The 144179-nt window shown below is 38.8% G+C and overlaps 2 protein-coding genes and 2 pseudogenes across 5 annotated transcripts; 2 read left to right on the forward strand and 2 right to left on the reverse strand.

Annotated features, from left to right (window-relative positions):
* The first annotated feature begins 31070 nt into the window (after positions 1 to 31070).
* Positions 31071 to 79254, forward strand: DLGAP5 (DLG associated protein 5). Its single transcript, XM_079121030.1, has 19 exons — positions 31071 to 31193; positions 34101 to 34339; positions 39262 to 39455; positions 41848 to 41910; positions 42788 to 42872; positions 42959 to 43081; positions 43838 to 43908; positions 45387 to 45661; positions 46861 to 46988; positions 47398 to 47524; positions 48482 to 48567; positions 49610 to 49770; positions 55887 to 55979; positions 60909 to 61128; positions 70252 to 70438; positions 71705 to 71765; positions 71957 to 72119; positions 73484 to 73533; positions 75324 to 79254. The coding sequence occupies exons 2-19, from the start codon at positions 34102 to 34104 to the stop codon at positions 75453 to 75455; spliced, it is 2457 nt and encodes an 818-aa protein (XP_078977156.1). The 5' UTR covers positions 31071 to 31193; position 34101; the 3' UTR covers positions 75456 to 79254.
* Positions 37100 to 38620, forward strand: LOC306649856 (protein disulfide-isomerase A6-like; annotated as a pseudogene). The gene has a single exon. The product of its transcript is annotated as a protein disulfide-isomerase A6-like (transcript).
* Positions 57436 to 58768, reverse strand: LOC306649958 (zinc finger CCHC-type and RNA-binding motif-containing protein 1-like; annotated as a pseudogene). The gene has a single exon. The product of its transcript is annotated as a zinc finger CCHC-type and RNA-binding motif-containing protein 1-like (transcript).
* Positions 79255 to 79834: 580 nt separating the features above from the next.
* On the reverse strand, positions 79835 to 93340 carry LGALS3 (galectin 3). Of its 2 annotated transcripts, none has more exons than XM_079121384.1 (6): positions 93206 to 93340; positions 87721 to 87742; positions 86475 to 86855; positions 84724 to 84812; positions 82261 to 82426; positions 79835 to 80129 (listed from the first exon to the last, which is right to left on the reverse strand). In XM_079121384.1, exons 2-6 carry the CDS (start codon positions 87736 to 87738, stop codon positions 79974 to 79976), a joined length of 810 nt encoding a protein of 269 aa, XP_078977510.1. In that variant the 5' UTR covers positions 87739 to 87742; positions 93206 to 93340; the 3' UTR covers positions 79835 to 79973. The 2 variants fall into 2 exon arrangements, with proteins under 2 accessions (XP_078977510.1, XP_078977511.1); XM_079121385.1 differs by lacking the exon at positions 93206 to 93340 and adding an exon at positions 89327 to 89427.
* Positions 93341 to 144179: the final 50839 nt, after the last annotated feature.

A 144179-nucleotide genomic window follows, 5' to 3' on the forward strand; every position in this document is an offset into this window, starting at 1 on the left:
ACTCAGCCCCATTGTTGGGCTGGGGCTGTGGCTCAGTGGTAGAAGTGCTTGCCTGGCATGCATGAGAATGGGTTCAATCCTCAACACCACATAAAAATGAATAAATAAAATAAAGGTATTATATCCATCTACGATTAAAACATTTTTATTTTAAAAGAAGCCCTTCTTTAAAGTTACTGTTAAGCAGGCAGGCTCAGGAGTAACTGCACTGGTGAAACACTGTGGTTGTCTTTTATGCTCAGAATTCCCCTATCACTGGGAGCTACATGCCTGAGATCAAGGTCCAAGCTTATAAGACTCTTGCACAGAGCCTCTTCGAGCTTCACCATAGCAACTGGGAATCCTGTACCCTTGCACGGAAACATTCCCAGGCAGTAGCATGCCACAGCCATGAAGTCATCAGAGAACCCCAATCTCAGTGTCTGCTCTCTCATTCTTGTCACTGCTCTCCACATAGAAGCTGACCATATCATGTTCTCCCAAGAGAGATCAAGACAATCTCGAATTAAAGACCACAAAGTAAAAGTCTCCATGGGAATTTTGTTTTGTCCTTTGGCTGCATACCTAACATACAGTTGTTTACAAAGTCTCTCCTAAATCTCTACAGCCACCATTATACTTTCAATTATCAATGATATATTTGTACATATTTTAATAGACATTCATATATATAACTTCCCATGCATCTCCAAATTTTAAAAAGTGTGAATTCATACAACTCACTTTAAGCACTTCCCTATTTCAAAACATATATTTTTATATGTTTTCCTGATATTTTCACACATACATCCTTATGATTTTTCAAGTTTTCTGATATACACATTCATTACTTAATTCTATTCCTGACCCAACCCAAAATTTAATCTACTTCTAATTTTACACCTATACCTAAACCTAATTTAACATAAAAGCATAAACATTAATATGAATGTTTATGTCTATTTTGATGTGTATCTTCAAATACCAATGGAAAATTTGCATATACTTTATTTTATATTTTGATTTATCCATGCATTCCCAAGTTAATAAAAACTGTGTTCATATGACTCACTTTAAACCATTTATATTTATATATTTCCTTACATATTTTCACATGTACATTTTTATGAATATACATGTTTCCCAATATACATATTCATTCCCTAACTCTAAACCTAACTCAGCACAAAATTTAATACTAACCCTAAAGTTACTCCAATACCTAAACCTAATTTAACATAAAAGCATATATATGAATATTTAGTGTGTCTTGATTTATACATTCAATATCAATGGTATATTTGCACATATATCATTATATAATCATATATATTATTTTTCCATGCATCTCCAAATTTAAAAAAGTGAATTCATACAACTTACTTTAAGTACTTCCCTATTTCAAACCATATATTTTTTGTAGGTTTTTATACATAGTTTTACACATACATTATTATGAACATTCATGTTTCTCAATATACATATCCATTTCTTAACTGAACCCTAAACCAATTCAATATTAATACTAACCCTAACCTTTTCCTTATACCTAAGCATAATTTAATATACAAATATATAAATATAAATATTTATGTGTATTTTGAGTTACATATTCAATTATCAATTGTATATTTGCATACATATTATATATACATATATAAGATTTATCTATGCCTCCACAAGTTAAAAAAAAATTCATACAACTCACTTTAAACCCTTCCCTATTTTAGTATGTATATGTTTATATATGTTTTCACACATACATGCATTTTTATGAATATTCATATTTCTTGATGTACATATTCATTCCCTAACACTAACCATAATCCAAACCAAAATTTAATACTAACCCAAATCTTACCTCTATAACTAAACCTAATTTAACATAAAAGCAAAAACATTAATATGAATATTTGTATATTTTCACTTATATTTTTAATTATCAGTGATATATTTGCATGTATATTATTATATATTCATATAGATGATTTATTCATGTATCCCCAAATAAACAAAAGTGTAATCATGCAATTCACTTTAAGCCCTTCTCTATTTCAAAACATCAATATATATATATATTTTTTCAGGCACACATTCTTATGAATATTCATGTCTCCCAAAACACATATTCATTCCCTAACTGTAACCCTGAACCAACTCCAAATTTAATACTAACAGTAATCTTATTCCTTTTCCTCAACATAAATTTTAAAAAGAATATATAATTGAGATTATTCATGTATATTTTGACTTTTACACTCAATTATCAATGGTATATTTTTATACTCATTATTATATATTTATATATAATTTTTCATGCATCCCCAAATTTAAAAAATGTATATTCATGTGACTCACTTTAAACCCTTCCCTATTTCAAAACATATATTTATATGTTTTCATACATATTTTCACACATACTTTCTTGTGAATATTCATGTTTCCTGATACACATATTCATTCTCTATCCCTCAACCTAAACCAACACAAAATTTAATAGTATTCAAAACATATCCCTGTCTCTTAAACTGGTTAAACATAAAAGCATATGCATTAATATGAATATTTACATGTATTTTGAGTCATATATTTAATTACCAATGATATATTTGCTTATACTTATATATTCATACTATGATTTATCCATGCATCCCTATGTTACAAAAATGTGCATTCATACTACTCAATTTAAACCCTTCCCTATTTCAAAACATATATTTATGTTTTCATACATATTTTCATGCATACATTTTTATGAATATTCACATTTCCCAATATACATATTCACTCATTAAACCTAACCCTAACTCAACCCAAAATTTTATATCTTTAACCTTAACCTCATCCCCAAACCTATTTTAACATAAAAGTATATATTATTATGAATATTTGTGTGTATTTTGACATATATTCAATAACCAATAGTATTTGCATATATATTATTATATATTTATATATGATTTATCCAAATTTTAAAAAGTATATTCATACAACTCATTTAAACCCCCTCTATTTTAAAACATAAACCTAATTTAACATAAAAGTACATGTATAAATATTTATTCTTATGAATATTCATGTTTCCCTATATGTATTCATTCTCTAACACTAATCCTAATGGTTTTACCTAAACATATATTTACATAAATATTTATATAATAATATGACTATTCATGTATATTTGGGCTTATACATGTTTAGGTGAAGAAGTAAGCTAAAGGTTAATATTAAATTTGGTGTTGGGTCAGGGTTAGTGTTAGGGACAGAATATGTATATCTGAAAACATTAATATTCAAAACAATGTATGTGTGAAAACGTGTATGAAAACATAAATATATGTGTTTTGAAATAGGTAGAGTTTTATGAGTCATATGAATACTTTTTTAAAATTTAGAGATCCTTATAAAATAACATATGATATATAAAAATACATATGCAAATATACCATTTATTATTGATTATATGTCAAAATACACATATATATTCATATGAATACATATGCTTTTATGTTCAATTAGGTTTAGGTATGGGGAAAGATTAGGTTAGTATTAAATTTTGTTTTGCATTATAGTTAGGGTTAGGGAGCAAATATGCATATTAGGATACATGAATATTCATAAAAATGTATGCATGAAAATATGTATGAAAACATATATTGATATATATGTTATGAAATAGGGAATGGTTTAAAGTGAGTCATATGAACATGTTTTTTGTAATTTGGAGGTGCATGGATAAATAATATATACAAATATATAATAATATATATGCAAATACACCACAGCTAATTTAATATAGAAGTCAAAATACACATCTGTATTCATATTAATATATACACTGTAATGTTAAATTAGGTATCAGTATGGGGTAGGGTTAGGGTTAGTATTAAATTTGAGTTGAGTTAGTGTTAGGGTTAAGGAATGAATATGTATATCTGGAAACATGAATATTCATAAGAATGTAGGCATGAAAATATGTATGAAAACAGGTAAATATATGTTTTCACATAGGGAGGGGTTTAAATGAGTCATATGAATACCACTTTTTTAAAATTTGGGGATGCATGGATAAATCATATATATGAGTATATAATAACATGCAAATATACCATTGGTAATTAAATTTGTACGTAAAAACACACATAAATATTCATATTAATACATATACTTTTATGTTAAATTAGGTTTACTATAGATGTTAGGTTAGGGTTAGATTAAATTTTGCATTGGTTAAGGTCATGATTTGGAAATAAATATATATACTGGGAAACATGAATATTCATAACCATGTATGTGTGAAAAAAGTATTAAAGCACTTATAAATATATTTGTTTTGAAGTAATGAAGGGTTAAAATGAGTTTTATGAAGATACTTTTTAAATTTGATAATGTATGGAAAATTATATATATGAATGTATAGTAATATGTATACATATACCATTGATAATTAAAAATTGGGAGGCAGATTGAATGAAGAGAATTAGAAAGAAATGTAGTGTGTTGATCAGCCTTCCATTGCTGCGACAAAATGCCTGCAATAAACAACTTAAAGGAGGGAGAACTTATTTTGGCTCCTGATTTCAGAGGTTTCAGTTCCTGGTTACTTGGCCCATCACTTTGGGTTCTATGGTGGAGCATCACAGTGGGGATCACATGGTAGAGCAGAGAAAGAGAGATGGAGGGGAGGAGGGAAGAAGGAAGGGGCTGGGGAGAAGATATAGTTCCCAAGGGCACACCCCCACTCCAACTATGTTCAACCTCATACAGTTTCCACCACCTCCCAATAATGCATTCAGCTATGAATCCCTCGGTGGATTAATCCACTGATAAGGTTAGAGCCCTCATGAGCCAATCCCTTTCCAAAGCCTCTAAACATGGCTGCACTGTACACCAGCCCTTCAACACATGAGCCTTTGGGGCACATTCCAGATCCAAACTATAAAAGGTAACATTCTCTTTTTATTCTTTTTATTTATTTATTCTTTTTAGATTATATGACAGCAGAATGTATTTTGACCTATCATACATACATGGAGCATACCTTCCCATTCTTGTGGTTGTATGTGATGTGGAGTTACACCGGTTGTGTATTAATATATGAACACAGGAAAATTATGTCCAATTCATTCCACTGTTTTTCCTGTCCTCATCCCCCTAAAAGATAACATTCTTATCTTTTATACTAAATTTTGTGAGTCAAGAATTATGCAGTTAAATATATTATTCAAAGTCAACAAGGCAACCACAAGAAAATAAAAAAATAAAGAGTATAAACAATAAAAATCCAGGGGTTAGAGTGTAGCTCAGTGGTTAGAGTGCTAGCCTGGGTTGGAATCCCAGCATCACTAAAAAAAAAAAAAAAAAAAAATCCAGAGGTGGAGGGGTAGGCAGATTATGATAAATTTTTAATCTTTCATAGTGGAAAATCAGTAGATTCATGTAAATCCAATAAAGCTTGAGAGTAGAAATATGATATTAAACTAAAAGCATAAACTGTTAACAGGTGACTTATAGGAAATGGTTATCAACTGGAGAGGACAGTGTTGGGCAAAGTAGGGAAATTTTATTTGTCATATTAAGCTTGTTTTATTCTAATTTTTATATCATGTTCATGTAATTCTTTTCTAACAAAATATTAGATTAATTAAAAATAAATAAGGCTATTTTTAACACACTAACTGCCTCCGTAATATTTATAAGATGTAATTAATAAATACCTCATTTTAAAATACGCCCATGGGCACTAGAGATTTACTTTTTTTTCACATTTTTTAAAATTGGTACATGATATATGTAACAGCGTAGATCGTCACTTTCTAAATTCACTAGTAATGTAAACACCTGCTAAAAATACTTGAACTGAATTTTTTTAAAAATGTCAGCTTTCTACAAATGAAGAAACACTTAGAAAAATAACTGGATAGAAAAACTAACAAAAATTGACAAGAGAGCCGGGTATGGTGGCACAGGCCGTAATCTCAGCGGCTTGGGAAGCTGAGGCAGGAGGATCATGAGTTCAAAGTCAGCCTCAGCAACAGAGAGGTGCTAAACAACTCAGTGAGACCCTGTCTCTAAATAAAATACAAAACATAGGGCTGGGGAGGTGGCTCAGTAGTCTAGGGCCCCTGAATTCAATACCCAGTACAAAAAAACAAAAGACAAAAAAATTAACAAGAGTGACAGCGATATTTATGAGATGCAGTCCTTCAGAAAAGGAAATCAGTGAGTTAAAAAAAAAAAAAATCATGTCCTGGGGCTGGGGTTGTGGCTCAGTGGTAGAGCCTAGCATGTGTGAGGCACTGGATTCAATTCTCAGCACCACATATAAATAAATGAATAAAATAAAGGCCTATCAACACCTAAAAAAATTGATTTAAAAATCATATCCCTTGATCCAGTAAAATTGTTTTTAAGAATATATTCAAATACTTTGTTAGGTAAAGTCACAGTTCCTATATGTCATCTATCAATATCTGTAACCTGATAAATGTATTCGGTCATGAAATCTAAACTTTATGTAGCAGATATTCAGACTCTAATAAAAGAAAATATAAAAGACATGGGTATTAGCCACACAGCCTTAACACACTCTTGGCAGGGAAAATTCCTTCAGGGATCAGGGTAATTCTTTCATCTCTCACTCTCATTCTTCTCCTTTGCAAAATGTTTACTTATTCTTTGAATATTAATTATAGTCCAAAGAAATGTATCCTTGGTTCTCTTCAACTCTTAGACACCAAACTTCCATATATGTCAGTTCTATATGTCAGTTCCATATAACTGACATATTACTTGAATGCATTTCTGCACTCCATTTGAATTTTTTTTAATCTTTGGGCCTTTTTTGGGGGAGGGGAGGAGTGCAAATATTTTCTATTTTAATATTGTGTTGAATTTTTCTAAGTTTTAAATGGCTTCATAATTTCTAAACTATTGGAATTTTTACTACTCAGTAATTCCCCATCTGGGATTCTTTCCTAATAAATGATCAGAAACTTGGACACATGGGGGGCTGGGTTTGTGGCTTGGTGGTGGAGTGCTTGCCTGGCATGTGTGAGGCCCTGGGTTTGATCCTCAGCATCACATAAAAATAAATAAATAAAATAAAGGTATTGTGTCCATCTACATCTGAAAAATATTTAAAAGGAAAGAAACTTGGATACCTGGAAAAGGATCATACCTAAACTGGGGGCAGGGAGGGTGGGGTGATAGAAGAGAGGGTGGCTTTCTCTTTCTAATGTATAAATTTTACATTATTTGATGAGTACCTTTATTTCTTGCAATTTTTAAAAATAGGTTAAATTATACCATTCCTTTCCCTCTTTATAAAAACTAGAGAAATAAAATAATTTGATTATATAAAAAAGAATCTTGAAAAACTTGGAATCAAACCACCATTTGACCCAGTTATTCCATTCCTCAGCTTATACCCAAAGGACTTAAAATCAGCATGATATAGTGACATGGCCATATCAACATTGACAGCAGCTCAATTCACAATAGCCAAGCTACAGAACCAACCTATATACCCTTCAACAGATGAATGGATAAAGAAAATGTGGTACATATACACAATGGAATATTACTCAGCTTTAAAGAAGAATGAAATTATGGCATTTGTAGGTAAATGGATGGAACTGGAGAAGAACATGCTAAGTGAAATAAACCAATCCTAAAACACCAAACGCTGAATGTTTTCTCTGATTAGTGGATGCTGATCCATAGTTGGGGGTGGGTAAGAAAGAATGAAGGAACTTTGGATTGTACAAAGGGGAGTGAGGGGTAGGGCAGGTTGGGATGGGAAGGATAGGAGAATGAGACACACATTATTACCCTATATACATGTATGAAAAGAATTAAAAGAGAAGAATCTTGAATCAAAAGATGTTAGAGGATTATTTATAATAGGAAAAATATTTAAAAGCCTAAAAAGTTAACAAAAAGAATGATTAGCTATGTAGTATATAACATTTGTAAAACAAATAACTATGTTACTATCAAACAAAATTTTTTTCTTTTAAGAAAGATGTGTGTTTTTTAAATAACTGGAAAATGTAACACATATAATTAGATCTTCAGGGACATATGCTTAGATTCAGCTATTTGCAGTAATTTTTAAGCTGTTATCTATTGTGCAAAAAACATTATTATAACACTAGTAGAAATTAAAATACAAGAATGGTTCATACGATCTTGGCATATGACAGCCTTAGTTCCAGGCTTTATCCATATGTGTATATAACTTTATAATAACTGTAACCTGTCAACTTTCTATTTATGCATTTTCAGAGATGTTTTAGAAAGTATATGTTTAAATTTTACTGGGATTTTTTTAAAGTTTTTTCAACCATATTTTATGATTTCACAATACCAGTTAAAAAATAGAAATGATTGTCATTGTATATAAAATATGTACATAATCAAATATCAGTGAAAATATTTACTGTTTTGCTGCTATGTTTTCTGAGAGAGTTCCTAAGGAAAATTTCATCTACAGCTGTTAGAGACTAGTTGCAGGAAGCAGCAATAAATGAATGAATAAAATAAGTTTGAATTCTACTTGCTTAAAACCACAAAATGAATATTAGGGGAGAAAAAGTTAAACAGCTGATTCAGTATTCAGTATTGTGAATAATGTGAAATCTTCCACCTTTCAGGCAGATAGAACCAACTGGGAAACATCATGTAAGTTTGTTTTCCAGGCAGATTCCAACAGTTTATAGCTGTGGCCAACTAACATTAAATTTTGTCGGATCCAAGATGGTGGTCTAGAGGGAGGCTGCGTTCCTTGTCGCTCCGCAATGCTGGATTCAAGCAGAGGATATCTGTTTCTTGGTGAGGCAATTTTTGCCGCTTATCGATCCCCTGCTCTTTACCCCATTTGTCTGCTGTGATCACCTGCAATCTGCCAGCATATCGACACCTTTTTTGAGAGCAGATTGCTCACTGTCAGGCGTCTATCATCCGCCATTTGCCTGCCTCTCACCTGTCCATCACCTGCCTCACACCTATCCATCACCCAATGCTCGAGGTTCACCTCCCGATCGTCCAAAAGCTGCCAGCAGACTGACTGCAGACCGCCAGTGGAGAACCAGCTGCCTGCTGCTGCCTGGAAGTTCACTGTTACAGTACCTGCAGGTTTGATTACACGTGGCTGCCGCCATTTTGAGACAACAGCCAGGCCCTGTAGGACCCCTGGCCAGACTGACTGAGTCCCGTCTCCAGGATCCCTCAGCCCAACCGACCACTCCCGGCCTCTAGGGCCCTCACATCAACTGACTGCTCCCTGCCGCCAGGACCCCCAAACCAACGGACTGTGCCCTATCACCGGGAACCCAGACCAACTGATTGCACCCGGCCTCTGGATCCCACAACCACACCAAACACACCCGACCTCCAGGACCACTGCTGGACCAACTGCATCCTGTCTCCAGGACCTCCAGCTGACCACCTCCACCCCTGAGCTGCAGCTCCCCATTTGCCAACACATTTGGAAGCCAGAGCAGCCATCTTGGATAATCCTGGAAGCTGTAGCTCCGATCTTCAGGTGGGGCAAATCCCATCCTGAGACGCCTGCTGGAGGCTTGAAGCTCATTGTCAGGTACCTCTCATACATCAGGCTACTGAACACTGGGAGGTTTCATTAGTATATGACTATTATACAGTAGATTTTCTTTTTTCTCCTTTTTTAAAAAAAAAAATTTAAGTTTTTATTTCTTTACGTTTCTTGCTTTCTTTTCCTTCTGTTTACCTATTCCCTCAGAGTCGCTTTCTCCCTTATTTACATGATGTTATTGTCCCCAGAGGGGCTATTGGGTCTAGGATTGCATAGTGTCTGATTTGGGAACTGCTAATATTGATCTCCCCCTAAAGAAAGGGTTTTGGAAACCTATAGGGCCACTATAAGCCTATAGGGGGAAATCTGCAATACCCCAGATCTGCAGTGCTAGAAGGGAAGATACAAGAACAACATGAAAAAACAAGGGAAGAAAATGATCCAAACAAATCTAGATTCTATAGTAATAGAATCCAATGACAGTATGTTAGAAGAAATGTCAGAAAAGGACTTCAGATTATACATGATTAAGATGATTTGTGAAGCAAAGGACAAGATAAGAGAGCAAATGCAGGCAATGAATGATAATACCAACAAGCTGAAAGAGCACCTGCAGGAAGCAAAAGATCATTTCAACAAAGAGATAGAGATTCTCAAGAAAAACAAAACGGAAATCCTTGAAATGAAGGAGACAATAAACCAAATAAAAAACTCAATGGAAAGCATCACCAACAGACTAGACCACTTGGAAGACAGAACCTCAGACAATGAAGACAAAATATTTAATCTTGAAAATAAAGTTGCCCAAAAAGGAAGATGGTAAGAAATCATGAACAGAAGATCCAAGAACTATGGGACATCAGGAAAAGACCAAATTTAAGAATTATTGGGATTGAGGAAGGCACAGAGATACATACCAAAGGAATGAACAACCTATTCAATGAAATAATATCAGAAAATTTCCCAAACCTGAAGAATGAAATGGAAAATCAAATACAAGAGGCTTACAGAACACCAAATGCACAGAATCACAACAGATCCACACCAAGGCACATTATAATGAAAATGCCTAACATTCAAAATAAAGATAGGATTTTGAAGGCCGCGAGAGAAAAGCATCAGATTACATATAGGGGGAGACCAATACAGGTAGCAGCCGACTTCTCAACCCAGACTCTAAAAGCTAGAAGGGCCTGGACCAACATATTTCAAGCTCTGAAAGAACATGGTTGCCAACCAAGAATCCTATACCCAGCAAAACTAACCTTCAGATTTGAAGATGAAATAAAATCCTTCCATGATAAACAAAAGTTAAAAGAATTTACAAATAGAAAGCCTGCACTACAGAATGTTCTCAACAAAATATTCCATGAGGAGGAAATGAAAAATAACAATGGAGGTCAGCAAAGGGAAGAACTACCTTAGAGAAAAACCACTCAAAGGAGAAACCAAGCCAACTTAAAAAACAAAAATAAGCCAAATGACTGGGAATACAAATCATTTCTCAATAATAACCCTGAACGTTAATGGCCTAAACTCATCAATCAAAAGACAGAGACTGGCAGAATGGATTAAAAAGAAAGACCCAACAATATGCTGCCTGCAAGAGACTCATCTCATAGAAAAAGACATCCACAGACTAAAGGTGAAAGGATGGGAAAAAATCTACCACGCACATGGACCCAGTAAAAAAGCGGGGGTTTCCATCCTTATATCAGATAAAGTGGACTTCAAGCCAAAGTTAGTCAGAAGGGATAAAGAAAGACATTTCATACTACTTAAGGGAACCATAAATCAGGAAGACATAACGATAGTAAATATTTATGCCCCAAACAATGGTGCATCCCTGTACATCAAACAAATCCTTCTCAATTTCAAGAATCACATAGACCACAACACGATAATTCTGGGCGACTTTAACACACCGCTGTCACCACTAGATAGATCTTCCAAACAAAATCCAACCAAAGAAACCATAGAACTCAATAACACAATCAATAACCTAGACTTAATAGACATATATAGAATATTCCATCCATCAGCGAGTGGATACATTTTCTTCTCAGCGGCACATGGAACCTTCTCGAAAATAGACCATAGGTTATGCTACAAAGCAGCCCTTAGGAAATGCAAAAAAATAGAGATACTGCCTTGTGTTCTATCAGATCATAATGGACTGAGAGTAGAAATCAATGACAAAGTAAAAAAAGGAAATTACTCCAACACTTGGAGACTACATAATATGCTATTGAATGAAACATGGATAACATGAAACATCAGGGAGGAGATTAAAAAATTCTTAGCGGTCAATGAGAATGAGGATACTATATATCAAAATCTCTGGGACACTATGAAAGTGGTACTAAGAGGAAAGTTCATTGCATGGAGCGCATTCCAGAAAAGAATGAAAAGTCAACAATTAAATGACCTAACATTACAGCTCCAAGCCCTAGAAAAAGAAGAACAGAATAACAGCAAAAGTAGTAGAAGACAGGAAATAATTAAAATCAGAGCTGAAATCAATGAAATTGAAACAAAAGAAACTATTCAAAAAATTGACATAACAAAAAGATGGTTCTTTGAGAAAGTAAACAAAATAGATAAACCCCTAGCCACACTAACAAAGAGGAGAGAGAAGACTCAAATTACTAAAATACATGATGCAAAAGGATATCACAACAGACACCACTGAGATACAGAACATAATGAGAAGCTACTTTGAAAATCTGTATTCCAACAAAATAGAAACTACCGAAGACATTGACAAATTTCTAGAGACATATGCTCCTCCCAAACTGAACCAGGAGGACATACACGATTTAAACAGATCAATATCAAGCAATGAAGTAGAAGAAGCCATTAAAAATCTACCATCCAAGAAAAGCCCAGGACCAGACGGATTCTCAGCCGAGTTCTACAAGACCTTCGAAGAAGAACTCATTCCAATACTTCTCAAAGTATTCCAGAAAATAGAAAAGGAGGGTACCCTACGAACTCATTCTATGAAGCTAATATCACCCTCATACCCAAACCAGGAAAAGACACATCAAGGAAAGAAAATTTTAGACCAATATCCTTGATGAATATAGATGCTAAGATCCTTAACAAAATATTGGCAAACCGTATCCAAAAACATATTAAGAAAATTGTGCACTATGATCAAGTGGGGTTCATTCCTGGAATGCAAGGATGGTTTAACATCCGTAAATCAATAAACGTAATCCATCATGCCAATAGACTTAAGGATAAGAATCATATGGTTATTTCAATTGAAGCAGAAAAAGCATTTGACAATATACAACACCCCTTCATGCTCAAAACACTAGAAAAAATAGGGATAGTAGGAACATACCTGAACATTGTAAAGGCTATTTATGCTAAGCCCATGGTCAACATCATTCTTAATAGAGAAAAACTGAAACCATTCCCTTTAAAAACAGGAACAAGACAGGGATGTCCTCTTTCACCACTTCTATTCAACATTGTCCTCGAAACTCTAGCCAGAGCAATTAGGCAGACTAAAGAAATTAAAGGGATAGGAATAGGAAAAGAGGAACTTAAGCTGTCACTATTTGCGGATGACATGATTCTATATTTAGAGGATCCAAAAACCTCCTCCAGAAAACTTCTAGACCTCATCAATGAATTCAGCAAAATAGCAGGCTATAAAATCAACACGCATAAATCTAAAGCATTTTTATACGCAAGCGATGAAACAGCTGAAAGGGAAATGAGGAAAACAACTCCATTTGCAATAGCCTCAAAAAAAATAAAATACTTGGGAATCATTCTAACCAAAGAGGTAAAAGATCTCTACAATGAAAACTACAAAACACTGAAGAAAGAAATTAAGGAAGACCTTAGAAGATGGAAAGATATCCCATGTTCTTGGATAGGCAGAATTAATATTGTCAAAATGGCCATACTACCTAAAGTGCTATACAGATTCAATGCAATTCCAATTAAAATCCCAATGACGTACCTCAAGAATTAGAGCAAGCAATCATGAAATTCATCTGGAAGAATAAGAAACCCAGAATAGCTAAAGCAATCCTTAGCAGGAAGAGTGAAACAGGGGGTATCGCAATACCAGAACTTCAACTATACTACAAAGCAATAGTAACAAAAACGGCATGGTATTGGCACCAAAATAGACAGGTAGATCAATGGTACAGAATAGAGGACACAGACACAAACCCAAATAAATACAATTTTCTCATACTAGACAAAGGTGCCAAAAATATGCAATGGAGAAAAGACAGCCTGTTCAACAAATGGTGCTCGGAAAACTGGAAATCCATATGCAACAGAATGAAACTAAACCCCTATCTCTCACCCTGCACAAAAATCAACTCACAATGGATCAAGGACCTTGAAATCAGACCAGAGACCCTGCATCTTATAGAAGAAAAAGTAGGTCCAAATCTTCACCTTGTTGGCTTAGGATCAGACTTCCTTAACAGGACTCCCATAGCACAAGAAATAAAAGCAAGAATCAATAACTGGGATAGATTCAAACTAAATAGCTTTCTCTCAGCAAAGGAAACTATCAGCAATGTGAAGAGAGAGCCTACAGAGTGGGAGAATATCTTTGCCTCTCATACTTCAGATAGAGCACTAATTTCCAGAATATATAAAGAACTCAAAAAATTCTACACCAAGAATACAAATAACCCAATCAACAAATGGGCTAAGGAAATGAACAGACACTTCACAGAAGAAGATGTACAAGAAATGAACAGATATATGAAAAAATGTTCAACATCTCTAGTAATAAGAGAAATGCAAATCAAAACTACACTAAGATTCCATCTCACCCCAATTAGAATGGCGATTATCAAGAACACAAGCAACAATAGGTGTTGGAGACGATGTGGGGAAAAAGGTACACTCATACATTGCTGGTGGGACTGCAAATTAGTGCAGCCACTCTGGAAAGCAGTGTGGAGATTTCTTAGAAAACTTGGAATGGACCTACCATTTGACCCAGCTATCCCACTCCTTGGCCTATACCCAAAGGACTTAAAATCAGCATACTACAGAGATACAGCCACATCAATGTTCATAGCAGCTCAATTCACAATAGCCAGACTATGGAACCAACCTAGATGCCCTTCAATTGATGAATGGACAAAGAAACTGTGGTATATATATACAATGGAATATTACTCAGCTATAAAGAACAATAAAATTATGGCTTTTGCAGGCAAATGGATGAAATTGGAGAATATCATGTTAAGTGAGATAAGCCAATCTCAAAAATCCAAAAGAGGAATGATCTCACTGATAAGCGGGTGATGACACTTAATGGGGGGTGGGAGTGGGACAAGAATGGAGGAAGGAGGGACTGTATAGAGGGAAAAGAGAGGTGGGAGGGGTGAGGGGGGAGGAAAAAATAATGGAATGAATCAAGCATCATTACTCTATGTAAATATATGAATATGCAAATGGTATGCTGTTACTCCATGTACAAACTGAAACAACATGTATCCCATTTGTTTACAATAAAAATAAATTAAAAAAAAAAAAGAAATGAATTTACTCATGATTTGGCCAAAGAGCCATTAGAATTTTATACTTCAGGGCTGGGGAGGTAGCTCAGTCGGTAGAGTGCTTGCCTTACAAGCACAAGGCCCTGGGTTCAATCTCCAGCACACCTCTCCCCCCCCCCAAAAAAGGATTTTATACTTCAGAGAATAAAAACCAAAAATATGCGTATATGAGGTCAGGTCAGGTTGCTGGACTGTGAGTGGAGAGGTATGTTGTAATTCCGGTTTTGCAAGGTCCAACCCTTGCCCTGCACGACTCAGGTGGGGGCAGTTTTTGCTCTCAGCATGAGATGGAGCTATCAAGGAAAAAGCAACTTAGTCTTTTAATTTTAAGTGTCCTGTTACATTGATATTATCTGCACATTAAAGATGAAGTTTGAGAACAGAATTTGAGCGGCTCAGTTTTCCATCACTGTGGCAAAAACACCTAAAGATAATAAACCTAAAAAGAAGAGAGATTAACTTTGGCCTATGGTTTCAGAAGTTTCAATTCATAATCCTTGGTGGAAATACCTGCCAGAGTAGGCCTGTCCACCTCATGGCAGCTAGGAGGTCAAGAGAAAGAGGGAGAGGCAGGGTGTTCCAAGATCCCTCTTAAGGGCATGCCCCAAGGACCTAACTTCTTCCAGCAAGACCCCATGTCTTAAAGGTTCCACTACTTACCGGTCGCACCACTGGTTGGGGACCACACTTTTAACACAGGGACCGTTGGGAGGCATTGGAGTTTCAAACTACTTCAAGTTGGTCCTGCTAAAACTTTGCTCTCCACCTTTATGTTACCAATGTTTCTTGTGTGAATGAATGATTCCTCTTGCTTCTTTTGGCTATCCAAATTCAAGATTTCAAAACTCCATTTCAATATGTCTACAGATAAAGTCAATCAGATGAAGACCACCAGAAGCATACCTGTAGTTCTACGAAGTGTGAATGGTTCCGTGCTGGGTCCTTGAGAGCACACGCCTCTCTTAGAGAATCATGGGATGTCTGGGCAACAGAGTCTGGTCTTGTGCTGAATGATTCTGAGGGACCAGGGGGAAGCAGGAATCAGCTTCGGATGGGTTTTGTTATGAAGCAGAGGTATCTGGAACTAACAGAACAAATCAGAACCGGGAGGTCACTGGAAAAAGAGGTTGCTTAGTCTCAGGAGCAACATTGTTTATAAGACCTTGACCTTCTCTCATTAGAAACATTTGTTTAGATTCTGTTAGAAACAGGCTAGTCTAAATATCTGATTCCTTGGAAATTACAATTTAAAAACCTCTTATTTGAAACTCCCGGCTGGGAGTAGAGGCTACTTTTCTAGGTCACAGTGACCCATAAGGTTCAGATCTTTCCAACAGAAGTGAGGCATTCCTTTCTCCTTAGTGTGATTTTGAACATCTAAGTATCCTCTAGACTATTGACTGCATCTTCCAATAGAGATATAGTGGGAGCCATGTATGCCACTTTAAAGGCTTTAAAGCCACATTAAAAGTAAATAGAAACAAGTGAAATTAATATTAGTAATATAGTTTAACTCAGTATGTACACAAGTTTTTCAACACAAAATCGATGTAAAAATATTCATTTTTATATGTATGTATATGTACCGTAACAAGTATCAGAGATCCAGCATACCAGATCTCAGTATAGGGCTATAGATTGATTTTTAAAAATTCCAAGATGTCCTAAATTTAATTAGGGAGAAGATAGAAGGAAAGAGAGATAGGGAAAGGCTAGTCAGTTGTTGGAAGTCATGTATAAATTATGGGTTTGTCTGAGCCAACATAAGGCAGGGAAGCTGCTTTTCTGGGAACTCCTGGGTGAAATTCCCCAGATGGAGAAAGTTCAGATCAGGCTGGTGCTCTGCCTTAGCTCACAGCCCCATGTTCAAACACAGCTGCCTGGAGATGGGCATAACCTGCCAAGCACCAAGCAACCTGTTTACCTCAAGAAGCCAGCCACATTGAAACCTTTGATTTACTTCCCCTTAAATAAAGGATTGGGGCCTTTTTCAGTTGTTCAGTTCCAGTTCCTATCAGGGCTAGAAAACCCACCAGGCACCCCCCTTTAACTTCCGGCTTTGCCTTTCATTCCTTACTGATTATTTCAAACTTTTTATTTTCCCAGGCAGCGCACTCCTCCAAGCAGGAATCTGCTCTACTGGGGTGCTGGAAGCCCTGGCCGTCAGTAACAAGTTATTGGCTAAAAGGTCATTTTGCTCTTTTCTTTTTTTTGTGGTGGCAATTAAACCCAGGGGCGTTCCACCTCACTAGGTTGTTGAAGCTGGCCTTGAATTTGCAGTCCACCAATATCTGCCTCCTGAGTAGCTGAGATTACAGTCATGAGTGACGTTGTCCTCCTCCATTTTGCATTCTTGAATGTGTATTAAAACCTTAACTCAAAAAAAAAAAAAAAAAACAGCTGGTGGCCCATATGTATATTCTTAGTAGCTTGGGAGGCTGAGGCAGGATTGCAAGTTTGAGGACTGCCTTAGCAACTTAGCAAGACCTGAAGCAACTTAGTCAGCACTTGTCTCAAGATAAAAATAAAAAGGACTGGGAATGCAACTACATCCAGTACCAAAAATAAAATAAAACGCTCTAACTTTTTAGATCCAGTGGACGTTTTTCCAACTACTACCTAGCTATGCTGCTGGGGGCTTTGGGAACTTGTCCTAGGATGAATCATTTCTTTTTTTCTAGGTTGCATCTCTACTGCCTTGATAAACCCTTTTATCCCAGAGCTCTTCCAGCCTCAGGAGTTTCAGTTTCATATTTTCATTGGAAATACTTGTTCTGTATTTAGAAAAATTCATAGTTGAAAAAGTAGGTTTACAAATAAAAAAGTAGCTTCACATATCCCAGTTGTTTGAATCATACTGAAGAGTTTTCCAATAATTGAATCAAGTACAAGTTCTAAGTTGAAATTTAAGTTATTTTTTTTTTCTGGGTTTATTTATTCATTTATTTTGCAGTACTGGGGATTGAACCCAGGGCCTGGCACATACTAGGCAACTCTCCACCACTGAACTACACTCCCATTCCTAAACTTCAATTATTTAAAAGTAAAATTTTAAATCCAGTTCCTCAGTCACAGAAGGTACATTTAGGTGCTCAACAGCCATAGGTTGGTGGTAACCATGTCGGACAGCTTAGGTCTATGATTTTAGAGGTTCCTTCATGAGTTCTATGGCAGGGCTATGAATTAAGTTGACATAAGACAGTTAACAGGAGAAAACATTTAATTGTGAATACCTGCACAGGACTCCCACAAAATATGAGACTCAAAGAAGGGCCAGATAATTGAAGCATATATTGCACTGTGAGCTACAGAGAAGAGGCTCAGGGTTTGGGGACAGAGGTTTGGGTGGCAAATTGTGGGAGGGTAACAGGGAGAACTGTATTGTGCAAAAACGTTTCTTACATAGATCAATGTCACTCAATAACTGTTGTCTGGAGCAATCCTCTTCCTGATAGATACTTAATGTGAATTTCCTTTAAAAATGTGCCTTCCTTTTACAAAAGGATGACTTTTTAGAAGTATACCTAAGTATGCAGTTTCTCAGAATAACCTGCTCACAATATGCCAAAGAACTTTAGAGACTCCAGGCATGGTGACTCATACCTCTAATTCAAGCAGTTCCATGAGGCTGAGGAAGGAGATCGCAAGAGGCCAGACTCAGAAACTTAGTGAGACCCCAAGCAATGTAGTGAGACCCCGTCTAGAAATAGGGGTTGGGGATATAGTTCAGTTGGTAGAGTGCTTGTCTCATATGCACGAGGCCCTGGGTTCAATCCGCAGCAAAAAAAAAAAAAAAAAAAAAAGAGAGAGAGAGAGAGAGATTGCAGAGCTGGGGATGTAGCTCCATGGTTGAGTACCCCTGGGTTTAATCCCCAGTACCAAAAAAAAAAAAAAAAAATCACTTGGTCCTATTCTATTGAGCAATCTCATTGACTGTAAAACTTGAATATTTTATCTTAAAATACTTTATAACAAAGCAAATTAATTTTATTATTTAAAATTAGGAAAATATGTAACCATGTAAAGAAAATAAAAATACCCATGACTATTCACTCTGAATCTAAGAATTAATCAAAAAATTTTCCTTTATCTACTTTCTGTGTGTGATTTTGGGTAGGTCACTTTAAAGCAAGTTATTTAACCCCTCTATAACTGAGTTTCCTAACCATAATTATCTCACAGATTTCTTGTAAATAAGTAAGGCACTTACAAAACAGTGCCTAGCATATGGCTAGTTCTTACTATTAGCAATTATTATAATTAGATGTAAAATATTTTTATTTTTAAAAACTGGATTAAAACTGTGTTTTAGTTTTGTATTCTGCCTTTTTAAAAAATACGTATCATGGACTGGGGTTGTGGCTCAGTAGTAGAGTGCTTGCTTAGCACATGTGAGGCACTGGGTTCAATCCTCAGCACCACATATAAATAAATTTAAAGGTATTGTGTCCATTTACACCTAAAAATATATTTAAAAAATACATATCATTATTTTGACAGCACTTTCCCATCTCACTCATTTTTTTTCTTAAGTGAATATTTTAAAGTCTTATGGATACAGTTGTTGCTCCAACAGCAACAGAATCCTCTTCTTGGAAGAAGCATTTGTAGCTCTTTATGGTCTAGTGAGACTATACTCATTTTTTAAATATTTAGTCTAGACCTGTATGATGGCTCATGCCTATAGTCTCAGCCACTTGGGAGGCTGAGATGGAAGGATTCCTTGAGCGAGGAGGTCCAGGCCAGCCTAGGCAACATAAGGAAACCCTATCTCAAAAAAAATATAAGATAAAATAAATTTTTTTAAAAAACCTCTATGATTTAAAGGATTGAAAGTTGTACACAGTTCATAGGTTATTAGTGCTCATTAAAATTACACTAAACAAATTTTATTATAGTAATTCATAGTAGGCATTCAATAAGCAGTTGTTAGTTGACTGATCAAGTGATCACTTAGAGCCGGGCTAGGGAAGGAACATGCCTGTAATCCCAGTTGCTTAGGAGCCAGAGGCAGAAGAATCACAAATTTAAGACCAGCCTGGGTAGCTTAGCAAGAACCTGTCTCAAAATACAATTTTAAAAAATAACGACATGGGCTGGAGTTGTGGTTCAGTGGTGGAGCACTTGCCTGGCATGTGTAAGGTCCTGGGTTCCATCCTCAGTACCACATATAAATAAATAAATAAAATAAGAGATCCACTGACAACTAAAAATATTAAATACTACTACTGATAATAATAATAAAAGGGCTTGTTCAGTAGTAGAACGCTTGCCTAGTGTGTGCAAGCCCAGGGTTTAATTCCTAGTACCACATATACACACACAAAAGTGATGACTTAGAAAAGAGAAACATCGGATGGGATCAGCATAGCTCCTCTGGCGTGATAGAAAATGTTTGCTTATAAGTTCATCATTAGAAGCCTGAGGCTGAGAACTGCATCTTACTTTATTTGATTTGCCTCCAAAGCTTAAATACAACACTTAGATTGAGTAGTGCTCAATGCATTAAGCTCCACAAAAAGACTTAAACATTGGATAACCTGGTATCTAAATCTGATAAGTTCTCTCATTTAAAAACACTTACAGGTAAATGAATAAATACATGTTAATGCTACTGTTTGATTAATTGTGAGTTTTGGGTTTGCCCCCCTCACCTGCCACTGTTTAAAATTTTTTAAATATAAATACTATTAACAATTTGGGGTATATCTTTCCAGATTTTTCTACATATAGATATGAATAAATCTATATGCTTTAATAAAAAATTATGTACATACTGCTGTATAATGTCTTATCTTTTTCATTTTTTCCATATGAATAAACTCAAATTAATAGCATTTTCAAAGGCTTTGTAACATTCAAAGGCTATATTATGCTTCACTTAGTTCTTTTTTATTGGTGCATTTTAATTATACATAATAGTGGGATTTGTTGTTATAAATTCATACGCCACACAATAGAATATAATTTGGGTCAATTTCATTCCCCACTCTTACCATTTAACTAATACCTTTTTAGAGAATTTAATATAGCTATAGCAATTGAGGCAGGGGAATGATTTGCCTCACTTCTCAAACTATGTAAATGCATTGAGTTCTTATAATCTAGCTTCCAAATACCCACAGAAAATGTCAAAAATTTAGGACCAGACTTCCTTAATGAGAACTGAATAGCGCAAGAAATAAAAGCAAGAATCAATAAATAGAACAGATTCAAACTAAAAAGCTTTTTCTCAGCAAAGGAAACAGTAATGTGAAAAGAGAGCCTACAGAGTGGGAGAAAATCTTTACCACACACACTTCAGACAGAGAACTAATCTCCAAAATTTATAAAGAACTTAAAAAACTTTTCACCAAAAATACAAAGAACTCAATCAATAAATGGGCCAAGGAACTGGGCAGACACTTCACAGAAGAAGATATATAGGTGATCAACAAATATATGAAAAAGTGCTCATCATTTCTAGTAATTAGAAAAATGCAAATCAAAACCACTCTAAGATTTCATCTAACTCTAATTAGAATGTCTATTATCAAGAACACAAACAGGGGCTGGGGAGATAGCTCAGTTGGTAGAGTGCTTGCCTTGCAAGCACAAAGCCCTGGGTTCGATCCCCAGCACCCAAAAAAAAAAAAAAAAGAACACAAACAATAATAAGTGTTGTCATGAATGTGGGGGGAAAGGCACTCATACATTACTGGTAGAATTGCAAATTGGTGCAGCCACTCTGGAAAGCAGTATGGAGATTCCTCAGAAAACTTGGAATGGACCCACCATTTGACCCAGCTATCCCCCTCCTTGGTTTATACCCAAAGGACTTTAAATCAGCATACTACAGTGATGCAGTCACATCAATGTTCATAGCTGCTCAATTCACAATAGCCACATTGTGGAACCAACCAAGATGCCCTTCAATTGATGAATGGATAAAGAAATTGTGGTATATATGTACAGTGGAATATTACTCAGCCATGAAGAAGAATAAAATTATGTTATTTGCTGGTAAATGGATGAAATTGGAGAATATCATGCTAAGTGAAATAAGTCAAGCCCAGAAAACCAAAGGCCAAATGTTTTCTCTGATGAGTGGATGATGACACATAAGGCGGGGCGGGGGGGAATGGGGCAAGAGAAGAATAAAGGAACTTTGAATGGTGTAGAGGAAAATGGGACAGAAGGGGTGGGGGAAGGAACGATAATAGAATGAGGCAGAAAGTATTACCCTATGTATATGTATGATTACATAAATGGTGTGGATCTACATTGTATACACCCATAGAAATGAAAAGTGGTACCCCATTTGTGTACAATGAATCAAAATGCAGTCTGTAAAAATAAAAAAAGTTAAATTAAAAAAATTAATGAAGCCATTTCTTAAGATTAACATTGTAATAATAATTTTAACACATAATTGTAAAATAACCACACCTTATTATTAAACGTCAAACCCAGGGCCTTGTGCATGCTAGGCAAATATTCGACCACTGAGTTACATCCACAGAGCCACTATTAGACATTTTGAAACAAAAAGTCTTCTCTATCTCCACATAAGCATGGCTATTATAAATTCAGTCTATTACAGTTCATTTTTTTTTGTGTGTGGGGGTACTGGAGATTGAACTCAGGGGCACTCAACCACTAAGCCACATCCCCAGCCCTATTTTGCATTTGATTTAGAGGCAGGATCTCACTGAATGGCTTAGTACCTTGCTTTTGCTAAAGATTTTTCTATTCTTTCTTTTGGTGGTGCTTGGGATTGAACCCAGGATACTGTGCATCTGAGGCAAGCACTCTAACAACTGAGCTATATCCCCAGCCCCTACAGTTCACTTCTTTCAGCAGTGAACAAACATTATATTTCATTTAGTACTATGTCATATGCATTTTTCTATGCTGTGATTTGGCTTTCATGGTTGTTATTTTTAGCAATGGTTTAATATGCCATCAAAGAGATTATAGCCTTTACTAAACCATTTCCCCATTGTTGACATTTAAATTGCTTTCAGTGTTTTCATTGTCAAGAAACTGGAGAACATCTTTAGGCATATGATTTTATGATAATTTGCCAGATATGACATTTTGGGGCCATAAAGGCTCTGTAGTTTCTATGGCTCTTGGTACATACTGTCAAATTGCTTTTGAAAATGATTGCATTAATTTACTGTGTCACCAGCTATGAAAAATAACTCAGCATACACCTGCATTAAATTTTATAAATATGACCCTGACATGACTTTCATGCCACATAGAAAATCATCAATTTACTTAGAGCATTCTACCCTTAATATAGGAATACTCATTTTCCCTAAAATACATAATGGAATTACATATATTCTTAAGTGGCACTATTACCTCTTTTCCACAGCTGCTTTCTTGACAGTTTTTTTTATTTCAGGATTTCTACAATTACAACACCTGATGACTTATTAACTTTCAATATTAAGATACATTCTGATTTTAAGTCATCATTATTTCAGATTTAGAGTATATCACAATGCTGCAGAGTTAAAATTTTTAAAGAAAGAATAATAATTCTGCAGATCTGTACTCACTAACTTTAAAATGTTATAAAAATCTCAACTAAGTTAATTGTGCTGTCTTTGCCAGTTTTATTACTCTTCTGGTTTAACCTAGAAGATCTTGCTGGGCGTGGTGATGCATGTCTATAATCCCAGCAACTTGGAAGGCTGAGGCAGGAGGATTGCAAATTCAAAGCCAGTCTCGGTGACTTAGTGAGACTCTAAACCACTTAGCAAGATCTTGTCTCTAAGTAAATTGCAAAAAAGGGCTGGGATGTGGCTCAGTAGTTAAGTACCCCTGAGTTCAAATTCCTGGTACCAAAAGTAAACAAGTAAGTAAAATTAAAATAAATAGAAGAACTTAAAAATAACTCAGATAAATTTCATAGAAATGCAATAATACCTTTTGTTCCTCTACCTTTATCTTATTTGTTGAAACTACTAGCATGATTTATGAATTTGTTTAAATAAATAATTATCCCCAGACAATCATGGTTAGGAAACATTTTCTAAAGCCAGTATGTCAGAAGAGTCTCATTAGTAATTTTGGAAAAATAGTATAAATTTATGATGTTATTTATAAATATATTTTTCTAATTAAAAATACTTTAACAAAAATAGCAGTTTTTACTTATACAGAACTTCAAAGTTTTCAGAACATCATTGCATGAATCAATTCATCCTCAACACAACCCTATTGGGTATGTCTAGATAACATCATTCTCAAGCTTTATATTCATGAAAACTAAGGTTCAAGACAACCATAGACTAATATGTCAAAAATAAATCTTTAATAAGTGGTATGAGCAAGAATAAAATCCAGTTTTTACTCTTGGCCAGGAATTTTTTATAGTATTATAATGAAAATGATGAGACTACACATCTGAATCCATCCACCTAACTATATATATACATTTTTTATTGGCTGACAATGAAAGTTGTTATATTGTACTGAAATATGACTGTGCTATTTGTATTAGTCAGCTTTTGTGTCTTGTGACCAAAATACTCAACAAGAACAACTTAGAGGAGGGAGGTATTAGAGGTTCAGTCCATAGATGGCAGACTCCATCGCTCTGGGCTCAAGATGAGGTAGAATGTCGTGGGGGAAGGGCACAGAAGAAGGAAGCTGCTTCCCTCCAGGCAGCAAAGAAGCAGCAAAGAAGTCAGGTGAGAGGAAGGGATCAGTGGGAAGAATGCCTTCCAGGGCACACCCCCAAGTGACCCACTGCCTCTAGCCATGCCCCACCTGACTATAGTTACTACCAGTCAGTCAGCTTAGACTGGGAAGGACTGATTAATTTACAGCTTTCACAATCTGATCACTTTACTTCTGAATATTCTTGCTTTGGAGGAATACCTCATATTCAAACCATAACACTGTTGTAGTTGGAAGAGTAAGGCCACACCTCTACTTAGATGGCCTTTTTTTTTTTTTTTTTAATTAAAATCTTTTTTATTTTTACAGACTGCATTTTGATTCATTGTACACAAATGGGGTACAACTTTTCATTTCTATGGTCCTACATAATGTAGATTCACACCATTCATGTGATCATATATATACACAGGGTAATACTGTCTGTTTCATTCTACTATTAGATGGCTTTCTTGAAATAAGAATATTATTCTGTGTAACTTAGAAGTGGAGCTTCAGTCAGAAAATTGGAGCTGGATAGGCCACTCTAGATAAATAGACAGGTCTTGTCTTGTAGTAGTAGATTCTAGGTGATGAGATTTATAGATAGGTCTCAAAAATGAAAAGATGCAAGAAGGTAAAGAGAGAAAAATCATGTAAGGTCTTTTTACTTCTGAGTTCCCTTGTGTCTGCATTAGGTATCTGACAAATCAGATTATCTTCCATGCTTCTCACACTAGAAATCATCTAATCACATGATAATTATGGTGCTTTCTCTTAGAGCATTTACTTTCACTGAAGTCTACATTAATATTAAAATAGACCCCAAATAGACTTCACATTTTTTGAAGAAAAGGAATCAACGTGGTTTTAAAGGGAAACCATGAGTTATTTAACTTCGTTGATGTTCTTTTTATATGTTGCATTCTGTTTCACTGTTTTATTTTCTTTCATTATCTCTTTCCGTTTTCTTTGAGTTTACTCCTTTATTTTTCTAATTTTTTTTTTTCATTTTCAAGTACTAGGGATTAAACTCAGGAGTGCTCTACCATTGTGTCCCAGCCCTTTTCAATTATTTATTTATTTATTTATTTTATTTTGAAACAGCGTCTCTTAAGGTGCCCAGGCTCTCTTGAATTTACAGTCCTTCTGCCCCAGTCCTTCCATTTCTGGGATTACAGGTGTGCATCATTTCACCTGGCTACTTTTCTAAATACTTAAGAGAGCCACAGCTCATTAATTTGGAGACTTTTTTGTTTTCTAATGTAAGCATTAAAGTCTTCACATTTCCCTTAAGTACCACATTTGCTATATTCACAGGTTTTGATCTGCATTATATTTATTTGGATTTAATTTTAGGTTTTTTAAAATTCCCAACATAATTTCTTCTTAAACTCTAGAGTTATTTAACAGGGATTTTAAATTTATCTGTTTGTTCTAAATTACTAGCTAATTGTGTATTTATTCCTCAAAATTTGCTGATGCTTTCTTCACGGTCTAATATGTGATATTTGGTAACTGTGCCATTTTAATTTTAATTTTTTTTTCCAGAACTGGGGATTGAACCCAGGGCCCTTTACCACTGAGCTACACCCCAGGCATTCCCCCTGCCTCTTTTAGTTAGTATTTGCCTGATATAGAATACACTTTTTTCCTCCATTCTCTTTATATCCTTGTGATATGGGCATATCACTTACAAACAGTATATATCTGAATTTTTAAAGTCAAATCTATCTTCCAATCAGTGAGTTTACTGACATTTTTATTTATCACACTTACTGATATATTTGTAACTTTTTCTACCATTTTAATTTGTAATTCTGTTTTGTCCCACTTTCTGTTTCCTGTTTAAAATACATATATGTAAATACACATATTTATATAAAAGTCTCCAACTGATAAGAATTTTAGGACATTCTCTATTCATTGTTTTCTCCTTAGTCTCATCTTCTATATGTTGCTGTTACCTAGGAAAAAAATTTTTTTGGGTAGTAGGAGTTGAACCCATCTCTTCTCTTCTCCTCTCCCCTCCCCTCCCCTCCCCTCCCCTCCTCTCCTCTCCCCTCCCCTCCCCTCCCCTCCCCTCCCCTCCCCTCCTGTCTCCTCTCTCGCGCCCTTAAGGGCAGACACTCTACTCGTCTGCCTAATAAAATCTCTTGTGTGAGTTCCCGCATCCAGAGTGGTTTTCTGGGTGCTTTCAGATTGAAAGGGACACTACAACCGAGTTACACCCACAGCCCTTTTTTTTAATTTTTTATTTTATTTTTAAAATATTTTTAGTTGTAGATGGGTACAGTACCTTTATTTAATTTTTTATTTTTATGTGGTACTGAGGATTGAACCTAGTGCCTCTCACGTCCTGGGAAAGCGCTCTACCACTGATCTACAGCCCCAGCCCTTATTTTGAGATGGTCTTGCTAAGTTGCTTAGGATCTACTACATTGCTGAGGCTGGCCTTGAACTTGTAATCCTCCCACTTTTGCCTCCCAAAACCCTGGGATTACAGGTGTGTGCCACCACATCTGACTGGTTTTAGCATTTTTTAAGCAACCCAAAATATTACGAATGTATTTTGTCACCTTCAAATATTTTTATTTTTCCCTGTATAACTTCTAGAAATGTTCTTATTTTCTACCCCCCACACAGAAATTTTAGCTTATACAAAGGGAATCACAGGAAGATGCAAAAGCCAAAGTCTTACAATTGTTTTCCTAATTTATTATCCCATTGCTTCTGCCCAGAGTACCCATCACCCTATAAAAACTGGGTCAGAACAGATGAATTGCCCCAGAATTTTCTGTTTTATTGCTGTCTTGGTGTTTACACAATAACTTGGCATTGTTTTCCCTCTGAAGTTGACCTTGTATGAGAGAGTAAGTAATTTTACTCCATCAGCATCTTGGTAGGAAAGCAGAACTGGAACTCTATCTCATTTAATTCTCCCGACAATCCTAAGAGAATAAAGAAAAGGAGATGCAGAAAACTTGCTCAATGTCAGGCAGTTATTTGATATGATTCAACTATTCTTCTTCTTCTTCTTTTTTATTTATTTATTTTTGCTGGGGATGGAGCCCAGGGCTTTGCCCATGCCACATGCTAAGCAAGTGGTTTACCCCTTAGGCAAAGTGGGGATTTTTTAAAGGACATCTAATTTGACTCCAAAGCTTTTTTCTATTCTCAAGGGGATGGAGTATAGCATTCCGAACTCCTTAAGTGTGTGTTGTTGTATAGTAACTTTCTTCCAAAGAACACAGAATGGGAAGGTGTGAAATAGTAACTTTACAGTGGGGAAACCTGATAAACACTTCTCAGCTGGGTGATCAAGTTTAATATTAACATTGATTAAGTCATATTAGGTCATCTTGATAGTATGTAACTTTTTACCCTTTGGGGGAGGGTTTGGGAATTAGACCCAAAAGAATATATTTTTTAAAAAATATATTCTTATTTTTTGTTCTTTTGAAAGAATTATTCAGGTATAATGTGGGAAGAGGTCTGTTATTGAAACAGAGAAAAATGTGTAAAAAAATGTTCTTTTTAGTTATACATGACAGTAGAATGTATTTTGACATTACACAAAAAGTATATATCGATGTGATGTGATGAAAACAGTATTTTACCTCTGTGGTCTTCCTCTCCAAAACCCATAATCACAATCTAATAATTAGAAAAACATCACACAAATTCCATATGAGGGGCTTTCTACAAAATACATGACCAGACCAGGATCTCTCGAAAATTGCCCAGGCCATCAAAAACAAGGAAAATCTGAGAAACAGTCACAGTCTAAGAAGCCTAAAGCAACATGATAATTAAATGTAGGTGGTATACAGAACAGAAAAAAAAAAAAATAGAGCACTAATCTCTAAGATATATAAAGAATTCAGAACAGAAATAAAGACCAATGGGTTAAAAAAAAAAGGGGGGGAAGACTATTTAAAGAGCATATGGACTTTAGTTAATAATAATGTACAGTATCATTCCATTAATTTTAACAAAGGTACTATGCTTATGTAAATAGCAGGAAATGGGTATGGGCGCTGGGAATTCTATTATCTAATTTTTCCATGAATCTAAAATCATCTAAAATTAAATGTTTGCTTTTAAAAAGACCACCAACAAAGTGAGCAAATACATTCAAAATACACATATTTGACAAAGGACTTGCACTCAGAATAAAATTCCTACAAATGAAAAAATTTTAAAAAGACAGCCACATTTTAAAACTATAATGTCCAATTTTAAAAACATTTTTAAAAACCTAAAAACAAAACGAACAAACATTTCACAAAACAAGATATAAAAATAGTAAAAAAGCACATGAAAAAAATCCTCATTGTCATTATGGGGTAACAGTGGTCCACTTTATTCTTTGAAAATAATAACCCTTGCAGCTCTGCGCCGCAAATTATTATTATTATTATCATTATTATTGGTACCGGGGATTGAACTCATGGGCACTCGGCCACTGAGCCACATCCCCAGCCCTATTTTGTATTTTATTTAGAGACAGGGTCTCATTGAGTTGCTTAACGCTTTGGTTTTGCTGAGGCTGGCTTTGAACTCAGGATCCTCCTGTCTCAGCCTCCTGAGTCGCTGAGTTTACAGGCATGTGCCACCATGCCCAGTTGCAACTTATTTTTTTAAATGCACTTGTTTCTTTCTCTTCCTCTGTCTCTAATCTCTTCCCCTCCCTAATCTCAGGAAACAGAATTACCTTTCTTCCCCATCCAAGGCAGATTTATCTGTCTCTGAATACACAACCATCCTAAGAAGGAAGTAATTCAGACTTCAGGTGTGGTACCACAACTCCAGACAGAGAATACGGTGGAATGTAGCCTTCGAATCACCTCTTTAAAAACCCCTTGTTCAGGCTGATGGGCAGAATCACAGCCTTTGGGACAGGAGCTCCCTGTGTTTCTCCTTTGCTAGCAAAGTAATAAACCTTTTTCCTTTTTCTCAAAACTGTGTCCTTGTTACTGGATTGGCACCGGGACAAGGACTGAGCTTTCAGCAACAATTGCAAAACTGGATATGGTGGGGTACACATGAAACCCCATCCACCAGGGAGCCTGTCTTAAGATTTTGATTTACAGGCCAGTTTAGACAACAGAGCAAGACCCTTGTCTTTAAAACAAAATTAAAACGAGATATCATTTCTCACCCTCTGGAGAGTTAAAATGATCGACTGCCAACCCAAATGTTAGAAAGCACAGGAATAATAGGAGTGTCTATATACCAATGACATGACTTTGGAAAAAAATCTTAATTTCTCAAAGTTAAATCTACCCAGAATGCCCCAAACAAGCCACGCCTAACTTTCCCCAAGAGAAATAAAAATGTGCCCACAAAACAAAACAAAAACGGTATAGCTGAGTTCATAACAACTTTGTTTGTACCAGCCCAAGATTAGAAATAACCCCAACAGGCGAATGGATAAAGCATTTAATGTAATACTTCTGAGCAATAAAAATTACTAACTACTGGTTCAGGCAACAGTATGCATGGTTCCTGAAAACACGCTGAGAGGAAGACTAGACCAGTTTCCCCATGACAGAATCAGAGTGGTAAGAGAGGGTAAATTGGAAAGAGGCGGAGGGAACTGTGGTGATGGGAATCCTGATTGGCCATTAGTTACACAGCTGTTTACATTTATCAAAACATCAAATTGTGCACTTTAAAAAAATGCTTTCCATCATATGTAAATTTCTCCTTAACCAAAAAAAAAAAAAAAAAAAAAAAAAAGATGGACTGAGAAAAAAGCACTAAACTTGTAAGGAGGAATTTGTGTGGTGGCCCTTTCTTTTAAATGTTAAAAAGCTGGGCTTGGTGGGACACGGAGGTAGTAGGATTTCAAGTTCAATGTCAGCCTCAGCAATTCAGTAAGACCCTATCTCAAAAATTTAAAAAAGAGGGAGGGGTGCTGGGGATATAGGTCAGGAATAAAGAGCCGCTAGGTTCTGTTCCCAGTACGGCAAATAAACAAAATAAAATGTTTTCTGGATATTAATGTCTTCTGGATTTCTGTGACTAAACAAGGTCAAGAATTTCTGGGAGTTCAGGGCCGTGGGACGAGCTCGCCCACTGCTTGCAGCTTGCTTCCAGAATTCGGGACTGAGCGCCCCTAAGGCTCCCTCCGCTCCTCCAGGCTGGTGGTCCCGCCTATTTTTCCTATCACACCCATCCATTGAACCGTCCCTTCGCCTTTCAATCAATTCAAATATCGCACTGAGCGAACCTATGACAAGACTCGCCGAAGGGAAGAGGCGGGCACTTTCCCGGAAGTGCTGATTAAAGCCCCTCCAATCAGAGGCTTGGTACGGAAGGTTTGAATTTTGCGCAGATTCGGCTTTAGGCGTTCCTGCTTCGGAAGCGACCGAGGTCGTCCAGATCCGGAGGACGCCTCTACTTTTAGTTTGGTTGAAGTTTCGCAGTAGAAAGTGCATCAGGTAGGTGTGTTCTGGGGAGCTGTCGGAGAAGGTCTGAGGACTGAGGACTGCGAGCCAGTCGCCGCTCGGGGGGGCTCTCCGGGATCGTGTCGCCTGCCCTCCCGAAGCTGATGGCACGATCCTCCAGAAGTGTAGATGTTTGTTGCCGTGGCTTATACAGCAGTCAGCGTTTTACCACTGGGGTGGCATTGACTTTTGAGCTGGCACCACGATAGACGTTTAACACTGCTGGAGCTCCTTCCAGATCCTTTGACGACTAAAGGACTCCCAGCTGAGAACTTCTAGGCAACCAAGACTAACGCATTCTAGACTTTCAAGTTGGAAGAAACTCCAGGCAGCAAAGAAAACTTAGCTGTGTGTGAAAGGCAGGCAGCCTGACTCGGAATGACCATCTTTTAGCTGTGCTAATGTGGGAAGTTAATTTACCTTATCTGTCCAATGGCAATAATAGTAAACTACTTTTTAGGGCTAGATTGTCTTTTAAAGTAACTAATAACAAGTTTCAGCTTTTTCTTTAAGATTTAGCAAATCACATAATAATAACAAATCACATGATGGAGGAGAATTCTTCATGAAAAGCACAGCCCATGTCACTTTTCCTGGACTCTTTAAGGAGAATGTTACTGGCATCCAGGTCGTATGGATTCTCATTTTTAATGCTCTTGCTAATTGCTTAAAAATGTGTAACATCGCATTTCTTGTGCCAATTTTTCTTTTATCTGGAGTTTTCTAGTGAACTTTCTTGTTGAAGAGTGTAGTATACCTGTTGTATTTGTTTTTTGTTTTTGTTTCTGTTTTTCACGGTTTTTTGGCATACAACTCCTAAAATCTCTGGATCTTTCAAAGTGATATCTTTTGTATGCTAATTGTGGATGACAGCCGTTAAGCAAATTTAGGATGAGAGTTGGTCTCTGGAAAGCCCAAGACTGGATTAAAATGTCTTTCAGCCCCATCCCCCAACCTCTAGGGAGGGAAGGGAAGCTGGAGATGGAGTTGATCACACCTTTGGCCAATAATTTAATCAATCATGTCTTGGTAATGGAGCTTTCATAAAACCTGAAAGGTCAGGGTTTTAAGAACCTTCAGATAGAAATGTGGAGGTTCATGGAGGGTGATGTGCTTGAAGATAGCCTAGAAACATGCCTTGTTTTATGCATCTCTTCATCTTTACCTTTTATTACCGCCTTTGTAATAAACCAGCATATGGAAGTTAAGTGCTTCCCTGAGATCTTAAGCTGCTTTAGCAAATGCAGCCAGAGAAAATGGAGTTATGGGAACCCTGATATATAGCTAGTCAATCGGTAGCACAGGTCAAACAATCTGACATGGGATGTGGGGGCAGTCTTGAAGGATTGAGCCCTTAACTTGTGGGATCTCATGCTGTCTTCAGGTAGATAGAATCAGATTGTTTTCCCTGATAAGTGGATGATGATATATAATGGGGGTGGGGGGGGGGTGAGAGAAGAATGGAGGAACTTTAGATTACGTAGAGGGAAATGAGAGGGAGCGGGAATATGAAAAGTGGTGGAATGACACAGACATCATTACCCTACATACATGTATGATTACACGAATGGTATGAATCTACATTGTGTACAACCCTAGAAACGAAATGATGTACCCCGTTCGTGTACAGTGAATCAAAATGCAGTCTGTAAAAAATAAAAAATAGAAGAATTGGATTGAATTAGAATGCACCCAACTGGAGTCCCCTGCAAACTGATTGCTTGCCTGACTTATATCAGAAGTGTGTTGAGAGGTCTGGGAATGTAACTCAGTGGTGGTGCAACAAGCTCAAAGCCCTGGGTTTGATCCTCAGCACTACAAGAAGCAATAACAAAAACCTAGTAGAGAGTATAATGATAGAAAGTGAGTATTTCTCATACTCGTGGTGCCTGTAACTTTTTTAACTTTCTAATCATGGAGGGGACCCTCTTACCCGCTTTTTAACTGTCAAGACTTTTATTTTGGAGAACATGTCTTCTCTCTAGCTTTGTAGTTTCCTTATCAGCTGCATAGGTGACCCCCTCAAACAGTCCACTTTCCTTTATTATTCTCATTTGGATTCACTGTTAGAACTTATGACATTGTCTTTACCAACCTTCTTGTTTTTCTTGAACATGTTCTCAAAGATCTCTAAGAAGAGGGTGTGTGCCAAGTAAACTATGTGTTTTCTTGCTTGGATAAAAATAATGGGGCAAACTGATGTTATCTTTCTGCATCACTATGGTAATTATTCCTGAAAACCCTTCCATTTCAGTCTTAAAAATCCAACTGCCTATTTTTCAGACAAGACTCATAGACATCTGGTATGTTTGTTTGTTGAAGTGAGAAGAAATGCTAGGCTTCCTGTATTCATCAGCAGGGTGTTACTGGCAACTTCCCCCAGGGATCCTGCATGAATCCCTGCTGGCTGTATTTGGTGTCCACTGGATTAAGAAATAGACAAGAAATGGAGAAAGGAAAAATGAGTTTTATGCAGTTTAATCAAACTGTGGAGAAGCAGCTACAGGAGGTGGTAATAGTGTTGCCTGGTAACACAGGGAAGATTAAGGAAACTGTTCTATATACAGTCCTTCACTTTCCCTGTTTTCACCTTTACTTGCACTTTTCTAGTGTCCTTTATGGCAATCCTAGGGCCTCTTGTGTACATTCTAGACTATAGTTTTTCTGGGCTTCGCTTCGTCTGTCAAACAAGTTCCCATTTAGAACCCCAAAATAGGTCACAGCATTTTGTCCCTTGATAATCTCTTTCCTACTATTCATTGTCACATTATTCCATTATGCATTTTAATAGTTTTATTTCAAAGAGCTCTGAAGTGGGAGGGAAAATGAATTGGAATCTTAATTTTTTAAAATAACTAAATGAAAATCCATGTTGGCTTCTATTTCTCTTTTCCCTGGCAGGATGTCTTCGTCACGTTTTGCCAGTCATCACAGAAAGGATTTAAGTACTGAAATGATTAGAACCAAAATTGCTCATAGGAAATCACTGTCTCAGAAAGAAAACAGACATAAGGAATACCAACGAAATAGACACTTTGGTTTGAAAGATGTCAATATTCCAACCTTGGAAGGTAAACATCTTGTTGAATTAGATGAGACATCGCAAGAGCTCATTCCAGAAAAGGCCAGTACCAAGCCAAGTAAGTAAAGTTCTGTTGTAGTTTTAAGTACTTCTAAAGTGAATGGAAGTTGATTTAATGCCTGTAAGAGCAAAACAAAACTGGCTAGAAGATTGGAGCTTTGAACTATTTTAAATAACTTGGTGTTTTCTACAACTAAGTCCTAGCCATTTAAAGTAAAGGCCATATAGATCCTTAGCTAGGCTAATGCCATTTTCCTATGGAGGTACTATAGCATTTTATTATCTATACTGCCTTACAGGAAACCTAAAGTTCTTACTTCTAGAACTTAGATAAGTAATGATAAGATGAATTAATAAGAAGATAAAAATAGAATGAGTAAGGAACCTGTGGAATAAGAATAAGATAACATCATTCCTGGGTATTTATCCGAAAAAATTAAAGTATATGTGTGTGTATGGGTGTGAGTGTGTATGTGTGTATCAATATGTGTATATAACAGCACAATTCACAGTAGCCAAATTATGGAACCAACCTAGGTGTCTCAATGAATGAATAGAAAGAAAATGTGTGTGTGTATACACACACACAATTGAGTTTTGTTCAACCATGAAGAATAAAATTACGTCATTTGCAGGAAAATGGATAGAATTTGAGCATTATGTTAAGAGAAATAAGTCAAAAAGTCAAGGATCATGTTTCCTTTTCTCTCCTGTGGAAGCTAGAGAGAACAAGGTGGTTGGAAATCTCATGAAAATAGAAGGAAGACCAGTACAGTAGAGGAAAGTAACCGGGGAAGAGAGGAGGAAAGGGAAAAGGGAGACACTGGGGAATTACACTGACTAAATTATATTGTTATTTTTTTGTGCATGTATGAATATGTTACATTTCACATATAACGTACTAATAAAGATATGGAAAAAAAATGAAAGGATCACTCAAAAACAGAGAAGAGCAAAGAATTTATCCTTACAGTTCGCCCAAAATGATTTGGGGCCATTAGACAGGAAAAAAAAAAAAAAAAAAAAAAAACTCAGAAAAAGATGAAACTATAGTGTCTTAGAAGGCAAGGGATTTATAGGGAAGGAGGAAGAATAAGAAATGACTTTTCATTTAACCAGGAGTCACTGGAATCCTATTTTATTGTTTAGATAGCTCACATTAGGAGCTAGATGACAGTAAAATGAAGCCATGGTAAATGGAGAATGATAGAAGATTCAGTCTTATAAGTTTTATAGAGAAAGAAAATGAGGTATCAAGTTGTTTAATTATTTACTACTTCAGATTTATCAATTTCCAGGAACATTGTGGGAAATACAGGGCACTTAATTGATTCTGTAAAGGGTAACATTAGCTTAAAACATTTCTTCCAGATTTATCATTTTTGTGATTCTGAAGGAAAGTAAAGGACAAAGAATTAAGCAAAAACTGTTGGTTTCTTTTGTATTTGTTTTTAACATGATATCATCAGTGCTGTTTGAAGTTCAGAGGAAATGGACTGATAGTCTGGGGGAGAAAGAAAAGAACATCCCTTATTAGCTGAGAGGAAATGAAAACAGGGGCATTGAATGATATGGAAAAGCTTCGAAAGAACCAAACATTTTTTGTCTGAGAATAAGTGAAAAGTGGAATGGCTATTTGCAAAATTACAAAATACTGAGGAATAGTTTTTAGAGAGTGTGGTAATTTTTTTTTTTTTTTCTTGGTGTTATTAAAATTAAAAGTTCAGGCTGGGGAGATAGCTCAGTTGATAAAGTGCTTGCCTCACAAGCACAAGGCCCTGGGTTCAATCCCCAGCACCGCCAAAAAAAAAAACAACTAAAAGTTCAATTTTAGCCATGTTAAATTGTGATGCCTATTAGACATGTAAGAGGAGATGATGAAAAGGTAATTAGATACCCAAGATGAGTTGGAGAGATATAAATTTAGGAGTTACTGACTTTTATATGGTATTTGAAATTGTAAGACTTAGTGTGATTATCCAGAGTTCTGAGTGGAAAAAGGAGAGAAAAGGGGTGAGCACTTCAACATTTAGCGGGCAAGGACATGAGGGGAAACAAGCAAAGAACTGAGGGGCAGCACCATATGAAGTTAGAAATGACCAAAAGAATAATACTCTACAAAGCAAGTGAAAAAGTACCTATCAAGGAGGCAAGACTGACAAACTGTCAGTATTGCTTATTAGCTCAAGGAATACAAGCAGTGAGAATTTAAACTTCTCATTGTTGGAGGAGAGCACTGGTGATCTTCAGTAGTTTTGGTAAAATGAAGTTCAGGCAGTGGAAGCCAGATTGGAATGGTTCAAGACAGAATGTCAGCACCATCCAGGATATAATCTTACCCCAACATTTGAACTGGAGTCTAATCAAACGCTTAGATATCATGTCCAGTTTATAGAAGAACATGGAGGAGCTGATGTGGTCGTGTACCATAGTCTCAGCTACTCAGGAGGCCAAGGCAGGAGGGTCACACGTTTGAAGCAACGTATCAAAGCTTTGTCTCAAAATAAATAACCCTGGGATGTAGCTCAGTGATGAAGCACTTGCCTATGTGCAAGAAAGACCCTGTGTTCAATCCCCAGTACTACCAAAAAATAATTAAAAAAGAAAACCATGGAGACTAGAGGAATGAGTAAAAAGGGGAGTAAAAAACCCAAGAAAGCAAATATGGCATACAAATATAAAGTGTATGACATTTAATACTGTGGGTCTTTAGAAGACTGTCTAACAAGTTAATTTAAAATTGAAGTAATAGCAGCCGTCCCCCAGGGGCCATCCTGCCGCAGCCAGAGCTGCCAAGGACTGGACACGAGCGTGGGAATGGAGCATTGCTGCGAAGGACTTGCCATTGTTGGGTATGACTCACCTGGGGCTCTGTCTGGTGAACTGTACCTTCTTTCTATCAGTGAATGGTCTGTATTCCTCTAGTGACGATGACATTGCATTAACTCCATCTAATTTCAACAGAGAAGTTATTCAGAGTAACAGTTTGTGGTTTGTAGAATTCTATGCTCCATGGTGTGGTCATTGCCAAAGGTTACCACCATAATGGAAGAAAGTAGCAACTGCATTAAAAGATGTTGCAAAAGTGGTGCAGTTGAGGCAGATAAAAATCAGTCTCTAGGAGGTCAGTATGGTGTTCAGGATTTCCTACCATCAAGATTTTTTGGATCCAACAAAAAGAGACCAGAAGATTATCAGGGTGGCAGAAATGGTGAAGCCATTGTAGATGCTGCTCTGTGCTTTGTCAGCTTGTAATGGATCACCTCTGGGGGAAAGAGTGGTGGATATGGTTCTAGAAAACAAGGCAGAAGTGATAGTTCAAGAAAGAAGGATGTGAATGAGCCGACAGACAACAGCTTTGATAAGAATGTCCATGACAGTGAAGATGTGTGGATGGTTGAGTTTTATGCCCCTTGGTGTGGACACTGCAAGAACCTGGAGCCTGAGTGGGCTGCTGCAGCTACAGAAGAAAAGGAGCAAACCAAAGGGAAAGTGAAGCCAGCAGCTATGGATACTGTGAATCAGGTTCTAGCCAGTTGATATGGGATTGGGGGATTGCCTACAAACAAGATGTTTCAGAAAGACCGGTCTGCTGTGGATGGTGGGCAGACAAGATTTGCACAGTGTCCCAGGCCCTTGATTTGTTTTCTAGTAATCGCCCCCCTCCACCCGAGCTGCTTGGGATAATCAATGAGGACATTGCCAAGAGGACATGCGAGGAGCACCAGTTCTGCATTTGTGACTATGCTGCCCCACATCCTCAACACAGGAGCTGCAGGCAGAAATTCTTACTTGGAAGTTTTTCTCAAGTTGACAGACAAATGCAAGAAAATGTGGGGGTGGCTGTGATCAGGTGCTGGGTATCCGAGGGTTTGGATACCCTGCCCTGGCAGCCATTAATGCACACAGGATAAAATTTGCTCTTCTAAAAGGGTCTTTGTGTGAGCAAAGCATCGATGAGTTTCTCAGAGAGCTGTCTTTTATGCGTGGCTCCACAGCACCAGTGGGAGGTGATGCCTTTCCTGCTGTCACTGCAAGAGAGCCCTGGAATGGCAGGGATGGTTAGCTTCCTGTAGAGGATGACATTGACCTCAGTGATGTGGAGCTTGATGACTTGGAGAAAGATGAATTGTGAAAGCCACAACCCAGGCTTCAGGTCATTTTCTTTTCTTGGGAGTCAATGGATTTTCCAGCAGTGAAGAAGTATTCTTTACAATTAGGCTAATCTACCAGTGGCCATTTTAACCAAGAAGTAGCACTTGATTGGTCATTTGAAAACACTGCACAAGTGAGATTTTGCATCTCAAGAAAACATTGAAAAATTCTATGAATTTTGTAGCCAGAAAATTAGATGGTATTCTCTCATGTATTTTGAAGAAAACTGGGTTGTAGAAACTTTTTTCCTCCCTCTGACTGCTGCTTGAATGTTCTTGAAGGCTGTTTCTTGTATATAGGTTTTTTAAAATGTGATTCCGTCATTTGAATATCAATGACTTTTTCCATTAAAGAATAAAATGATATTTTGGGCAATGCCAAAAAAAAATTGAAGTAATAATGCTGGGCACTATGGTGCATGCCTAAAATCCCAGCAACTGGGGAGGCTGGGGCAAGAGGAGGGAAAATTCAAGACCAGCTTTCGCAACTTACCAAGGCCCTGCCTCAAAATAAAAGAAGGGCAAGAGGGCTGGGGGTATAGCTTAGTGGTAAAGCACCCCTGGGTTCAAATCCCAGTATCAAAAAAATAAAGAAGTAATACGTGCCTAGTACATATAGTAAGCCTTTAATATTTGAACAAGTGAAGGCACACAGAAGGAATAGTAATTAGTTAGGGGTTACAATAACAGTGTTGAGGAGTTAAATTATTAAAAGCATTTCTTAGCAGCAGTTAAAGTTAGACAAAATGATTTTTAAAACATTTGCTATAACTTTTGTCTGAAATGTTTTATATGTTGTGGTGTTTTGATTTTTTTTCTTGCTTAGAGTCAGTGAAAACTGTTCTAAGTGAACAACGAAAGCAAATGCTCCAAAAATACAAAGAAGAAAAGCAACTTCAAAAATTAAAAGAACAGAGAGAGAAAGCTAAACGAGGAATATTTAAAATGGGTCTTTATAGACCTGATGCACCTTGCTTTCTTTTATCAAATCCGAATGCTATGAAAACTGAGCCAAAAAAGGTAAGTTTTTGATCTTAACTTGATATAGAGGAATAATAGTTCTTTTTATCTGGAGCTTTCTTTAAGAAATAAAATTTTCCATTCGTCCCCTTACTAATTTAACTGGTTAACTAATTGGTAGAAGGTGGAAATGACGTAACAGCTCAGAAGAATGAAAATCAGGTTTCCTGAGGTGCAGTGACTCAGAAAATTGAGACAGATGGATTCCAAGTTCAAGACCAGCCTTAGCATCTTAGTGAGACCCTGTCTCAAAATAAAATAAAAAGGAATAGGGCTATAGGTCAATGGTAGAACACCCCTGGTTTCAAACCCCAGCACCACCAAAAAAAAAAAAAAGAAAAGAAAAATTAGATTCTTAATATATAAATGGAGAGAGAATAAGATTAGGAAGTCTGGTGCAGTCAGGCCAAACAATGAACAATGCTGTATCAAAGGATTAGGCATTTATCTTGTAAGTTATGGAGAGTCAGGGGAGATTTATAAATGAGGTAGTGCCATTATCAAATTAATAATTCAGAAAGTCTACCCTGGCCTTACAAATTATAGTCTAGAAGGGAAAGCATTTATGGAGAAGAAGACAATTTGTGAGACTATTGCAGCAGAATCAGTAAACTAAGTGGTCTGGGATAGTGGGTTTAAAAAGACATTTTGATTGATACATTTGACAAGACTGGTGGCCAAGTAAGTGATTGGGGCTTAAGGAATTAAGAGTCAGAGACAAGATGATTCTGAAACTATTAGTCTGAACAAATGTACAAATTCTGCTACTGCCAAAGAGATGAGGAAGACAAAAGTAACAAGCTTCCATATGTGCATGTTCATGAACTTTTCTCTCTGTCTTTTAACTTGTTTGGGCCACCTACATAGGCAGTTGGGATAAAAGAAACAGAATGGAGATTGGTGCTAAGATATGGACTTAGGATATAACGTTGGGGATATAGATGTGGCTTAACTATAGGATTAAATGAAACCCTTTCAATAAATATATATGAAATTATAAAAATGTGTAGAGTCTAAATTATAGACTTCTCTAGATTACATGCCATTTTGTTTCTCCAAATCTCTATTAAAACCTAGTTCTAAAGAAATAGGCTTTCCTTTAGAATGTATAATGAAAGCAACTCAGTAAAGAGCATTGCCTAAGTAGAATAAAAAACAATTATTAAAACAAAAACAATTATTAGTGAATTTTGTTATTTAATACAACAATGGGCCTCTTTCTCCCTTCTGCCTACAATTTTTTAAATAGTTATTTACAATTTGAACCAATGACTGACATCCTACATATTCTGGGAAAGTCACCCTAAATGTAACCCTTCCAAGCAGTCTTTGTTGTTCTTGTAAACAGAGATAATCTCTCCCTCCTCTAACATACCAAGAATGGATTTAGCTTTATCTTTTCAACTTGAACTACAGCCATTAGTTTTGGTCTCTTTATTACCCTAAGATCATGCTATACACAGAGTAAATAATAAAAAATCTGCCAAGTGAATCAGTGAGCTTCATGAGGCCCAGAAAAGTAGTCAGTATCGTAGGCCTTTATATCACTCAATTCTTGTTTAAATCAGGAATGCATATACAATGAGATCTTAGAAACACGTTATTTAAAATGAGATCTGTGCTATATACTTTTAGAATAGTCAGTAGCTCAGAAGAATGAACGAATGAAAATCAGGTTTCCTGGGGTGGGGCAACTTTAGAGTTGACAACTTATCGCCCTAGTCTTTCTCTTGCTGGATTTTTTTTCTGCATTTTGTGATCACATCTCCATTTTCTTATTAACAGTGGAAAAGTACATAATCATGAGATTTGAAAGCAAATTATCAAAACTCAAAAAGTAAGCTGAAAATCTTTTTATAAGCAGAAAATGAAAGATCTAATACTCTAGTCTGCTTATCATCCCCTTCCCAAATATGTCTAACTGATCATATTAATGAGGATTCTAGTACAAGTAAAATATAGTTTGAAGTTTTTTTCCCTCATGGAGAAATATGAGTAAGTTTTGAAACTATTAAATTTAAATGTAGCCTGGCTTGGTGACGCACAACTATAATCCCAGTGGCTCAGGAGGATGAGGCAGGAGAATCAGGAGTTCCCAGCTAGCCTCAGCAACTTAGCAAGACCCTATCTCTGAATAAAATATAAAAAGGACTGGAGACATGACTCAATGGTTAAGTGCCCCTGAATTTACTCCCCAATACCAAAAAAAATTTAAATCCAGCCAGAAGCAGAAAAACAATAGGAATTTCTAGTTAGTATCTTTTTACCATAAATAATTAAGGATAAAATTTAATATTAAACTGGGAATTTCATTTCATAATAAGACATAGAAGTGAGCTTTTCCTAATTCTTTTTTTTTTTTTTAAACTTGATTTTCTTTTTACTGTTAAAGGCTATTCCATCTTCTGCACGGATTACAAGATCAAAGGCCAAGGAACAAATTGAACAAACTAAGGTATAGTTGATAGTAGATCCATACCAAACTTTGTGTCACAGTCTTTGTTTATTGGACTCCTATTATATATTCCATATGTATTTCATATGTTTGTAGGAAATGCAAATAGCTGAAAATATGTGCTATGAAAAGCACATAGCAGGTGATATTATGGTTACTAAGATAAAATGGAGTGGTCAAAGAGAAATAGTATGACTCACATCTGGTCAGAAAGCTAAGTTTCATGTATTTGGTAAATTTTGAATCACTATCACTTTCCTGGCATTTTTCTAGTCTATAGGATACACAAAGAATAAAACAAAATTCTCTGACTTCATGGAACTGACATACAAAACTGGCAGTTTATACATGTGTGTGTGTGTGTGTGTGTGTGTGTGTGTGTGTGTGTGTGTATGATTATAAATATTATGGAGAAGATTAAAAAAGAAGAGAGTTAGGGAATGCCAGAAGTATGTGGGTAGAATTTTGATTGGGGTAATCAGGGAGAGCCCAACTAAAATGGTGGCATTTTGAATGGGGTCTCTAAGGAAGTAAATCATGGGAAAGAGTTTTCTATCCAAAAGAGTAATTTCCTAAGCAAAATTCAAGGCTCTTGAAATGAAAGCATGCCTTTCGAGTTTAAGGACCATCAGAAGGTTATAGTCAGCTATATTTAATAGCTTGGGTTATCGTTCTTAATTCTAGGACTCTAAAAATAGGATATAAGGAAGTATCCATAGTGGAAAACTTTCCTTGTTTCATTTTATTTGGGTTAATAGATTTTTTTGCTGGGTAATTTATAATTGTCAGGATTCAGTTGAGGGATCATTTTACAATTGAAAGTTGTAGTTTGATTCATTACGCAATTAAATCACATAGTACCTAATTTCTTAAATAGATTGAGAATGGGATTGATGTTCCAGCAATTCGACCTGGTCAAAGACAGACTTCTGAAAAGAAGGTATTGGACAAAGAGAAACCAGGTAGGAGTATTAACAGTTACTGGTGTTATCACAGTAATGACATATTAAGACTAAGAGATTTGATTAGTTTATCTTCCCCTTGCTAGTTATTCGGCCTATTGTGCCCACATCAGTGAGAATAACCCGATCTACTACTCAAGCAGCAACCCAGATTGTCAGAACAGTCTCAACTAACACTACAAGAAAGCCAGTCACAAGAGCCACTAATGGTAAGAACTATTACTTGATCAGTAACTAAATCAGAATGTTTTGGCCCTTGAGGTTATTATTGTGTTTAATTTTTTAAATCAGCATGTAGTTTTTGAATAGGAAAGAGAGAAATGGAAAGTTCAATCCTAAAAGCAGAGTCTGTGTCCTGACTTTCAGTTAGCACACAATGAATGCTGGGATGTTAAAGCTCCTGAGTTAGTATAAACAGTGCTTTGAAGTGAATAATTCATGGTCCAGGTAAATCTTACTTTATACATTTGGTGAAATACAATGTAGCTGCTAAGAACAATGCTGTCAAAGTACATTTAATGACGTAGTAAAGATACACTAAGTGGGGGAAGGAAAAAAAACAGGTTAAATTCTGAAAAGTAATACATGAACATGGGGACATAGAAAAAATGAAAAAAAAACATGCTGAAGTATCAATTCAATAACGGAACCTTGGGTGATTTATTTATTAACTTTTGGTGGTGGTTGTTCTTGGTGCTTTTCTTTGTTACCTGTCTATAAGATGCGTTTTGTATTCAGAGGAAAAAGATAAAACATGTTTGTTTTGTTTTGAAACAGGTGGCCTGTGTTTGGCAGGAAATTTCATTTGTTTTTATCCCTTTTATATAATGTGACTTTTAATCATAAAAATCCATCAAGACATACATTCCTGTTACCACCTTTTTTCCTTTCCCAGATTACCTAGTACCTTTAATGCAGCATTTTTTATTTGTCAAAATTGGTATCTTATTTCATTTTTATTGTAGATAATGAACCTGAAAGAAAAGCACCAAATAAAGGAAGATCTGTGAAAAAGATAGAAACAAAACCTGACAAGGTAGAGTATAAACATCTGTTTATCTCTAGATACTTTGGAAATCTCATTGCCACTTTCATAAAGTTGAAATTAAGCATATAGAGCTGCTTCAAGAAGTTAACCTACATGTGTGTTAAAGCCTCTTGAACCATAAGGAAGCACCATGAGAATTTACTGTTACTGTTGTTTTTTCAGGTGTCTTATTCTCAGTTTTATAGGTAGAGAAAGTATAATTTTGTTAACAAAAAGATGATGGAAAAATAATAAAAACAGCTGAGAGAAGCCATTATGTGAGAATTAGCTCAGAAATAAGATGGAGAAGATGAAATGCATTGATGTTGGATTCTTTTAGACCTGGGTTTGATTATTGTCTCTGCTTCCAATTAGCTGCATATCTTTGGGAACATTATATAATTTGAGTTTGTTTTTCCATCTATAACATAGAATACCTACATTGATCAGTTTTAAGTATTAAATAAGGTAACATTTCTGATGGCAGCTAGCATGGTGTCTAATAAATTGATAAAAAAGAGGCATTATGTCTGGGTACAGTGGTTCCCATTGGCTCAGGAGGCTGAGGCAGAAGGATTACAAATTCAAGTCCAACCTCACAACTTGACAAGACCCTAAGCAACTTAAACCCTCTCAAAAAAAAAAAAATAAATAAAATAAAAAAACAAAAATCTCAAATGTAGATCTTCTAAGAAAGGCACTGAGGAATGGATCTTTACAGGCTTTCTAGCTCTTCCCTTGGATTTATTTTCCTCTTAAAGATTTATGAGTAGTTTTTTGGACTGGGGTTGTGGCTCAGTGGTAAAGCATTGCCTAGCACATATGATTTAAAAAAAAAAAAAAATTATGACTAGTTTTTACTTTCACTGACACTCTGGCCTTCAGAATAATGTTACCATTTAAACTTTTGTCCAGGTTGAAATAACCTTGGTTTGAGTTCAAATCTCATTAAAAATCAGAAGCATTACAAACAGAAAAACAAAAAATCTCAGAAACTTAGAAACTTCTAAAACTTACGTTTAAATACCAGATAACAAATTGACCTGGAAAAGGAAATATGCTTCATATTTTATAAGGTATATCTAACTGTGTCATATTGAAAGATACTGTTCTTATCATGAGGTTACTTATTTTAAAAAAGAATTTGGTCCTTAACAATAGCAGTCATCTAATATTCAATATTTTAAATTTCTGATTCTCAAACTAATTGTGATTGTCCATGTAATTTAAGTAAAAAGTATATTTGTTAGTTGAGTATTTCTTCCATCTTCAACTTTCATAGATTTTATTTTCTAGTAATGCCTAGTGTTATATGCTCCTTTAATAAGAATTGGTTTTCTCTCTATGGGATCATAGTAGTTTAGTGTAACTGGTCTTCTAATTCCCTGTATATATTTTAATTGCATTTTTTTCTTTCAAATTATGTACATGGGACATAAAGCTCAATTGTCACATTTTCAATCCTGTTCCATTTTACTTATATCTAGGTTGTTTCTTTTAAACTTGATAATGAAGAAAATACTTTGAATTCACAAACCAGTGCAACAAATGGAATGGATCCAGATGGAATCTTATCAAAAATGGAAAATTTACCTAAGAAAAGTTCCGAAAAAACCAAAGGAAAGAATTCCTTTGCACCTAATGATTTTATGTTTCATCCACTGGATGGTTTGAAGACCTATCAAGTAACAGTCATGACTCCCACAAGTGCCAATGCTTTCTTGACACCCAGTTATACCTGGAACCCTTTAAAACCGGAAGGGTAAGAATATAAATCACAAAAGAGAAAAAACATATACATATAAACACACACACACATAAAATCTTAATGAATCCCTTGCTCAGAAGGGTGGTAACAAATGCCTCTTTTACATTTGGTCTGTGCTTTCAAAAAGTTATTTAGGTTAGTGAAGTGTGCTAATTATAAATGATGAAGATGTATTCTTTTGAAAAACATTACTCAGGGTTAGGGTTGTAGCTCAGTGGTAGAGAGCTTGCCTAGCATGTGTGAGGCACTGGGTTTGATCCTCAGCACCATATAAAAATAAATAAATAAAGGTATGGTGTCCATCTACAACTTAAAAAAAACAAAACAAAACAGAAAATGACACACAACATTACTCAGAAGGGTACACTGATGCTTTTGTAGATTCAGCTTTCCCCATGCATTTTTATTATTTTCACTCTTCAATTTGTGGGTTTCATTCACTCTTAATAAGTGACTTAATTATAATACGAAGAAATATATATTTATAGAGTGAGAAGTACAGATCTGTATGTCTGTGTGTTTGTACGCTTATGTATACATACACAGTTTTCTTTTTTTTCCAGTACTGAAGTTGAAACCAAGGCCTTGCACATGGTAGAAAAGTGCTCTACCACTGAGCAACATTTTCAGTTCTTGTTATTTTATTTTGAGACAGCGTCTCACTAAATTGCCCAGGCTGGCCTTGAACCTGAGATCCTCTTTCCTGAGCTTCCCAAGTAACTGGGATTACAGGCATGTGCCACCATCCCAACAGAACAGAAATTAAATTTTTTACGAGAAGAAAACTGCCGTAATAATTCAGATTGTTTGTTTTGTTTTTGATGCAAGTTTCTTTAAAACATTAACTTGCAAAGCATGGGGGAATCGGAATCTTTTTAAAAGAAAAGGTAAGATTGTTTTGCAGAGACTGACAACAAATATATTAGAAACTACTCAACAGTATCAAAGACTACTAAATGCTTATATTCTATTAAGAGATCTTCAAAGTCTTTCAATCTCATAGAATAAATAAAGATGGACATTCTTATTATAGGTGTTTAAATTTTTTTCCCTCCAGAATAACTTAATTTTTTAAGATAAAAACATTGGTATTTTAATCCCCGGTTTTTAAAAAACAAATGCAATTCTGAAATACCTTAATTAGATACATGGAATTAATGTTTCATGAAATATATTTTTGCTGTTATTTTTAGTGGTAAGACTCAAGAAGCAACAAAAGAAATCTTGACCCAAAAATGTAAAACTTACTCTACCAAGACAGTACAGCAAGATTCAAGTAAATTACAGTGTCCTTTGGGTTCTCTAACAGTTTTGAATCAAGGTATAGTATTTAATTAATTTTTTACTTACTTTTCTGGATTATGATTTATCAGCTTTGTTTAGAACTCATTCTACTATATAGCTCTGAGATATGACCTCAGGGTCCAAAAATAAATAAATAAATAGGTAGATAGATAAATAAATAAATAGGAGAGCATAAATAAAGACATTTGGAGAGAAAGTTATAAAAAATACTGAGAAAATGAGAAATAAGTGTAAATTTGAAGAGATGAAAAATCTTGAGGGCCACATAAGAGGATATGTGAATGAAACAATTAAGGCAGAAATAAAATTTTTAAATTCAACATTGAAAAGAATTGAAGGATTTTTTAAAATGCCTTTTTGTTAGGGTATCATTTTAAGAATTGCTGTTTTGAAATTCATACGTAATTTTTTTCTTTAATGTATAGAACATAGCTTAAATCAAAATGAAGCTACTACTAAAAGTTCAAGTGACCTTTCAATAAAAGACGTTCCAGCGTTTGAATTAAATGAAGGTCAGATGTCTCAGCCAACACATGATGTGCCATATTTCAGGTTTGTATTAATGTCTAGTCATTTAAAACCCAAATTAAAATATTTAGTTTTATGTATATTTAACATAGTATGTTAGTGGTATGATTTTTACACATCTTTTACATTATAATTATTTTTTCAGTAGCTAATACATTCTTGTGGTTGCTAGTTCAAAGAGTAGGAAAAGGTATAAGTGAAAAATTTTCTTTCCAGTGGTATCTCCCAACCCCATAGTTTGAACCTTTGTGGAGGTGAGTATCATTCATATCTTGTAAATACTTCCAGAGATAGATAATGCATATGTAGACAAATATAGAATTTTTTCTTTAAATTACATGTAGTGTATAATACACACTATTAACATTTTCATTTAATGTCAAATGTTGATATTCCATTTTAGCACTTAAAGAGCTTTCTCATCTCATGTGAATGCACATGCGGATTTGTGTTTTAATGACCACATAGTATCTGATTGGATATACCACAGTTTTACAGGACCCTGTTGTTAGGCATTAACATTGGGTTTATAGTCAGGGATACAAAGAACAACCTATGTGCTTTTTTATTTGCATATGCAAATAATGACATCAATTTATAGTCCCTCAAGTAAGATATTAGAGTTCCTGTTTTTTTTTCACATTATTCTGTGGATAATATCAGAGAATTTAATGAACATTAAGGAATGTTAGATGCTGAAAGATGAAAACAGGAAAAACTAGAAATGTTAGCTTGAAGAGTGTGTTCCTGGGCTCATCCAACTATGTAAGATTTAGGAATACAAGGATAGACATAATATCAATTTGCATTTGTGGATTTTAACATGTTAAAGTTCATAAAATAATTAGGTATCATCTCTGGGAAAGTAATACTGTACCTATCTTTCATACCTTCCTAAAATAATGTATCACAGTGTCATAATGCTATTACTGATACCAGTGGGGGAAACACTCAAAATGGAAATCTATCTCATCATTTTAGAAATATCCTACGGTCAGAAACTGAAAAATTGACTTCATACTGCCTTGAGTGGGACAGGAAGCTTGAATTGGACATTCCAGACGATGGTAGGAAAATATATTTTTTTGATGGTCTTAGCTTTGTTTTTTGTTGTTGTTGTTGTTTTTGTTTTTGTTTTTTTAATAACATCCATCCGAAACATAAAAATCAAATGTTGTCCAACTTTATGATTTCATTATTACTCAAAATAGCAAAGAATTTTTCATTTCTAAACTGTTTCCTAGTATCTCTATGCTAAAGTAGTATTAAGACTTTTCTGTATTTTTAGAAATTTCTATATGATTTTATAGGTGGTGTCAGAATCTGGTATTTATTACACAAAATTACTTTCTGAATAAAAATTATCTAAATAAATATTGAAAGTTTTTTTCTGAAAAGTTTCTCATTTGGTAAAACTTTAAAAAAAATTATTTGTGGACTCTCAGTGTCAGGACTCTCTCCTTCGATACTTAGTTACAATGAGCTATTTGAGGTTGAAATCTGATAAAATATAAGGAGAAGTAGAATGTTTTTTATTATGTAGTAATACATGATAGTAAACATTGCCAGTTGTTAATAGGAATCAAAGCAAATAATTAATGCTCACTATTTGTATGGTAAAATTTTGTGATAGAAATTTTTTTGTTTTTTTTTGCTTTTAAGAATTTAATTCTGGGGGCTGGGGAGTAGCTCAGTCGGTAAAGTGCTTGCCTTGCAAGCACAAGGCCGTGGGTTTGATTCCCAGCACCAAAAAAAAAAAAAAAAAAAAAAAAGAATTTAATTCTGGCCAGGTGCAGTGGCACACACCTATAATCTCAGTGAATTGAGAGGCAGAGGCAAGAGGATTGCAAGTTGAAGGCCACCCTCAGCAATTTAGCATGGCTCAAGCAACTTAGCCAAGACGCTGTCTCAAAATAAAAAGTAAAAAGGGCTGAGGATGTAGCTCAGTAATTAACCACCCCTGGGTTCAACTCATGATACCAAAAAAATTTTTTTAAATTTTATTTTGTAAGCCCTAGGACATTTGGTGTAGAATCTTATCAGATGGTTGACCTGCTGTGAAGGTGCTGTTGTGTCCTTTAATTTTTAAAAGTCTTTTATCTCTTTTAGCTAAAGATCTTATTCGCACAGCAGTTGGTCAAACAAGACTCCTTATGAAGGAAAGATTCAAACAGTTCGAAGGACTGGTGAATGATTGTGAATATAAACGAGGTGAACTGGAGACTACCTGTGCAGATCTGGATGGATTTTGGGATATGGTTAATTTTCAGGTATGTGTTTGAGCATTTTGAATATAGTAACTTGTAATTTTTTTTAAACTGAGTCACAGTAGTAAAATGGAGTAATAGTAGCTGCTTAGGTACCTATAATATTGAGATATTCAAAACACCTTTATAAACTATAAAGTACTAAATTTTATGACTGTCCTTTTCTCCCATTGTTGTTAGGATAATTTCTGTGTGAGTTGGAAATTGAGATTATCTCCAACTCTTGAATACTGAGGTTTTACATGTGAGAAATTAGGCATTTTAGTCTTTAGTAGTTCAGTTCAACTAACAGTTATTGAATCCCTATTGTGTGCTAGGCATTGTATTAGGAGTTAATAAAACGTCACATCCTCCATCCCAAAGAAGTTTGTACCTTGATTAGCCATTTACACGGTACACATTAATTCTAACGTAGAAATCTCTCCCTGATGGAGGACATCACTAGAAGGATCAGTAAAAGGTACAGGGTAGGTAATAAATTCTAGCTTGTTAAACTTATTTTAGAAATAAGCATATAAAAAAAAAAATTCAAGAGCCAGTAACCAACAATGAACATTTGAAGAGGAAAGTATTATTATTTTTTTGGTTGTACTGCAGGCCAAACCCAGGGCTTTGTGCCTGCTAATAATCATGAGCTCTACCACAGAGCTATACCACCAACCCCAGAATTAAACTTTAGAATTAAAAGAAAGAGGCCAAATCCAACATCATGGAAAAAAACTATTTGGATAGAGCAAATTGGGGTAATAAAAGAAGAAAAGAACATTTAAATGCAAGTATTAAAGAGGTCAGACATTTAATCTGTCAAATGAAAATACCTTTTTAAACAGGAACATTCATAGAACCACTGAAATAGCTTTTTGAAGTTAAAAGCAAGAGCAGAATGTAAGATGGAATAGAAAGAGTTTGTAGTTCTAGAAATTTCCCATTAAGTAGAGCAAAGAGATGTAAAATGGAAAAGAACACATAAGAAAATTAAGTGGAACAGTCCATGAAGCGTAGTATCCAAATAATTGGAATTTCAGAAAAAGAGAAAAATAATTGTAGGGAACAAATGATCAGTGAAATAGTTTTAAAAAGTTTTTTCTAGGACATGAATTCTAGGTTGAATGAGCCCATTCAGTGCCTAGCACTATGAATCAGACCAAACCTACATCACTCCACATCATTAAATGTAGTTGTATAAGTCTTGGGATAAAGAAGGAAATCTAAAAGCTTTCAGAGAAAGAAAGAAATTTCTTACAAAGTATCAGGAATCAGAATAGCCAGGGATTTCTCAGTAGCAATCTTGAAAACTGGGAGAACAACACCCTGAAAAAATCTGAGGGAATACAGCTTCCCACCTTAAATCCTGTACCAAATCAGGTATGAGATTGGAAAGGCAAATATTTCAGACTGCAGGTCTCAAATTTTCTCTCTCCCTGTGCTCCCTTTCTCAGAAAACTAACATTATGTACCTCACAGAAATGAGAGTAAGCTAGGAAAAGAGGGAGGAGAGTGGGACCCATCCCCATAGGGGGCTGAGATAAGGGAATTATGGCTGGTGGTGAGTGAAGGAGGAATCTAAAGCAACTTGCATTGTGGAAAGTTTACAAACCAGGAGTTGACACAGCAGGAGGCCCATAACTCTGGGAAGCTGAATGAATAAAATACTGGATTTTTTTTTTTAATGGCAGTAATTTAATTTATACTTACTGTGCAGAATTTAGAGGTGACTTGATAAATACCTAAAAAATGAGCAAACAAGAAACAGTGATTATTAAATCTGGAGAAGAGTTATGAGGAATAGAACATAATTGCAGTAACTGTTGTCCAGGTGTGAATAATGTTTATGTGATCATAATAATATAAGAATTATTTTATGACCAGTTTTTATACATTTACCAGTTTTTATAGCAATGAGTTGGTTCACTAGCATCCTTTAGTGGTGACCAATTAATTTTGTTGTTTAGTATTATTAATTTATGGATTTAAATAATGTGTTTACACTATTTATAATTATTGTCTTTATTCATGCTCATTTTTCTCAACTTTCTATTTTCTTTTTGTTTTTGGTACTGAGGACTGGACCTGGGGTATTTTACCACTAGCTACTTTCCAAGCCCTTTTTATTTTGAGAAAGGGTTTTGCCAAGTTGCTGAGGCTGACCTTGACCTTGTGATCCTTTTGTCTCAGCCTCTTAAATAAGTGGGATTTCATCTACTGCACCTTGACTCATTGCTTAACTTTGTTTAGTGGGGACCAATTCAATTTTAGGGCTTTAGAGGCTTTTGTTTTATTTTTAACCAAAAAAATTGTGTTATTTACATATCATAAAATTTATCTATTTTAAATGTACAGTTGGTTTTAATAAATTTACAGAGTTGTGCAACCATCACCATGACCAAGTTTAGAATTTTCATCACTGCCAGAAGTTCCCTCCTGTCTGCCATCAGTCCCCATTCTCACTCCCAGGCTAGGCAATCACTAATGTACTTATTGTGTTTAAATTTGCCTTTTTTGTATAAATAGAATCATAATACGTGGTCTTTTGCATCTAGCTTGAGGTGCATCTGTGTTATACCTTATATATATACTTGGTACCTTTTTTTTTTTATTAAGTAGTACAGCTGGTCCTCTGTATCCAAGAGTTCTGCGTTTGAATGATCAACCAACTGCAGATTTGAAATATTTTTTAAACCAGGCACAGTGATGCACACCTGTAATCCCAGTGACTCAGGAGGTTGAGGCAATAGTATGGCAAATTTGAGGCTAGCCTCAACAACTCAGTGAGACCCTCAGCAAATTAGACACTGTTTCAAAATAAAACAAAAAGGATTGTGGATATATCTTAGTGGTAAAGCACTCCTGGGTTCAGTCCCCACTACCAAAAAATAAACAAACAAACAAAATATCTTTTAAAAAGTGTGTCTGGCCAGGCCCAACAACATGCACTATAATCCCAATGATGAGGAAGCTAGCAGGAGGATCCCAAGCTTGAAGCCAGCCTCAGCAATTTTGTGAGACCCTGTCTCAAAATTTAAACAAAGGACTGGGAATGTGACTCAGTGGTAAAGAGCCCCTGAGTTCAAAACCCAGTACAAAAAAAAGGGAAAGGAATTGTCTGTACTGAATGTGTACAGACTTTGTTTCTTCTCATCATTTTCTTATTAACAACTACTTTACATTGTATTTAGTATTATAAGTCATATAAAGATAGTTTAAAGTATATGGGATATACTTTAGATTTATCTTAGGTTATGGGATATACTTTCAGGTTTACTTAGGTTATATGCAAATATTATGCCCATTTTACATAAGGGACTTTACTGTCTGTGGATTTTTTTTTTAATGGCCCTGGATGAATCACTGGCCCCTAACCCTTTTTATTTTGTTTTGGGGGAGGGGCAGGTGCTGGGGATTGAACTCAGGAGCACTCCGCCACTGAGACACATCCTCAACCCTATTTTTTATTTTATTTAGAGAAAGGGACTTCACTGAGTTGCTTATTGCCCCGCTTTTACTGAGGCTGGCTTTGAACTCACAGTCCTCCTGCCTCAACCTCCTGAGCTGAGCCACTGGCATTACAGCTGGCTGATTTTTAAAAAGTTGTCTTAATGGTGTCTTTTGAAGTGCAAGTGTTTTTTATTTTAGTGAAGTTCAACTCATCAAATTTTTTTTCTTTTTTGATTTTGACATTATTTCTAAGAACTATTGCTTAAACTCAAGTTACAAAGGTTTTTGTTTTTGAGCTAAAAGTTTCAGCTCTTAGAGTTCAGTCAGTGATCTGTTAGTTTTTGTATACAGTGTGAGGTCAGCATCTTCATCTTTATGCTTATGGATATCCCATTTTTCTAACATTGTTCACTGAAAACTGTCCTTTAGCCATTGAATTGTATTGATGTATTTGTTGGAAATGAACTGATAACTGATTAATCCTGAGTTATCTCAATGTCTATTTTTAAGAGTAGGAAGTTGAGAGGATATGTGTGTATAAATGCGTAGTAGGGGGACATGGAGCATATTTACCAAATTGTTGACAGTGGTTACCTCCTTAGAGCAGATTAAAAGTACTAGAAGATGGAGATCATAATTCCCATCCTACTAATAAGTATGTTTCAAGAAAATGAGGAGACAAGCCACAGCCTAGGAGAAGATATTTGTTAAAAGGCAATTGTCCAAATAAATAAAAAGTCTTAAAACTTAGCAATTAGACAATGAACAACACAGGCTAGGGGTGTAGCTCAGGGTTAAAGGGCTTGCCTAGCATGTGAGAGTCCCTGAGTTGATTTCCAGCACTGCAAAAAAATTAAAGGAAGAAGAAAAAGAACTAAAATGGGCAAAAGACCTGAACAGATGCCTGACCAGAGAAGATAGATGGCGAAAAAGCATATGAAACCATGTTCAGCATCCTATGTCATTAGGAAATTGCAAATTTAGTGAGATGCCAGTATACACCTGTTAGAAAGGCAGGAAGTCCAAAACACTCAATACCAAATGCCAGTGGGGGAGCAACAGAATATAGAGCTTAGGAACTCAGTCATTGCTGTGAGATGCAAAATGACACATCCATTTTGGAAGAGTTTTGCAGTTTCTTACAAAACTACACATACTCTTAACCATATTCAGAAATTGCAGTCTTTCACATTTACCCAAATGAGTTCAAAACTTATATCCATAAAAAAAATCTGCACGCAGCTGTTTATAGCAGCATTATTCATAACTGACAAAACTTGGAAACAACCAAGATGTTCTTCAGTAGGGGAATAAATAAATAATAGTTGTTTTTTTGTTTTGTTTTGTACTGGGGATTGAACCCAGGGACACTTTACCACTGAGCCACATCTCCAGCCATTTAAAAATTTTTTTTTTTTTAAACAATGTCTCACTAAGTTGCTTAGAGCCTCACTGAATTGCTGAGGCTAACTTTGAATTTGTGATCCTCCTGACTCAGCCTCCCAAGCCTCTGGGATTACAGGTGTGTGCCACCATGCCTGGCATGGTAGTTGTTTAAAAAAAGAAAAAGCAAAGAAGAAAGATTGTGTTCATTTGTGTGATTTAAAAAACAAAAACACTTAAGATGTATTTCCTATCATTTTAATTACCAAAAATAACCTAGGAGAGCTATTCATATATGGCAACCTTTGTTTTGATTTTATCATAAATATTCTTGATTGAAACACTAAGAACACTAAATTCAGATTGACTCAGAGGCTGGGTACAGTGGCACACACCTGTAATCCCAGCGGCTCTGGAGGCGGAGGCAGGAGAATCATGAGTTCATAGCCAGCCTCAGCAAAAGTGAGGCACTAACCAACTCAGTGAGACCCTGCCTCTAAACAAAACACAAAATAGGACTGGGGGTGTGTCTCAGTGGTTGAGTGCCCCTAAGTTCAGTCCCTGGTCCCACCTCCCCCCCCCCCCAAAAAAAAATAAAAAAATAAAAAGAGCTTAGCTGAGCACAATGGTGTACCTGTAATCCCAGCAACTTTCAAGGTTGAGTTAGGAGGATCATAAGTTAGAAGACAGTTTGTGCAACTAAGCAAGACCCTGTCTCAAAATAAAATAATAAAAAGGTCTGGGAATGTAGCTTAGTAGCAGTGGCAGATCATCCCTGGGTTCAATCTCTGTTACTGTCAAAAAATAAAAAATAACTCGGGCTGGGGAGATAGCGCAATTGGTAGTGCTTGCCTTGCACTGGATTTGATCCCCAGCACCACAAAAAATAAAATAAAATAAATTTTAAAAATAAAAACTGACAATCTAATTTTAATAACTCCCCTTTTGAAATTTTTTTTTAAAATTTATTTTATTTATTTTTTTATATGGTGCTGAAGATTGAACCCATTGCCTCACATGCTAGGCAATCACTCTACCACTGAGTCACATCGCCCAACCCCCTTTTCATCTTTTATTTTGAAGACGGGGTCTCACAGAGTTTCTGAAGTTGGCCTTATACTTGAGGTCCTCTTGTCTGAACCTCTAGAATAACTTGAATTACAGTCTTTCATCTCCCTGTCCAGCTGAGTCACCAGTTCTGAGTCACTATTCTCAATTTTTTTTGAAGCTTCAGTTCATTAGTTTGTAATTTTAATATAATTAGCATTGATGTGATAAACTTAGACTTTATTTATTAACAGATAGAAGATATAAACCGAAAATTCAACAATCTGACCAAACTGGAGAAGTCTGGATGGCAGAACAATACCAACACAAATAAAAGAGTCATTCGGGTAAGTCTGTGGGGTTTATATTCATATTTCTAATACAGACTCTTCTACTTTAATTGTTTTTTTGTTTTTAAGTTTTAAGAACATTTAACTTCAGTTTTCTCATTTTACAAAGTAAGTTTTATACATTTACGTACAACGTCTTGATTGTCTTTAAAGCAAAAACAAGGAAATGATCACAAAATTTAGAATGTTTATTTCTGGAGAGAAGAAAATAAGAGCTATGATTGAATTGAGGCACCCAGATGGTTTGAAGTTACCAGATAGTGGGTACATGACTGTTGGTTTTCTTCTTTAAACTGCACTTATGTATTTGTTTGTAATGATAATAGTGGACTGGGGATATAGTAAGTAAAGTCAGTTGGTAAGGGCATGCCTAGGATGCATAAGGCCCTGGGTTCAATCCCCAGGACCTCCAAAAATAAGTAATGATAATAGTAGTGAATGATTTATATAGTGCTTTGTATGGGCCAAATATTATTCCAAGTACTTTACATAATTTGTGTAATCCTCACAGCTATCTGGTGAACTGGGTGCTGTTATCTACATTTTATGGTTGAGGAATCTGAAGCCCCCAAAATTAAATCACTTGCCCAAAGTGGAGCTGAGTTTTAGGCCAGACTTTCTCATTCCAGAATCCATGTTCTTAATCAATTGACTGTTCCCTCACTGTTTTATATGCTTTTTTGTGTAATATATTTTAGAATGAAAGACATTTTTTAAAAGAAAATAGGAACAGTGGCTCTTCAGAACTTATGTCTTCTTCCCTATATCATTACCTGGTAAATTTTTTCTATGAGCTTTTCCATGTAAAATTTGCTTTGTTAACCTAATAAATTCCAATTTTTATCTATTTTTAGTCATTTTTTAAAATCATTTTAATATCTACCTTCTCCAAGAATAATAACATTACTATGATAGTATTAAGGATTTTGTTTTTTTGTTTTTTATTTTAGTTGTAGACAGACATGTTACCCTTATTTTACTTATTTTTTATGTGGTGCTGAGGATTAAACCCAGTGCCTCACATGTAATAGATGAGCTACAACCCCAGCCCAAGTTTTCTTTTTATTCATGTTAGTTCTTTTCAAGATTAATTCAAGAAACATCCCATTTTTTAGTGTAGGTTAAGAATTCCTTATCAAAAATGCTTGGGACATGAGATATTGCAAATATTGGAATATTTGGACATATATAATGAGATATTTTGGTGGTGGGACCTAAGACTAAACATGAAATTCATTTATGTTTCATATACAGCTTACCATATACATAACCTGAAGGTAATTTTATTCAATATTTTTAATCATGTCTCATGGTATGGAATTTTCCACCTGAGGTGGCATTTTAGCACTACAGGTTTTGAATTTGAGAGCATTTTACAGACTTTGGATTTTTGAATTATGGATGCTCAACCTACACTTTGCTAAGTCAAGATAAAAATATGATACTTTTTAAAAAGTTTTAAATTTTCCTACAAACTGTTTTATAGTAAAAAGCTTAATGCTCAATTACTTATAGTAATCTTTAGTCCCCAACTGACCTTTATACTCCAAGTTTTTTTTTATTTTAGTGATATTTACATAATACATACATCACTAAGTTCTTCCTCATCACTGCTTGTCTTTGTCCTTAGACACCTTAAGTCATCTGATGTTGGGGGATCCCCTGCACCGACTTTTCACTTGTTTTGTTCTTCAGTTTTGCCTTGCTAGAATGCTGTTGCCTAACTGAGTGCTAAGAGCAGGATCTTCCTCTTCATCTGTACTTTTTCTACTTTCTCAATTTCTTTTTCTGGTTCAGAAATTTTCTTTCTTTTTACTTAATTTTTTTCTTTGGAGGCTCACATTCTCCTGGTCTGTTTTTAGGACAGGCATAACTTAAGTGTCCACTCTCCCCACATTCATAACACTTGGGTTTCTCAAAGTCGTTTCATCTTCAGATGAACTCAGCTACTCTTCTGTTGTCAGTAGCAATGCTTGCCTTTATCACTCTACCGAATGATGGTTGTTATTGCTCAATTGCAGTTTTCTGCAGCCTTTATCCAAAAATAAAACAAATGTAACCCCTTTACTGTTTCTGATGTCTTTGTCTTTCATTATAGTAAACTTCACAGCTTTACCTTACTCTGGTGCCATTTGTCATTTCTCAGGGAGAAGGGCAAGTTAAATACATATACTGTGCTCTTACCTGGAACTAAGCTGCCACTCATTTGTTTGGCTAGGGCAGGCCTCAGAGGAACATAAATGCTTGGCTCAGCTGGAGCTCAACCCCAACTCTTCCTTGCTCCTGCAATGGACTTGGCATCATGAGTCCTGGCAGGGGTCAGGCTCAAAGATCAGGTGGTAGTCTCTATCATTTTTTAAATCTAGTAATATTTTGAGCTCAGTGGTTTTGGTTCAGATAGACACTTGTCAAGTTGAGCATTACTGGTTTAAAACCATGCCTGTGGTTTTAAACTCAGGTTGTCTAGATTAGTATTTTATTATATTATGTTATCCAAATACTGTTCTGAATCTTGTCTTTGAAGTTTAAGATGATAAAGCATTAAAATAACCTTTATTATAAAATTATTTTACTAATAAAATCTCATGACAAGAAAGACCTTGAGGGCAGTAACTAAGTGATTGAATCAATTTCAGATCTTCTAAATAGTTAAGGGATATTACTTATTAAAGCTACTGGGGGGTATTTCTTATTGAGTACTTAGTCCTAGAAATATTAATCTCAATGATAATAGCTATATCATAACAGAGTCCTGTAATTCTGCCTGTTATCACCAGATGTCTCTCTCCTCCTACTTTTTCGGATACAGTTTGTTTTTTTTTGTTCTTAAGGCTTTTTTTATCACTCCCACTCCTACCCTTCTTGTGTATGTTGGGATGTGTACCCAGGGCTTTGTGTGCTAGGCAAGTGCTCTACCATGAGCTGTACCCCCAGTTCTTACAAGCCTCTGTTAAGGTTATGGAACAAATAATTCAAAACTACATTTTATATATATTTTGATATCACACCCTCCTGTCCCTTGTTCATTATCCTCTTATTCCATCAGTTAGCCTGTTTCCTCTTCCTATTTTCTCCAGTTTTTTGATGTGTGTGTCTTAACTTTGTTTACATTGAAACAAACAAACCAATTTGTAGTGTCCATCTTTTCCTCTGATTATTTGTACTTGCCCCTCTATTTCCAAATCACAGACAAGCTTCCTGAAAAGGTCATCAATTTGGTCCCCATTTCTCTGCAACTCATTGAAATTCAGTTTCACTTCTCCCTGTCCCTCGAGAGCAGTTATCAAGGCTATTAATCAACTCATCGCTGAGGTTATTAGATACTTAATTTATAAAATCTTACTCCATAGCATTAAATATGTTCTACTCTTTTTCTTGAAATTGTATTCTGATTTTCCTCCTACCTCTCTGCCCATTCTTTAGTCATGTTTGCAAGTTTGCTTTTCCATTATCTCTTAAATATTTTTATATTCAGAATTCCTACCTCAACTCTCTTCTTGCCTTTCATATTCTTTTTACCCCCAGTGCTGGAAATTGAACCCTGGGCTTCATGCATACCATGCAAAGCTTCTACCACTAAACTGCATTCCCAGCCCTTCCTGTGCAATTGTAACCCACTCTTCAGTGATTCCCAAGTCTGTATTTAAAACCATACTTACTGCCCAACTATAATTCTATATATTATGACTCCATATACCTTAAAAATCAATTTATCTGTGGGCTGGGGTTGTGGCTCAGTGGTAGAGCACTTGCCTAGTATGTGTAAGGCACTGGGTTCAATCCTCAGCACCACATAGAAATAAATGAAGAAAATAAAGGTCCATCAACAACTAAAAAAAATTTCTTTAAAAATCAGCATATTCCACACTGAAATGATTTCCACACACACCTGTGCTTCCCTGTTGCCATTCTATCAGGTTTGTGAGAAACTCGAGTACCTCCTTTGATCCTTTCCTTATTCTATTTCACCATCTCCATTCCACACGCATCCTGTAGATAAGCAAGTCGTCTCAATTCTGCCTCTCAAATATCTTTTGAATACAATGCTTTTTTCCACATCTTTTTCCTTAGTCTAACTACCATCATCTTTTTCCAATGTCATTGCAGTATCTCCTTCCCAGTTCATTCTCTAGGTGTAACCAGAGCAGTCTTCCTAAAACCCAAAATTTTATAGTTAACCTGTTGCATAAAAGCTATTCTTTGTTATTCTTTTGTCATGTGTAAATGAACCCTCCAATAATTATACACAAGAGATTTTATAATCCTGCTGTTGCTTACATCCTGCCATCTTCTCTTTGCTTTCTTTCCCTTGGCTTTGCAAACGTGCTGTTCTATCTAGCCTTCCTTCACCCCATCTTTTACCCTGGCTAACTGCTAGGTGCTGCATCTTTGTAAGCTTTTCTTGATGTCCCTGAAGATTGGTTTCATTATCATTCTCATAATCTACTACAGCCCTCTGAGTTTACCTCTAACACAATATTTACTCTTCTTACTGTCTCAGATGTATACTAAGCTATAAACACCTTTAGGGCAAGAACTTTGTCCTTTACCTTTTTTTCCTCTCCTCCACTTTTTTGCAGTACTGAGGATTGAACCCAGGGGCATTCTACCACTGAGCTACATTCCCAATTCTTTTTTATTTTGTTTTATTTTGAGACAGGGTCTCTAAGTTGTCAAGGCTGTTCTTAAACGTGTGATCCTCCTGCCCCCTCAGCCTCCTGAGTAGCTGGAATTATAGCCTTGTGCCACCAATCTGGCTGTACTCTACCATTTTGCCCCCCCGAGTTTTTAGCACATACTAGGAACTTGATAAATATGTGGTGAATGTGTGATATATTTTATGTATACTTTTTTATTAGACTTTTTAAATGACAAGATTGTTTTTCTTACAGTAACAGCTTTAATCATTATAATTTCTTTTTGCAGAAAAAAATTGTCTCAAACATAGCAAGTAAACCAAAACAAGATGATGGTGGAAGGATTGCAGCTAGAAATCGCCTAGCTGCTATAAAAAATGCAATGAGAGAGAAAATTAAACAGGAAGAACACTCTGAGACAACAGCCCCTGTAATATCAAAGGAAGTTGACAAAATAGTGTTTGATGCTGGGTTTTTCAGAGTTGAGAGTCCTGTTAAATCATTCTCAGGTTAGTTTTGTTTTGTTTTTTGTTCTGAGACTTCTTAAGGGAAATATTTGAGGCAGGTTTTTATAAAACATGAAAAAAGTTTGACATGAAAAGATATAACCCTCTGTGTTAATTCACACACCCATGCAATTCATATTTTGATGAGTATGATCAGATTGGTTTAAGTGGGATGTGGGATGTGTTTCATAAGATTGCTTTTGTATTTTGTAAGTGATTTCATAGCTATTGTTACCATGTAACCTGACAGTCTAGGAGCTTAGGTCACAAAGTCCTAAGAGGTAAGGATAATGATGGAATCAAGAGAAGTGAAGTTATTTTCTTTGGGCAAGAAATTGGATTAGAATTAAAATGAAAAGCCAGGCCTGGTGGCACATGCCTAAAATCCCAGTGACTCAGGAGGCTGAGGCAGAAGAACTGGGAGTTCAAAGCCAGCCTCAGCAACTTAGCGAGGCCCTTAAGTAATTCAGTGAGACCTTGTCTCTAAAAGGGCTGGGAATGTGGCTCGGTGTTTAAGCGCCCTTGGATTCATTCCCTAGTACCAAAAGAAAAAAGATGAAAAGTAGATTGAACATTAAACGCTTACACTTCTACTGTGCTTAAAATAAAGCTTGTGGAAGGTGGAATTGGTATCATTTTCATTTAAGTTAAAACTTATACTCAAATCTTTCGAAAGACAGTAAAAGTACTAATTTCCCAATTTTAAAGGATTCTAGTGAGGTTCAGGGGTGTGGTTCATTGGTAGAGCTCTGCCTATCATGCAAGAGACCCTGAGTTCAGTCCCTAGCACTTCAAAAACAAAATAAGTGAAATATTCTAGCAAATCCACATTTTAGTACTTCGGGAAACTCTGATTTTCTAATTTTTTGAATAGCTGTTATTTTATAGATCATTTTTATTAAACATGTATCTCAGTTTAAATTATTTATAAGCTACATATGTCCATTAAGATGTCCATGTCCACTAATAAGTTTTCTAATAAACCTAAGCTTCTAATACCTGCTATCTGATATTTTCATTAAGACGTAAATATATCACCTTGCTGGACATTGTGGCTTATGCCTGTAATTCCAGCAAGTCAGGAGGCTGGTACAGGAGGATAACAAGTTCAAGGCCAGCCTCAGCATTTTAGTGAGACCCTGTCTTAAAAAATAAAGAGGAGTGGGGATGTAGCTCAGTGGTAGAGGACCACTACTGTTTAAAAAAAAAAAAAAGACATGAATATATTATCTCTAGCATATTTCCTGCCTTCTTGTTGCTTTTGATATCATAGCTGGAGTGGCTTTGGTTTGTTTTCTCCTTTTAAGCAGCTGAACTCTCCATATATGCAGGAGTCCCCCACCACTACTAATAGCATGGCGCCTCATACTTTTTAAGGATCCTACTGGTTTTTACAGCTAGGAACTCATCCCTCTCTGTTCTTTCAGGTACACAACTGTACACAGCTCCATCCTTATGGAGAGAGAGGTTTGTGATCTTTTAAAATTGAGGTATAATGCTTACAGTTTCTATGAGGCTTGTTAACAAAACAATAATCCTTGAAGAGGCCCCTTTCATCCTTTTGCCAGTCCCTATAGGCAACCACTTTCAATTCTTATTATATAGTCTTTTGTTGTTGTTTAATACTATGTTTCTAAACAAGGTTTGATTGTTTTTTAGAAACATGTACTTTACTTTTGGTAGACTTTCTTTCCTGTACTTGATTTGTTCTACTTCCCCAACTTTGCTCGACTTGATTTCCTCAATTTTCCTGATGGCTTTCACGTTTTTAATTTCAAAAAACTCATTTTAATTCCCCAAGTGTTCCATTTTATAGCATTCTGCACGTGTTTCATAAGTGCACTATGGATATTAATAACGCTTTTTTTAAATTTATTTCTATTGTAAACAAATGGGATACATATTGTTTCTGTTTGTACATGGAGTAACAGCATACCATTTGCATATTCATACATTTACATAGAGTAATGATGTTTGATTCATTCCGTTATTTTTTTCTCCCCCACACCCCTCCCACCTCTCTTTTCCCTCTATACAGTCGCTCCTTCCTCCATTTTTGCCCCCCTCCCATCCCCTATTGTGTGTCATCATCCACTTATCAGTGAGATCATTCGTCTATTGGATTTTTGAGATTGGCTTACCTCACTTAACATGATATTCTCCAATTTCATCCATTTGCCTGCAAAAGCCATAATTTTATTGTTCTTTATAGCTGAGTAATATTCCATTGTATATATATACCACAGTTTCTTTATCCATTCATCAATTGAAGAGTATCTAGGTTGGTTCCACAGTCTGGCTATTGTGAATTGAGCAGCTATGAACATTGATGTGGCTGTATCTCTATAGTATGCTGATTTTAAGTCCTTTGGGTATAGGCCGAGGAGGGATATAGGGATAGCTGGGTCAAATGGTAGGTCCATTCCAAGTTTTCTAAGGAATCTCCACACTGCTTTCCAGAGTGGCTGCACTAATTTGCAGTCCCACCAGCAATGTATGAGTGTACCTTTCTCCCCACATCCTCTCCAACACCTATTGTTGCTTGTATTCTTGATAATCGCCATTCTAATTGGGGTGAGATGGAATCTTAGTGTAGTTTTGATTTGCATTTCTCTTATTGGTGAACATTTTTTTATATGTTTGTTGATTGCATGTAGATCTTCTTCTATGAAGTGTCTGTTCATATCCTTAGCCCATTTGTTGATTGGGTTATTTGTATTCTTGGTGTAGAGTTTTTTGAGTTCTTTATATATTCTGGAAATTAGTGCTCTATCTGAAGTATGAGTGGCAAAGATATTCTCCCACTCTGTAGGCTCTTTCTTCGCATTGATGATAGTTTCCTTTGCTGAGAGAAAGCTATTTAGTTTGAATCTATCCCAGTTATTGATTCTTGCTTTTATTTCTTCTGCTATGGGAGTCCTGTTAAGGAAGTCTGATCCTAAGCCAATAAGGTGAAGATTTGGACCTACTTTTTTTTCTATAAGATGCAGGGTCTCTGGTCTGATTTCAAGGTCCTTGATCCATTGTGAGTTGATTTTTGTGCAGGGTGAGAGATAGGGGTTTAGTTTCATTCTGTTGCATATGGATTTCCAGTTTTCCCAGCACCATTTGTTGAAGAGGCTATCTTTTCTCCATTGCATATTTTTGGTACCTTTGTCTAGTATGAGAAAATTTTATTTATTCGGGTTTGTGTCTGTGTCCTCTATTCTGTACCATTGATCTACCTGTCTATTTTGGTGCCAATACCATGCCATTTTTGTTACTATTGCTTTGTAGTATAGTTGAAGTTCTGGTATTGCGATACCCCCTGTTTCATTCTTCCTGCTAAGGATTGCTTTAGCTATTCTGGGTTTCTTATTCTTTCAGATTAATTTCATGATTGCTTGCTCTATTTCTGTGAAGTACGTCATTGGGATTTTAATTGGAATTGCATTGAATCTGTATAGCACTTTTGGTAGTATGGCTGTTTTGACAATATTAATTCTGCCTATCCAAGAACATGGGAGATCTTTCCATCTTCTAAGGTCTTCCTTAATTTCTTTCTTCAGTGTTTTGTAGTTTTCATTGTAGAGATCTTTTACCTCTTTGGTTAGAATGATTCCCAAGTATTTTATTTTTTTTGAGGCTATTGCAAATGGAGTTGTTTTCCTCATTTCCCTTTCAGCTGTTTCATCGCTTGCGTATAAAAATGCTTTAGATTTATGCGTGTTGATTTTATAGCCTGCTATTTTGCTGAATTCATTGATGAGGTCTAGAAGTTTTCTGGAGGAGGTTTTTGGATCCTCTAAATATAGAATCATGTCATCCGCAAATAGTGACAGCTTAAGTTCCTCTTTTCCTATTCCTATCCCTTTAATTTCTTTAGTCTGCCTAATTGCTCTGGCTAGAGTTTCGAGGACAATGTTGAATAGAAGTGGTGAAAGAGGACATCCCTGTCTTGTTCCTGTTTTTAAAGGGAATGGTTTCAGTTTTTCTCTATTAAGAATGATGTTGGCCATGGGCTTAGCATAAATAGCCTTTACAATGTTCAGGTATGTTCCAACTATCTCTATTTTTTCTAGTCTTTTGAGCATGAAGGGGTGTTGTATTTTGTCGAACGCTTTTTCTGCGTCAATTGAAATAACCATATGATTCTTATCCTTAAGTCTATTAACATGATGGATTACGTTTATTGATTTAAACCATTCTTGCATTCCAGGACTGAACCCCACTTGATCATAGTGCACAATTTTCTTAATATGTTTTTGGATACGGTTTGCCAATATTTTGTTAAGGATCTTAGCATCTATATTCATCAAGGATATTGGTCTAAAATTTTCTTTCCTTGATGTGTCTTTTCCTGGTTTGGGTATGAGGGTGATATTAGCTTCATAGAATGAGTTCGTAGGGTACCCTCCTTTTCTATTTCCTGGAATACTTTGAGAAGTATTGGAATGAGTTCTTCTTTGAAGATCTTGTAGAACTCAGCTGAGAATCCATCTGGTCCTGGGCTTTTCTTGGATGGTAGATTTTTAATGGCTTCTTCTATTTCATTGCTTGATATTGATCTGTTTAAATCGTGTATGTCCTCCTGGTTCAGTTTGGGAGGAGCATATGTCTCTAGAAATTTGTCAATGTCTTCGGTAGTTTCTATTTTGTTGGAATACAGATTTTCAAAGTAGCTTCTCATTATGTTCTGTATCTCAGTGGTGTCTGTTGTGATATTTCCTTTTGCATCATGTATTTTAGTAATTTGAGTCTTCTCTCTCCTCTTTGTTAGTGTGGCTAAGGGTTTGTCTATTTTGTTTACTTTCTCAAAGAACCAATTTTTTATTTTGTCAATTTTTTGAATAGTTTCTTTTGTTTCAATTTCATTGATTTCAGCTCTGATTTTAATTATTTCCTGTCTTCTACTACTTTTGCTGTTATTCTGTTCTTCTTTTTCTAGGGCTTTGAGCTGTAATGTTAGGTTATTTAGTTGTTGACTTTTCATTCTTTTCTGGAATGCGATCCATGCAAAAATTTTCCTCTTAATATGGTTTCATAGTGTCCCAGAGATTTTGATATGTTGTATCGTCGTTCTCATTGACCTCTAAGAATTTTTTTATCTCTTCCCTGCTGTTTTTTGTTATCCATGTTTCATTCAGTCGCATATTATTTAGTCTCCAGGTGTTGGAGTAATTTCTCTTTTTTATTTTGTCATTGATTTCTACTCTCAGTCCATTATGATCTGATAGAACACAAGGCAGTATCTCTATTTTTTTTTTTGCATTTCCTAAGGGCTGCTTTGTGGCATAACAAAAAATGGTCTATTTTCGAGAAGGTTCCATGTGCTGCTGGGAAGAAAGTGAATCCGCTCGTAATGGATGGAATTTTCTATCTATGTCTATTAAGTCTGGGTTATTGATTGTGTTATTGAGTTCTATGGTTTCTTTGGTTGGATTTTGTTTGGAAGATCTATCTAGTGGTGACAGCGGTGCATTAAAGTCGCCCAGAATTATTGTGTTGTGGTCTATGTGATTCCTGAAATTGAGAAGGATTTGTTTGATGTACAGGGATGCACCATTGTTTGGGGCATAAATATTTACTATCGTTATGTCTTCCTGATTTATGGTTCCCTTAAGCAGTATGAAATGTCCTTCTTTATCCCTTCTGACTAACTTTGGCTTGAAGTCCACTTTATCTGATATAAGGATGGAAACCCCTGCTTTTTTACTGGGTCCATGTGCATGGTAGATTTTTTTCCCATCCTTTCACCTTTAGTCTGTGGATGTCTTTTTCTATGAGATGAGTCTCTTGCAGGCAGCATATTGTTGGGTCTTTCTTTTTAATCCATTCTGCCAGTCTATGTCTTTTGATTGATGAGTTTAGGCCATTAATGTTCAGGGTCATTATTGAGATATAATTTGTATTCCCAGTCATTTGGCTTATTTTTGTTTTTTAAGTTGGCTTGGTTTCTCCTTTGAGTGGTTTTTCTCTAAGGTAGTTCCTCCCTTTGCTGACCTCCATTGTTATTTTTCATTTCCTCCTCATGGAATATTTTGTTGAGAACATTCTGTAGTGCAGGCTTTCTATTTGTAAATTCTTTTAACTTTTGTTTATCATGGAAGGATTTTATTTCATCTTCAAATCTGAAGGTTAGTTTTGCTGGGTATAGGATTCTTGGTTGGCAACCATGTTCTTTCAGAGCTTGAAATATGTTGGTCCAGGCCCTTCTAGCTTTTAGAGTCTGGGTTGAGAAGTCGGCTGCTATCCGTATTGGTCTCCCCCTATATGTAATCTGATGCTTTTCTCTCGCGGCCTTCAAAAGCCTATCTTTATTTTGAATGTTAGGCATTTTCATTATAATGTGCCTTGGTGTGGATCTGTTGTGATTCTGTGCATTTGGTGTTCTGTAAGCCTCTTGTATTTGATTTTCCATTTCATTCTTCAGGTTTGGGAAATTTTCTGATATTATTTCATTGAATAGGTTGTTCATTCCTTTGGTTTGTATCTCTGTGCCTTCCTCAATCCCAATAATTCTTAAATTTGGTCTTTTCCTGATGTCCCATAGTTCTTGGATCTTCTGTTCATGATTTCTTACCATCTTCCTTTTTTGGCAACTTTATTTTCAAGATTAAATATTTTGTCTTCATTGTCTGAGGTTCTGTCTTCCAAGTGGTCTAGTCTTTTGGTGATGCTTTCCATTGAGTTTTTTATTTGGTTTATTGTCTCCTTCATTTCAAGGATTTCCGTTTTGTTTTTCTTGAGAATCTCTATCTCTTTGTTGAAATGATCTTTTGCTTCCTGCAGGTGCTCTTTCAGCTTGTTGGTATTATCATTCATTGCCTGCATTTGCTCTCTTATCTTGTCCTTTGCTTCGCGAATCATCTTAATCATGTATACTCTGAAGTCCTTTTCTGACATTTCTTCTAACATACTGTCATTGGATTCTATTATTATAGAATCTAGATTTTTTGGATCATTTTCTTCCCTTGTTTTTTCATGTTGTTCATGTATCTTCCCCTCTAGCAGTGCAGATCTGGGGTATTACAGATTTCCCCCTATAGGCTTATAGTAGCCCTATAGGTTTCCAAAACCCTTTCTTTAGGGGGAGATCAATATTAGCAGTGCCCAAATCAGACACTATGCAATCCTAGACCAAATAGCCCCTATGGGGACAATAACAAAATTGTCATAGTAAACAAAATGAGTTCAAATATTATCTTCAGTAAAACAAACAGGTTTGCAGTAAGGTCTGCAGTTTCTAATGGAGGACAAAGAGGATGCAGAGGGATGTAGAATGTGGCTGTTAATGGGATCAGAAAAGAATATACAGAAGTTCTAGAAAATAGAAAGGGTGAGAGTGTAATCAAAAGAAATCGGAAGTTAGCATGCAAAAAAGGGAGAAAGAGACTCTGAGGGAACATGTAAACAAAAGGAAAGGAGAGCAAGAAAAGTAAAGAAATAAAAACTTAAATTTTTTAAAAAGGTGAAAAAAGAAAATCTACTATATAGCAGTCATATACTAATGAAACTTCCCAGTGTTCAGTAGCCTGATGCATGAGAGGTACCTGACAATGAGCTCAAGCCTCCCGCAGGCGTCGCAAAATGGGATTTGCCCCACCCAAAGATCAGAGCTGTGGCTTCCAGGATTATCCAGGATGGCCGCTCTGGCTTCGAAATGTGTTTTCAAATGGGGAGCTGTAGCTCAGGGGTGGATGTGGTCAGCTGGAAGTCCTGGAGACGGGATGCGTTTGGTCTGGCAGGGGTCCTGGAGGTCCAGTGTGTTTGGTGTAGTTGTGGGATCCTGGAGGCTGGGTGCAATCACTCGGTCTGGGGTCCCGGTGATAGGGTGCAGTCAGTTGGTCCAGGGGTCCTGGCGGCAGGGAGCATTCAGTCGATGTGAGGGCCCCAGAGGCAGGGAGTGATTGGTTGGGCTGAGGTATCCTGGAGACGAGGCTCAGTCAGTCCGGCCAGCATTCCCACGGGGCCTGGCTCTTGTCTCAAAATGGTGGCAGCCACGTGTAATCAAACCTGCAGGTACTGTAACAGTGAACTTCCAGGCAAGAGCAGGCAGCTGGTGCTCCACTGGCGGTCGGCAATCAGTTTGCTGACTGTTGTCGGACTATCGGGAGGTGAAACTCGTGTGTTGGGTGATGGATAGGTGTAAGGCAGGCCTTAATAACACTTTTATGTTTTTCCCCTAATGTAGTCAGTATTTGCTTCAAGATGATTTCATCTTTTGTTTTTCTCGGAAGTCTAATCCCATGCTCGGTTATGGTTATGAATGCGTAGTAAGCAGCTAGAACCTCTGTGCACATGGATTGTGCCTTTTCTGTGGGGCCAGATAGCTGGGCCATTGTATTGGGAACCTGCATGTCACTGCATTTAAGTCTTTTCTCATAGACTACTCAGACTCCCCAGAGAAAATTTTTCTCATCTGCTGTCTGGATGCTATCATTTTGGCTGCCATCCATTCAGGAACCAAGCAGAGGGGAAAAGTCTCAACAACTTATTTGTAAATATTCACTTGCTCTTCTTATTTTCAATGCAATGACCCATCTTTCTACTATCTCGTGTTTCACCTATTTCAGGAACCCTCTAGTTTGTGTGGGGAGAACGAGCTGTTGTTGACAATTGGCTCTACTATGCAGAATGATCAAAGGAATCTGAGCTCTAATTCTTCAAACTGACTTTGAAACTCCTCTTATGTTTTCATCTCCATTTTTATCTCCACTTTCAGAAATACTTTGCGCCATCAATTCTTTTGAAGGGTTCTGAGGTAGAAAATGAGTTGACTCCTCTTTCCTGATTGGTGGCTTAATATTCATTTGCTTGGTTCTAAGTATATAGCCCACTTGCCACAATACATTACAGCTTCCAAAATGTTCTTGTTATTGTTCTTTAGTTTCCTTTGTCCTTGTAGAGTTCTGCCTTTTAAGATTACTTCTGTTAATGTTATAGTAATGAAATGTTAAATGGAAATCCAGTCTAATTTGAGGGTTTAGCACTGTTTTTAATAAAAAGTTCCAAGCATTGACGTTAACAAACATTATCCACCAGGAGAAAGAGACTAGTTAGTAGGATTTGAACTATCTTACTGGTTTTAAAGAAAAGTGAATGAAAGAAATTTTTGATATTGAGGTGATTTCACTCATCTTCCAGTACTCTCCTCTGACCGTCTTTCTCAAAGACGTGGAACACCTAAGTCCATCAGCAAACCCATATCTGAGAGCAAGGCTGATGAGGACCTTCTAAGACAAACGCTACCACCAGAGAATCCTGATCCTCACAGCACCAAAAGTGAACGTGTTGATAAGAAAATTTTGTTTTCAAATATTTCTGAAAGCAGGTATTTCTTTAACATGTTATTAAGAGTTTAACAAATGCTAATAATAAATAACCATTTCAGATTATTAAGCTGGTAAAATATGCCTGGAATATATTGTTAATTAGATTTCACAATGATCCTATACCACAGGCAAGTCTTGCTTTCTATAAATAAGAAGATTGAGATTTAAGATTTCAGGTTGGAGCCGGTCATGGTGGCTCGTGCCTATAGTTCCAGCTACTCAGGAGACTAAATAGGGGAGGATCACTAAGCAACTTAGACCCTGTATCAAGTAAAAAATAAATGACTGGGGATGTGGCTCAGTAGTTAAGCACACCTTGGTTCAGTCCCCAGTACCAAATAAAACAACAATTTATCACTTATTATCTTTCTTTCTCTCCCCGCCCCCTGACTAAATTGCAAAGGCTGGTCTTAGAACTTTTGATCCTCCTGCCTCAGCTTCCCTGGTTGTTGGTATTACAGGTGTGCAACACCACACTCAGTTCGGTTTATTTTTGTTTCTCAAATACCAATAACTTCCCATAGTATATATCCTATAGATTATTGTATTATACTAGGAAGCTCCATAATTGCATTTGAGTCATATTACTAATTTTTTTAAATTGTTTGCCAAAATAGTCCAGAAAGAGTATCTTAGTAATAAGCAATTTTGTGCAATAAAACCAAAATGAAGTTAAAAATTTGAAAAATAGAGTGTATTAAAAAAAACTTCAAATATATTGATATGGGGCTGGGGATATAGCTCAGTTGGTAGAGTGCTTGCCTCGCATGCACAAGGCCCTGGGTTCAATCCCCAGCACCAAAAAAAAAAAAGATATTGGTACACATATTTCTAATGTATTTTATTAGTTAGGATTTTAGATTGTATTGTATTGTAACTAATGATCCAATGTAAAAAACTAACTGCACAGTAATTAGGTTGCTCAGCCTCCAGAAGTCAACTTCATCTTGACCTGTCCCTGGTGTGTGGCTCTGGATTTGGCTAAGAAAGTCTTGCTGGTGCAGCCACATTAGCCTGACTGGCCAGCCAGACTGATAACTGGCTCATGTGCTCTCTGGGGGAAAATGCCTTGTTTGTAAGGCCATGTAGTAACTATAGTCCATTATGTCTCCATTGGGCTGGATCTTAGACCAGGCACTCTTTGACCACTTTCCTACAGTAACTTTCTTCATAAAGGATAGATTTTAAAGACAAGTCAAAAGATAAAAATATGCTTACCTATTGAAATATAATGCTGCTTTTTTTCCCTTTCTTTTCTTTTTCAGGAATAGCATAATAGATGATGCTCAGTGTCCTGGATTACAAGGTTTAATTGAAATAAACCATGTAAGTTCTATTGCAGGGTGGAAGATAGCCCAGTACATCATCTGTTTATATCATTACGTGTAGTAATTCCATAAGCAACACCTAGATTTTTCCATTAAAAATTATATCAGTCATACAGAATATAATTCTTGTTTCAGTGACCTTTGGATTATTTGAAAACAGGGCTTTTTGTATTTTTCATCTCATATCAGGACAAATATGGAATTAACAAAAAGGAAGAAATTTCAGACGTTGTGGAAAGAATGGAACTAAATTCTTCAGTTACCTCACAAGATGTTTTGATGAGTAGCCCTGAAAAAAATGTACTATCACAAAATAACATCTTACAAGAAGAAGCTAAACCTTCTCAGTTAGGTAAGATTATTTAAAATACAAAGAGGCTTTGTTGAAAATGAACTTGGATTAAGGTATAGATTGTCATAAATCTGAGTACTATTTTCCAAGAATGAAGATTAAGAAATTGAACTTTCACAGTAAATATTTCAAACTAGTTTATGAGCTGGGCATAGTGGTGCATGTCTGTAATGCCAGCAACTTGGGAGGCTGAGGCAAAAGGATCCCAAGTTTGAGGTCAGCCTTGGGATCCTGTCACAAAATAAAAAATAAAAAGGGCTGGGATGTAACTCAATGATAAAGCACCCCGGGGTTCAGTTCCTAGTATCTCCCCAACCAAACACTAGTTTATGTTGTAGTAGCCTACCTTTTTTTTTTTTTTTTTTCTTTTAGTATTTTTTAGTATTTTTAGTTGTAGATGGACACAATTACTTTATTTCTTTTTCTGTGGTGCTGAAGATCAAACCCAGTGCCTCTCACATGCCAGGCAAGTGCTCTACCACTGAGCCACAACCCCAGCCCAGTAACCTACTCTTGACCCCAAACCTTGAGAGAGACCTAATTAAAAAAAAAAAAAAAAAAAATACTAATCGACATTGGAGATAAGGAACAGTTTACCTAATATCTACTTTGGGATCCTTCATTTAACAGCATTTTCTGAAGTCTCAGAAAATTCCCTCAATTTTTTTAGTTCTTTTCTTTAACACATATCTCTAAACCTGTCTTCAAAATATCCTATTTTTTTCTCCCTAATGCCTTCCTAATTTTGGTGGGGGAGGGCAGGGTATTGGGGAAGGAACCCAGGGGCACTTAACCACTGAGTCATATCCCCAGCACTTTTTTATATTTTATTTAGAGATAGGGCCTCCCTAAGTTGCTGAGGCTGGCTTTGAACCTCAAATTCTCCTGCCTCAGACTCCCAAGGTACTGGGTGCACCACTGCACCCAGATCCTACCTACTTTTGTTGTGGTTGTTCTATAAGAGGAAAAAGGTCTTATGATTTTGTTACGTTATAATGTGTGCCAATTTCACCTATTATTTTCATCTGCTACTGTGGTTGTGGTCTAGTTGGGACCTAAGGTGTAAAATAAAATAGTTAATGTCCAGGCATTTAATATCCTCCACCTGATTTTTGTCAGCATCTTTTGGGTATCTTTAATATTATAAGCATGGGATTGATCATAGAAGATACTTTCTATACTGAAATTAAGGATAAGAATATTACTAAGAAATGTAATTACTTTCAAAATATAGTGATGTATATTTTTGTCTTAGCATGTGATACACAGAGCTTTTCATAACTTTCAGGTCTATCCATTTCTAACATCCTTGACAGCAAGAATATTCTTTAAAGTTAAAAATTATTATTTTTCTTATTTCTCAGTACTACTTGATAATAAAAGTGTCATTACTGAATGCCACCTTCTTGATTCGGTAAGTTTTCCAACTTAATTTGACAATTCCTTATATTCTAGATTTGCTCTATAAAATGAGTATTACTTTTCAATTTGTATGGTTTAAAAAAATTTGTCTTATTGTTTTTGCTTACTCCAAAATCCATTCATTAGTCTGTTGCTAAAAAACTTTCTGTTGGAGAAAAAAAACTTTCCAAAATATACTTTCTAAAATATAGTGTTTTAGTATTTAAAACCTGAATATTTATTTTCCTATATGATTTATCTATCAAATTTAATATGAAAAATTAGTTGAATACTTGATTGTCTAATATGTGACTTGGATTATGCTAGGTATTTCTAAGTGATGCAAGGAAAATAAAGGTAAAACTTCTGCTTATCTAAAACATACAGTATATGGGCAGAGGTATTACCTACGCTGCCTCCAGTCATCCTTGGTTATTTGCATCCCATTTTTTTAGATTACTCTGTTTATGTTCTGCTGTTTTGTTTGGGAGCTTTCTAGACTTTACTTTTGATGTTCTCTTGCCTCCAAATCTAGTAAAACATTAGCCCTTCTCTGAAGCCTTCCCGTTAAAGCTCTTCTATCTCATGTTAATTTACACATAGACACATAGTGCGTAGTACATAGGCACATAATACATATGTGTAATCTCTTATTAAGAATGTAAACATGAGTGGCATGCAGTGGCACTTGCCTGTAATTCCAGCAGCTCAGGAGGCTGAGGCAGGAGAATTGCAAATTGACTGGTGCCTTGATTTGTTAATGTTTGGTCTCAGAATATGAGAAATTCATTAAATTGAGTGCCTTCTTTGTGGTCAGATTATAGACTGCCTTGTGTCTTAGAAGAAATTGAGCCAGGAGTGGTGGCACACACCTGCAATCCCAGCAACTCAGGAAATTGAGGCAGGAGGATCACAAGTTCTAGGTCAGTCTCAGTAACTTAGTGAGGCCCTGTCTCAAATTAAAACAAAAAGGGCTAGGGATCTGACTCTGTGGTTAAGAACCCCTGAGTTCAATTCCTGGTACCAAAAAGAAAGGATTTTCTTCTTGGTCTTGGCCTTCCTTAATCATAAACTGAAACCCAGAGGATCAGGGACTTCAGTATAAGCCAATTTGTATAAACTTGATTTAATCCTGTTAAAAGATCTGAACTCTGGATTATTGGTTCTGAAAATATATAAGTAAGTCTAGAAGTTAATGAATCAAAAATCTTCATTTTTTTGTATTTTTAACATGACTAAAGGTGCTTAATGGTTATATATATATTTCATTATAAATCTTAGTTTCCCTGTGATTTGTTTTCCCAGTTTCTTAAATATTAGAATTTAGATATTTAAGTCTACCTGGCTATTTAGGCCCAAATTATTGCTTGCCTAGTAGTACAATTTAAAACTGAAGTAGAGCTTGACGGGAAGGAGAAAAGGATCCCAGCAGGGTCACACTCTAGTAGAGAGCTGTTATATGGTTTAGAATTTGTGAAATCTGCATGGTGGCCTAAGATGTGGTCATAATTTTATTCATCTTGCATATGCTGCCTAATTATATATATTGTATAGATATAGAAACATTAGATGTGTGTGTGTGTACAATTTAAGGAATGAATTCCTAATTTTTTTTTATTAAAATTATTTGAAGTTAGGGCTGCTGGAAAGTAACATAGTCATTATGTTACTAGTAATGAAGTATTGTTGCATAAGGAAATTTATTTGTTATTAATTGATCCACTATTATCTAGCCATGTTGCAGATTGACTTGGTAAAACTCGTGATGGTTATTTTAATGATTCCTCTGAATTTGTTCTCTAGCCAAGCCTAAACTTCAGTAATCAGGTGGAGAGGAGACATCAAGAACATGCCAGACATATCTCCTTTGGTGGTAATCTTATTACCTTTTCACCTCTAAGGCCCCTCAGTGGAGAGCAACCAGAAGAATTTTGAATTAAAAATAAATCCAAACATTTTCTTCATATTATCAATGCTGTGAAATATTCTTAGACAATTGGAAGTATGGAGATGTATTTGTGTTCACCTCTATTCTATCCACTTATATATTGTCACATAATGTTTTAATATTCAGTGTTCATCTAAGTGTATTTTGGATATACTATTTCTCAGGGGAAGTGGGGATGTTTTGTATATTAACCACATAGAATAAAAGGTATGTTTTGTCTTGTCTCTTTTGTTTAAAATGTGTAGGTTTTAAAGCTAGTTATAGTTACTTAGAGCTTATAAACATTTTTAGTTTAATTAAAACTTTAACCAAAATATTTGCATCCTTTTATACTTTCTTCTTAATTTAAACACTTAAATTTGTTGATATTAAATAGCTTTGAGATTACATTTTCCAGGGTATACTGAATTTCTATAGATGAACTTTCTGGATTGTGAAGTCAGCTTACATGCTAAAGTTTCAAATGGCTAAATTATTAGAGGTGCCCATTAAATTCTTGCCTTTTTCATTTCACTTTCTGCTTAATGAGACAACAGCCATTGCCTTTTTCTCTTGAAGAGAATCATATTAATCACAAAACGTATTTGAAATATTTTCTCTTTTAGACACACTTTTATTTTTTAAAATATAGGCTGGGCAATCCCAGCTACTTGAGAGGCTATAGCAAGAAGATTCCAAGATCAAGGCCAACCTGCACAATCTAACCAGACCTTGTTTCAAAATAAAAAAGGGCTGAGGATGTAGTTTAGTGGAAAAGTATCCCTGTGTTCAATCCCCAGTACTGGGAGGAAAAGAAAATAAATAAATATAATGACTTTTTTAATAAAGACAGGGCTGGGTAGGCATGGTAGTTTACATCTATAATCTTAGCTATTTGGGAAGCTGGAGCAGGAAGATTCCAAGTTCCAGGCCAGCATCAGCAAAAACAAAAACAAAGCTGGATTCTTATATATCCCCTGAACCATAACTAAGCTAGAAAAACAATAACATAATAGAGCTGAAGTCCTGGACTTGTGAAACTTTAAGTCTGGAACTTTCACATTTGGTAACAGGGTGAGAGTTCAGCCGGTTTTGGGGCATGGCGCTCCCCGCAATTTGGGAGATCGGAGCTCATAGCTTGATACCAGAGGCCAACATGGGCTCTACCACTTGTGAAAAGAAAGTGAAGAAAATGACTGTTAACCTGATTGGATACACTCTCTTTAACTAGAGGATTGTAAAACACAAAGCTATAGAATAACAGAGCACCAAAAAGACTCAGTAGCTACAGCTTGTCACCAGGTCTGTTATTTATGTCTGAAAATGAGTTGAGGATTGGAGGCATTTACCAAACAAATAGGAACTTTATGGCTAATCTTTTTAAGATTAGGGGTTTTCAAATGAGAAAAAGCATGCTTTCTTTCCCTTTACCCTCTGTCCCCACTGAGATTACTCCCTGCCCTTCTTATTTTGAGTTAGGTTCTCACTAAATTGCTGAGGCTGGTCTTGAACTTACAATCCTCCTGCCTCAGCCTCCTGAGGCACTGGGGTTGTAGTCATGTTCCACCATGCCAGGCACTACTTTTGATGTCAGAGGAAGATGTGTTAGGCTGTGGGAAAGTTGGTACTTATTTAATTACTTATTTTTGCAGTACTGGGGATTAAACCCAGGGGTGCTTTACAACTGAGCTACACCCCTGGTCTTGCTAAATTCTGAGACTGACCTTGAACTTGTGATTCTCCTGCCTCAGCCTCCTGAGTTACTGGGATCGTAGGTGTGCACCACCGCACCCTGCTGAAAGATGGTGTTTATATTATCAAGACCAAGTGAATCCTAAAGGAAGTGTGAGGTGCTGGCTTAGAAGAATGTTATCAGAATGCCTCCTCTTACCAAAAGATAGAAGAAGCTTCAGTAGATTAGTGAATAATTGAAACAAGCCTTGCAGAAAAAAGGAAATATACATAAAAGTTATGGTTTTCTAAGGACCCACAACCATGAACACCTAAAATGCTGATACAGGGTAACTCATGACTATTTGTAATCTATATAGAGCAATATGCAACATAATAGTAAAGTCTGTTCTCAAGGATGAAGCAGAGAAGAGTAAGTCATTGTCAGCAACACAAAACATGATCTTTGGGGTAGGTTTAATAAGGTATACTTTTGAACCATTTAGAAAAATTTTAGCTGTCTAGGTATTCATAGCCCTGAGCCCCTAGAAAACCAAAACATATATTCTTCCTGGTTTGTCTGAATTATACAAACGAGTAACAGACTCATACTAGCCTAACAAGGAAGTTTGTTATTTCCCAATTTATCCGGCTGATGGCAGACACTTCACAGTTGACAGCTCAGTGACTACCCCAAGGTCCACATTCTATCCTTATTTGTTCTGTTGTCTTTGGTGTCAGCTTCTAGTCAAAGGCTGGGTCCTGTTGGGGTCATAAGATGACTGCTAGTGGCATGCAGCTATGTCCTACTGTTTGGCCTGGTTAGGCCGACTAATGCCACATCCCACCTGTAGGTCTGAGTAAACAGGAGGTTGACTGACACTCATCAGGATTCCCTATTAAGGAATCCTTAGTTAAAACACAGCTAGTAGAAAAGAGGCAACCATCAGTATCCCCTACAAACAGATAGTGTTTTTCTTGGGTTATTGGGCTCTAGCATTCTGAGGTATTAGGGAAAATTTTAGAGACAAAATGAAAGTAAACTACTTCAGTAAAATGAGAGCCTTTCCAAAGTAGAAAAGGAAATTTCCATTTATCGAGGGCATACTGTTCAACAGCCCTTTTGCAAAGCTATTTGATGTTTCAGTAATGCTACAAGAGATTTTATAGACAAAGGAACCAAGGCCTGGAGAATTTAAATAATTTTGTGGAAACCAAGGGTTGTTTTTGGTTTTTTCCTCCAAAGCTATGTATGCTCTTCCATTGAATCATATGAGTAGAAAAGATATGACCAGAAAGTTAGGATAAGGAATTTACAGTTTTTGAAATATAGTGTCCAAATCCCTCTTTAGGGTCTAAAGTACACCACTGGGGCCCACAGCCCTCAACTTATTGTCCCTTATGAGCACTGCCTCAGCTGAGAAGAGCCATTGCACCCAACATCACAGTTTCCCCAGTGTCTTGTATTTAGCGTTTAGTGATTGGTTGAACTGGGGATGTAAAGGCCTGGCTCCCTTGAAACTTCAGAATACCCCCAAGGTTGGGCTTGGACACTGCTGTTGAGTTCCCTCTGCCCAATCATGTTCATGCTCCCACAGATATTAATTCTAGGTGCCTTCCCTCACAAACCTTTTTGTTCTACTCTGTTTCCTAGGAAACACCCCTGTGACAATAACTAAAGTATCTGAGAAGATGATATTGTAGAAATGATAAAAGATAAAAAAAAAAAAAGGTTTTCAGTAAACCGATAAGTGGGAACTTATCCAGCTCCAAAATTTTAGTAATCTTTGGGTTTACTACTAACAAGGAAGGTTAGAAAACCATAATTATAAGAATATTCACAGTAGGAACAATTAAATTTTAAGAACTAAGATTTTTTTTCTTCTCCACAAATCCAAAAATTTCATAAAAACCAAGACAGGGAAATAGTCTCATTATTTACAAGAGATAAAAAGGATTAAAAAAACAGTCAAGAGCTGGCGTTGTAGGTCAGTGGTGGAGCACTTACCTTGCACGTGTGAGGCACTGGGTTTGATCTTCAGCAGCACGTAAAAATAAATAAAGGTATTTACAACCAAAAAATATTTTTAAAAAGAAAGTTGTCAAAAGAAAATATAGTCATGTGCAACATGATGACTTTTTTTTTTTGTCTTTTTTTTTTTTTTTTTTTTTTTTTGGGTGCTGGGGATTGAACCCAGGGCCTTGTGCTTACAAGGCAAGCACTCTACCGACTGAGCTATCTCCCCAGCCCCCATAATGACATTTTGGACAGTGATGGTCTGAGTATATGGTGGTAGTCCATAAGCTCACGATGAAGATGAAGAATTCCAATTGCCTAGTGACTTACGCCTTGCAATGTAGCACAACATATTACCTGTTTGTGGTGATGCTGGTGTAAACAAACCTGCACTGCCAATTGTTTAAAAGTATAGCACACACAATTATGCACGCTACATAATACTTGATAATAAGCAACTGTTTCAGGTTTGTGTTTTCTTTATTGTTATTTTTGAGCATATTCCTTCCAATAAAAAAAGTCCTGTAAGACAATATGTGAGGTTAACACTGGCAACAACCTCATGTGCCTCATGTGTACTATGTTTAAGTACAATAGCAAGTAGAGAAAACTTGAGATTCCCTCATGCAGTATTAATATTGCTATATATTTTTCCTTTGTAAATTATCTAAACTCCAATTAAATGACATGTAAGACAGGTAACAGCATAAGAATATTTATTAAATGGATGACTTACAAGAAGGATATTGATGAATAAAGGTAAACTTTTTCACATGAAGACTTTAAATGTGTAAAGTTTAGATTCAATTTTACTTTTAAAGTATATGCCCCTTCCAGATTATATCATAGCATGTGAAGCACTGGTGAGGTTTATGTCACCAGAAATTCCCAGTTTGCTGATTTCCCTGAGATTTTTCATCCGATGATTGTACTGTAACAAGTGAGCATCATTGACAGCAACCTTGAAGTGGTCAGGCTCAACCAGGACTTGTATCTGAAAAGGCACACACACACAAAGTGTCATGTGAGATCAGACCTATTGTTAATTAGTGCAGTTTAGCCATTCAATGATGTGTGCATATTTCAAAACGTGCATGAGAGAGATGTTTTTTGTCAATTCAAATCAAGAGAAACAATAGAAATACCCATTAATTTCAAAAAGTCCAGCATGAGCTCAGGAGGTCCACATTTCATCTTTATCATTTGTAGAACCAATTAAATTCCAGAGAAAGTAACTTTACAATAAAAATAAATTCCAGATCATATAGATTTTAACAAAAAAAAGACAAAAGCAACAAAAGGGAAAAGGTTCATAATTTGCCTACATAAAAACTTTAAAAAGTTCTTATAGCACTTAAAAGTAAACACTACAGTAGGAATCCCTTAACCAGTTTGGCAAGGTTAGGGGAAACTTCAAATAATAGATATGCAATCTCACATCCTTTTGTAATCAGCAATTTGGCAATGCCTTATCCAAATTTTAAACATGCATATTCTTTGAATAAAGTTATTCTAGGAAAGAAAGATGTGTATAAGGGTATTACAGTGTTTTGGTTAAATCTTTTCAGGCTTATTTTGGCATATTTCCATAGTTAAAATTTTCATCAGGGGGCTGGGGATATAGCTCAGTGGGTAGAGTGCTTGACTTGCAAGAATAAGGCCCTGGGTTCAATCCCGAGCACCGCAAAAAAAAAAAAAAAATTTCATCAGTAGGGTACTGGTTAAATTCTTACATATTTAAACAATGAAATGCTAGTCATAATACTCTGAAATGGAAAGCTGTCCACCAAAGGTAAAATGTGGTCCTTACTTGTCCCTGACCTTGAGCTTAGTCTAGCTGTTTTTATTGACTTCAGTCAATCCTAATTCAATGCTGTGGACTTTATAAATATCTGTTGAAGCCATTACTTTAAAAATGTGAGCAGGGCATGGCAGCACACACCTGTATCCCAGCAACCAGGAGGCTGAGGCAGAGGATCAAAAGTTCAACGCCAATAAATAAATATGAAACTGGTCATTTGCAGGGTAGAACTAGAGACCACTATGTTAAGCGAAATAAACTCAGAAGGTTAAGGATTGTAATTTTTCTCTCATGCAGAAGCTGGAGAGGAAAAAGGAAAGACGGGGTGAATCTCATGAAAATCAAAGGGAGATGAGAAGAAAGGGAACAAGGTGTGGATGCTGGGAATGGAGGGGAAGTTCTGGGGAGTGATACTGACCAAATTATATGTGTATTGTGTGCATGTACAAATATGTAACAACAAATTCCATCAGTATGCACAACTATAATGCACCAATTAAAAAAAAAAAAGTGGGGGAAAAAAGTTCAAGTCCAGCTTGGGCAACTTAGCTTGACTCTGTCTCAAAAAATAGAAAGGGCTGGGGGTATAGCTCAGGGTAGAGCATCCCTGGGCTCAATCCCCACTGCATAAATAAATATTAAAAATGTGTTGTACCATAAAATACTGAAAAGATACCAAATTTCATCCTCTGTGAAGAGGAGACTTTCTAATTAAACATCTACAAATTCTTCTTTTCATAAAACAATTATACTGATTTTATTTATTTATTTATTTAGTACTGGGATTTGAATCCAGGGGCATTCAACCACTGAGCCACACCCCCAATCTTTTTTTTAATATATATATATATTTTATTAGAGACAGTGTCTCCTGAGTTGCTAAGTGCCTCACTAAGTTGCTGAGGCTGACTGAACTCTTGATCCTCCTGCCTCAGCCTCCTGAGCTGCTGGGATTACAGGCGTGCACCACTGCCCTTGGCAAACATTTACTTTTGATTGCTATGCCAACCACATTGTATTAGGGAAATAAGGTCTCAATCCAACTGTGACATAAAGACTTTCTGCCATTTTTTATTAATTTCTAGAAAAGTTTGGGGTGGAGGGTGTGTAGCAAAGGGGATGATGGTGGGGTGCCTAAAAGGAATTTGGGAGTGCCTCACTCTCAGCCATTTTCTCAGCCTGCAAAGCCTGAAGGTGGGAAGGAGATTGCCTGGTTTGGTGGCCCGGGACAGCTGGTAAAAATTCATTTCAATGTGCTGTGGTTTTAGAGTGACTCCCCATGAGAAATACATATTATCAATATATAATAGTAGCAACCACTTACTTTGAATGGTTTACCACTTTCAAATGGGAAAACCATCTGTCTTTCCTCCTTTCCCCAGGTATTATCCAGCTTTGTATTGCACACGATGACTTTCCTGTTGTTCTCATTGAAACGTGGGTTAAAGTGGAAGGCAACATCATTCCCTCTCCTGAAGTCTAAAGCAATTCTGTTTTAAACCAAAGACCAGAGTTATTAAAATGATTAAAGTTGTATTTTGTATCAAGTGAAGAGCATATAAGTTTCTAAAAAGCAAATTATTTCATAATACATAGGAAATTTTTCTGAATAGAAAACAAATAAACCAGAGAATGGGTTCAAACTAGGAAGTATACTAAGCCCCAAATTTATTTACTATCAAAATCTTAAGGTCAGCAAGACTCTGTGTGTGTGTGTGTGTGTGTGTCTTTGGTGCCATCGTTCTCATTCAGCTGTAATGTCCTCCTTACAGACTCTGTTCATGAAAACCCTTCAGGGTTTCCTTATTCAGGTTTAGAATCACTTTGAAAACACTATACCTGAACAGATAATATTGGTTCTCTCTTACCTGCCCTGCCAGGATGCTTCCAATACTTGTTAAAGGTAAGCCAGCTACATCAATGAAAACTCTTTAAATACCTGGCTTCTCATGGTTAATCAGAAACCTACTTCTTGTGAAACAGCAAGAATGAGATAGTATAGTTAAAGTTCTGTACCTGTTACTAAGTTGTAAAGCTATGACCATAAACAGGTGACACATTCCATGACATAAGGTGAACTAATGATAGTTGAACTCTTTGACCCTTTTCCTTCTGGGATGTTAATGCAAACACAGTCCTTATTTTTTTTTTTTTTTTTTTTTTTTTTTGGCATGGTGGTGGGGATTGAACCCAGGGCCTTGTGCTTGCAAGGCAAACACGCTACCAACTGAGCTATATCCCCAGCCCCAAGTCCTCTTTCTTAAAAGATTAAGCACGCCCCTGCGTTTTCCAAGGTGTGCTCTATAGAGCACCAAATCAGAATCAGCTGGTGTTTTAAAATAAGGTTTGTGCTCTAGATTGACTGATTGGGCATTTTGAATCCCTTGCCACAGTCACATTCGACCACAATTTTCAATATTAAATTCACAAGGAAAAATGGCAATGGAATTTGCATTTGACTAAATATTCAATGGCTCTATTTCCTATGCAGTAAAAAGGAAGATACTGTCAACACTGTCAAGCGCTTTTTTCCATGTAGTTTCTCATAGAATTTGCAGGACCAAGTTGTAATTTTTTTTTCATTTACTACCATTAACCATTTCAATCAGTTTTGATCAACTATGGTCTCAGTATACATCTCTAGTATTACTGCAACTAAACTTCCCATTGCAATGACCCTAACTGAGGCAAGGATACTGTTTGGTTCTCTGTGTCAGGGGTTACTGGAGGAGGAGAACAGATACCAACAAATCGTGAGTACCGCCTGCACAGGATAAGGTGTGCCAGGCTCTGTTTCACTGGGAAGAAACATGGATAGGGACATAGGCATATAGTAATTTACTGCCAGGTAGGTTTCTTTGTGTGAGAAAAGGCTGACCTTAGAGAAGCTATCTAGGTGTATAAAAAGAAGGATTGGCTTAGGTTAGAGACTACCATGCAGAACCAGAAGAGGCTGGTTGGAGGAGGAACCAATGGGCGATATGAATGTAAAATTATCAGATTGGACGCTGTGCTCATCTAGTGACAGGATGTAGCTTTCATTGATACCCCAGCAACAAACTGACAGATACTCAGGTTATTTATGGATTCTCTGAAGCCCGTGACATGATTTGAATGCATACCTTTTGTGTACTGCTTATAAGACTTAGAGACACAGGCTCACTAATGGTTCTAACTTCAGGGACAGGCATGGTGGATGGCTTTACCACATTTTCAGCCTCTTCATAGTGTATGTAAGTATAACCAGCACCAACGGTGACAACCCCGGTCTGGTTGCCACGGCAGCCACATAAATCAAGAATTTTCCTAAATTAGCTCAATAAAACCTTACTCCATCCAAGCCCACCTCAATCAAACCAGTTCCAATGACAAAGGTTGATTTATTCTGGTGAAGTTGTCAACTGGTGGAATTTTTTCAAACCTTTTAACAGTGTCTACTCAGAAGACCAGGGTTCCCAGCCTTGGCACTTATCTGGAGGACATGAGCATTGGTTTTATCTCTAAAAGGAGGTAGCATTGTTCCTTGCCCTGCCTACAACTGTGAAAATTAAATGATACAATGCATACCAAAATACAGATGAGGGTGTGTTACCATTTACTGTGAATGACCCTGACACTTAGAAAAATTATGTGGGAACATGTACTGAATATGAGATAATCCCATGTGAGGGTACAGTCAAGATCCTGAACATGTCGTTTTGGAAATTTCATTAAAATTCAAAATAGATCATGCTTTATTCAAAAACCAATCAACAGATCGGTGCGGTGTTAACGGTGCCCTCTTTACCTGTTTGCATTGGGCTTCACGGTGCCCAGAATTGTTATCAGCATGCGAGGCATGACTCCTCCGGGCAGGGGCAGCTCATAAGGCACAGTCTGAGAAAGAACAAGTACATGTGTGTCAACAGTCACATTTTCTTGGGGAAAGGAAAAACTGTAGCTAAAGTTAAATCACTATTGGTATTTGTGAACGGTACAGCCCTAAGTTAGGCCATCTGCCCTGACTCTCAGGTCGCCTTGCCCAGGGGCTACAGAAAGAAGTTTCCCTCCTGGAACATTCTGAGAGCCATTTCAATCCATCACTCATTCACACAGACTAATTTTGGGGAAAGCTTGAGCTAGACCTCATGGTCAATATCAATCTTTTTGTGCCACGCTTAAGACACGTGTCAGGTAATATACTGCACTGTGGTAGTTCAGCAGTGATCACTGAGGGCAGGTCTGTCACATTCTGGGGCTTCTGGGTTCTCACATGCTCCGTACTCATATGACACCAGCAGAATTCTTGGTATCTGGCAGATTCTCAGTGTTCGTGGAATAAACACTTTTCACTTACACAGTGCATTCCACAGATGTTTATCCACCATCCATATTCAAGGTGCCATGAATACCAATGAAGCTCAATCTGTGACCTTTTCTCTTTCCCTTTATAATGTTTTCCCCTGGGCTCAACCACCACCTGAAGCTTTCACTTCTAGCCATGATCTGCACTAGCCCTGCACCTTCTACCTGGTGTTGCTACTAGGACCTCAAGTCCAGCAAGTATGAACTGGAAGGGTCTCCCCTGCCTTCGCCCATGCGTCAGTTGCCCTTCCTGAGTTTCCAGCTGGGGCTAAAGCTTTGCTGACGTTCTAGTTGTCCAGCCTTGAAAGCCAGGGTCCTCTCCGACTTCTTAGATTTAATCTCTAGGTCCTGGGAGCACTTCCTCTGCGTCTCTCACATCTGCCTGTCTCCACAGCCTTCATGCCCCTCCTCCTGCTCCTGTCTGACTCTGTGCCAGGCACTGCTCAGTGCCACCCACTGCCCCCACATCTTCTCTGAGCTTTCCTCCAAACCATCCCAGAAGAAGATGGTCCTGCCTTGGGCCACCTTCTCCTCAGTCCTGAAATGGTCACATTCAACACTGTTGTTTAGATCTTTCTTCATCTTTAGATCTTATCTCTCAGCTAGACTATAAATCTGGAAGGGAAGGATCCATGACTAAGTGTACCTGGATTCTCTGAGCTATATTTTCATTTAGGATGCACTTGCTAAAATGTATTTTAATCTGTATGAAAATTCAAATCTATCAAAATTATCTTTAGAAGGTTTTTCAAAACCAGATTACCTTGGTTCCCCCACGTGTTCCTCCAGTGACCCTGGACAAATTACACAACTTCTTCATCGTCCCACTTCCTCATGTGTAAAATGGAGATAGTAACAGTATGGTATGCGGTGTTTATGGGGTTAAATAACATAGAGGCATACTAATAGCATGGCATTCTTTCCCTCATTACTACAATCCTAACTTGTAGGCCTGGGACTCCCAGGCCTCTGCTTTATATTAAAGCAACTTTATAATGCCTTCAAAACATGTCTTGCCTTCGTTTTATACTAACAGTTCAAAATAAACTCAATATGAACACTTTTTCTTTTCTACCAGATCAACATACACCAGTGGTTGGTCCTCGAGAAGCAGCTATAAGCTGCAGGTTTCAAGTTTCAGGTCTCCCTGAGTCCTCTGCACATCAAGTTCATGACAGAACTACTCCATCTTACCAGTGGTCCAGCAGGGGCGCCAAAGGGGCCAGCAGCAGGGTAGGCTCCAGGAGCACTTGGCTGTCCGGGAGGTGGGTAGGCCCCAGGCCCACCTGGTTGCCCTGGGTAGGCTCCAGATGCAGGAGGTCCAGGATAAGGTCCTGGGCCAGGGTAGGTGCTGGGAGGTGCCTGTCCAGGATAGGGCCCCGGAGGAGGTGCCTGCCCAGGATAGGCTCCAGGTGGGGCCTGTCCAGGGTAGGGCCCTGGAGGTGCCTGCCCAGGATAGGCCCCAGGATAGGAGGCCCCTGGGTAACCCCCTGCTCCAGCCCCAGGCTGGTTCCCCCATGCACCTGGCCATCCTTGAGGGTTTGGGTTTCCAGACCCAGATAAGGCATCATTAAGCTGGAAAGAAAGACATATGCAATTACAGGATAGAAAACATTCACAAAAACAGATTTTTCAGCAACACAGGCATTGTGATCTAAGACGTAGAGAACTATGGGGAAGGCAAAAAGTTAATATCAATAAACTTTTCCCACCTATTAATAGTTACAGTTCCAGAGACTAAAATTAGACTTTGGGATTCTATATGCTTCTTCACTTTATTCTGGCTACCCATCATCTCAGATTTTTGTTAATATGCTGAAGTCAGGAGCTAGCTCTCCTTGATCTACAAACACATGCTTTCTTCTTTGTTTTATTTTATATATATATATATATGCAAATATACATATATATGCATATATATATATGGGTTTTGGGGTTTTTTTTATCTGTTTGTTTTGTTTTGTTTTGAAGTACTGGGGATCAAACCCAGAGGAGCGTGGGGCCCACAAGGCAAGTGCAGTGTTTCACCACTGAGCTACATCCCCGGCACCACCACCGCCCTTTATTTATTTACTGATTGATTGATTGATTGATTGATTGGGACAGGGTCTTGCTAGGTTGCCAGGATGGCCTCGAACTTTTGATTCTCCTGCATCAGTCTCTGGAGCACAAGCTTTCTAATCAACGTGAAAAACAATCACAAACACGGGATGCTCAGGCTGCACTGCACTTCCTGCTGCTGCCAGCAGGGTGAAGCGGGGACTCCCAGGCCTCTGCCTGGCTCTCTTCCCCAATCTGCGGCTGGAAAAACAAGACTTCAGCTAACAGGCCCTAAGTGGAAACCATGTGGTGGGACAGTGAAAAGGGCAAGTCTGGTGGTAAAAATGAAACTGACAACCTATGTGAATGTGTATGAGGCCAAGAAAACTGAAGCACTTACCGAAAAACTGTCTGCCATTTTCCTGAGAGGAAGAGAGAGAGAGAGAGCAGTGTTACCAATGGATTCACCAAGTTCCCTGAGATTTAACTTCCTGAATCCTTCACGGCAGTTCTAGTCAATCTACAGGTATATTGCCTAAGTCAACAGTGCAGAACCATAAAAACAGCAACGGGTGGGGATGTTTCCAGCTACATTACCAAACCCTATTTACTCATAAACTCAAACTTGGATCACGCTGGCTTGTGTTCTGACATCTGAGAGGAAGAGAACATACAATGCATGAGGGAGAAGAAGGAGCAGGAAGAAAATGTTCTGCCTTTTCTAGGTTAAAAAATGGAAACAGTCATGGTTTGTCCTGAGCGTCCCTCAGGCTCCTTTGTGCCCTCTCTCCACCACCCCTCACAAAGGGTTCAGTTGTTGGTATGACTTCAGTCTCCTTTTCTTCCCCTCTGACAGCCCCACGCCCTCTTCTGTGGCTTGGGAGGAAAGCAGTTTCTAGTGAGATCTGAAAGACAGTGACCTCCAGCTCTACCTGCTGCCTGGTTATTCCTTCACTGGCACACATGGATGCCAGGTCAGCACTGTGCAGGCTCCTGTCTAGATGTGCAGATGAACACAGGATCTGTAGGGTCAAAGGGCCCACAGTCCAGCTGGGGAGGCAGGCAGAGGCAAATAGGAGAGAGCAAATGGTCGACGCTGTTGGGTTGTGTGCCGTGGGAACTCAAACCTGGGAAGCTAACTTCTGAGCAGGGAAGGGAAGGTAGTATTTGAACTAAGCTTTGAAGATAGGTGACATTCATTTGGAAGTGCTTTTTTCTTTTCTTTTCTTTTTTCCAAGGTGCATGTTTCCCAAATAAAATCTTGGGCAGTATAACAAACCAAGGTGAAGAAACTCAGACAATGTGGAAAAAGACATTTTGGAGTGGAATACTGTCAAACAAGGTTTGTCATGCTCAAAGCTGCCACAGGGCTGGTTTGGAGGCACACTTACTGCTCCCTCTTGCTCTCTCCCCTAAACCAAGTCTCCAAAAGCACAAGGCGCGCCGCCACACCTGGTCCTGCCAAAGTACCTCCGGTTCTGCAGGGCAGTGAAGGGTAGCCCAGGACCCTTGGGACCTGGGTGGCTTCTTTCTAAGCTCAGGATAACCTGTGCCATGGTCAAAATTACCCAGACCTATAAACAACTAGAATCTCTTCTTTCTTTATTTCTCTACTTCTCTTAATTACTCATTTTAAAGAAATGACATGGTCCTAGAAGGGATCCAAGGCAACGACATGATAGGTCCTAAAAATGTATAATATTAAAATTTTCTGCAAAAACACAAACAGGCAGAGCTCCTCTTAGGACTTAATGTATACTTCATTTACACACACCAGATATAGTTAGACTACACTACTGTTATTTATGTCACTCTCAAACTTACCTTTGACTAGATTTTTTTTTGCCTGTCTCTTTTAATCAGGTTATTCTCCAGCTTATTTAGAATCAGGTTATGACCATGCCCATCTCCCATGGTGGAAAACTACCAGCAGTTTGAAAGGAAAGTCACAGTGACTCCTAGAGCTTACTATGCCTTCCACACCCTGTATTTCCTATTGAACTTACACTTTTAAAGCAAAAGCAGGAGGCTCCTCTGCTTGTGTCCCCTTCCCCACAAGACTGTTACAATACTAGTTAGGAAACTGTGCTGCCACCACAGGAGGAACCTGAGAGAAGAGTTAATACAGAAAAGAAAAAGAAACCAAATTACTTAAGAAAATAAAGCCTTTCTCATTTTGGACACTGGAAGAAAACAATCTTGAACCTCAGGGTGAGTAGAGAGCTTAACACACTCCTTTTCCACCCCTGAGCAACATACCAAAGACTCAGCAATAACTTTACAAGCATTTGGTTTCTTTGAACTGTCCCCATTGCGTATGAGCTTATTTTCAAGCTCATACCACTCTCACTTCAGGTACACACCTTGTGGCAGAGTGTGGTCCTGTGCATTTAGGCTAAACTGTTTAGCCGCATTTCTGGCTTACATCCATAAGATGCCAGTAGCACACCACCCTACAACTTGTAACAACCCAAAGTGTCTTCAGATGTTGCCAAATATCCCTTTGGGCAAAGCCATGCCCAGCTGAGAACCAACAATCTAGACTTCAGCATGTGAATCCCTATGTAAATGTACATACTCGCATCAATAAAAACCAACCAGGGAGTTTCAGTTGTACAAATTGTAGTTTCTATTGGTATCATGTGCCTCATAGGTGCCTTATTACTATAACTCCAATCAAATTAAGATGTGTTTAAAGACTGATGACAGCCAGAAACTCAAAGGGGGCATTTCCACATTTAGCATTTATTCCACCCAAAGCCTGCTTAAGCCTGTTTAGTTTATTTTCCAAACTGATCAAATGCAATTTGAGAAACAAAGCAGATTTCACTGTATTTCCACTGTGTTTCACAGTGCCTTGGATGACAGTTTGGATTGTGTTGTGACACATTCCTCTGACGCGTTAGAATAATGACACTGCATTTGTGTGGGGCCTCTCAGAATGCAAAGCACTTTCATATGCCGTATCTATTTGATTCTGTTAACAATCGTATGAGAATGAAATTGATATTCCCACTGTAAAGCAAGGAAACTAGTCCAGAGAACTAATGTGCTGATCCAGAGTCAACCTGGACCCGGGACCAAGTCTCCTGACTCCTAATTCAGGCTCATTCTACATTAATTCAAAACCTTGCACCTTGAAACTTTGTAGCTTTGAAAGTATTAATGATTTCATCAAGAAATTAATTCTCTGGTTTATTTATCCAGAACTAAGTAGCATTCTGAGATTCTAATCCAATTAAAAACAAGATTGTGTTTTCGTCAGAAAACTAACTGGATGACTCATACAGCACACAGTAATATTTAATAAAAGGATGCCATTTTGCAAAGTCACTTTGCTAATTATATCCACATTTTAACCAATACATTGTACTTTTCCAAAAACTAGGTATGCACTGTTTTGATTATGCCAACTCCCAACCTCAGATCTCCTTTTTGAAAATGGTTGTAACTGGTGTGCTTCTGAAGTTAAAGTTAGTAACTTCAGAACTTCAAGAGAAAAAAGATCTCTTATTACAAGTATTTTCCTTGTCTAGAAAACTTCTTCTTTTTTTAAAGGCAAGTAATTTATAAAGAGAGATGCACACAATCAAATGTTTAAAAAAATCATTTTCCCACTCTGCAGATAGAGTAGATACGTGAACTTCATCCTGGTTCTTCTAGTATGAGAGAATTTTGAAGTATAGGAGCGTGGGAGGACTTGATCAAAGATGCACAATTAGAGAAATGCTACCTGGGTCTCCACATTTGAAAACACCAACAGGAAGAAGTTCAGTATAATTTTGGAATAAGGAATTTAAACATGAGTCAGAACGTAGACCATTTTATTCAGCTGTTAATTGGCAGTTCTTCCCTTTAATAAAGAGTAGTTAACCACCGCGCATTACTCTTCTAGGCCCACCCAGCAATCAATCCAGTTGTCTGGGTTCCCAGGAACACCTTTAAAATTTCTCCTCATAAAGGCTCCTGCCCTTAAACAAACTATAATGAAGTAGACTTTGGAGGTGTTTCCTCGGAGTTCCTACGGACTCCCCACTCTCCTCTCCTAGAACCCACATGAGGCAGTCTACTTCCTGCCCTTGCTGAGACTAAGTGGGTAACTCGGTGATGCTGAGTTGGGAGAAGGAGACCTAGGGTTTCTTTCTCACAGTTCCTGAGCACCAAGAAAGGTAAAGTTACTTTGTGCTTCTCGGTTACTGATTTTTTCCCCTTTGGAAAAGCTGAATAGCAGTCAAGGGAGAACACATGACCCTTAGTCACCAGCAAACTGGAATCATACAGCACGCACTATCCTGGCCAGCTCTTCAGTTACCCACTCAAAATTTAATGAGAAGAACCAGTTTAGGCACCAGCCTCAAAGAACTACCCATCTGTCCTCTGCAGGAACCTGTGTCTCAAACAATCACAGGAAAGAAAAGCAAGGTTGTGGATGAGTTACTCTAAGTTTTGGTATGTAAGTACTTACAAGTCAATTGGTAGGTAAGATCAACATTAATTCTCAAGTTATACTTTGCGAATATAGATCTCTGTTGCAGTGATGATTTTCAGTCTTGCTAATGAAGATTCTAGGCAATGAAGATTCTAGGTTCAGCTTTGTGTGAAACTTAGACTTTTCTAAGCTCCAGACATTCAAAAGACCATCATCAAACTTTTCCCCAGAATATGGATAAGTGCTGACAAGTTACAAATTTGTTAGTTGGTGAAGTTTTTTTCATGCTCTGGTCCCACCCATGTAGTTAATTTTATCACTATCATTTTCTTCAGAATTTATCTAACTTCCATTCCTTTCCTGGATTCTGAAAACAGACTGGTCCCAGAGGTCCAGATATCCTCATTGTCTAGTAACCCAACTCCAAGGAGTCACTTTACAAATATTCCAGCGTCTGCAATAGGTATCCATACCCTTAAGGACTGACCCACACATAAGTCACTGGACTTAATCCATGAGTCCCTTACTCCCTGGCATTATGTACCTACTCCTCAGAATGCAAACAATCTAAGTTTTCAGGTGAGCAACTAATGATTCAGAATAAATCCTCCCACATATTTTACAAGCCCCCAGCTAAGTTTATGGACCCTGGAACCCAACATTCTGCCACACGCAACACATCCTCAGCACCCTTTTGAGATGGTTAATGCCCATATTAGCCAGCCTGGGCAGGGATGAGTCACTTGATTTACAAAAGCTTAAAGGTTGCAGTCTTTGCTAAGCCAGGCACAAGTCCACTTGGGCTTTGGGGCGCACCATTTTCTGTGGGATCAGCATTCAGAGTGAGGTTGCAGGCCTTGCCGCTGCCGGACCTGGTGGAAGAACTCATTCGCACCCCACAGTAACATCTCCTGCAGATGAAAGTTCAGCTGATGCTCCAAAGTGGCGGGGTCAGCTAAGTCAGGGGTCCCAGAAGACCTACAGAACCCCCAGAGAGGTCCCTCGTGCACTGGGAAGGGCTAACACCAAGCCAGAGGGAACGGTTCCGTTTCATAATCGAGCCCACCCACCACTCTCTCGGGCTCCTTGTGGGTTGGAGTTTACTCCGCACGCAAAGCACAGCTGGCAGAGGGTGGGACGTGGCTTCCGCTGTGCGCAGAGAGTGCCCAGTGCCTGGCGTCCGCAGACACGCCCACTGTCCCAAGGATACGCGTGTGCGAGTCCTGTCGGGAGTGGCCAACTTTCTCCAGGTCTCAGACCCCGGGAGAACCAACGGTTATGGACCGGTGCCCGGAACTATGCCCACGCTCAGCTCGGGGCTGGCACAGCGCAGGCTGCCCGGCTCTCCACTCCCGCGGGTCCCCGGCAGCCAAGCCCCTCCGCCCCGCGTCCCGAAAGCACCCCGGAGCCCCTGCCCCGTCGGCAAGTGCGGTCCCCCGCGCCACGCGCCGCTCACCTTTGCCTTGCGCTCTCTCGCTCTCTCCCGGTGGCTCCTGGCGAGGTGGTGAGGGCGCCGGCAGGGCGGTGGCTCTGCCTTCAAATACCCAAGTCCCGCCCCGCCCGCCCGCCCGCCCTCCGGGGGCGGGGCAGCGCCCCGGCGCACCCCGGCCTCTCCCAGGGGATGGGAGGACCAGCCCTGCCCCCTCAGGACACCAAGAGTCGCTGCTCCAGGGGCGCAAAGGAGATGCTCTTGGACAGGGGGAGAAGAGAGGCCGCGGTGACCCTACCTCTCTCTCCAGATCACCCGACTCCAAAGAGGAACATCCCTGAGTCCCCGAAGCTGCCCTTAGTGCATGCTTCTTTGGGAGTTTCTGCTTGCTTGCTTGTTGTAACCGTATGTACTTATTTCCCGTCCACTCGCAGGCTGTCTCATCCCGTTTCCATTTCCTTTACTCAAAGCCTTGCCCAGAAGGGCAAGGTGACTTGTGTCATGGGGTGGGAGGGTGGCCCTGTCTAAGATGTGAATGAGAGCTCCCAAGTTCTCGGCCTTGCATTCGTTCCCATTCTGAACTGTACTGTGCGTACACACCTTTGACTGACAGCCCTAAATGGTTTGGTGTTCGCTTCCTGCTGCACTCTCAGCATCTGTTCAGGACTTAGTGCAAAGTAGGTTCTCGGTAAATATTTGATGAATGAATGAATGAATGAATGAATGAATGAATGAATGAATGAATGAATGAATGACTTCCTAGAAATTCTGCTTTCTCAAAGAGTAGGGGAGAGTCCTGCAAAGTAGGGGACAATTAAGTCAAAAGCAGCTTTGGTGGGGCTGGGGATATAGCTCAGCGGGGCTGAAAAAAAAAAAAAAAAGGGCAGCTTTGTTAGGGAAGGAATAGGACAAAACTGGATAAAAACTGAGTGAGGGGCACTTGCCTAGCATGTGTGACACACTGGGTTCAATTCTCAGCACCACACACACACACACAAAATAAAGATATTGTGTCCATTTACAGTTAAAAATGGGGGGGGGGGGAACATGAGATGGTTAAGGACATCCAAGATAAACTTTTTTTTGAGTTTGGATAATATCTAATATTCATCAAGCACTTAATGTGCCTTCTACTATGCTTAGTGCTTTACATACCCATATAGAAGGTAGTGTTATTTTTTATTCCCATTTTAAAGATGAGAAAACTTAGGCATAGAAAATTAAATACTCCCCTGATCACAAATAACATAGGTCAAGATGAAAGGATGTCAGGATCTAAGAAATAAGCCTTTGACAGTTCAGTTCACAGTAGCTAAGCTATGGAACCAACCTAGGTGCCCTTCAGCAGATGAATGGATAAAGAAAATGTGGCATATATACACAATGGAATCTTACTCAATCATAAAGAAGAATGAAATTATGGTATTTGCTTATAAATGGATGAAACTGGAGACTATCTTGCTAAGTAAAACATACCAATCCCAAAAAGCAAAAGCCAAATGTTTTCTCTGATATGTGGATGCTGATTCTCAATAGGCAGGTCAGGAGGGAGGAGTGGAGACTGGAGTATTGGAGGGGAGAGAGTGGGGGGAAGGGAGGGATGGGAATGGGAGAGACAGTGGAATGAATCGGACATAACTTTCCTATGTTCATATGTGAATACATGACCAGTGTAACTCCACAGCATGTACAACCACAAGAATGGGAAGTTACACTCCATGTATGTATGTCAAAATACATTCTACTGTCATGTATAACTAAAAAGAACAAATTAAAAATTTTTTAAAAAGAAAAACACTTTTGGAAATGGAATATTCACTACTCAACAGAGGAGGAAAAAAAAAAAACTGGAAGGGACGGAAGGAAGAAGGAAAAAAGGGTCTACAATGGCCACTGAAATTGGATAGATTTAGTGGAAGTTGGAATGGTCATTCTGAAAGGGAAAGAATGATTGAACATAAGGTGAAATTATCTCTCAACCATGGGGGAATTGAGTTGCTCTTTCACTCAGGAACCATTTCCTGTTTCACGTGGGATTCTGCCTCTGGCTGGTCCCACCAGTGAGAAGAGCCTCTGTGTCTTCCTGAGCTCATGTTTTGGGATGCTTTGGATTTTGAGCCAGAGGAGAAAGGGATTTGGTGTCAGAGAAAGGAATAAGAACAAAGGATCAGAGAGGGGACAGCACCCTAGGGAGAGGAGATTGGGCTGCATTTGTGAAAAGCTTTGAGAAGCTGCCCACATACACCCAAGGCAGGACTGTGCTGGCTCTGGGCAAACCTCCAGAGACAGAGAGGAGTGCTGGCAGTGCCACTGGGAAGCTCCCTCAAGTAGGTAATGGGCATTTCCTAAGGGGACATGGCAGTTGCTGCTTCCTTAGCAGAAGAGAGGTTCTGCTTAGGCCACCAGGGTTAGGTGTCTAAGCAGGGGAGGGACCCTGCTCACACAACAGGACTCTGGAAAACCTATAAATAACCTCAGTGGAACAAAGGAGGCCTGGCTGGAACTGGCCACTGGGTGACTGTGACATAATTTTGTGACATAGTTACACATATTCTATGTTCTGTTTTGGGCAATGGATTCCTGGTTCACTTAGAAAGCCAAAATGAAAATGGAAATGTGATATAATCTCATTGCTACAATATGATCAAAGGATAGTAATAAATGAAAAGTCTGAATTACAGTTTTTCATATGTATACTGTGTGTGTGTGTGTGTGTGTGTGTGAGCATCATATTAGATGACCCAAGCAACCTGCTGGGGTGGATCCTACAAGATTAGAGAAGAAAAAATATGTCATTTATAAAATCTATCTTGCTACTAAGGGACAATGAAACAAGGAAGCAAATGTATTAATTTGAAATTGAACTCTGGCTTTCCTCTCACTCTCCTCTTCGCTCGCTGTGTTCTTTTCCTTCAATACCCAAGACTCCTACTGACCCAGCATGGTCACATTGGCAGTTCCCTATGACGCTCATCTCCTCCAAGTCATTTCGCGATTGTCACCTCCTCTGATTCTACTCTTCCACCTTGCTTAAAATCAAGTCCGAACCTTTTCCAGGTATTCATGCTGCTGATCCCCTTCCCCTAACTTTTCTTTCTCCATCACATTTATTTACGGCCAGCTTTCCACAGGATTGGCTTATTTATTATGTCTATCGCTTATGGTTGACACCACCCCCCACACCCATCTTTCTTGCCACTCCTTTTCTTGAGGGCTGTAATTTTCACTAATGAATTCAAGTGGTACATAGTAGGCACTCAATAAATATTTCCCAAGTGAATAAGTTTACTGTCTGAGCACTGGAAGAAAACCCTGTGGGCTGTTTGACTTGATCATTTTCAAGACTTTTCCCTCTAGACTCTTTAATGCCCCTTAAAAAGGACTAAACATTTAGTAAGTAAATACTTCAATTAATAGATTGTTATGTTTATAAAAACCAAAAAGCAGAAAACCTGTCAATATCAGTTCCCTAGGGAGCTGACTAAATCCTTCTTATTAAATCAATAGACATAATCTCAAAGCAATTCCCTTATGAAGCAATTATCAGAGAACTCTAAAACTTTGTATCACGGGAAATTCAAATTATGTATATTCTCCTTTTAGCTTCACCTTCTCTTTCTGTTAAATTAGGAAAGTATTATTGTTTCGTTTTTACTATGGTCTGAATGTTTGTTTTCCCCCAAAATTCCATGTTGAAGTCCTAACCCCGAAGCTGATGATATCAGGAGGCAGAGAATTTGGGGACATGGTTAGGTGGTGGGAATACAGCCCTCATGAATGGGATTAGTGACCTTATAAAAGAGGCCCAAGAGAGACCCCTTGTCCCTCCTACCTAGTGAGGACACAGTCAGAAGGTACTTTATGAACCAGAAAGCAGGCCCTCACCAAACACAGCCTGGGTCTCAGACTTCCCTACTTACAGAATGATGAGATAAAAATTTCTGTTGTTTATAAGCCAATCAACCTATGGGTTTTGTTGTTGTTGGTGGTGGTGGTGGTGGTGTTGGTGGCCTGAATGGACCAAGTCACAGGGAAAGTGATTTACCTATCCAAGTTCCTTCGAACCTAGGAGCCAGGTCCAGAAGTCTTGACTTGTCTAATTTGTCTAGAAAAACACAGCAAAGAATCCTTGCAGCAACTGGCTTATGTAAACTAGAACAAAGAATCACCTAGTCCCTACAGAATTCCAGTACTCCATAAAACAACCAATTAGTTGTAAATAATGTAAAGACAAATTACTTCATCCTGTTTTCCACCATAGGAAGGAAGCGGCCACTCAAAGGACTCACTCGATGGAATTGAGAAAGTGTCTTGGCATTCTCTAGGATAAAATTTGAAAGAGCCTTCATGGCCAGACTGTTTCTGCACTGTGGTCCCCTCTAAGCTTACACACAGAAACCACTGTGGGGTTAGAGATTGATTACAAAAATATAAATGCTTTTCTGAAGAAGTAGCCCACCAACCAATGTACTTGAATGGATCACCCATAGTAAATGTTTAACCTTTGGGTATTCCAACAGATTTACCCACAGGAATGCCCTTTGTCTCTTAGGAATATGCTGTAAATCTTAAGACTTTGAGTCATAAGGCCACATGGCCAGGCGTGGTAGTCCCAGAGGGTTAGCCACTGGTAATAAGAAAACGAATAGCCAAGCACGTTGCTATAGAGACAAGGGATGAGTCACACTTTTGCCTTTCTTATTGGTCATCTTGGTCGTTTTAGGGACAGATAAAGCTTGTGCCTTTGTTACTTAGAGGTCTTACTACACCTAATCGTGTGATCAAACTTCCTTTTAGCTACACTTGTTCTCTGACTCGTCTCTATGAACCCTTTGGTGTCAATTTCATGCTGAGTAAAACTAACAAAGGATCTTGCCATCCCAGGGAGTGCCTAGGAGTTTATAATTTGTACACATGCAATAAAGGGCTCATTTGCACCCAACCCAAGAAACTCTTCCAAGAAAAGTTTAAAAGAGAATATCATAAATCAGTAAAAATCTCATTGAGTAACTGCTATGTAAAGGTCACTGTGCTATTTGAAATATGGGACAAGTCTATCATTAACTCTCAAGTGATAGGTTGGCTGACTTTTACTGACACAGAAATTATAGGTCCCTGAATTTAAAAAAGCAAGGACCCTGAGAGAGGCATCTCACCTGGAGGGCCTGAGGAAATTTGAGGAAGTTGCTGGTGGTTGAAAGGTCCAGAAAGTGCCTGGAGGAGGGGAATTTCAGTTAGAGAAAGCCAGGAGAGAGCAAAAGCAATAAGAGCAAAATGGGGGAAATCTCTGAAGGTGAGCAAAAAAGAAAATCATAAGTTGGAGAAGAAAGCAGAGCAAACTTTTTTTGTTTCTAGAGTCACTTCTAGAGTCACTTCTAAATAGGAAAACAGAATTGGAGAGAAGGGAAAGAGAAGGGAAAATAGGAAAATTATAGGCAAATAAAAAGTGTGAGTGACTCTGGAACCAGCCAGAAAAGAGAAAATTGCCAGAAACTAACTACAGTGGGCCAAATAAGGAAAGATGGCTCACCAAAGCTGACACTCTTATGAAATACAAACAAAAACATATTCGTGTTAAGTCTCGAGACAGCGGAATATAGGAACAGCCAGAAAAAGAAAACATGAACATCTTTGTAGTTTTCACATTTGGCTCAGGAAGCCCACACCAAGTTTGGCAATTCTGTCTCCATCCACATCGTGTCAACACTTCCAGGTGACAAGTGAGACGTGGAAGCAGGCATCAGGACATTTGGTCCCTCTGATGCCAACAGATGGCTTTTGAGTTGGAAACACAGAACATGTGGCTGGCAGACTTAGGGACTGAAGGATGGCTGCGTGTCACCGGGACACAGTTTATACTTTGAAGACAGCAATTTCCAGTTCCAGAACAAACTGGTTCTGACCATCTGCTGTGTTCCGTCCTATTTGTCTGCATGCAGTCCTTCATCTCCAAGGCACTTAGTTGGGGTCTAATGTATACCCCAACCATTTTACAAAATCCACCCTTCCCAGCTCATTGAGTGACTTATCAACTGAGTGACACGCTCCTCAAAAGCTGGTCAACAAATGCAATGGGGTCTACGGCAGTAATGTGCCAGATGCTGGTTTACAAGGTCTTCCTGCCCAGGCTGCAAATAGAGCCCTTCAGGGATTGTGGCAGGAGCTACAATCTGCTTAGGAGGGTTCTTTTCTTGGATGCGGAAGCCAACGGCATCAGAGTAAGAGGTAATCCATGTGCCATGACAGGTAGAACGCTCCTTCTGCAGCCCAGCCTTGGCCTGGCCAGCTCCACCCTTCCTTATCTATCCCTCAAACCTAACCCACACTTGCTTTCAGAATTAGTTACCACAAAAACTACATTCCTACCACAGCTACTTCTGTGTCCACAGGGCTTATGGCACAACCCTCAGGCTCTGACACCCACACCTGCCACCATTACTGTCACCCTCCGTACAGCCCAAATCCAGAGCTATGTACTTAACCACTGTGCTAAATCTCCCCTTTGAGGAGACATAAAACAAGGCAAAATAATTGAGAGAGAGCGCACTAGTGTTCTAGAGTTGCTGTAACATCAACCGGGTGGCTTAAATGACAAAAATTTATTTTCTCACAATTCTGGAGGTCAGAAGTCTAAGACCAGCAGGCTCATCTCTTCCAAGTCCTTTTTCCCTGGTTTGTAAGTAGCCACCTTCTCTCCGTGTCTTCACATGGTCTTCACTATGTACATGTCTGTGTCCCCATCTTTTCTTCTTATGAGAACACCAGGTGCTTTGGATTAGGACCTGGCTCATTTTAACCGAAAGGCCCAGTCTCCAAATAGAGTAGCATTCAGAGGTTCTGGGGTTAGGGCTTCAACATGAGTTTAGGGAGGGACACAGTTCAGCCCATTAAAGAGGATTAGGAAGGGATGGTAGGAGATGATTGTCATTTTAACCAGTGTGGCCAGAGAAGATTTCTCGAAGGAGGTGATATTTGACCTGAGATCTAAATAATGAGAAGGGGCAACCTATAAAGATGAGAAAGTGGGAACAGTAAGAACAACACTGAAAGCAGCCGGGAACGGGAGCTATTAGATGTCTTCTGCCCACTTCCCTCAGAACAACCTCCCTGCCATGCTCGCAGGGTGGGCCCATCTTGTGACTTCTCACCTTAGCTGTTGTTGATAGAATCAGAGCAAACTCCTGATCCAAGCTGAGCATTGGATTTTCTAATCTGGGAGCCTAGGTTTGGGCCATGATGGGCCGTTAGTCATTTGGTATGTGTGACTGCATCTATGCTATGTAAACCTACGAGCATATTCTGCCTCAAGAAATAAAGAGTAGAGAAAGCTGGTCAGCGGATTGGAATCAAGAAGCCTGATAAAGCCGGGCGAGGTGGGGCACACCTGTAATCCCAGCAACTCTGGAGGCTGAGGCAGGAGGATTGTAAATGCAAGGCCAGCCTCAGTAATTTAGCCAGTCCCTGAGCAACTTAACTTGTCAAGACCCTATCTCAAAATAAAAATAAATTAATTAATTTATAAAAAAGGGCTGGGAATGTGGCTCAGTGATTAAGTGTCCTTGAGTTCAATCCCTGGTTCCCCCTTACACTCCCCACCCCCCCCCCCAAAAAAAAAAAAAAAAAAAAAAAAAACACCTGATGAAGGGAAGCGACCATACACAGAGAAAATTCTGAACTATTTAAACTCCTGAGGCCTGGTCTCATTTTCAGATTTGGATTTCATATGTCACTCTTGACCCCTGCTCCCAGACCTTTTTTAAAATATCTTTGTTCTGCTCAGGTTTGCTGAGGTTGATTTCTGTCACCTGCTACCAAGGAGCTCTAATAAATACAGAATGTAGGCCCTCCTGGGACCCCACTGGAGGCCCCTCCATTGTGCAGGGCTGGACCCTATGCGCTGTTGACCTGAGCCAGTGAGAACTGGCTTTCAGTGTTGTCGCCATGGCTACTGCTGTTTGACTCATGCTCCAGGGTTTCCTCCTGAAACCCAAACTGCCCACCCACAGCTGAGGGGGAAGTCTTTTCTGGGAACTTGGTGTTGGGATGCACCTTCTCTTTGTGGCAGCCCATCTCCACCCACTCAGTCTTGCTTAGATCCACCATTTTCTGGCCTTCATCCCCAAACCATTCTCACGAGCTCTGGATTCTACCTGGTTGCATTCTCCAGGACTCGTTCTACTGCCCACCTGTCCCTCATCACATTCTGTCCTCTTCTTTTCTCTACACTCAAATCATACTTCCAGCTCACCCCTGCCCCCTGCATTGCTTCATAAAGATCGTTCCCAGACTTTTACTAAAACTGAGACAGTCCAAACACTCTCTGGGCACATCTTCTCCAACCTGCCAGTCTGTCACATTGAAGAAGCAGAGAGCGGAGATCAGCTGGCAAGTGTGGCTGCCACTGTTGATAAGCATCACCCCCGCAGAGCAGAAGTGCTCACAGTGCAAACAGAAGTATGGGGCTTGCCTGGGCTGTGGCAGGGTGGAGCAAAACAGGACTGACAGGCTCTGGCAGGGACATCTTTCCAGATCTGCACGTTGGCAACGTGCTGTGCATAGTTTCAATGCTTCTCCTAGTCAGCAACCATAAATATCTCTGTGAAACGAGCTGGGGAGATCTGGTTTGTGCAGAAAAATCAGAGAATGTGAAGGAGGATTTCCCCCTCCCTGCACTTTTGAAGGGCACATCACATGCTCTGAACCCACAAGAGCAAGAACCAAGGTTGCAAATCTTTCAGAGAAGCCAAGAGGCTTTAGTTTAAAAAAATCTTTAGTCTACAAGAGACCCATAAAATTGCCTAAGTCACAGCCATAGTGAGACAGCAAATGGTGGTAGGTATTTTTCAAAAGAGGGATAATTCTTTCTAATCCAAGTTGTAAATTGAAGCTCTCCAAATACCTTGGTATCATTTGTAGTAATGATATTCACGATCATGAAAACCTTAGAGTGGACTGGGGCTTGGTTTAGTGGTAGAGCACTTGCCTAGCATGTGTGAGGCACTGGGTTCGATCCTCTGCAGCACATAAAATAAAGGTCTTTCAACAACTAAAAATATGTTACCAAAAAAAAAAAGAAGAAGAAGAAGAAAAAGAAAATCTTAGAACTACTTGCCCATGGTCCCATCAGAGTAAAAGTCATGGGTCTTACAATGGCATAGGGCTTCTGTCTGTTCCATACCTAGTGTAGAATTAATTGGGAGAGGAAATTAGATCATGAAAGTTTGACCTTGACAAGTGCAATTTAATTTTATGGAGAGGGGAATAAGCCCGATAACATTTAAGTTAATAAGAGCCCATCCTGGGGACAAAGAGAAAGTCAGGACTGGGGAATGATTCCTAGTGATATCCTGGTATATGGACAAGAAAAAACTGAACTGTTACTAGCACAGTATTCCAGGAAGTCAACTGGACCCTTCAAGGGAGGTAAATAATAGTTTCATCTATAACCATTCTGGTCCAGTGTGCTCGTGCTCGCGCTCTCTCTCTCTCTCTCTCTCTCTCTCTCTCTCTCTCTCTCTCTCTCTCTCTCTCTCTCTCTTTCTTTCTTTCTTTCTTCCTTTTTGGTATCCGGGATTGAACCCAGGGGCACTTAACCACTGAGCCACATCCCCAGCCCTTTTTTGAATATTTTATTTAGAGACAGGGTTTCACTGAATTGCTTAGGGCTTTGCTAAGTTCTGAGGCTGGCTTTAAACTCACATTCCTCCTGCCTCAGCCTCCCGAGCCCTGGGATTATAGGAGTGCACCACTGTGCCCGGCCTCAGAGCTCATTCTGCCCCTGCTGCCAGTTCATTCATTCATTCATCATGGCATCATCCATAATTTGTCTACTATTCTCCAGACATGTCGAGGACATAATCGTAGGAAAGATATTCCCTGTCCTCGAGGAGCACCTGACCATGGAACCAGACACACATATAGACAACTGACTGCACGACAGTGGGGTAACTGCTGGAGTAGAGGATCTGACACGTCTATGGGAGGACAGAGAAAGAATGATTGATCCTTCCTGGAGTGGGGAAGGGTAGGGAAGGGCCGACGGAAACAGCCCAACCAGAGCCAGTGGTCTGCTTATTGCCAGGTGTGGTGGCAATAAGACTGAACATTGACATTGTTTATTACATGCCAGGAGCTAATCTAGGCATTTTCTATCCATGTGTATGTGTGTGTTTTACTGGATGGAACCCAGGAACATTCCTTCTCTGAGCACTTTCTTAAATTTTATTTTGAGACAGGGTCTTGCTAAGTCACCTTGGCCTTGCAATCCTCCGGGCTCAGACTCCCAAGTAGCTGGGATTACAGGCGGGACCACCGCACCTGGCTTAGGCATTTTCTATGCTTTAACTCATTTAGTCCTCACAACAAACCAGTAGGCTAGTAATGGTTATTCTGTTTGTTTTGCTGATGAAGAAACTGAGGCACAGAAAATCAAATAACTTGATCAGGGTCACAAAACTGGCAAATGGTAGATTTAGGGTTTGAAACCAAGCAGGGAGGCCTTGAGTCTGGGCTGTGAACCATAATACTCTACCACTGATCTGGGACCACTCAGGGCCCTGAGGGTGCACAGGGAGGTGAGGAGGTGTGCTATCATCAGATTCTGAATGGCCTTTAATGTCACATGCTTTATCACAGTATGAGGGACTTGCTTTAGAGTGCTAATTCAAGGACTGGGTAAACAAGAGGAAGAGTCAGGAAGCAGAAGACCGAGAAGAGGCTCTTGTGATACTCTGGGGAGAGTGCCCAGGGCATGGCGATGGGAATGGTAAGGGCTTATCTCCGTTTAGGTTTGGAACTGGATGGAAATAACCTGGCATGCATTCTACCACGTGAGGCAAAACTGACGACTGAGCATAGTAATTATTTCTTGCTGAGCCTAGATACTACCTCAGAAGCCTTCTCAACCCAGGGTGTCAGGCAGCTACTACCAACCACACAGAGGTGGAACATGAGACGAAATCTATTTTTCCTTCCTCATTAGAACAAAGAAGCCAAGGGTGAGCTCTAACAGCACCCAATGGCAGACAGAATGCCTGAATGAGGGGCAAAGTGTGCTCCTATAACTCAGAGGCCTTTGCCTTGGCGCCTGAATGGAAAGTGACACTGCTGATTGTGATAGGGAAGGGAGGAGTGGGTTGAAAGGGAAAGCCATGAGTTCTGTTTTGCATATCCTCAGAACTGAAGTCCAACAGGGCATTGAGCATAAAGGTTGAAATAAAAACGTAGGTCTGAGCTCAGGGGAGGCTCAAACTGAAGCTGAGAGAGTGTCATCGAAGCCTTGAAAATGAATGCCCGAATGAGCAGAAGGGTGGAAAATGGAACCCTGGGGGACACCAGTTTCTAGGCACTATGAGGGGAAAGGAGAGAGCAGTCTGACAGGGGAAGGTTGTTTCCAGATGGAGGTAGTCAGGGGTGACCTTGCATATGCGCGCTCTCTCTCTCTCTCAATACCAGGGATTGAACCTAGGGACCTTCAACCACTGAGCCATGTCCCAGTCCTTTGTATATTTTATTTAGAGACAAGGTCTTGCTGAGTTGCTTAGTGCTTCAAAAAGTTGCTGAGGCTGACTTTGAACTTGCAATCTTCCTGCTTCAGCTTCCCAAGTCTCTGGGATTACAGGCATATGCCAAAATGCTTGGTAGAGGTGACCTCTCTTGAGTAGATGTCAAGAACAAGAATAAAGCCTACAAGGAGGATCCAGGGATGGAGACATCCCCGCTCCCAACCTGCAGAGAGCATCTTCAGGAGTATGATGTGGATGGGCTCTACTTGAATGGTTTGGTGGCTGAAAAGAAGGTGAAAGCGTATACAACTATTCTTTGCAGACATTTGGAGGAAGTGTTAAGAGGGGAAACCAGGGCTGGGGCTGTAGCTCAGTGGCAGAGCACTTGCCTAGCCAGTGGGAGGCACTGGGTTTAATCCTCAGCGCCACATAAAAAAGTGAATAAAATAAAAGACATTCTGTCCATTATAATTATTAAAAAAAACAAACAAACAACAACAACAACAACAAAAACTTAAAAAAAAGAGGGGAACCAGAGCACACTGAAAGGAGGAATCAGGTGACCAGGATAAGACTGGGGTTGGAGAGGGTAAGCAAGAGAATAGGGAGGGCTGAAGGCATGAACTAAGAACAAGGAGGATTTCCTTTTGGAGAGAATAAGTCCTTATCCCAGAGAGCAATTTTACATTTATTGATGTGATTCTTGCCACAAGTTCAGGGTTCTTTGGGGGTCACTACTTTATCACCTGTGGCTAGCAAAATAAGGTGCTGAATAAAGAGAACAAAATGGATGATTGAGAACTGTTTTTCTCAGACATGAAGGAAGGACTAAGTGGGACTGCTGTTTTTGATAGTGGGGGATGGAGAAAATAATTTTCACTGGTGATAAAGAGGGTGGCAAAGATATGGGTATAGGAGCAAAGGAAGTGGTGGGCTAGCCATGACTAAGTTCATCAGAACTTATGCCAACCTTTATCAGAATCGTGAATCACACTTAAATGTAAAGAGAGAGGGAGCTGGGACTGTAGCCCAGTAGTACAGTGCTTGCCCAGCAAGTATGAGGCCCTGGGTTCAATCCCAAGACCACAAAATAAAGAAAAAAAAAGAAAGAAAGTCGTTTAAAGGGCAGGAGAGGAAGGGATGGCAATGGTCATTGCCTTCAGAAATACACACCAGAAATCCTGTGACCAAGGATCCCAAAGCTCAGTAATTAATGACAGACGTGAGACTTCATTTATCATTTTCTATTATGAGTTAACAGCCAAGATAAATACAAAGTAATCAGCTCTGTTTTCTAGCATTTCTCTGGTGAGCAGACACTTTCTAAGATAAATATGATTCGAGATGAGCTACTTTTTCAAAGTAAATGTGATCAAGTCTGGGGAAGAATGTTCCTTCCACATGTGCCTTTTTTCCCCTTGGGATTTATAAAATTTTTAATTTTTTTTTTTTTTTTTTTTTTGCTACAAGACTGTAAGGAAGAAACAGCATAGCTGTTTGCCGAAAAACACAGCAGTAGCAGCTACATTTTCATGCTGTGGAGATCCAAGATGGCGGTCTAGAGGGAGGCTGCGTTCCTCGTCGCTCCGCAACGCCGGATTCAAGCAGTGGATATCAGTTCGGGCGTTTGTCATCCGCCATTTGCCTGCCTTTCGCCTGTCCATCGCCTGCCTTGCCCCTATCCATCACCCAACGCTCGAGGTTCACCTCCCGATCTTCCAACAGCTGCCAGCAGATTGACCGCAGACCGCCAGTGGAGAACCAGCTGCCTGCTGCTGCCTGGAAGTTCACTGTCACAGTACCTGCAGGTTTGATTACACGTGGCTGCCGCCATTTTGAGACAACGGCCAGGCCCCGTAGGACCCCTGGCCAGACTGACTGAGTTCCGTCTCCAGGATCCCTCACACCGACCGATCACTCCCTGCCTCTGGGGCCCTCACATCAACTGACTGCTCCCTGCTGCCAGGACCCCCAGACCAACTGACAGCACCCTCTCACCGGGAACCCAGACCAACTGATTGCACCCAGTCTCCTGGATCCCACAACCACGCCAAACACACCTGACCTCCAGGACCACTGCTGGACCAACTGCATCCTGTCTCCAGGACCTCCAGCTGACCACGTCCACCCCTGAGCTGCAGCTCCCCATTTGCCAACACATTTGGAAGCCAGAGCAGCCATCCTGGATAATCCTGGAAGCCGTAGCTCCGATCTTCGGGTGGGGCAAATCCCATCTTGCGACGCCTGCTGGAGGCTTGAAGCCCATTGTCAGGTACCTCTCATACATCAGGAGGTTTCTTTAGTATATGACTGTTATACAGTAGATTTTCTTTTTTCTCCTTTTTAAAAAAAAAAAAAATTTAAGTTTTTATTTCTTTACGTTTCTTGCTTTCTTTTCCTTCTGTTTACCTGTTCCCTCAGAGTCGCTTTCTCCCTTATTTACATGATGTTATTGTCCCCATAGGGGCTATTTGGTCTAGGATTGCACAGTGTCTGATTTGGGTACTACTAATATTGATCTCCCCTTAAAGAAAGGGTTTTGGACACCTATAGGGCCACTATAAGCCTATAGGGGGAAACCTGCAATACCCCAGATCTGCACTGCTAGAGGGGAAGATACATGAACAACATGAAAAAACAAGGGAAGAAAATGATCCAAACAAATCTAGATTCTATAGTAATAGAATCCAATGACAGTATGTTAGAAGAAATGTCAGAAAAGGACTTCAGATTATACATGATTAAGATGATTCACGAAGCAAAGGATGAGATAAGAGAGCAAATGCAGGCAATGAATGATAATACCAATAAGCTGACAGAGCACCTGCAGGAAGCAAAAGATCATTTTCATGTTGTGCCTCTTTATAATAAGATGAAATTGATATGAAATGTATTTTTACTCTTTTAGCATATAATAATTTCTGTTATTCCTTCTGCTCATTCTCATTTGCTTATCTGCTTTCTCTGAAGGGTAGGCATTTATACACATCAATAATTTCTAGGTGACCAGGTTACTTAGGCAGCTAACGGCACCACCCTACATTCTCACCCTCCACAGCAGGAATCAGGTCCACTTCCTGAGGACACTGAAGATGCTCCAGGGCTGAGATTCCCACCTTCTAAAAGAGGTAAAAGCCCTGGTCTTCATCGGGGCTGTAGAGGTAAGCACTAGTTCTTTAACTCTCTGGAAACAGACTGGAAATTCTTAGAGGTGAGATATCAGTAAGAAAGTGCCAAGCTAGGTCTTGCCTCAGAGGAACTCGGGGTTTAGGCCTCCCAGAGCTGTAGAAGTGAGTTACAAAGAAATCAGTCCCTCTGACCATTGTTCCCTAAAGTTGAAATCTTATAGAGTAGGTACATTTGTGTTTGGGGTCAGGTTTCTGGCTATTTTTGTAAAAAGGGTGTCAACATTTCCTCCTCTTATCACAATGAAATCAAATCACGAGCTTCTGCATGTGCACATCAGGGAACCTTCGACTCTGTGGCTTTAGAGGCATTTCCTGTGTGTTCAGGTGAAGGTCTCCTTGGGGAATCCCTTCTTTCTCTATTGCTACAGGTGATCCCCTCCAGGCATTTCAAATCTCAGGACCACGGAACATGTGGAGAAGCCAGTCACACAACCCAAGCCAAGTAGCAAGTGCTGTTGGCTGAGGTGGGAGGAAGGGCTTGTGGAGCCTTGGAGACCTTCTTCAGGGGAAGAGGCTTCGGCCTGGGCGTGAGGCCCATGGGGAGGAAGTCAAAGGAAACTCTGTGGCTGCAGAGAGGACGTGGATGGTATGGCATTAAAGACAGGGATCTGCAGCATGATCCCCTGTGCATGATGGCTTCAGGAGGAAGGGGGAACAAAGACAAGGGGAGTTCTGTGTACGATGAGGAGACAAGAGCTCCCATCCTCATATTCAGAGCTTCGAATCTGGACTTTTATGCTAACTGCAAAGGGAGTTATAAATTCAAATCCAAAGTTGAACTTACAGGAGAAAAAAAAAAACACAAAATTCATTATGCAATTTTAATTTTAAAGACAAACATTAAAACATGTTATCATGGGACTGGGGCTGGGGCTCAGTGGTAAGTAGAGCACTTGCCTGGCACGTGTGAGGCACTGGGTTCCATCTTCAGCACCACATAAAAATAAATGAATAAAGGTGTTGTGTCCATTTACAACTAAAAATTTTTTCTTTAAAAATATACTGTCATGTTTTAATCCTGTTTAGCCATTTGTACATTTTTAAAAATAGGCTGTCTCAAAAGTGCAATTGGCTCAACTTCCTTCCACTTTCCTGTAAATAACTAGGACTCAAGGCTTCTGAATAACCCATGCTTATGGAGACTTTACTCCAGGAAACAATCCTATACCCCTTTTCCTGGTGGATAAACATTTCCACTTTACCCCTGAGTGTATTGTCCCAAAGAGACCAGAGCAGCTTCTCCCACCCCTGTCAGAGCTGCCAGAATTCTAGCAGGACCATAAATGCTAACAACTCCAGCCTACTATTCAGCTTCCTCTAGACACTGACACTCTCTACTCCTTAAGTAGGTCCATTCATCTACTGAGCCCTGGGGACACTTTAATACACAGATGCTCCTCAGCTACAATGGGGTCACATCCTGATTAAACCCATCATAAGTTTGAAATATCCTAAACTGAAAATGCACTGAATCCACCTAACATACTGAACATCGCAGCTTAGCAACACGGCACACCACAGAGCTTCGTGATTAAGAGGCTGGCAGGGGCTGTGGCTGACTGAGGCTGCCTGGCTTCTGCAGAGGAACCATATTGTGCATTCCTGGCTGGGGAAGAGATCCAGATTCAAAATTCAAAGCCCAGTTTCTACTGAGTGGGTATCATGTTTGCAAAGTCAAAAACAGGGAAGTTGAGCCATGATAAGTTGGGGACATCTGTATCTGTAAGATCGTATAAAAAGAGAAATAATCATCCTGTTGGTTTCTCCTGCATGAGGGGAAATGAATCTCATGACGATTTATGGTTAATGTTTCACTGTAGGACTGAGGTCTTGATGCTCTTCAAAACCTTTGGTGTGAAAGACAACAGTAACACTCAAGTCTCTTGTGGCAGTTCACACCATCATCAGTTGCTAAAGCTGCACCTGGAGGCTAGAAATGCATTTAGGTTATTAATGAAATCAGACTATCAGTCTAATCAGTCATGGAGCGAGCTTTGGTATTTAGAAAGGAATTCAGGCTCTTGTGTAAGGCCCAGGACACACACACACACACAAAATTCGTCCATGAAAACAGCAAACGAGTGGTGTTATCTGTGGGGTGACAAGAACCATAATCCCTTTTCAATTCAACCCGACAAATATTTAGGTTAACTCTGCACAAATATGGTGCCAAGTCCAGGAGGAGAGAGGATTTGCTACTTGCCTTAGAGAGAGACTTGCTGGTACTTTTTCATTCGGACTTCAGACTTTGGAATAAGACCAGTAGCAAGCAGAGAGTTTAGCAGAGAATTTGTCATACACAAAGTTTTGACTTTTTGGCCATAAACTTTGCTTTCATTGTCCCTGCCAGGAACTGGGCTCCTGCTTGCAGGTCCCAGTCCTTGTCTGTGTCCCCGCACTGTGTTTCCAGAGCTGGCAGAAGCTATCTGCTCAAGTCCCATAAACCTTGACACATCCTGCTCCCCAGGATGTCCACCTGTGGCCAAAGCTGAACCTTCCAGTGCTGCCTGCCTGGATTTCTAGCATCCGTCCCTGATCTGGCCTGTCCTTTCATCAGTCAGATTCAGGAACAGTCAATTTTATTATTGAAAAGAACTCTACTGTTTCCAGCTCCAGGCAAATCCTTGAACCTTGTCTTTGATCATGATGTACCTGCTCAGAAACTATCACTGAGTCCCCATGACCTCTTACGAAGAGCCGTCTGTATCCTACTCTGAGTTATTCCATGATATATAGAACAGCAGTTTTCAGACTATGCCTAACCTTGAGTTACTCCATTTTATAAAGCAGTAGTTCACCTCGAGTGACTACATTTTGTGTATTAAGTTTAGAGGTGGAATGACTTTACACCTTGTTTTTGCAAATAAACAACCACCATCTGCCTAGTATAACCATAAAGCACAAATTAATAAATAAGTTGTACTAATAAAAATGACCATCTGTGAATTTTCAAATCACAAGCTCATGTTTGTGTGAGGGTATCAAACCCATATCAGGAAAACCAAGTGATGAACTTATCAAACATACCAGACCACCAAATGAAGCAACCACCTCACCCGAGATCCACAAAAAGAGGAGTACCCCAAGACTAGTTGCAGTGACACACTGACTGTCCAGTGGCCTTGGCATGTGATGAACAGGTAATGAACCTCTGACTCTCAGTCCCCAAGTTTCAGCTGAGCTTGAAATTCCTGCTTAAAATGGCCTACTTGGAAACTGCCTGCTCTCTGGACCCTGGCCTAGAGTAAGTTCCAGGCTCTGATAGGTCTGTGCCCTGAATAGGTGCTTATGCTGGTTCAAAATTTATCTGATCACCTGAGGTGACTTGCATTTGAATCTGCTGTCTTTGCTCTCAGAGCAGCTTCCTGGACCCCTGTGGCCACTTTAATTTTTTCTTAGTCTTTATATTTTATATATATATCTATATATAGATATATATAGTACAGAATATATATGTATTATATATTACATGTTATATATGCATACATATATATATTATTTTGTGAAGTATGATGTGTTACACATATTAGAAATTAAGATTGAAATGAATGGAATAAAATTCTTATGGTCACCCAGACTAAGACTACCAGGTAATCCACAAGTACTCAGTGAAAAGCAACCAACTAAAGTGGTTTAGCTTGTGAATTTATTGTTTTTCAATAAATTCTGACATTGTGGAAAGACCCATAAGCATTTGGTCTATGCTAATGGTACAGTTCATTCATGATACTTCTTAAGACAAAATCTCAGCCTGAGGATCCTGATCTGGCATGATCCAGCCCAGCCACCTCTTCAGTTTCATTTTTTTCTTCTCACCTACATGCCACATATCAGCCTTAGTGGACAACTGGTATTCCTTTAGTAAATTCTGACCTTTCCTTCCTGTGTCCTTTGCTCTTGCTGGACCTTGATGTGATTCAACACAGAGAAGATGGCCAAAGGGAACAACATGAACAAAAATACAGACATAAGAGTGCACAAAAACCAGAGAGGAGACACGTTTGGTTATTGGATATTGGATATTTACCATCCCAGAATCATAATTCCTATAGGTAAAGGAAACCAAATGAACCATCTGGTCTACCTTTGGCCTTCAGGGAAGAATTTTCATTTCTGTTCTGTACTATCAGAACCCTAGGACTTAGAGAGGTTAAATGGCTTACATGAAGTCAGGCAAAAAATGTTTAGACAAATGGGGTGGTCCTACAGAAGGCCTTTAGAGCCAGGTCAAACAACTTGTACTAAATTGATTGGATAATAGGGATGAGCAATGTTGCTGGAGTTGCAACACTGTCAGAGGTAGGCTTTGAAGCAGTGTTATCAAATTGTGGGATATGATCCATTATTGGTTGCAAAGTTCATTTAGTAGATCATGAATTTAAATATACCAGATGCAATATTGCTCTGTGAGTTTTATATGTGTGTGTCCTGGGTTGTAAAGTAAAACACATTATATTTCTTATTGTGAGTCATGATCCAAAACATTTGAAATTTTCAGTTTTACAATGATTAATCTGGATGAGAGTGAATGAGGGTGCAGAGGAGGTGTCGGGAGGCTGGGAGACCAGTCACAGCACAAGGGGCAGAAAGAAGGGTCTGAATGGCAAGGAGAAGCTGTAGGAAGGGAAAAGTGGGGCATGGAGATTCTGTGGAATTAAGAGTCTCAGGATGGGGGGTTTGTTGGACATGGGGCTCAGGGAGAGGGAAGGACCAGGCAGGAATGAGTAAAATTCAGAGGAGGAGTTAGAAGAAGGGGCTGATGTAAGGAGCAGCACAGGAGAACGATGGAAAGACATACAACCACCAAGTTCAGGATTGGTCAGGGCCCCGCCAGAAACACCAGCCACTCAGATGGTTCTGGCAGAGGATGGGAAGGAATCAGCCTGGGTCGGTGAGGCCCTTGGAGAGTAGCCACAGTGGGAAGCCCTCTCAGATTCCTCTGGGCCACAAGCCCCAAGGATGCTCTCCCTACCTTCTACTCTATTCTGCCAACCCTGGAACAAGGCTGCGACTGCTGTTTGGTTTGTTGTGGTCATTTCTATGCTATCATTACTTCCACCCTCGCCATCATTCAGGGCTTTACACGCAGTACCTTCTTTAATCATTTTTACCTTAGGAGTTGGGCCTGTCATCATTCCAACTTTACAGATAAAGAATTAGAAATGCAGGGACATTGGAAAACTTGGCCACATTCATGGTAAGTCACAAAGCTGGACTACGAAGCCAAGCAGATGGACTTTGTGATCACTATTTTTTTTTTTTTTTTTTTTTTTTTTTTGGTTCTAGGGATTAAACCCACAGGAGATGGGGGGGTCTGACCACTGAGCCACACCCCCAGGCTTTTTAAAATTTTTTTATTTTGAAACAGGTCTCACTGAGTTGCTTAGGGCCTCTCTAAGTTGCGGAGGCCGCCTTTGAACTCTTGATCCTCCTACCTCAGCCTCCCGAGCCGCTGGGATTACAGGCATGTGCCACCTTGTTCGGATGACTCATGATCATTCTTAATCACTGTAACGTACTGCTAGTTACAGAGAAACGGTGAACAAAGGCATCAAATGATGGGGCGGTTAGCCACAGCCAAAGCTGGAACAGGTCATTGACGATGCTGCTCTCTGATACAGATTGGGACCTCTCATGGTCGCACTTCCTTAATTCCGTCTTAGAAGTTCTAGTGGGATTTGTTGGTCTAGTGTTTATCTGGAAATCATTCTCTCCCTCTCTCACCACCTACACGGTGGATATGAAAGTCATCTTCTCTAATTTTAGAAGAGGATGGGTTGGGTTTTTGTTGACCATGAACTTTGCAGACTTCATTAGAATTTCCCCGTTTTCACTGTGGTTAGGGCCTGTGAGGCCCTTCTGCTCTGACGTTGCTTTAAGTGAATCCAGATTTGGAGCCAGGGATCCACTCAGGGGTCTCAGGCCCCTGCACTATCTGTAGCGTTGCCCCTCCATTCCACCATCTCGCCTCTCCCACTTCCCACCTCCAGACTCTGGCCTCTTTCCCTGATCCGGTTCACATCCCTGTTCAACGGGCCTCAGGTGTGTGTTACCCCACTAAATGCTAGGATTGGTTCCATCCTAACTCCCACCACAGATGGTGCAGGCAACTCTCTGAAGCTCATTTTCCCAGTTGCTGAATGGCTCTGCCAATATTCCAGGACCTGTCTGCCCCTATACCTCTACCTATAGTAGCCCCCACTGCATGACCTGGAGCTCCCACTGAGCCCTTCCCACATCCTGCATAGATCACAGATCTGAGCCCTGTGGAGGATTAAGCAAGGCTTCCCCAGCTCACGGCCAAAGCCTCGTGCTCTTTGCAAGCGGCTTGGTGATGACTCACTGCCCTCACGCCCAAGGCCTTCCTCCCCCTGCTTAATTTCAGGAAATGACTTTCAAAAATAATCTGTATTTTTAATTTTTTTTTTAACAATAGAACACCTTTGACCTACAGGGAATACAAATGACAATTCCCAGTAATGTTAACAGTATACACACATACACGCACGCACACACACGCACTTCCACTCCAAAAGGGACTTTAAAAATCAAGCTTACAAGGAAGGGGCATATAGGAATCTCTGGGTGAAGTGGTGGAATGTTAACTTCATTGCTCCATTGTTTCTACAAGAATCACTTAAGAAAGAGCTTCAATCAAGATAGGAAGCGAACAAGGACGGTCAGGAAAACCATAAACTGAATAAATCATGTTAATCCAGCTACTTTAATGGCAATCAAGTCTCTATGACTAAATTATGTTCCAGGGTGTAGGTTGTAAACATTTGAGGGGCATTAAATTGAGAACCTCATACTTGGCCTCTACCACTGAGCTATGCCTCAATCCCCTGTAAAAACTTTTTAGTGGTATAACTTTTTCAGATAAATCTTATGATTCTAATTTTAAAATATTAAAGAAATGATTCATGAGCCTGTCTCAAAAAAAAAAAAAAAAAAAAAAAAAAACCTTTTTAAGGACTGGGGATGTAACTCAGTGGTAAAGCATTTCTGGGTTTGATCCCCAGCACTGGAGGAAAGAAAGAGAGGAAGAAAGAAAGAAAGGAAGAAAGAAAGGCCAAGAAAGTAGAAAAGAAAGAAAGAAAGAAAGAAAGAAAGAAAGAAAGAAAGAAAGAAAGAAAGAAAGAAAGGAAGAAAGAAAGAAAAAAGGAAAGAAAAGAAGGAAGGAAGGAAGGAAGGAAGGAAGGAAGGAAGGAAGAAAATTCATGGATCTATATGTTAAAACTTATTTAGCATTAACTTTTCACAGTCAGTCTATCAGAAAAATTACTGTTTTGATGAATGCCAAAACTTGAAATAATATAGGTATGACCATTGCAATCTTATATCAAGCTCTGCATTTAATTTACACACACACACACCCACACACACACTTGTGAAGGGTAAATGAATATTTTAAAAACTGTGTGGTTATCTGTTTAATCTTCAAACTGGTCCAGGTTTAAAAGGGAAAACCAAAGCATAAATTCCAAATTAAATCATGAAAACAATTGAGTTTTTTGTTCTAAATACAAAAGTCATACACAAAATATCCATAATTTGTCACAAGTAGTGTAGTTTTGTGGCAGATACGTATTTACTTGTCAATGCACAACGGGAGGCATGACCCATAGGAGACCAAGAGATGCCCCTGAGCCCTGTGTAGCAGTTGCCTGAGCTCTGTGTTCTGGGAACATTGTTACAGGAACAGACATAAAAGGTAGTGCAAACCTACAAACTTCCTAATCAATGGCACAGGACTAAGTTTTGGTGATAGAAGTGAGAACAGTGTGCTGGGTACAATGGGGCACGTCTGTAATCGCAGCAACGCCAGAGACTGAGGCAGAAGGATTCAAAGTTTGAAACCAACCTCAGAAATTTAGTGAGACCCTGTCTCAAAATAAAAAAAAAATTTTAAAAAAAGGAGGATTGGTGATAAAGCTCAGTGGTAAAGCACTTTTGGGTTCAATCCCCAGTTAAAAAAAAAAAGTAGAATAGTGATGGGAGGGGCTACTAGTGACTTGAAAGGGGCACAAAGAAACTTATGGAGTACCGAACACTACATTATACTGATTAAGTTAGTAGTTATATGGAGTGTGTACATGTGAAAATTCATGAAGCATCCTCTCAAGAATTGTGCATTTTATTTAGATTAATTATGCTTAAGCCCAATTAGCTAAACGAGATAGTGAAAGACAGACTGAACAAGAGAGACGCAGGGAGGAAAAGCCTCACAAGTTCTCCCTCTTGAGCGAATTATATGTACCAGAGTTTCCATTGTTATAATTTGGTAGCTAACACAATGATATATTTGCATTTTTAATTATAGTTTAAAATTTTTATAGTTTATAATTTTTAAAAAATATATATTTTAAAAACAAAATCCAAATACATTTAAAATGTAAAATTCAATCAAATATATATAAAAGATGAAAGCCAAATTACCAGGGACCTCACAATCACTCCTGGCAATCTTTAAAAAAGTCATGGAAAATTTAAGAAGTACAAGGTGGTTAGATATAACCAAATGACCCAAAATTCCAAACGAGTGGAAAAGACAAGCATGGTTTGCACAGTGCATTGGAAAAGCACATAGGCTAGAGTGTGCACAATCCAGTAGCACACCTGGCCCTCTTTGCTGTCGAGTATACTTTTGCAAGACCATACACAAGCCCTCGATGGAGATATTCAATAGAAATGGAAATGCTGGGCACTCTTTTTGGTAGAGAAAATAACCAGCAAGTGAGAGGACAGGTTAGCCACTCCATGCCCTGCTGCTGAACTATAGGAGCAGGACATTAACTTGTCAAAAGACAGAGGAACTTCTCTTGCCTTCCTGGACTCCCTCTTCCATGTTTTCACTGTCTCTACCAGCACAGGTCAGGAGGCAGGAGAAAAATAACCCAAGGCAAGAAGGCAAAGAGTGTCTATTTCCCCACTTTGATCACAGGAGTGAAAATAAGTGTCTCATTGCTAATTAAATGCCAGGCTCGCCAATGTCCTGATGGGGAGGTGGTGTCTCATTTGGAGACAGGTGTGGCCATCACACCAGGATGTTAGTCTCAGCGTTCTTTGTGGGCTCCCCCATTCGATCTTTGGAAGCATTTACTCATAAGCACCAACGTTTAGTTTGGGCTCAGGACTAGCTGTCCCTCTTCAAATCATTGCACCAAAGAAATGGTTTTGAGCTGTGAGGAAAACAAGAAACAGCGCCCCACTGAGTGAGATTGTCTGTGGTCACCAGGGGCCAGCCAACCTACCTCTCTGCTGCCACTATCTTCAATAAACTGGATTTTTGTCTTACAGTCTTAGAAGTCTGAATCAACAATGTCCTAAAACAAATCAGTTCCAGAGCACTCCACTCTGCCTGGGGTATGAATGGCTGCCTTCTGCTTTGCTAAATTCTGAGATCAACAGTAGTTAAAGCCAAAAAGGCCAGAGGTTTGTAACAGACTAGCTGAGAGATGTCCCTTCCCAATCACTTTTCCCCGATCTTCAACCTTTCTCATAAATCGGGTTTCCTGCCCTTTCCCTATGGAGCCTGCGGACCCTGGAATGGTAAGCCCGGAGCTAAGTGGACCCCATAGAGCTGACTCAGCGTGCTCTGGAGCAGTGGGTGTGCTCACCTGTTCTTTTATAGTCCCAGAGCTAGCTTTTATGAACTGGCCTTGCTTAAGTGTTACAAAATACTGTCTAGATTCTCTGTCTGCACTGTTGTGTTGCAAGAATGTCAACCAACAGCCACCACACCCAGATGACTCAGCCCAGCTTTAATGCGTGGTGTTTTGCAGGCCGTCCAGGGGCAGGGCCCTGCGAACTGGTCAGGTACTCCCAGATGGCACTGTCCTGCAGGAGCCCCAAGGGAGCTCGAAATGCCCCCCGAGGGCGGACAGAGGAAAGGCGAGCAGAATCTCTGCCTACTCCCCAGCAGCTCAGTCACCCCGGCCCTTCCCAAGCACAGCCTAGGTGTGAGTGGGAGGCCCAGAAGAACTTACCAACTGGAATCGGCTTCTGGAGGGAGTCCAAAACTGGCTTTTTCTTGCTTTGAGAAAGTGACCGTTGATTACATCCTAGAGGTTTTGGGAAGAAGCCTATCTTTCAGCTAATTGGCCTTTGGTGCATGGGACACTCAAGTTGCTCAAAAACAAGACAAACCAACAAATGAATACCAAAACAAAAGACCTAAAAAGCTTCTGGGGGCAAAATGAAGAAAATCATGTAATTAGCATTTCTGAAACCTGGCCAAAAAGAGATGACTGAGAAAAAGATCACTATATTCAAGTGTGGTAAAAGGCAAACCCTGGGGTAAAAGTTCACAGAAGCCATATTAATGAGTTATCTGTAAACATATGCTTCTCTTTGGGAGGAATTGCTTAGGGAAAGTCCATGTCTTCAAGACTTTTTTTTTTTTTTTTTTTTTTTATGGGGTGCTGGGCGGTGCTAGAGAGCAAACCCAGGATCTTGTGCATACTGGGCAAGTGCCGTCCCCCTGATCTTTACCCTCAGCCTACATACAACCCTTGCTAAATGGGAAAACCTTAACTGATTCCTCTTCTTTGGTAAAGAACACCAAATTTAAAAAATTCAAGCCTCCTGGCAAAAATACAAACATCTTCTATTTATTAAAGGACTATAACAAAAGTAGACTTAAACATTAATTACTTTTGTTGAAAAGAGATTAAATCTGAGCACAATTCACACATTTACCAATGATTTTTCTGTTTACTGCCTGGTGTCTATGAATCATCTGACACAAAACAGCTGTAAGGCTTCTCTGCTCTAAGGACATGATGGGCTCTGCCAGGGACTGTGCCCCACTTGGTGGACTAGCTGCTGACAGAATTTGCATAATACATGTTCCAGCAAACTAAGCCAACCCAGGAGGGTGGCCACCTATCCTTTGTTGTAGGGCCTGGAATGCCACACTTTGGGCTGGCTCTGGTCCTAGCAGGAAGTACAGACCTCCTGGTTGCTAGTACCAGGGTTGCCTGGCTTCTGACCACAACCACAGTTTTGTTTGCTTTGGGGAGGACCTTTTAATTTGCTATAATTTCAGTTTTACAAAAAAAAAAAAAAATTAAGAAAAGTAGAAGAGACTGGGGATGTAGCTCAGTTGGTAGAGTGTGCTTGCCTCACAAGCATGAGGCCCTGGTTCAATCCTCAGCACTGCCAAAAAAAAAGAAAAAAAGAAAGAAAGAAAAGTAGAAGAAACTTCTTCAGTCCTTGATTCAGAGGCACCAATTGTTTTAGTTCATTTTCTGTTGCTACACCAGAATACCTGAGAGTGAGTAATTTATAAAGAAAACAGATTTATTTTTTCCTCATAGTTGTAGTGGCCAGGAAGTCTAAGATTAGGCGATTAGATGGCCCTGTCCAGTGAGGGCGTGTGTTACTTCAGCTCATAGAGGAAAGCATAAGAGCAAGCAGGCCCAATGAAAGAGAGAGGGAAGGGGGGGCCAGACACTTTATAACAGTCCACTTTCATGGTAATTAATTTATGCTCGCCGGAAATACACTAATTCATTCACGAGGATGGTGCCTCCAGGACCCAGATACCTCCAAAAGGCCTCAACACTTCTCCCCACTCTTCAACAGTAAGTTGGAACTCAGCACCACGTACAGCCAGAGGAATGAGAAGTTATGCTCCATTTGTGTACAATGTGTCCAGATGCATTCTATTGCCATGTATAACCAACTAGAACAAATAAAAAAAATTTTAAAAAGAGGAAGTTGGAGATACAGTGTCCCTTTACCGCTAAATACTTCAGTGAGCACTTTCCAAGGACAAGGAAAGACATTCTTTATATAGTCATAGTACAGTTAACACAGTCAGGAATTAGGCATTAATATAACACTATTTCCTCATTTGCTCCAACGAAGTTTTTACATTTTTCCTCCCAAATCTAGGAACAAATCCAAGATCACACACACAGCATTTAGGTGCCAGGTCTGTTTATTTTCCTTTAATCTGGATTAGTTCCTCAGCCTTTCTTTTTTATTTATTGCCCCTAATATGCTTTAAAGACTGCAGGCTAGTTATGTGTCGAATGTCTTTCAATTTGAGTTTGTCCTGTTTCTTCATAATCAGATTCTGGTTATACATTTTTGACAGGATTATCCCATAACCAATGGTGTATCCCTCTCTGAATATCTTAATCAGAGGTACATGATACTAGATACTAGTTTATACCAATGTAGAGATGCTAGGTTAATGACCTGATTAAGGTGGTGTCTTCCACTGTGAAGTTCCTGCGTTTTCCTTTTTAATTAGTATGTAATTTGTTCCTTGGCATCTGTGGAGGCTCTGGGACCCCCATGGATGGCAAATGATATGCAGATGCTCAAATCCCAGATAGAAAATGGTGTAGCATTTGCATATAACCTGCATGCTCCCTTCCATATGCTTCGAGTCCTCTCTAGATGACTTAAAATACCTAATACAATATAAATGCTATCTAAGTATTATTTAGGGAATAATGATAAGGTAAAAGTCTAAACATGTTCAATACACATACAATTTTCTTTTTGTTTTGTCTTTTAAAATTTTTTTTATTTGTTCTAATTAGTTATACATGATAGTAGAATGTGTTTTGACATATACATATTTTTGTTTGTGTCTTTTGGATGGTACTTTGCAACTCTGTAGCTATCCTGTTTCTTATCAAATGTCCATGACTTTCTACCTTCATCATGTCTTCTGTATTTATTAGTTGGCATACTTTTGTAATGAAGAAGTTTCTCTTACCCTCCATTTACTTATTTATTTATATCAGTATGGATTCTCATGTTGTTCAATGAGGTATAACTCATTACAAACTTTATTGATTTTGTTCAAATCGTCCCAGATTTGACCAGTGGGAGCCCCTCAAGATAGTTTCTGAGTCTTATCAATATATACCATCGTTCTTTGAGCACGTCCTCATTTTTTGGTACAACAGCATAGGGTGCTCTGGGGTCAGCTTTCACCTTCCCTGCCTCAGACCTGGAATAAGCTATACCTCAAAGATCCCTGCTTCCTTTGTTTTATTTATTCGTTTATTTATTTATTGTGCTGGAGATTGAACTGAGGGGCACTTAACCACTGAGCCACATCTTCAGCCCTTTTTGTGTTTTATTTTGAAACAGGGTCTCACAGAGTTTCTGAGATTCTTGTTCAATTGTGGAGGCCAGCCTTGAATTTAAAATCCTCCTGTCTCAGCCTCCCAAGTTGCTGGGGTAACAGGCATGCACCACTGCCCCCGGCCCCTGGTTCCTTTAGTAGTGGAATGGTAGTTAGGAATCAAAACCTTGAGTCAGACATGGTGGCACATGCTGGTAATCCCAGCAACACTGGAGGTTGAGGCAGAGGATCCCAAATTAGAGGCCAGCCTCAGCAATTTAGTGGGACCCTATCTCAAAATAAAAACAAAATTTAGCACCCAGAACTTTAAAAAAAAAATTTTTTTTTGTAGTTGTAGATGGACAGAATGCCTTTATTTTACTTTATTTTATTTTTATGTGGTGCTGAGGATTGAACCCTGTGCCTCACACATGCTAGGCAAGCACTCTACCACTGAGCTACAGCCCTAGCTCCCAGATCTTACTTTCTTCTTTTTTAAAAATTTCCTTTCTGTGGTACTAAAGATTGAACCCAGGAACTTCCAAATGCTAGGCAGTGTTCTGCCACTGAGCTACATCCCCAGCCCTTTAAATTTTATTTTCAGTCAGGGTTTCACTAAGTTACCAAGGCTGACCTCGAACTTGAGATCTTTCTATTCAGGCTCCCGAGTAGCTGAAATTCTAGGCACGTGCCACCACACCCAATGACACAATCCAATGACTTGACAAACAGATATGCCTTTGTGGCCCATGCTTTTTCTGCCACCTAGGACACGCATTCTCTATCTTCTCAGAAAGTTCCTCTTGTGTTTCTTCCCCGTCAGTCCCTCGACACCACTGTTCTAGTTTTTTGCCTTCTCTGTAGACATTAGTGAGCTGAACCCCATCCCCATCTTCGGTCCTACTCCGCCCTCCCCCTCATTCCACCTCAGTGTCTTGGCCTTAGTTTGTTTTGTGTGCTCTTTGCTTTCCCAGATCTGATTTCCCGGTCAGCCTGCAGTCTCTTCTGATCCCTGGTGTCAGCAGGAGTCTGTCCCTTCAGGCTTGGTGTTGAGTTGGTTCCTGCAATGGCCTGCATTCCTTACTCCTTGTGGGCTTTGGATCCAGTCCCCAAATATCCCTGCCTAGAATGTGCTTCCAGAATAACACGATTTACCAATGACAGTCTCATCAAGAAATATAGCTCCTCATGATTTGCTGTCTGGCCCTGCTTGCTACCTGAATTCTGGGCCCTGTCTGCTCTTCCATTCCTAATTCTTGCTTCTTTACTTCAGTTTAATGATGGTCACGGTGACAGCTTGAGCCAGGAGCTGGCAAAGTTTTCTTACAAGGGTAACTTGTGAGTATGACTATAGAAACCATATGTCTTGGGGGCATTTAGTAAGCATGAAACCACTCAGCCCACCAAGACGTGGCAAGTGGCCAGAATTGGGAGAAGGAGCAGAAAAGGTAGGTGGGCCCCAAACACCCTGTAAATGCATATGAATACCTCCCTTTCAATAGTGCTAAGCCTAGAAAGAACTCTATGGTGGGAGGCAGAAACTAAGGTGAGGTTGTAGGACCAGGAAGTTCCACCCATCTCAATATTTAGAAAACAGTGAGGTTGTGATAGCTTGTTTTCCAGACGCCCAATGAAAAGGGCCAGTGTGGTTCAACCCTGAGAGTGTCTGAAAAGGCTCTTTGACACAGAAGTCCCCAGTTCTCTCCAAGCAGCCTTTGACTTTATTAGCAACCAAATAAGCAGCAGCTTGTTCTGTGTCTTTATGAGCTTTGATTCCCTCCACCAGGCTAAAAGCTCCTGCAGGGAGGTGATAGTGTTGTGCATTTTTCTGTTTCTCTCCTGTCTCTGCAATTCAGTCAATCAATGGAATTAGCTAGTAGTGGGATAACCAGTGACAGGGAGCCTGAGTAAGCAGGACAGTTATGAGCAAGGTGCTCTTTGGTGCCTACCTTTCCTGCTACTTCACCTCTGCCCTTTCCCTTGAGGTTCCAGAATATTGGGCCTTAGGGGATTGATTGCTGTGTTCTCCCTACAGACCTCTTTTTCTCTCTGCCTTTCCTGACTTTTCTCCACCTATTCAGTTTTCCTTTGTTTACTTTGGCCCAAGGGCAAATTGGCTGGAGTGCCTTCTTCAAAGGAGCCCCACTGATCTCTCACCAGGACCTGCTAGCAGCAAACCCTGGCAGCTTGCTGCTTTTATCTCTTGTAGCAAGACTGGGAGGCACCAGCCGTCAGGCAACGGGCTCTGCAGGACTGAATCCTCTCCACCATAGGCCAGATACATCCCAGGATTTGGTTTCTACTCCTTAGATCCTTGGCACATGTGCCCAGCTGTGTAGGTTCTGTCTTTGCCTGTTTCCCACTGCTGTCAGACCCACTTCCAACCCTTACTCAGTCTTACCAGGGTTATTTTAACCATCTATCTCCTAACGAGTCCACCTGCTGCTGGCTGTAGTAACATGTAAAGCTATTTGGCCATGATCCCAAATTTATGATTAGCCTCCTGCTGGAGCCACAACCTGATCCAATAGTTTTTGAGAGAGAGATGCAGAGGGCAAGACCAGGGAAACGGACCACTTGGACACCCTGTAGAACTCAATCCAAAGGAGTTGGACTGAGCCACAGTGGATCTGGAAAATCTTGTTTGGATCCAAGGTTAATGGTTCTTTCTCAACCTTGGCTTCAATTATAGCATCTGGGAAACTTAAAAAAAAAAAAACAACCAAAAAAACCCCCTGAGTTTCTGACTTAACTAGACCCAGATAAGGCCTAAGCATGTTTATTCTTTCTTCTGAAATGAGCTTTTATGTAAGTATAAAAGTACTGAAGTCCAAAAAATGTTATAAATTCAGCATCGGCACATTTTTACAAAATTCCATTACAATTTTAATTGTTGCAAAATGTTCCACGGAGTGAGCACACACATTTAAGCATTTACTTGCTGTTTGAACATTTAGTTGGTTTTGATTTTGGGCTACTCTAAAAGGAACCACAAGGAGAGCAATTGTCACATAAGTTTTCCTTTTTTGAGGTTTTTATAATTTATTTGAAGAAGTTCCCAGAAGTTTTATTGATGAATAAAATAGTATGAAAAATTTGTAGACTCTTGATATTATCAAATTGCTTTTCAAAAGATTCTTAATCCATTTACACTCGTTCTCAAATGAATGAAAATTTGTATTTGTCCAGCAATAGACATTGGCTAACATAACCTCTATCCTATACTTGGACAAATTTGTCTATAATTGAGGTTTTGTAAAGCTCCCTAGGTTATTCTAAGGGGAAGCTGGATGAAGAATAATAGCAGGCTTCCCCAAAAGTCAATCAGCCTTGGTGGCCCTCCTTCTCCAGTCCCTGAGGGACTTTTGCTCTGATAGAAAAAGGCCTAGGAAAAGAATCCCAAGGAAACGAGCACCCAGGGAAAGAAGAGGTTTCTTCCCAAGGTCTAGGGCCAAGCTGGCCCCAGCCATCCTCCTGGGGCCTTGATAGGGAGGGGCTCTTTTTCTCTAGTTTCCTGAGATTGGAAGTCACCCAAGGGGAACTGAGAGCACATGATTCCAAAGAGGGAAGAGAAGAGAAAAAAAGAAAAAAAGAAAAAGAAAAAGGACTAGTTGTGCATAATTAGGAACTCACAGCCTCTCTGCCAATTCTCAGAGTCTTCTTCCAGCCCTGGTCCTGACTCACAGGGGCCTCTGGCTATGCTGACACCTCTGCAAGAATGAGCCTCCCCACCCACTACCCCACAGTCCTTGTGGAGAAGAAATACTGGTGCCTTGTAAATAATATGGGCAACAGTATGGCACAACTGGGAAGTTCCCCTTCAGCCCCCACTTCCACTGCCTTGCCCAAAGATAATTTGATAAGAGTTTGGTTTGTATCCTTCCAGACCTTCTCCTGTCAGTTTATGAACTCTAGCAGGTGGGACTCTGTGTGTGTGTGTGTGTGTGTGTGTGTGTGTGTGTGTGTGTGTGTGTTTGTGTGTACTTACAGATGTTTTAACCCATAAGTTGAATTATGCCATATATAATTTCCTCCAACTTGCCTTTATCATTTCATAATACAACATGGACCCCTTTTCATGTTAGTTAATACAGAGCTGCCTCGTTCTTTTTCCTAGCTGTGCAGTAATCCATAATTTAATGCTTCCTGTTGCTGGAAGCTTCCATCATTTCCTGTTTTTTTCTATAACCACAATGCCATAATGACCATCTTTGTGTGTATATCTGTACCATCTTCCTGGCTTTGAGATTTCTGCTGCCAGAAGACTCTTGGGGTTGGGCCTCAACTATTTAATCAGATCCCAAGTTACCTCTGTTGCTGCCAGGATTCTTTTAGATGCTGGAGAAACAACATCATGACTCAGTTCAGGCCACTGCTTCCGCTCTGTGTGGTTGTAGCCTACCAGAGTTCTGCCAGCCCCATCACATCATGGAAAGGTGCAAAAGTACAGCCCTGAACCCCCAGGTCCCTCTGACCATCGGGAGGAAAGAGAGAGGGCTAACTTCTCCAAATACGTCTAGCTGGAGAAAGCATGAAGGTAGATATCTATCAGAGTGTTCTTCAGAATTCTCGCTTTTTTGTCTGAGGGTTGGAATTCAGGACTGAAGTCGCAGAGAATCACTGATACAGAAGATATGAGGGGTGGAGCTGTGTGGTGGAAGATGCTCTCCAAAGCAGCAGAGGGAATACAGAAGTGTGTTTGTTGTTAAATAAAAATTGTGGGAGGACTGGGCACCTGCACTAAGCCCAGGAGACCAAACCAACCTAGAGTTGAATCATAGAAACTGAACTTTAGTTGGTTGCAGGAGGCCCTGTAGCCATGTGAGCTATAAACAACTAACTAGTTAAGCTGTAACCAATTGACTGGTTGATTGACTAGGCTGGAGTCAGTTTAGTTGTTTTCTATGCCTCACCTGTTTTTCTATAAATGCTGTCTGATCATGTTATTGGTTGGAGTTCTCAGAATCAGCTCTGGATTCTGGGAGCTGCCTGATTCATGCATTGAATTTTGCTTTGCCTTGCTAGGATAGCTCTACTGCATTTGATTGGCCTGGGTTTTTTCCTTGCAACAGTTTTGCAAAGCAAAGTTGCAGCCCTGGGAGCATTAGGTAGCCATGTGTAGGTACCCACCAGCCTTTGCTGCATCTGGGGTTCAGAGGTAAGTACTCCCTCTGAATCCAAAGCTCCATGAATTTGTGCTTTTTGTTTTGTTTTTGAGATGAAGTCTTATTATGTTGCCTGGGCTAGTTTCAAATTTGTGGGCTTAAGTGATCCTGTCTCAGCTTCCCAGTAGCTGCCATGAATTTGTGTGTTTTTGTCTTTCTTTTTTTGTACAGGGGATTGAACCCAGGGGTGCTTAACCACTGAGCCACATTCCCAGCTCGAGCCACACCCCCAGCCCTTTTTATATTTTATTTAGAGACAAAGGTCTCCCCAAATTGCTGAGGCTGGCTTTGAACTCGAGATTCCCCTGCTTTAGACTCCTGAGTCCCTGGGATTACAGGCATGTGGCCACCTCGCCCCTGGCCTGAATTTGTGTTTTGAGCTGAGATTTGAACTGAGTTTGAGCAAAAAAAAAAAATTTTAGGGTGATACCAGGGATTGAACTCAGGGTCACTCAACCACTGAGCCATATTCCCAGCCCTTTTTTGTATTTTATTTAGAGACAGGGTCTCACTGAGTTGCTTAGTGCCTCCCAGTTGCTGAGGCTGGCTTTGAACTCTTCATCCTCCTGCCTTAGCCTCCTGTGCTGCTGGGATTACAGGCACGCGCCACTGTACCCAGTAAGTTTTAGCAATTTTTTTTATCTAACCTAAGTTTGAAAGTTGTGACACAAGCAGAACTGGGTCTGGTAAGGAAGCGCAGGTGTGTGACTGGGTCAGATAAAAACAACTAGGCTCAGAAGGAACAGGACTGAATCCTCCAAAGAGACCACAGGTGTCTGAGTGGATCTGACAAGGACACACTGACCTGGGTGTAGGAGGTAGGCAAGGTCTCCAGAAGACAGGGAATCAGGTTCATCTGGAGTCTGTAGAACTCCACCTTCTGGAAGTCCATCCAGGGTCAGTTTATGCTGACAGTGCATAAGCCTGGGGTACCAAGGGTCAGTTTGTGTTACAGAAGGGCATATGATTATTTGGGGGTTTGTGGTAGCTTCCTGGGTGAGACAAACAGCTCCAAGTCCAGGGTCTGGAACTCTTCCAATTGAAACTCCAGCTAACTTAGTGTTTTATACTCTCCAGAACTTATACTTTATTTTAGAAAAAGATGTAAAGTGAAACTTACCAGAAATGATTTGAATTACAATGGTCACAATAAGAAATAAGAAATGCATAGAGTTATTTATTTGTGGAGTACCTTAGGAAAGGAAGGACTAAGTCATTGGAGCCTTTTAAAATGAAGAAGACAAAACAGATTTGAGTCTACATAAGAAGTCTCACTCTGACTCATTTTGTCTTAACAAGGCTTCCTATATCTTCATCTGGCAGATGATGGTGTTTAGACCTGAAGTCTGATTATAATGAGTAACTCTGCTAACAATCCTTTATGGCGATGATCTGGCAGGTCAATTAAGAAAAGGGTAAGGGTCCTTTGACTCAACCCCCTTGCTGAAACAAGTAAAATGGTCAGGGGTGAAGAAATATTCCCAGAGCAAATGGATTTTAAGAAAGATATATGGGCTGAGTACAGTGGCACACACCTATAATCCCAGCAGTTTAGGAGGTTGAGGCAGAAGTATCACAAGTTCAAAACCAAACTCAGCAACTTAGTAAGCTACTGAGCAACTCAGAGAGACCCTGTCTCTAAATAAAATATAAAAATGAGGACTGGGGTTGTGGCTCAGTGGTAGAGCACTTGCCTAGCATGTGTGAGGCCCTGCGTTCAATTCTCAGCACCACATATAAATAAATAAAGTCCATTGACAACTCAAAAGAAAAAAAAACCTGGGCTCAGTGGTTAAGTACCCCTGGGTTCAATCCCTGGTACAAAAAAAAAAAAAAAAAAAAAAGAGAGAGAGATGGGCCCTTAGAAAAAATGCTGTTTTGTGCTGGGTTAGTCAGTGCTGAAAATGAGGTGTCTGATTTAAATGAACTTGTTGTGCATCAGATTGCCTCTGGTAGCCTGTTCAATCGACAGTGTCTACCTGCTCCTGAACCTGGTTGAAAGGAACTACACCAAATTCTTCTTGCCACCACGCTGCAGTAAGCCTGAAGCTTGGGTCCACACACCTGTGAGAGACTTCAAGGTAAAGCTGACGAGGGAAACGCTTCCCAAGGAGCAGATGACATCTGAAGGTGTGAAGGCTTTCCCAGGACAGGGGGACAAGGCTCCCATCATGACACAACTCTTACCACCCAGCTACTTTTCCTGGCAGGTCTAGACCAGTAACTAAACCTCTAGACGTTTGTTCTCACTCCCTGACTTAATTTAACATGGTAATAGGGAGCTAGATTATGTAGGTCCTAGTTGAATGGAAAGGAGCCTCTGTAGTTGCTAGTGTTTTCTGGTTGAATATGGATAAGTACAGTGGTAACGTAGAGACTGTTAGAAGAAAGTTAACCACCCATCTGGTTAAGATAGATAGACTCCTTGTCCGGCTCATTCTTTCATCATTTGATTTTGTTTGGCTTGGTTTTGGGGGATACTGGCTAAAGAACATGTTCCAAACTCTTGGAATTACCCTCTTAATCGTCATAACTGCAGTCTCCCTCTGCTGAAGCCTGAATGGTCTCTCTTCTGCTGGAATGACAACTCCAATGTGTGACACCTGCTTATGGATGATGTATTAATGCCAGAAATCCTGGATGATGGCGACTGAGAGTGGAGCTGATGGCCTAAGTTCTGGTCACTCACACTTAGTGGGAGCATTACCAAAAGGGGGATTGTTAAATAAAAATTGTGGGAGGCCATGGATTTAGACTGGGCACCTGTACTGAGCCCAACAAACTAAACTAACCTAGAGTTTAATCATGGAAACTGAGCTTTGGTTAGTTGCAGGAGGTCCTGTAGCCATGTGAGCTATAAACAACTAACTAGTTAAGTAGTAACCAATTGGCTGGTTGACTGACTAGGCTGGAGCCAGATTAGTTGTTTTCTATGCCTGACTTCTGTTTTTCTACTAATGCTGTCTGATCATGTTGTTGGTTGGAGTTCTCAGAACTTGCTTGGAATCTGGGAGTTGTCTGATTTGAAATCATTTTTGTTTTGCTGTGCTTAGACAAACTCTACTAAATGTAATTGGGTAAAAAAAAACTTTCCTATTAAGAAAAAAAATCAGGGGCTGGGGATATAGCTCAGCTGGTAGAGTGCTTGTCTCACATGCACAAGGCCGTGGGTTGAATCCCCAGCACCAAAAAAAAAAAAAGAAAGAAAAAGAAATCAGGTGGGACGGTGCATGCCTGTAATCCCAGCAATTCTGGAGACTGAGGCAGGAGGATTGCAATTTCAAGACCAACCTTAGCAACTTAGCAAGGCCATAAGCAAATTATAGACCCTGTCTCAAACTTTAAAAATATAAAAATAAAAAGGTCTTGGAATGTAGCTCAGTGGTAAAAGATCCCTAGGTTTAATCCCCAGCACAAAAAAAAAAAAAAAAAAAAAAAGAGAGAGAGTGTGTTTGTGTAGTCCTAGACCAAAACCAAATGTTTTTGGTCTATGGAGAAAGCCAACACTTGATCTCACATATACTGTTGTCCTTCTGGATTTTTCCAACACCTTGGTCCTGCAAGAAGCAATAAGAACTAATGAGGAACGGGTGTACTCTTGGAAATGGGGAATCTAGTTCCTTTTTATGACTTTGCTAGGACCAGCCATGCAGTTTTGAGGAGCTTCAGTTTGCTGCTCCATACCTCACCTCTCTTTTATCTGGAGGTGCCATCTGTACCCTTGGAGTGAAGGAGTTGGGTTTCTTATCCTTCTTGGAAGATAGTACTAGTGCCATCATCTGGTAAAATATGGGGCCGGCAGGGGCGCTTTGCCATTTGGTTGAGGCGTCTGCTGCATTTGGTCCATCCTGCTTGGATGTTTCCTTTTCTTTACTTTCTAGATACAGAAAAGGAGCAATATGTTTGTATTAATGCTGGTAGGAGATGAACTTCCTGTGTGGCAGCTTTCCTGAACCGTTTTCTTGCACTCACAGATGCAAAGGCAGATGGTGACCTGCTCTCTCAACCCTTTAGAAGCTCTGGGGAATGGCAGCATGGGCTCTGTCAGAACGGAACAATAAACAAATCTCCTTTAATCAGGGATGAGCTAAGTTTGGGCAGTAGTGTAGTTTACTCGTGTGAGAAATTACACAAATCAGGATTAAATAAACTTTTTGTTGAAGTGTAACGTATGTGCGGAAATGTGCACACACTACAAGGGGTACAGCTTGGTGAACTTTACATGAAGTGAGCACACCTATGTTACCCTGGTAACCACTATGTAGGTTGAGAAGTAGAACATTAGTGCACCCCAGAAGACCCCTCGTCCCCTCCCAGCTACTAGCACTGTGGGGTATAACCACAAACCTGACTTCCAACAACTGATATTCATTTTGCCTGGTTTTGAACTTGATTATTTGTGAAGTTTGTCTACATCATGTGTTGATCTTGTTCATTTATTCTCATTACTATATGATATTCCACTATACAGATGTATCATAATTACCTTTTCTCTGTTGATGGAATTTTGGCCTGTTTTAGGTTTTGGCTTTCACTCATTATGCTGCTATGAGCCATGTGCCTACAAGTGGAATTTCTGGGTCACAATGTATGTCTACATTCAGCTTTAATGGATTCTGGAAATAGCAGTGTATGAAAGTTATTTTTGATAAGTGTAAGAACACAGAGCTAAAACCAGGCCCCAGGCTTCTGGTCACCTCCCTCCCAGACTTGGCTTTCAGGGAAGCCAAAGCAAACCACTTACCCTCTGTGTTTCCTCAACTGTAAATTGGAAATAATTAGTACCTTCTCTATTGCTGTGGGATGGGAAAGCCCTCTGCAAAGACTCACACTGCACAAATGTAAGCTGTCATTAAAATGGAAGGAGAGGAGGGAGCTTTTAATTATTAATGAATAATAAAGAATAACTATACTTTGGTGAGTTTCCATTTCTAATTATGAATCCAGATTAGATTTGACTGCTCTGCTAGGCAGAGTTGTACTGCCAGAGGGGCCTGCAGTATTCTCGCAAACCCAGTTACTATGAACAACTTCCCACATTTATCCTCTGTATTTTGCTAGAAGATTCCTCAATTGCCTGTTGTCCAGGGTTCCTCCCAGTTTCTTCTCTCACTTGCCAAATATCCCAGCCTCCCCACCCCCCACCCTACCCTCCAGCATCAGCCTGAGTTTCCCTCTTCTGGAAAACTGGTTGGGCTCTGCCTGGTTGGACCAGCTGTGACGGGCTAGAAAAGCCAAAGGACAAAATCACTCCCTATCTTCTTGCATTTTTGAACATGAAATCTAACTATTGTCAATGAGGTACTTTGGTTCCATCCAAAAATTAGAAGTTCACAAACATTCTTCCAAAGGTTGCAGTAAGTCAGAACTGTGAAAAATAACTGAAAGTAGAGGCAAAATCTCATCCATCCTGTTGGTTCCCATGCAGATAGCTCACAGGTGGGAGGCAGTGCCCTCTCCTGGCCAGGGTCACACTTACATGGCTGTGGCCAAGGGACTGCCAACTCAAGGCACTGTTTTCATTTGGGGCAAGCCCATTGGGGGATTATCATCTCTAGTGAGTGGGTTTTAGGGTCCCATCTGCCCTTCCCTCTTCAAACAAGAAAAAGCAAGCCTATGGAGGTTAATTTTGTGAGTTAATGAGGCTAGTCTATGGGGCCCAGTTATTTGATCAAGTACCAGTCAGTCTAAGTGTCTAATCATAAATTTTTTTCCTAATCCCTTTCATATTATTAATCTACTATCAAATAGTTTATTTCCTTATGATAAAGAAGGATTGCCATTATAAGTGCATAACTCAAAAGTTGAAAAAAAAGTAGCATTTTATTAAAAGAAAACAAAGGGTTTTCTTTTAGATGTGATTAACGTTTTAATCGGTAGACTTCGAGTAAGCAGATTACCCTCCATAATGTGGGTTGGCTTCATTCAGTAAGTTGAAGGCCTCAAAAACAAAGACCACAGCTTTCTGAAGAAGCATCAATTCACTCTCAGGGTTGCAATATAGAAATGCCACCTGAGGATTGGGGATATAGCTCAGTTGGTAGAGGGCTTGCCTTGTATGCACAAGGCCTTGGGTTCAATCCCCAGCACCACCAAAAAAGTAAAGAAAGAATCCCCACCTGAGTTTCCAGGCTCAGTTGTCAGACTCACAACAGCAATGTGAACTCTTCTCTGACTCCTACGGAGTCCAGATTTACCAGCCCCCACAACTAAGGAAGCCAATTCATTAAAAACTGTGTTCTGCCTTTTCCCATAGGAACGAATCAATATTAAAAGTTAGGTTCCAAATTAAGGACCAAATTATAGATGAAGCCATAATTATGTCACAAAAGCAAAATTCAGTAAATCTTTGTAGTCATTTAACATAGTAAGTCATTCCTTACGTCTTAAAATAGGATTTCCATAGCAGTGTAGAGATTCCTCAGAAAACTTGGAATGGAACCACCATTTGACCCAATCATCCCATTCAGAGGTTTATACCCAAATGACTTAAAATCAGCATACTACAGTGACATGGCCACATCAATGTTGATAGCAACTCGATTTACAATAGCTAAGCTATGGAATTGACCTAAGTGCCCTTCAACAGATGAATGGATAAAGAAAATGTGTATATATACACACAATGGAATATCACTCAGTCATAAAGAAGAATGAATTATGGCATTTGCCAGTAAATGGATGGAACTGGAGACTATCATGCTAAGTGAAAAAAACCAGTCCCCCAAAATCAAAGGCCAAGTATTCTCTCTGATATGTAAATGTTAACACACAATAAGGTGTGGGGGGATAGAAGTTCATTGGATTAGACAAAGGGGAATGAGGGGAAGGGAGGGAGGATGGGAATAAGAAAGACATTAGAATAAATCGGATATAACTTTCCTATGTGCATATATGAATACACCACCAGTGAAACTTCACATCATGTATAACTACAAAAATGGGCAATTATACTCCGAGTAGGTATAAAATGTCAAAATACATTCTACTGTCGTGCATATCTAAAAAGAACAAATAGAAATTTAAAAAAACAATATAGAACCCATGAGAAAAAATAAAATAGAACTTCTCTAAAATTTAATCCTCATTCCACAACACAACTTTTTATGAACTTAATTAAAATTATTTTTTGCTTTTTTAGTTTTTACCTGTTTAGAAGGAGTTTTGCAAGACAATTAGGTTGAGCAAATCCTATTTTTAAAGCTAGTCTAATGGTTATTTCTAGATGGAGAGATTTTGTTTCATTTATATATTCTTTTTTTGATATTTGTATTTCATTCAGTTATTTTCCAGAAATACCTACAAGTCTTAACAGCAGGTTATATACTTACTTCTAGGATTTATTATAGTAATGTATATGTAGCAAAAGCAGCAGGAAAAAGTTAGCACATTCATTGGGTTTTGAGAGATTCAACACAGACTTCCAATGCCCTTCTGAAGCCACACAGAACTCTCTAGCAATTGACCACAGGACAGGTGAGGAATGTCCTTGCTGTGGAGCCTGATTGAGTCTCAGAGTCTAAGGCTTTTAGGGGGTGCTGTTTCATAGGTATATTCTGCTAAGTACCCAGCTATGACAAACAAAATTCAGAACTAAGACATGAAACCAGGTGCACATCATCGACCTTGATGTTTGTGGAAAGCAACCTGACAGACCTGCATGACACGGTCCCTTGCTCCAGGTGTCTACAATAAAATCATCAATCACTGAGATAAAGAACACTCTAAGTGCCACATTCTCAGTGGGTGGCCAAGGGTTGCTCATGGAGCCCTTGGAATCATGGAATGTGTAAGCAACCCAACCAGCTGTGTTAACTCTTTCCTCACAGTCTGGATTTCCTAAACTGTCTATGATTAATCTGCATTAACTTTACAATTAAAAAAAAAAAAAAAAAAACTCTTAACATAAAGGCATCCAGTTAATGATCTTTCTTTTTTAGTTGTTTAATGATGCTGCTTTGTAATGTCTGTACATTTCCTTGTAGTCAGCAAAACTGCTGAGAGAAGTTAAGCCACCCTTCTAGATGTTTCCCATTGCTCATCAGAGTTGTTATACTCTTTGGGAAAACCATAAACATCAGCATGACAGAGCATGGGTGACCTAGGAGGAAGCACAGCAATACCTACTTCACGTTCCCCATCGAAGAGATGAGGAAATAGAATACGAAGCAGCGAAAGGACTCATGTTTCTAAACCTTAGGCTCTTCTATTAAAAACCTCTTTTGAAATTATGAAATGTCTGCTAGGTTGCTTCTGAAAGTCTATACCATGGGCAGAAGAAGGAGCAGACCTGAATGACCGGGTTACCTGAAACGTGTGCACATTCTGATACTCTCTTAAGTAGACACTTCCCTTCCTTCCCCTTGTCCAGTGGCCTGATGGTGGCACCAGGACTTTGAAACGTCACACTTGCCTTGGGTCTGTTCCAGCTTGGGACCTAGTGAGTGGTTAGGTTCATTTTTACTACATTTTCCCATCTCACCTCCCTTTACTCTCTTCTATGTCTGCTGGACTGTAACTTCCTTTCATGAAACCAGGTTATGCCATGGTTATGATTGTGGGTAGTGAACTCAAATGACCCTGGGCTTCATTTTTGGCTTTGCATCTCATTGCCCTGTGTGATTTGAGTGAGTTTCTTGGGTGAGTTCTTTAATGGAAATACCACTACCTCCTTCATAAGGTTAGTGTGAAGATGAAAGGAAGCAGTAACTCTCAAGGAGCATAGAGCTTAGTGAATGGTAAATGCTCAATAATTAACAATTTAGGTGCTCCATTTATTTTGGGAAACTTCTGAATTTTAAAAATTTTACTAAAGTAATTGGCATACACGATAAACTGATTTTTTTTTTTTTTTTTTGTACCAGGGATTGAACCCAGGGGCACTCACCATTGCGCTATATCCCCAGCCCTTTTTATGTTTTCTTTTGAGTCAGGGCCTTGCTAAACTGCTGCGTCTGGCTTTGAATTTGTGATTCACCTTGCTTCGGCCTCTCATGCCTCTGGGGTTACAGGCATGCAGCACAGCACATGGTGTGAACTTGTTTAAAGTGTATAATATCATACATTTTGACATGTGCATACATATGAAACATCACTATAATCAAGTTTGTGAACATACCCACAACCCCCAAAAGATTTTCTCATGCTCTTTTGTAATCTTTTTCCTTATTCTCGGGTAACCACTATCTACTTCTTACATAGAAGCTTTTTTTTTAGAATTTTATGTATCTAGAGTCCTATAGTAAGCGCTATGTGGCTTCTTTCATTTAGCATTGTTGTGAGATTCATCCATGCTGTTGAGGGTATCAGTGGCTAAGCAGCATCCCACTGCATGGACATACCACAATTTGTTTATCCATCTTTCTGTTGGTGGGCATTTGGCCTGTTTCCAGTTTGGGGAGATTAGAAATTAAACTTCTGTGAACATTTGTATATGAATATTTGTATGGCCCTGTATTTCTCCTGGGAGAATGGGTGGGATGTAATATAGGTTTATGTGTAACTTTTTAAGAAACAACTAAATTATTTTTCCAGTGGTTGTACATTTTACTTTTCTACTAGTGTTCCCTGATAGTTCCGGTCAGTGTTGGCATGGTCAGAGTTTTTGATTTTAGGCATTCTATTAAGTGTGTAATTTTATCTCTTTTAATTTCCCTCATGACTAATGATGAGTATTTTTAATGTGCTTCTTTGCCATCCATATATATAATATATTTAAATATATTCATATATTAAATATATATTTAATTTATATATTATATATATTTAAATATATATTTAATTTTTTAAATAGTTTTTTTAGCTGTCAATGGGCTTTCATTTTATTTATTTATATGTGGTGCTGAGAATCAAACCCAGTGCCTCACACACCTTAGGTAAGTGCTCTGCTACTGAGCCACAACCCCAGCTCCACCATCCATATATATTTTTGAAGAACTGTCTCTCAAATCACTTGCCCCTTTTAAAAATTGGGGTGTTCTTTTTTTCGAGTATTAAGACTTCTTTATTCTGAACAAATTCTATATCAGATATGTGATTTGCAAATACTGTCTCCCAGTCTGTAAATTGTCTTATCCTCTTACCAAAATCTTTCAAAGATATTGAACTTTCAGAACTTTCTTAATTACAATGAAGTACAATTCATCAACTTTCTTCTATGAGTGTGCTTTTGGTGTTCTAATCTAAGGTCACAAAGAGTTTCCTATGTTTTCTTCTAGAAGTTTTAGGATTTACTTTTAGGTCTATAATCCATTTTTATTTTTTGCATGTGGCATAAATCAAAGGTGTTTTTCCTACCTATGGATAAGCCAGTGTTTTAGCATTTTGAAAAAACTATCCTTTCTCTACAAAATTACTTTTGCACTTTTGTAAAAAATCAATTTTTCATATTTATGGGTCTATTTCCATAGTGTTTTTTCTAGACTTAGTTGTCTGTCTTTATGCCAATACCACATTGTCTTGATTACTTATATTTCCTGACTTCAAAACTTATAAAATATTCAAAGCTATTTCTTTTCCAAAGGTGTCTAGCTATTCTAGCTTTTTTGCATTTTCAATAATTTTTTTGCAAGAATCAGTTTGATTTACACACACACACACACACACACACACACAAACTTCCTGAGGTTTTGATTAGGATGGCATTGAATCCATATGTAAGTTGGAGGGGAACTGCACTTCAACAATGTTGAATCTTTTTTTAAAAAAAAATTATTTGTTCTAATTAGTTATACATGACAGCAGAATGCATTTTTGATTCATTGTACATGAATGGAGCACAACTATTCATTTCTCTGGTTGTACACGATGTAGAGTCCATACTATTTTTGTGATCATACAAATACCTAGGTTAATGATGTCAATCTCATTCCACCATCTTTCCCACTCCCCTGCCCCCTTCCCTCCCCTCGCTCCCCTCTACCCAATCCAAAGTTCCTCCATTCATCACCCACTTCTCCATTATAGATCCTCATCCACATATCAGAGAAAACATTGGCCTTTGTTTTTTTGACTTATTTTGCTTAGCATGATATTCTCCATCCATTTACCTGCAAATGCCAAAATTTTATTCTTCTTTAGGGCTAATAGTCCATTGTGTATATATGCCACAGTTTCTTGATCCATTCATCTCTTGATGGGCATCTAGGTTGGTTCCACAGCTTAACTATTGTGAATTGAGCTGCTTTATCAATGTTGAATCTTCTGATCCATAAATATGACATATCTCTTCATTTTGAGGTCTTCTTTCATTTCTCATAGCTGTGTTTTGTATTTATCAGTGTACAGAACTTGTACATCTTGTTAGTTTTATTACTATGCATTTTTGACATTTTTAGTATTAGCGTAAATGGCATTTTAAAATATTCGATTTCCAATTGTTGGCTAGCCTAAAGAAGCACATTTTTTTTTTTTTTTTTTTTTTGTAGTACCAGGGATGAACTCACACATGCTAGGCAAGTGCTCTACCACCAAGCCATATCCTCCACCCTTAGAAATATAGTTAACTGCCAGGTGTTGTGGTACGTGCCTGTAATCCCAGTGACTTGGGACGACGAGGGCAGGAGGATTATTGAGTTCAAACTCAGCCTCAGCAATTTAGCAAGGCCCTAAGCAGCTTAGTGAGACCCTGTCTCAAAATAAAACATAAAAAGGTCCAGGGATGTGGCTCGGTGGTTAAGTGCCCCTGGGTCTAATCTCCAGTATAAAAAAAAATACAATTAACTTTTGTATATCAATTTATATCTAACAAACTTGCTAATAACCTCTGTAATAGTTCTAATAACTCTTTTTGTAGTCGTCATGGGGTTTCTCTGCATAGATAGTCATGTCAGCCACGAACCTGACTTCTTTCATTACTACTTCCTTTCTAAGCTGGTTGTCTTTTTTCTTTTTCTTTCTGTATTATGCTGACTCAGACCACTACAGTACTAATAGAAGGGGTGAAAACAGACGACTTTGCCTTGTTCCCGATGTTAGCAGGAAAGCATTCAATTTTTCATCTTTCAGTATGATGTTAGCTACAGATGCTCTATAACAGCCTGAAAAAGTTTCCTTCTATGCCTAGTTTGGTAAGAGGTTGTTTTGTTTTGTAAATCAGGAATTGTCATTGGATTTTTTTTGAAATGTTTTCCACATGTACTGATATTCTTTTTTAGTCTATAATTTGAATTGCTAGATTAAAACAATTTTATTAAGATAGAATTCACGTAGCATAAAATTCACCTCTTAAAGTATACACTTTTGACCAAGGAGGAATTTCAGGGTGAATGGACTGCTCCAGCTCCTGAGTCGCTGCTACTCAACCTGAGGCTGCAGACAGGTCTGAAGGTGTGCAGGCGCCCCCTGTGCCTATCCAGCAGTTTCCTACCAAAGCCTGGAGTGCCCAGCTGGCCACTGAAGACTGGTCTGCAGTTCCCACTGCTCAGGCTACCGAGAGGGGAGGAATAACCACCAAGTGGTCTTGAGCTGTTCTGAACACACTTATTAAGCAAAATGGAAATAAGGTTATGGAAAATAAACACCAGTTTCTGAACAATAAATAAATAAAGTGTACATTTCAGTGATTTTTACAACATTTGGAGTCGTGCATCTGTCACCACTGTCAAATCCCGTTAACATTTTCACTAACCTGAAAAGAAACCCTATTACTCATTAAGAGTCATATCCCATGTCCCCCTCTCCTAGGTCCAGCGACTACCAATCTACCTCTATGGATTTATCTATTCTGAGCATTTTATATAAATAGTACTGTACTTTTTTCAGTATTTTGTGACTATCTTCTTCCACTTATCATAATGTTTTCAAGGGACCTATGTCTTGGTATGTATCAGAATTTCATTCTCTTTTATGGTTGAATAATATTCCATTATATGGACATACCACATTGTTTATCCATTCATCAGTTGATAGTCGTCTGTATTTCTACTTTTTGGCTGTTATGAGTAATGCTGCTATAAACATTTGTGTACAAGTGTTTGCGTGGATATACTTTCTTTTGGCTAATCACCTAGGAGACAATTGCTGGTCATATGTGTTTAACTTCTAAGGGACTGCCAGGCCAAAGGTGAGGTTCAAGCAAGGGAGTCCTGAGTCAATGATACATACTTGCTCTACCAGAGAAATGCAGTTAGTTACAGTTGTAGTTTTCCAATGAGTCTGTTGAATACCCTTGGGTTTTTGTTCCTTAGGCAGAGGATACGTGGAGTCAGATTATGTATCGCCAATGGGTGGCCTGATTAAAGACTCATCATTTTTGATATTTAATGCACCATTGAAATATACCAGGTACCCTTCCATCTGTTTATTGTCACATGTACTTATGGTTCTTCCAGTTCCTTTGCCTATGGCTAACCCACCTATGTATGCTCTACATACTAACTACTGATCTATGCTTGATGACTCTAATCAGTTCATCCATCTCATTTCTTTTATAGCAGAATTGAATATTGTGAAACTATGTCAAATGCATGTTAAGCTCTCCACCTTGTGATTCCTTCATCTGTGATACACACTTACTTTGCATATAGTACTAAATAAATGTTAAAAAAAGAAAAAGAAAAAACAAGAAATACCCTTGGGTAATTTTGACATACAAATATAGATACTCAAACAAGGGATCCTGCTGCGTTTCTTTACTTTAGAACTTGCAAAGACCTTCATATGCTACTGAGAAGGTCCTCAAGCCTGCTGACCCACAGGACTCTGCACTCAAAGTGCATCCCCAGGAACAGTGTTCTACAGAACACTGTTGGAAGTGTTGCCATGGGGACTGCTCTGTGCAAGGCCTTAAAGGGAGCTGGGAAGTGGAGATGTTTACCATGGCAGCTAGTCTGAGCAGTTGAACTGAAATTCCCTTGTGTATCTTTAATAAAATAAAAACATTCTGCTCTTCTAGTTTAGGATTAAAAAAAAAAAAACAAAACTAAAACGAGCAGCAAGATAGACAGCTGGGGCTATGACTCAGGGGTAGAGCATTTGCCTAGCATATCTAAGGTCCTGGGTTCAATCCCTAGCACCGCCCCATCCCGCCCTGCAAAAAAAAAAAAAAAAAAAAAAAGGACAAATAGGGAATACAGGTTACTGGTGGGTATGAGCTGAACAGATCATTCTATCAAGCATCTTGCTAATTTCTCCTTTGGAGGTTAACCCAGGAATGATGTCATATCTCCTAAACAGCACAGTGCTGGGACACTCTTCCACAAAAGATTTAAGGATTGTTGTTAATTCATCTTAGGGCTGTTCTGTGTTCCTTCTGTCTTAGGTCAGAGTCTTCTGGACTCCCTTTGTCTGTGGAAGAGATCGTCCTCTGCTCTCGCCAGTAAATGCCTCTTATCTTACCTGCCTTAGAGTAGTTGCTGACATCCCTGAACACAGTCTCAAGGAATCTGGAGCCAATGTGCCTGGGGAAAGTAGTGTTCTCCTTTTAAATATGAGGTGTTCAGAGCCTGAGACTCTAATGAATAGCTCATGTGTACTCCCAAGCCCAGCAAGAAGGAATGGTACATACAGCTGCAGGCGGCCAAGAAACAAGTTCTGTTGTCCGGACGTGGCAGACGTCATTGGGATAACGTATGGAAGCTGTTCCAGGGTGGAGCAATTCTCTGGAATGTTGGGAACACTCCTACTCAAAGGTCAAATTACTGCTCTGGATTTGGTGCCTCCCTAAAAAGAGCACTTGCCTATCCCTCGTCTCTCCCCTAAATGCACAACCCTGAAAGTCTACAAATGAGCTATTTTCAAACAGGGTATGGATTTGATTCAGAAAATATGGATAGGGAATATATAGCTTGAGGTGAGGACAGACTTCCTCCTGGACTCCTTTCCTCCAAGACAGGCCTTTCTGAAGTGCCTTGAAGCACTAACAGGGCCCTGTGACATAGAGGGGAGAGACCTTTGCACTCTGCAGACCTTGAATTTCACCCCATGCTTGATGCTTCTGTAAGGAATAGATGAGAATGTGACTTAAGCCCTTGGGAGACTGTTGATACATCATTAGTGTACCATAAAAGGTAGCTGTTTACCTGTTAGGTACACATTGGGTATAGATGCACCTTGGGCATCAGAGTAATCTGTGCCTCCTGCATCAGTAATTTCACAATAGATGAGAAAGCTCTGCTTGTTTTTGTTTTCTCTGCTAGACTCTAACAGTTCTGCAAAACCAAATACCTAGAAAAACATCTTTCAGATCCTGTGATAAGCTCATATGATGCCAGGCACTAAGTGCATCATATGGATTACGCCATTTAATTCTCCTAACCTTATGGAGTTAGGTATTACTGTAATTCTTGTTTTATAGCTAAATACATAAAGGCACTGAGAGGTTAAGTAACTCATCCAATGTGATATGTCTAGTAAGCAGTGGGATTTAAACATAGCTGAGCAGATTTCAGAACCTGTGCTCATTGATTTTCTTTTTTCTCCACTTACCCTAATACCACAATAAAAAATACCATCCCTATTATCTCTTGCTTGTTGGATTCTATTTATTCTGCAATTCTCTTTGTACAGGCCCAACACAATGGTTTACAGAATGGGATCCCTAACAATTGCCTCTTCATTTGTCTAGTGTTGGGTTTATGACCTGATTATGCTCTTTCACAAAGTATCTCTTGCTGCCATTGTCTGACTGAACATGAAGCCAAATGGACTGCTAGGAAGACCCTGTATATATTTTTTTTAAATTGGAAATTGAGGGTACTTTACCACTGAGTTACAGTACCAGACCTTTTTAAAATGTATTCAGACAGGATCTCACTAAGTTGCTTAGGGCCTAAGTTGCTGAGGCTGGCCTGGAACTCACAATCCACTTCAGTCTCCCAAGTTGCTGGGATTACAGGTGTGCACCACTGTGCCCAGCTGTCCTGGTGTTCTAAATGACAACTGTTTCATAAAGTGAGATTTTAAACAATTAGTCTAAAAGGAAAACAAAAACAAAAACCACACTAGGCATGGCCTTGCACCCGTTTCACGCCTTAGCAATCAGTCACCATTGAAGTTCTGCCTACTATTCTTAAAGAATCTGAGTGAAACACGTTTCCTTTCAATATTTGGTGCTAAGGTTATTAGGTGCTAAGGTCCCATATGCTTTTTTTTTTTTTTTTTTTGCGGTCCTGGGGATTGAACCCAGGGCCCTGTGCTTGCAAGGCACTCTACCAACTGAGCTATCTCCCCAGCCCCTCCATACACTTTTAAAAACACATCAATTGTACCTATGAAAGAGCATCACGTATCTTTGAAGTTAAATAGGAGTGCTCATGTATTGCACTGTCCCCTGCCCCAACAGCATCTTACTGGGGTCTATCAGGTCTTTCATGTATCCTTCCCCAGATGCATCCCTCTCCTACCCCTCTGCTCAATGGTGCTAATATGCTTTCCATATACAAAGAGTATAAACTGCTCAAAGGTAGTAATTTTTCTGTGTAAGTTAGATGTGATTCTCAAGAACTTTGTTATGAAAGATGCAAGCAGCGGATATTCAAATTAGAGTATTTGAGGTCTCACTTTCTGTGCAAACTGATGTCAGCAAGCTGCCTCTAATTCTAACTTCATAACTACTGTGCTGCAGCCTCTCAATAGTGTGCCGAGAACAGATGTGTCCCTACATTGTGGTCTATGCGCAAAATTAACTTTTGCCACAAACTGGGGACACACACTTTGATGGTAATGATTGCTGGAATGTTCAAATGGGTGGTTGTTGCATGTGTAGAAAAGCCAAATGCAAACAGCAGGAGTAAAGAGGTGACTGTCATATTAGGCTGAAAGCAAAGACAGACTTGCCTGCAATGTGCAAGAACTTTGCCACTACTTGAGAGAATCTGGTCAGGGCAGTAGATATGCCACCAAAATTGTCTGATGATTATGAAACTAGTGTGATAACCCCTGAGGCATTTAATCCTTACAGGAGGGTCATGAATTCTAGTACACAAAAATGTGCCTCCAATAATGGTACCTGTAGTCTCAGGTACTCAGGAAGCTGGGGCAGGATTGCTTGAGCCCAGGAGTTTCAGACCAGCCTGGGCAATACAGCAACACCCTATCTCAAAACAAAACAAAAAAAACCTCTTCGACACCAAAAAGTTGACAATGATGACTCCAGCCAACTGATATTTCTGAAGTGGTTTAACAAGTTTTTGCCATTTATTCTTTGCTATCAAAATACCCTACAAAACTTTGCTGCTCTCCCTGCTTCTTCCTGACTGAGAATTAACTCACACAGGGCTGGTGGAAATGAACTGCACTTCTGCCATAGATTTGGTGACATTCATGTATGCAGCATCCACAGAGAACCAAGAAAATTGGACACAATTTTAGGAGCTACTCAGTTTGTGAGGGGATTAAGTTGAGAAAAAACTCGGAGCTGTTAAGGGAAATTGCATTCTGACTCGGGAGAAAAAGACACAATTGAGGCCATAAGACACAGTCTTGGAGGGATGCCCAGAAAATTTGAAAACCTTGTTCCCATCCGTCTCTATCTAGCTTCTCTGTCCTACAAAGGGCTGGCTTCCGGTTCTAGGACTGTAATGTGCTCTCAGCTTGTCACTGAGATTTACTGAAGATAATGTGGTTTTAATTAAGTGACTTGGACATTTTACTTTTATAAGAGACAGAATAAGTAATACCCTAAATAATGCATACGAACTGAAAGTTATTTTCTATGCTAAAACGTGTTTTTTTCTCTCAGGAAATAAATGCTCTTCACTGAAACTTAGTACTTTTTTTTTTTTTTTTTTTTTTTTTGCTGTATTTAGGATAACCATATAACTTATTCTTAAAACCAGGGTGTTTTGAGAATGTAAGGGGAAATTATAAATAATTATGCCTGGAAAACATAAACCAGAATTGTTCTGGGCAAACTGGGAAGCATGATTATAGTGCAAGCTTGGTGTTCAAAAAGAAATATCTTCATCTCACCATGTCACTTTTTATTTATTTATTTTTTGGTATTGGGGATTGAACCCAGGGGCACTTAACCACTAAGCCACAAACCCCAGACATTTTTTTTTTTTTTTGCAGTACTGGGGATCGAACTCAGGGCCTTAGTGCTTGTGAGGC

This window comes from Sciurus vulgaris, assembly GCF_902686455.1.
Source record: "Sciurus vulgaris genome assembly, chromosome: 2".
Classification (NCBI taxonomy): Eukaryota; Metazoa; Chordata; class Mammalia; order Rodentia; family Sciuridae; genus Sciurus; species Sciurus vulgaris.

What these genes read in the sequence shown, in the direction of transcription:
- DLGAP5 (XM_079121030.1), top strand. Translation starts at nt 34,102, where the DNA reads ATGTCTTCGTCACGTTTTGCCAGTCATCACAGAAAGGATTTAAGTACT. An exon ending in TCCTGTTAAATCATTCTCAG is followed by an intron (nt 61,129 to 70,251) that starts GTTAGTTTTGTT and finishes CTCATCTTCCAG; the next exon opens with TACTCTCCTCTGACCGTCTT. An exon ending in AGCTAAACCTTCTCAGTTAG is followed by an intron (nt 72,120 to 73,483) that starts GTAAGATTATTT and finishes CTTATTTCTCAG; the next exon opens with TACTACTTGATAATAAAAGT.
- LGALS3 (XM_079121384.1), bottom strand. An exon ending in GCGCCCCTGCTGGACCACTG is followed by an intron (nt 84,813 to 86,474) that starts GTAAGATGGAGT and finishes GTTCTTTCTCAG; the next exon opens with ACTGTGCCTTATGAGCTGCC. An exon ending in GTGAAGCCCAATGCAAACAG is followed by an intron (nt 82,427 to 84,723) that starts GTAAAGAGGGCA and finishes GGTTTAAAACAG; the next exon opens with AATTGCTTTAGACTTCAGGA.